The sequence below is a fragment of the Gopherus evgoodei genome, unplaced genomic scaffold (genome assembly GCF_007399415.2).
Source record: "Gopherus evgoodei ecotype Sinaloan lineage unplaced genomic scaffold, rGopEvg1_v1.p scaffold_31_arrow_ctg1, whole genome shotgun sequence".
Lineage (NCBI taxonomy): Eukaryota > Metazoa > Chordata > Testudines > Testudinidae > Gopherus > Gopherus evgoodei.
The window spans coordinates 5,545,172-5,684,434 of NW_022059983.1; the positions used below are offsets into that span (position 1 = coordinate 5,545,172).

At 53.2% G+C, this 139,263-nt stretch overlaps 4 protein-coding genes and 1 long non-coding RNA gene across 15 annotated transcripts; 1 reads left to right on the forward strand and 4 right to left on the reverse strand.

Annotated features, from left to right (window-relative positions):
- Nucleotides 1-11,359: 11,359 nt before the first annotated feature.
- Nucleotides 11,360-98,341, reverse strand: LOC115640471 (sialic acid-binding Ig-like lectin 13). 8 transcript variants are annotated; one of them, XM_030543244.1, is made up of 13 exons: nucleotides 98,256-98,312; nucleotides 33,138-33,217; nucleotides 21,312-21,460; nucleotides 20,561-20,965; nucleotides 20,101-20,421; nucleotides 17,189-17,242; nucleotides 16,519-16,782; nucleotides 15,355-15,420; nucleotides 14,959-15,225; nucleotides 14,196-14,501; nucleotides 13,685-13,778; nucleotides 13,302-13,425; nucleotides 11,360-12,469 (listed from the first exon to the last, which is right to left on the reverse strand). In XM_030543244.1, exons 3-13 carry the CDS (start codon nucleotides 21,433-21,435, stop codon nucleotides 12,290-12,292), a joined length of 2,205 nt encoding a protein of 734 aa, XP_030399104.1. In that variant the 5' UTR covers nucleotides 21,436-21,460; nucleotides 33,138-33,217; nucleotides 98,256-98,312; the 3' UTR covers nucleotides 11,360-12,289. The 8 variants fall into 8 exon arrangements, with proteins under 8 accessions (XP_030399104.1, XP_030399105.1, XP_030399108.1 ...); XM_030543245.1 differs by lacking the exon at nucleotides 98,256-98,312 and adding an exon at nucleotides 33,673-33,801; XM_030543248.1 differs by lacking the exon at nucleotides 16,519-16,782.
- LOC115640514 lies at nucleotides 42,440-47,183 on the reverse strand. The gene is made up of 4 exons (XR_003997890.1): nucleotides 47,040-47,183; nucleotides 45,280-45,594; nucleotides 44,964-45,072; nucleotides 42,440-44,566 (listed from the first exon to the last, which is right to left on the reverse strand). It is a non-coding gene; the product is annotated as an uncharacterized LOC115640514 (long non-coding RNA).
- LOC115640501 (myeloid cell surface antigen CD33-like) lies at nucleotides 47,203-60,217 on the reverse strand. 4 transcript variants are annotated; one of them, XM_030543322.1, is made up of 6 exons: nucleotides 60,086-60,217; nucleotides 56,473-56,614; nucleotides 53,818-53,948; nucleotides 48,211-48,371; nucleotides 47,521-47,925; nucleotides 47,203-47,359 (listed from the first exon to the last, which is right to left on the reverse strand). In XM_030543322.1, exons 3-6 carry the CDS (start codon nucleotides 53,832-53,834, stop codon nucleotides 47,283-47,285), a joined length of 660 nt encoding a protein of 219 aa, XP_030399182.1. In that variant the 5' UTR covers nucleotides 53,835-53,948; nucleotides 56,473-56,614; nucleotides 60,086-60,217; the 3' UTR covers nucleotides 47,203-47,282. The 4 variants fall into 4 exon arrangements, with proteins under 4 accessions (XP_030399182.1, XP_030399183.1, XP_030399184.1 ...); XM_030543323.1 differs by lacking the exons at nucleotides 53,818-53,948; nucleotides 56,473-56,614; XM_030543324.1 differs by lacking the exons at nucleotides 53,818-53,948; nucleotides 56,473-56,614; nucleotides 60,086-60,217 and adding an exon at nucleotides 50,923-50,949.
- Nucleotides 98,342-112,859: 14,518 nt separating the features above from the next.
- Nucleotides 112,860-127,533, forward strand: PPP2R1A (protein phosphatase 2 scaffold subunit Aalpha). Its single transcript, XM_030543258.1, has 15 exons — nucleotides 112,860-112,973; nucleotides 117,793-117,883; nucleotides 118,347-118,447; nucleotides 118,882-119,114; nucleotides 119,535-119,682; nucleotides 119,863-120,018; nucleotides 120,308-120,422; nucleotides 120,931-121,001; nucleotides 121,406-121,540; nucleotides 121,800-121,973; nucleotides 122,455-122,515; nucleotides 124,423-124,577; nucleotides 124,800-124,942; nucleotides 125,264-125,355; nucleotides 126,018-127,533. The coding sequence occupies exons 1-15, from the start codon at nucleotides 112,896-112,898 to the stop codon at nucleotides 126,032-126,034; spliced, it is 1,770 nt and encodes a 589-aa protein (XP_030399118.1). The 5' UTR covers nucleotides 112,860-112,895; the 3' UTR covers nucleotides 126,035-127,533.
- A 2,263-nt stretch (nucleotides 127,534-129,796) lies between these two features.
- LOC115640499 (chemokine-like receptor 1) lies at nucleotides 129,797-133,045 on the reverse strand. The gene is made up of 2 exons (XM_030543319.1): nucleotides 133,017-133,045; nucleotides 129,797-130,811 (listed from the first exon to the last, which is right to left on the reverse strand). The coding sequence occupies exon 2, from the start codon at nucleotides 130,802-130,804 to the stop codon at nucleotides 129,866-129,868; it is 939 nt and encodes a 312-aa protein (XP_030399179.1). The 5' UTR covers nucleotides 130,805-130,811; nucleotides 133,017-133,045; the 3' UTR covers nucleotides 129,797-129,865.
- Between the last annotated feature and the right edge of the window lie 6,218 nt (nucleotides 133,046-139,263).

A 139,263-nucleotide genomic window follows, 5' to 3' on the forward strand; every position in this document is an offset into this window, starting at 1 on the left:
ACCCAGGAGTCCTGGCTCCCAGCCCCCTGCCCCCTCCAAACCCCAATCCTTTCCCAGCACTGAGGAGAGAACCCAGGAGTCCGAGTGGCTCACCTCTGTGCAGGCAGCTGAGTTCAAAGTGCAGGGCAGTGTAGGTTCCGTGAGGGTTGGAACCGAGGCAGAAGATCTGGGAGCCCCCATCACCGATTCCCATCCAGTTCAGGGTGCTGATGGCCTCGTCCGCCTGGGACCACGAGCTGACCTGCAGGGCCCCCCATGAGCTGTTCCCAGCCAGGATCTCCCCATCCACCTGCCATTGGAGCCAGGGCGGGGGCTGGGAGCACAGGGAACAGCTGCAGCTAATGCTGGGACCTTGGCGCTGGCAGGACGAGTTCAGCCTGGTCCCTGGCCAAGGGCTGTCTGGGGAGAACAGGATGCACAGAGACAATAGTCAGAAAACCCAGTGGCAGGGAATCCCACAGATTAACCCCACTCACACCCAATGACAGGGAGCCGTGTGGATTAACCCCATTAATATCCAGGGGCAGGGAGTTCCATGGGTTAACTCCACTCACACTCTACAAGCAGCTGGAATGTCCCCTGGGCAGAGCTCTCCTCTCCCTGGGCCCAGCACCTGTACAGCCCCCCGTCCTTGGCTGTCACGTTGGGCAGCTCCAGTTGCAGCTGATTCTCCCCCATGGGGTGGGTGCCCTCGATGGCTCGGCCCCCCCTCACCCAGCTCAGCACAGCGGGAGGGCTGCTGGGGATGGAGCAGAGGAACCAAAGAGAGTTGCCCTCCCGGGCCGTGAGCTGTGAGCCGTTCACCACGAGGGTGCTGGGGTCTGGGAATAAAAATAACACAGAGCCACTCGCATCCTGAGCCAGCCAGTCCCTGCCCAAGGGCCAGATCGGGGCCGGCACCCCCTAGAGGGGAAAGGTCCCGTGCCCCACTCCTTGCCCCCTAGCGATACCTTGGAATAACTGGGGGTCGCTCCTGTTAGCTCTGGAGACGGTGATTTGCAGAGTCCTCACTGGAGTTGAAATACCTACGGCAACGTATTAGATTGGAGAGAGCCCCCCACTGACCCCCTGATCCACAGCCCAGCACCCCCACTGACCCTCCCCCCGGCAGCCCAGCACCTCTCATGGATCCGCCACCCACCCCTTGCTGCACAGCGCCCACCACTGAGGCCCCTCCCTCTGCACAGCGCCCCCTAGCGCCTTACGCTGCATGTGCACACGCAGGGCCCAGCTGGCCGAACCGCAGGAATTCTTGGCCCAGCACCGATACTCCCCAGCGTCCCCTATCCTGAGATTCGGCAGCTCCAGGCGCCCGGCCCCTCCCTGGCCGGAGCTCAGGGACCCGTTCATCCTGGCCCAGCTCAGGGTGGCCTCGGGTCTGCTCCCAGCCTCACAGCGCAGACTCAGGGAGTCGCCCTCCTGGGTCTCCAGAGACACGATATCGCCGTCAGTTCCCAGTGGCGCTGGCCCTGGAAGAGACGAGCAGGCAGGTTAGGCCCCCCCCAGAGAACTGAGATGCAGCCAGCTCTGGGGTGGGCTGCAGGGCCTGTTTATATGAGGCCTTCTCACCCAGCACGGAGACGTAGCCAGCTCTGGGGTGGGTGCACAGTCTTGGTGCCTTTCCATGGCAGCAGGTCTCCGCCGTGCAGATCGGTCTGTGACCCATCTCTTTGCCACTGCCCAGGCCCCCCTAGTGCCACCCCATGGTCTGGAGACAGAGGGAACTGGGCCCACTCCCCCCATCACCCTCCCCACAGCCCTGCAGCTTCCTCGGGCTCTCCCCTCTGGGCACGGACCAGCCTGGCCCGGCTGAGCCTGGCGCCTGGCCCTGCGCGTGGGCAGAGCGTGACTAGGAGGCGCTCGCTGATTCCCGGGGCTCGCAGCGTAGCCTCTCACCGAGGCGTCCGTTCCTGGTCAGGGTCCCGGTGATGTTGGGGGGCCCGGGCGGGTCTGTAACACAAACCAGACAGGGGGGATCGGGGGGCTGGACAGCACCGGGGGGGGGGTTGCTAGTGATCACTGAGCCTAGACATGGCCCCTCGCTGTGAGCTCAGCTGGGGGACGGAAAAGTCCCTGAAGTGACACAAGACCCGTGGGTGGGAAGGGAAGCCAGCGAGCCCCACCCAAGGGGCGCCCGATGGAACCCAGGGGCCGGGTTAGGGCCACGCTGGGGAACCAGAACCGTGGGAAATGGAAACCCAAGGGACCAAAACCGGTGGGGGGGTCAAAATTCAGCCTAATTGGGGCAGGCACTAACGAGGGGCCGGGCAGCTTCAGCCTGGGTTCTGGAGCGAGCATCACCAGCGCCACTGTCTGCCGAGCGCCTGGGCATTCAGTGTCCTGCTCCCTAAACGTGACCTCCCCAGGATGGGACAGAGCCAGGGGTCTAAATAACCCCCACCCCATTCCCACCACCAGGGACGTCAGACACCCCCTTCGTGGGTCCTTCACCTTCCCCCATTGGTTCGTTTCTCCCCAGCCCTCTCCTTTTGCCCCTGGGGCTTGACCGGCCAGGCCTGGGTATTTTGCAGCCCGGCTGTGCCCAGAGGGGTGTTAGAAACAATACCTGGAACAGCCGGATGCTGGTACCAGCTGGCCAGGCCTGGCAGGGTCCGTCCACGCTGCCCTCAAAGCCCCACGGCACCAAGGCTCAGAGCCTGGGTCCGTTGGGTCGGGCTCGCAGGGGTCGAGCTCCAGGTCTCTGATTGCAGCGCGGACGTTTCCTCTGAGGTCTGTGTAGATGTTCAGGATCGGGCTGGGGCCTGCGCTCAGACACGGGGGCTGGTGGGGGTGGGGGGGCGTTTCCTTCTAAATCTCCCTCCTGCTGACAGGAACAAGGGCTGTCCTTACAGTGAAGCCTGATTTTATCCTTCACGTCGGCCGCTGATTTCCCCTCTGCCCTAGATCTGCAGTGCGAGGGTCACAGGCCATTTAACGGGGGTTTGCCCTGGGGCAGGGTCGGCCGAGGGCTCTGGGCACCGACCCTGGAGTGTGTTTAGTGCCAGACAGTGACTGGGTCCCGTTAACACTCTGCCCCATACAGAGCATCCACGGCAGAAAGGGGAGGGGGTAGATCCCAGCACAGGAGGATTCTGGGGGCAGGGCAGGTCGGGGCTACAGAGGATCCCAGAAGAGAAGGACCTGGGGGTGTGGATGTGGGGGGGGGGAGCCATAGCCAAGGGGGGCAGGAAGGGGTGAAGATCCCAAGGGAGAAGGGGCTGCACGGTGTGGAGGGAAGGGGCCTGGAGTAGAATTGGCTGAGGGTGCATGGTGGGCGGTGGGGATCCCAGCACAGGGCTGAGTTGGGGGAGGGGCTGGAGGGCAGGGCTGGGGAGCCCAGGGGTGAAGATCCCAGCAAAGGGGGCTGGGGTCCGGCGTGGAGGCACTGGGGGGGGTCACTCACAGCCGACATGGAGCCAGACGGTTCTGCGGGTGGAAGGTCCCCATGGTGGCCTCTGGTGACGGTGCAGACGAGCTCTTTGCCATGGTCCCCCGGGCCGGGCGTGAAGCTGAGCGCGGAGCTGTGGGCCCAGGTGCCATTCGCCAGCAGGGCTGAGATGTCCCTGGCTGTGTCGTTGAACGGCCCCGTCCAAGTGACTTGGGGAGGGGGCCCGGAGCAGCGCCCAGGGGCCGTGCAGGTCACAGTCACCGGCTCCCCAGCCAGCAGCATCCCTGGCAGCCCCCACGCCGGCGAGATCTGGATCTCTGGCTCCTCCATCAGCCCTGAGACACGGGGAGAGGGGAGAGTGACATGAGGAGAGGGGAGAGAATCACTCAGGGACACGGGGCCTTTCCCTCCTAGGGGCTCGGCTCCAATCCGTCCCCAGGGTGGGGACTGGCTGGTCCAGGGGGGCTGATGAGCTGTGACTGCAGCTGCTCTTACCTGGCACAGAGATCGTGAGATTAAGGTCAGTGCGATATTAACTGGATAGGTAACTGTATTTCAATGATCCTTTCTCGATTCTAAGGAAATATCTCCCCGTATCCGTCCATTGGGCGTCGCTGATTTGCAAGGAGCAGTCGCCGTGCACTAGATTCTCCACCAGCTGGAACCGGCCCTTGGTCTCCTGCGACACCCCCCAGCTGGGGTCATTGCTGGCCATGGGCGGATTCTGGCCCACAGTGGCCGGATCCTTGTACCGGTATCTGTAGAGCCGGGCTCGGGGATTGTCGGTGTCGTACGAGGCTGGGAACGTGAAGGTGCAGGGGATGAGAATGCACAGACCCTCCTGCACTCACACCGACTGCAGCACCGTCAGGGTAAATCTGGGCAGCTGGGACAGGGATCCTGCAGGGGATGGGGAGGGATCAACGTGGGGCCCATAGAGAGCAGAGACCAACCCTGAGCTCCCCCCACAGCTCTGCCGATGCCCCTCACTCCCGACCTGCAGCCCATCCATCAAGCCCCCGTCCGCTCCCTTTTGCTCGGTGCCCCCTAGCACTGCACTGGGGCACTGGGCTCCCCTCCCCCTCTGGCCAGTCTCCTTTCCAAGGCCTGGGACAGACCTGGCCCCGCTTATCACAGGTTCTGCCCTTCCCCCTGCACTGGGGCTGCAGGTGCTTCTTACTTACCCCTCCAGAGCAGGGCAAGGATCAGGAGCCTCAGCATGGCTGCATGGGGGGCAGGAGCCCCTGCTTTCCAGTGGGAGCCCTGAGCTGGGAGCTCCTGTTCTCCGGCATCCTGCTGTGGTGACAGGGCTCTGCCCACGGCTGGAGCTTCCGGCTGGGACAGACCTAGAGACAGACGGGGGTGAGAAGTGTGAGAGCAGAGGCTGTGGGGAGGGACAGATCTGCCTTGGGGACCATCAGTGCTGGTGGGCTCTGCAGGGGGCTGATCTGGGGCTGATCTGGGGCTTCTGGCAGAGCAGTGATCCTCCAAATCACCAGACAGTCCCAAGAGATCGTGGGCTAAAAAAATCCTTATATTGGTGAAAAAACAGAGATTTTCTGTAAGAATCAGCAGATCAGCCACAAAATCCTGAGCTGGTGACAGACGATGGTCCAAAGGCAGCGCTGCTCCGTGACTGTTTGCTTCATCTTCCCACAAAAAACCAACATGTGAGCGGGAAGGGTCCACGGACAACAAAGAGGAAAGGCTGCAGATCGGGATAAGTAAAGAACACGTCAGAGATGTTCTGACCAATTTGAATGAATTCAGATCAGTGGGTCGGGACGCTGTTCAACCCAGGGGGCTGAAGAAATTAGTTGGAGCTACTGGCAATAATATTTGAAAACTCATGGATGCCAGGAAAGGTCCCAGAAGACGGGGCAAGGGCTAACAGAGTGTCTATCTTTAAAAGGGGAAAAAGATGGAGCCGGGGAACTATAGACCAGTCAGCCTGACCTCGACACCTCGAAAGCTACTACAGCAATGTATAAAACCTTCAATTTGTGAGGCCGAAGGGGTGATCACCAGCATGGATTTACCAAGAACAAATCCTGCCAAACCAGCTTGGTTTCCTTCTTTGATGAGGTAACAGGTTGGGGACTGGGGGAAAGCGGTGGACATATCATACCTGGACTTCAGCAAGGCTTTTAACACAGTCCCACATGACATTCTCATACGTAAGCTGGAGAAGACTTCTGACAGAACTCAAATGTGAAATTGCAGAACTACTAACTGTGTTATGTAACATATCATTTAAATCAGCTTCTGTACCGGATGACTGGAGGAGAGCTATTGTGACATCAATTTTTAAAAAAGGCTCCAGAGGTGATCCCGGCAACTAGAGGCCACTAAGACTCACTTCAGTTCCCGGCAAACTGGTTGAAACTCAGAAGGGAATTATCAGATGCAGAGATGAACATGATATGATGGGGAAGAGTCAATGAGCTTTATGTAAAGGGAAATTATCCCTCACCAATCTACTAAAATTTTGGAAGGAATCAACAAGCATATAAAATGATGGGGTCTAAATTAGCTGGTACCACTCAAGAAAGAGATCTTGGAGTCATTGTGGAGAGTTCTCTGAAAACATCCACTCGATGTGAAGCAGCCGTCAAAAAAAAATGAACAGAATGTCAGGAATCATTAAGAAAGGGATAGATAATAAGATAGAAAATATCACATTGACTCTATCTAAATCCATGGTACGCCAACATTTTCAGTACTGAGTGCAGTTCTGGTGGCTCTATCTCAAATTGGAATTCGAAAAGATTCAGAAAAGGGCAACAAAAATTATTAGGGTATGGAACGGCTTCTATACGGGGAGAGATTAATAAGACTGAGACTGTTCAACCTGGAAAAGAGACGACTAAGGGGGATACGATAGAGCTCTGTAAAATCATTTCGACTTCCCCTGCGGCGATCTTTTTGTCTAGGAAGAAAGTCCCTTCTTGCAGCTTCTTAAAGAGGCCAGTGATCGGAAAGATGCCTGTGTCATGCACCTTTCTGGACCAGCCTGCATTAATGTCTGTGAAATGCCCATGGTGATCCACAAGTACCTGGAGAACCATAGAGAAATATCCCCTTGCAATTAATGTACCTGGCGGCTAGGTGGTCTGGTGCCAGAATAGGAATGTGTGTGCCATCTATCACCCTCCGCAGTTAGGGAAGCCCATTTGTACAAAGCCATCCACAATGTTACACAAGTTGCCCAGCGTCACGGTGTTTCGGAGCAGGATGCGATTAATGGCCCTGCAGACTTCCATCAACACGAGTCCAACGGTCTACTTTCCCACTCCAAACTGGTTAGCGACAGATCGGTAGCAGTCTGGAGTAGCCACCTTCCACAGTGCGATCGCCACACACTTTCGCAATGACAGGGCAGCTCTCATTGTCATGTCCTTGCGCTGCAGGGCTGAGGCAAGCTCATCACACACTCCCATGAATGTGGCTTTCCTCATGCAAAAGTTCTGCAGCCACTGCTTGTCATCCCGGACATGCATCACAATATGTTCCCACTGCTAAGTGCTTGTTTCCCAAGCCCCAAAGTGGCCTTCCACTGTGGTCAGCACCTCCATGAATGCCACAAACAATCTCATGTCATAGCTAGTACGCATGGCAAGATCAATGTCGCACTCCTAGTGCCTTTGTAGTTTAAGGAATAACTCCACTGCCATGCATGACATGTTGGTCAGAGCGAGCAGCATTCTTGTCAACAGTTCAGCTCCATTCCTGCAGCCCAAAGAGGCAGGGTGCGCAGGACACAAACCGTTGAAAGATGGCACCAAATGCAGACGGAAGTACAGGGATTGCTGGAATGCGAAGCAATGCATCATGGGGCGTTGGGACAGGACCCAGGATGCTACACGACCCCATCCACCTTCCCACAAGTCGTAGCAGTAGAAGAGAAAGGGGTGCTCTGTGGGATAGCTGCCCAGAGTGCACCGTTCCGAATACCACTGCAATGCTGCAAGTGTGAACATGCTATTGTGCAGGCAGCTGACAGTGTGAACACACAACAGCGGTTTGCCTTCAGTGCTCTCTGAGCGGTGCTGAACTGCCGGCACGTTGCCAGCATAGACGTGCCCTTAGAAAAACAGCTCTTCTTGGTTTAGCAATTGCGAATGACAGAGAATCCACCAGGGCCCTTGGTAAGTTGTCCCAATGGTTAACCATTTCTACCTCCTTTCCAGTCTGAATCTGTCTAGCTTCAACTTCCAGCCACTGGATGGTGTTAGGCAACCGCTGGGGTAGGCAACCTATGGCACATGTGCCGAAGGCAGCACGCGAGCTGATTTTCAAAGCTATTCACCCTGCCCGGGTCCTGGTGGCTCTGCATTTTAATTTAATTTAAATTAAGCTTCTTAAACATTTTAAAAAATGTATTTATTTTACATACAACAATAGTTTAGTTCTATACTATAGACTTATAAAAAGAGACCTTCTAACAAACGTTAAGATGTATGACTGGCATGCGACACCTTAAATTAGAGTGAATAAATGAAGACTCTGCACAGCACGTCCGTGCTAGTCTCTCCTCTGCGAGACTGAAGAGCCTGTTATTGTGTATTTGTTCCCTACATGGGTATTTATAAACCAGGATCAAGTCACTCCTGAACCTGGTCTTTGTTAAGCTCAACAGCTGGAGCTCCCAGAGTTTCTCACCCTGAGGCAGGTTTTCTAACTGTTTAGTCAGTCTCCTGCCTCCTCCTGAGCCCTCCCCGATGGGTCAACATCCTTCTGGAACTGCAGGCACCAGAACTGGACACAGGACCCCAGCAGCGGTCGCACCAGGGCCAGATCCAGAGGGAAAATCACCTCCCCGCTCTGACTCCAGAGCCCACTGTTGATGTACCCAGGACGGCCGCAGCATCGCACCAGGAGCTCATGTTCAGCTACTCAGCCCCGAATTGTTGTCAGGGTCCCTGCTGCCCAGGAGAGCGTCCCGCGTCCTGTGAGTCCGACTGGCACCCTGTGTTCCTAGATGTACATGTTGAAATTGTTTGCTTGTGCCCAGTTTAGCAAGCGACCCGGAGTGCTCTGCAGCAGTAACCTGGCCTCCTCATTATCTGCCACTCCCCCTACCTGTGTGTCATCTGCAAACTTGATCAGGGCTGATTTTATGTTGTCTTCAAGGTCGTAGAAAAAGGTATTAACAAGCATTGGGCCAAGGACAGTTCCCTGAGGGATCCCCCTGGAAACACGCACTTGCTGCTGATTCCCTGGTGACAGTTACCTCTGGAGATCTAGCAGTTAGCCAGTTTTGAATCTGGGTCATGGTAATTTTGTATCCTCCTAGTTTTTGAATCAAAATGTTGGGTGGTGCCAAGTGAAACTCCCTATGGATGGCGATGGACATTCCATCCTCATCATTGTCTTTAGAAAGTGTGAAAATCAGGAAGGAGGACTAGTAAGGCCCTATGAAACCCTGGCTGAGCTCAGGGTCCCATTGTGCCGGGCACTGCACAGATACAGACAGAGATAGGCCCTGCGCCAGATGAGATTGGGTCCCCAGCGTGCTGGGGATTTTCATAGTGGTTTACATGACTGCTGCATGTGTGCCTCAGTTTCCTTGTGTACTGAGTGTTTAATGAGGTGGTGGGAGAGGGTTCGTTGTTGATGAGGGCCAGGTGTCACCTCACCTAGCAGCCAGGACCCCGAACAATGGCCTGGAGATGGGAGACTCTAGCAACTGGTGACCAGAAGCACCCCCCCCCTCCACACTCCCAGCTTGAAAGGCAGCTAGTTCTGGGCAATGGAGGTGTCATGGAGTCCCCAGGCGATGCTCTGAAACTGCTCCCCACAAAGCCAGGCAGGACTCTGGGGAGCCTCCTCTCCCTTGGAGCAGACTGTCTGCAGGGCAAGAAGCTCACACGTCTTCAGCTCCTGGGTCTCTCCTTGGAGCATTCAGCATATGCCCCTCCGTGCGCTTCCCACAGTGAGTCCCCCCCAGGCGGGGTCCTGGGGAAGCCATAGTGTCCTGCACCCCCACTTTGCAGTCAGACGTGACTCTCAGCCAGCCAGTAAAACAGAGGTTTATTTAGATGGCAGGGACACAGTCCAAAACACGTCTTGCCGGTACAGACAACAGGACCCCCTTTAGTTAGGTCCATCTGGGGCCCCAGGGAGGCCACAGCCCCGTCGGGGTTCCCCTCCGTTTCCCAGCCAGCTTCCAAACTGAAAACTCCCCCCAGCCTCTCACTCAGCCTCCCCCCAGCTCCTCCCCCAGTCTTCGTGTCCTTTGTCCAGTGTCCCGGGCAGAGGTGTCACCTGGCCTCCAACCCGCCTCCTGTGTCCTCAGGTTACATGCTCAGGTGTCCTCCCTTCCCCAATGCAGCCAGTCCCAGCTCCCCTGCAACCTTCCCAGGTCAATACTCCCCATTCCCCATTCACATAACAGCCCGAACATTCCCACTTCCTCACAGGAGGACAGTGGGCTGAGCAGAGAGAACCCCGTGAGGTGTTTACCTGGGATGGAGAACAAAGGACACAGAGGACAGGGGAGGAGATGTTGGGGCCAGTGATATAGGAGTCCCAGCTGCAAGGAGGGGGCTTCTGGGCTGGGGAGAGCAGCCAGAGCCCACCTGGATATGGGAGAGACCCAGATAGCCTGTCCTGAGGGAGGCCAGGCCTGTGGCCCTGAGAGGCTCCTGCGCTGGGTTCAGATGTTCAATAAAGCTCCTGTGTTACGCTGAATGAGAGTCACTGCAGGGTGGAGACTGGGGGCTGTTGCTCCGTCTGGGGGTGGAGGCCCTGGGGGGCCATAATGAGGGGACTCCCTGAGGGGGCCCACGGCAGAGACAGGCCAGCTCAGAGGGAGTTAGGGTGCAGGAGGGCATGCAGGGTTGGGGTGCAGGGTCTGGGAGGGAATTAGGGTGCAGGAGGGTGCTCAGGATGGGGTCCGGAAGGGAGTGAGGGTGCGGGAGGAGGTTCAGGGCTGGAGGTGCGGGGTTTGGGAGGAAGTTAAGATGCGGGAGGGGGTTAGGGTACGGTAGGGTGCTCAGGGTGCAGGAGGGTGCTCAGGGTGGTGGTGCAGGGCCTGGGAGGGAGTTAGGGTGCAAGACGGCACTTAGGGTGGGGGTGTGGGGTCTGGTAGGGAGTTAGGATGTGGGAGGGGGTTCAGGGTGGGGGTGTGGGGTCTGGGAGGGTGTTAGGATGTGGAAGGGGGTTCAGGGTGGGGGGCAGGGTCTGGGAGGGTGTTAGGATGCGGAAGGGGGTTCAGGGTGGTGGTGCAGGGTCTGGGAGGGAATTAGGATGCGGGAGGGGGCTCAGGGTGGGGGTGTGGGGTCTGGGAGGGTGTTAGGATGTGGAAGGGGGTTCAGGGTGGGGGGCAGGGTCTGGGAGGGTGTTAGGATGCGGAAGGGGGTTCAGGGTGGTGGTGCAGGGTCTGGGAGGGAATTAGGATGCGGGAGGGGGCTCAGGGTGGGGGTGTGGGGTCTGGGAGGGAGTTAGGATGCGGGAGGGGGCTCAGAGTGGCGGTGCAGGGTCTGAGAGGGAATTAGGATGTGGGAGGGGGCTCAGGGTGGCGGTGTGGAGTCTGGGAGGGAATTCGGATGCGAGAGGGGGCTCAGGGTGGGGGCGGGGTCTGGGAGGGAGTTAGGATGCAGGAGGGGGCTCAGGGTGGCGGTGTGGGGTCTGGGAGGGAATTAGGATGCGAGAAGGGGCTCAGGGTGGGGGCGGGGTCTGGGAGGGTGTTAGGATGCGGGAGGGGCTCAGGGTGGGGGTGCAGGAGGAGATTCAGGGCTGTGGGTGCAGGGCCTGGGAGGAAGTTAGGGTGCAGGAGGGCGCTCAGGGTGGGGGTATGGGATCTGGGAGGGAATTAGGGTGCGGGAGGGGGCTCAGGGTGGTGGTGCAGGGTCTGGGAGGGAATTAGGATGTGGGAGGGGGTTCAGGGTGGTGGTGCAGGGTCTGGGAGGGAATTAGGATGCGGGAGGGGGCTCCAGGCTGAGGCAGGCAGGAGGTGCAGAGCACTTACCTGGGGCAGCTGCTGTTTGGTGCAGGGGGTGTGCAGGTGGCTCTGTGCAGCGCCGTGCCGCCCCCCCATGGCCGTGATTCTGGGATCCACCCCCCAGCAGGCAGGGCACTTGGAATGCAGGGGCTTTAGGTGCTGCAAGTCCCTGGGCTAAGGGGGTCCCGGGCCCTGGCCTGCAGCTCTGAAGCCCCTTTTGGAAAGTGGCCCTGAGTCCTCCGGCCCAGGGCAGAGCAGGGGCAGCTGCACAGCCAGCGGCCAGAGAGAAGTGGCACTTCCCCTTCAAACGGCCGCTTCTCTCCCTCCGGCTTTGAAGGAGAAACAGTGGGAGGCAGGGAGGAAGGGGGGGAGGCGGAGAAGAGTAACTTGTAAAGTCCCCCAAACCCCGTTAGAAGGGAGCGTGGTGCACACAGCTTTACAGGAGCACGTTCCCTAAGGGAGCAGCGACGTAACTTGGAAAAAACGGTGAGCGGGAGGATGTTAAGTGAGGAGAAACTGAATAGGCTCCTATTACCCCCACCCCCTCTCCTGATTTTTCACACCTACTGTCTGGTCATCCCAGCTCCCGCCAGCTGCTGCCCCTGAGTGTGACCATCCTGCCCATCTGTGAAGCGAGTGGGTGAGGGCTCAGGCAAGGTAGAAGAGAGACTCTCTGGGGCTGGGGGGTGAGAGGCTCTTTCCCCCGGGGGCAGTGGGGTTTGGGAGGGGGCAGGCTTTGGTACCTGGCTGCAGGGGACTCTGGGATACCACCCCACAATGCAGCACTCCAGCCTCTCCAAGGCCTACTTGACTGCCCAGAGTCTGGGGCGGAGCAGGGATTTGCACCCAGGTTTCCAACTCAGGGCTGACCCCTTGCTGCATTTCCCTCTCACTTTGACCCCCTCCCTCACTGGGCAGGCTGGAGACGCCCAGCCTAGGCCCATGGCACGAGGGGGCTATTTCAGCCGGACCTCGGAATATTCCGTGGCGGGGGCCTCCGCAGGCTCCCCCCGTTTGTGCTGCAGCTTGGAGAAGTCAATGGTGGCATAATGCAGCTCGTCCGGTTCCCTGGGGCCTAGTGGGGAATGGGCTGCTGCAGCCCCGTCCTGAACGTCTTTGTCTGGAGTCTTGTGATCCTGAGTGAGAAGCAAGGCAGAGACACCAAGCAGAGACTTGCATCTACCCTGCTGAGCTGATTGCTTGGGCTGCCCCAGACTCGTTTCCCCCACCCTCCATGCAAATGCATTTACTGCACTGGGCGTGCACTAGCAAGAGACGTGGGATTGGATGTGTTACACACTCTGCACACATGAGCCGTTCCCATGCCAGCACCAGCTCGGTCAATGCATTCACTGCCTCAGCTGCACAGGACACGCATTAGCAAGATGCATGGGGTGCATTTCATGCACCACACATGCAGGATTTCATCCCATGCATCTCATCACAGAACATGTTCAGGAAATGTATTGACTGGATTTCATGCTCCGAGCATGCATGAACTGATCTCATGCATCTTGGGGCACCCTGCATACACTGTCTGATGACAAGCACCTGATGCCACAGCAGGCAGCTGCAGAAATGCATTTCTTGCCAAGCTGATGCATTTGGGAGATGCCCAGGGATTAGCAGCATTGCAGCCCCAATCTAATCCCGTGCACTTTGAGAAGGCACGTGAATGCATTTGCTGCATGTCCTCCCCTCTGAGCAAGGCCTGAGAGATGAGGTGCATTTTCTGCATGCAGGAGCCGATCCCACACTGTTCGGGGAGCCCAGACTGGTGGCAGGGGTGCATTTCTTGCACTAGGCATGCATGGGGTTGTTGGGTGCCCTGGTGAAAGCCTGGCTTATAGTCCTTCATTCATTAAGGGGGTAGGAAAGCAGGGGGAGGGAGGAGGAGAAATGGAGGGGGGCAGAGACGGGGGGGGAAGGGCAGGTGGGCTTGGTCCCCTGCTCCCCCCAGGTACATACCATGGGGATGGTGGTGACGTTACTGTAGATCAGGCTGGCGTCGTCGGCTGTGTGCTCGGCCTGACTCCCATTAGCCATGTCCCCGGCCTCAGCGCTGGGGAGCGCCGGCTCCCGGCCCCGCAGCCTGTGGGGAGATGGATCAGAATGGACTCATGAGACCGTGGCAGGGTTAGACTAGCCCCATGCGGAGGGAGGAAGGTGGCAGCCCAGTATGAGAGTCTAGAGCGCAGGGGACTGGTTAGGCCAGGGAGAGCGGCTAGGTGGGGGATCTGACTGGGGGGAGGGCTGCAGGGGGGCTGGAAAAGCCCAGGGGTGATGGCAGGGGATGTCAGTGGGATCTGGGAGGGGCAGCTGGGGGGCGGGGCAGGAGGCATCAGACTCACTTGATCACACAGAGCCCGAGAAGGAAGAAGGCGACAGCGACCCCCAGCCCACAGGCCACCCCGACACCCAGCAGCTTGCCAGCCTCCTCCGCACCTGCGAAAACACACAGCACGGGGCACAGCTGGGAGAGAGCCCCGGAGCAACGCTCCCTCTAATTTCTGACAGGCCGTGTGCTCAAAAAATGTCCTCTGTGCAAATTATTGTGCTTCTGTGCACATTTTTGTGTGTGCGGTGTTTCGCCATGTGCGTGGGGTTTAGGATCTGTGTGCGCACAAACACACACAGCATAGAGAGAACAGTGCCCAGGAGTCCTGGCTTCCAGCCCTGTGCTCTTACCACTAGACTCCACTGCCCTCCCAGGTCTGTGGATAGTATCTAGAAGTCCTGGTTCCCAACTCCCCTGCTTCCAGCACCCAGACCCCACTCTTCGTCCAGGGCTGGGGAGAGAACCCAGGAGTCCTGGCTCTCTCCCTGAGCCGGGGACAGAACCTAGGAGTCCAAGTGTCTCACCTCTCTGCGGGGGGCTGAAGTCAAAGTGCAGGGCGGCGTAGGTCCCATGCCGGTTGGAGCCGAGGCAGAAGATCCGGGGTCCCCCATCCCCGCTCCCCATCCAGTTCAGGGTGCTGACAGCCTCATCCCCCTGGGCCCATGAGCTGACCTGCAGGGCCCCCCGTGAGCTGTTCCCAGCCAGGGGCTCCCCATCCACCTGCCAGTGGAGCTGGGGTGGGGGATGGGAGCGCAGGGAGCAGCTGCAGCTGACGCTGAGCCCCTGGCGCTGGCAAGACGAGTTCAGCCCAGTCCCCGGCCGGGGGCTGTCTGGAGAGAGCAGGAGACACAGCGACAAATTAATAGTCAGAGAGAGAAACCCGGGGCAGGGAGTCCCATAGATTAAACCTGCTGATATCTAGTGGCAGGGAGTCCTGTGGGTTCTTCTGCCCTGGGGTGTCTCTTTGGTCGGCCCCTGGGCACTGATCTGGCCCCATCCTCGGCCAGCTGCACTTCACACCAACCCACCTGCTTCTCCGCCCTCAGCCTGGGCGCTCACGGCCCTTGTAGACGGCCCAGGAGTCTGTTCAAGCCTCAGCTGCCCCCCTGGGGGCTGCCCCTGAAGTAGCTCATTAACTATGGCATGGCGGGGGTGGGGGGGTTGCACTGTCTCTCTTTACAGGGGCTGGACACCCTGTGACACCTGCTAGTACTCAGTGGCGAGGAGTCCCACGGATTAACACTGCTACTCTCCAGGGTCAGCGTCCTAGAGGTTAACCGCACTCACACTCGACGAGCAGCTGGAACGTCCCCTGGGCAGAGCTCTCCTTGTTCTGGGCCCAGCACCTGTACAGCCCCCCGTCCTCGGCCGTCACGTTGGGCAGCTCCAGCCGCAGCTGATTCTCCCCCACGGGGCAGGTGCCCTCGACGGCTCGGCCCCCCTTCACCCAGCCCAGCACAGCGGGGGGGTTGCTGGCGACAGAGCAGACGAACCGCAGGGAGTCGCCCTCCCGGGCCGTGAGCTGTGACCCGTTCACCACCAGGGTGCCAGGATCTGGGAATAGAAATAACACAGAGCCACTCGCACCCTGAGCCAGCCAGTCCCTGCCCGGGAACTGGATCAGGGCCAGCGCCCCCTAGAGGGGAAAGGTCCCGTGCCCCACTCCTTGCCCCCTAGCAATACCTTGGAATAACTGGGGGTCGCTCCTGTTAGCTCTGGAGACGGTGATTTGCAGCGTCTTCTCTAGAGCTGAAATACCCACGGCAACGTATTAGATTGGAGAGAGCCCCCCACTGACCCCCTGATCCGCAGCCCAGCACCTGATCCCCCACCTCCCCTGCAGCCCAGCGCCCCCATGGATCCACCACCTGCCCCCTGCAGCCCAGCGCCCCCTACTGACCCCCACCTTGCTCCATGCAGCCTAGCACCCCCTAATAACCCCCTGAAGCACAGTGCCCCCTACTGACCACCCTCCCCCTGCAGCCCAGCGCCCCCTACTGACTCCCGCCTTGCTCCATGCAGCCTAGTGCCCCCTAATAACCCCCTGCTAACCCCCTGAAGCCCAGCGCCCCCTACTGACCCCCGCCTTGCTCCATGCAGCCTAGCGCCCCCTACTAACCCCCTGAAGCACAGTGCCCCCTACTGACCACCCTCCCCCTGCAGCCCAGCGCCCCCTACTGACCCCCGCCTTGCTCCATGCAGCCTAGCGCCCCCTAATAACCCCCTGAAGCACAGTGCCCCCTACTGACCACCCTCCCCCTGCAGCCCAGCGCCCCCTACTGACTCCTGCCTTGCTCCATGCAGCCTAGTGCCCCCTAATAACCCCCTGCTAACCCCCTGAAGCCCAGCGCCCCCTACTGACCCCCGCCTTGCTCCATGCAGCCTAGCGCCCCCTAATAACCCCCTGAAGCACAGTGCCCCCTACTGACCACCCTCCCCCTGCAGCCCAGCGCCCCCTACTGACTCCTGCCTTGCTCCATGCAGCCTAGTGCCCCCTACTAACCCCCTGCTAACCCTCTGAAGCACAGCGCCCCCTACTGACCCCCGCCTTGCTCCATGCAGCCTAGTGCCCCCTAATAACCCCCTGCTAACCCCCTGAAGCACAGCGCCCCCTACTGACCCCCGCCTTGCTCCATGCAGCCTAGTGCCCCCTAATAACCCCCTGCTAACCCCCTGAAGCACAGCGCCCCCTACTGACCCCCGCCTTGCTCCATGCAGCCTAGTGCCCCCTAATAACCTCCTGCTAACCCCCTGAAGCACAGCGCCCCCTACTGACCACCTGCCCCCTGCAGTCCAGTGCCCTCCACTAAGGCCCTCTGTGTGGCACAGCACCCCCTAGAGCCTTACTCTGCACGTGCACACGCAGGGTCCGGCTGGCCGACCCAAAGGGATTCTTTGCCCAGCACCGATACTCCCCAGCATCCCCTCTGCTGAGATTCAATAGCTCCAGATGCCCAGCCCGTCCCTGGCTGGGGCTCAGGGACTCGTTCCCCTTCGCCCAGCTCAGGGCAGCCTCGGGTCTGTTCCCAGCCTCACAGCCCAGACTCAGGGAGTCGCCCTCCCAGGTCTCCAGAGACACGACGTCGTCCTCAGCTCCCGACACTTCCAGCACTGAAAGACATAAGCAGGCAGGTTAGGCCCCCTCCAGAGATCCTCCACCAAGGTGCCACAATACAGCCACCTCTGGGGTGGGGTGCGGGAGCTGGTTATACAGGGACCCCTCGCCTGGTGTGGAGACATAGCCAGCTCTGGGGTGAGTGCACAATCCCGGTGCCTTTACGGCAGGTCTCTGCTGCAGAGATCGCCCCCTAACCCATCTCCTACTCACTGCCCAGTGCCCAATTATGCCACCCTGGGGTCTGGAGACAGAGGGAACCTGGCCCAATCATCACACCACCCTCCTCACAACTCTGCGGCTTTCTCAGGATCTCCCCTCCAGGCACAGAGCAGCCAAGCCCGGCTGATCGTGACTTGGAGGCACTCGCTGATTTCCGGGACTCGCAGCGTGGCCTCTCACCAGGGTGTCCATTCCTGGTCAGGGTCCCGGTGATGTTGGGGGTCCTGGGCGGATCTGTAACACAAACCAGACGGGGGGATCAGAGAAGCCTAGACATGGCGCCTCGCTATGAGCTCAGTTGGGGGACGGGAAAGTCCCTGAAGTGACACAAGACCCATGGGTGGGGAAAAGAAGTGACAGACCTGACTGAGTCCCACCCAAGAGGTGCCCGATGGAAACCAGGGTCACGCCGGGGAACCAGAACTGGGAAATGAGCAGGGGGTTGGATGAAGGGAAAGCAGACGGTATCAAGTGGAGTGTCCCAAGGGTCGGTCCTGTGGCCAATTTTGTTCAATATCTTCATTAATGATCTGGAGGATGGCATGGGCTGCACCCTCAGCAAGTTTGACGATGACACTAAACTGGGAGGAGTGGTTGATACGCTGGAGGGTAGGGATAGGATACAGAGGGACCAAGACAAATTAGAGGCTTGGGCCAAAAGAAACCTGATGAGGTTCAACAAGGGCAAGTGCAAAGTCCTGCACTTAGGATGGAAGAATCCCATGGACTGCTACAGACTAGGGACCAAGCAGCTAGGCAGCAGTTCTGCAGAAAGGATCTAGGGGTTACAGTGGATGAGAAGCTGGATATGAGTCGACAGTGTGCCCTCGTTGCCAAGAAGGCTCACGGCATTTTGGGCTGTATAAGTAGGAGCCAGCAGATCGAGGGACGTGATCATTCCCCTCTATTCAACATTGGTGAGGCCTCATCTGGAGTACTGGGTCCATTTTTGGGCCCCACACTACAAGAAGGATGTGGAAAGAGTCCAGCGGAGGGTAACAAAAATGATCAGGGGGCTGGAGCACATGACTCACGAGAAGAGGCTGAGGGAACTGGGATTGTTTAGTCTGCAGAAGAGAAGAATGAGGGGGGATTTGATAGCTGCTTTCAACTACCTGAAAGGGGGTTCCAAAGAGGATGGATCTAGACTGTTCTCAGTGGTACCTGATGACAGAACAAGGAGTAATGGTCTCAAGTTGCAGTGGGGGAGGTTTTGGCTGGATATTTTAGGAAACACTATTTCGCTAGGAGGGTGGTGAAGCACTGGAATGGGTTCCCTAGGGAGGGGGTGGGAATCTTCTTCCTTAGAGGTTTTTAAGGTCAGGTTTGACAAAGCCCTGGCTGGGATGATTTAGTTGGGGATTGGTCCTGCTTTGAGCAGAGGGTTGGACTAGATACCTCCTGAGGTCCCTTCCGACCCCGATATTCTACGATTTTATGATTCTATGACTTGTACATGTCCAGCTTTTCTAAATAGTCCTTAACCTGTTCTTTCACTACTGACGGGTTCCTCATCTCCTTCCTATACTGTGTTGCCCAGAGCAGCAGTTTAGGAGCTGACCTTGTCTATGAAGACCAAGGCAAAAAAAAATGCATTGAGTACTTCAGCTTTTTCCACATCCTCTGTCACTAGGTTGCCTCCTCCACGCTTTCCCTGATGTTCTTCTTGTTGCTAACATACCTGTAGAAACCCTTCTTGTTACCCTTCACATCCCTTGCTAGCTGCAACTCCCATTGTGCCTTGGTCTTCCTGAATACACCTCTGCATGCTCGAGCAATATTTTTATACGCCTCCCTAGTCATCTGTCCAATCAAAACCCAAGGGACCTAAACCGGTAGGTCAAAATTCGGCCTAATTGGCGTAGGCACTAACGAGGGGCCGGGCTGCTCCGGACTGGGTACTGGAGTGAGCATCATCATCTTGGTGCCACTGGCTGCCGGCGCCCTGGTGTTCAACGTCCTGCTCTCCAAATGTGTTGTCCCCAAGGCAGGCCAGAGTCAGGGGTCTAAATAACCCAGCTCCCACCCCAGTCCCAGCCACCACCAGGGACATCAGACACCCCCCTCGTGGGTCCTTTGCCTTCCTCCCTTGGTTCATCTCTCCCCAGCCCTCTCCCTTTGCCCCCGGCTTGGCCGGCCAGGCCTGAGTATTATGCAGCCCAGCTGTTCGGCTGCACTCAGAGGGGCATTTGAAAGCAATACCCGGAAGAGCCAGATGCTGGTACCGGCTGGCCAGGAATGCCAGGGTTTGTCCACTTTGCTGTCAAAGCCCCACAGCCTGGGTCTGTTGGGTCGGGCTTGTTTCCAACAAGGTCTGTGTAGACGTTTGGGGTCGGACTGGGGCCTGGGCTCAGACACGATGAGGGGGCGGGGCAGTGTCCTTCTAAATCTCCCTCCGGCTGACAGGAACAAGGACTGTCCTTATAGTGAAGCCTGATTTGATCGTTCACCTTGCAAGGGTGGCTGCTGATTTCCCCTCTACCCTGGATCTGCTGCGCGAGGGTCACAGGCCATTTAATGGGAGTTTGCCCTGGGGCAGGGCAGGCTGAGGTCTCTGGGCACCAACCCCGGAGCATGTTTAGAGCCAGACAGTGACTGGGTCCCATTAACACTCTGCCCCATATAGAGCATCCACCGATCCCGGCAGAAAGGGGAGGGGGGGAGGAGACGCGGTGGGACAGCCTGGGGGGATCTCAGGGGGAACTGGGGTGGCTGGTGTGTGTGGGGCAATCCTAGTAAGGGGGGACGGGAATGTGGGGGGGTGGATCAAAGCACAGGAGGATTCTGGGGGCAGGGCAGGTCGGGGGCAGAGAGGATCCCAGAAGAGAAGGACCTGGGTGTGTGGATGGGAGGGAGGAGCCATAGCCAAGGGGGGAAGGAAGGGGTGAAGATCCCAAGGGAGAAGGGGCTGCACGGTGTGGAGGGAAGGGGCCTGGAGTAGAATTGGCTGAGGGTGCATGGTGGGGGGTGGGGATCCCAGCAAAGGGCTGAGTTGGGGGAGGGGCTGGAGGGCAGGGCTGGGGATCCCAGGGGTGGGGATCCCAGCAGAGGGGGCTGGGATCCAGCGTGGAGGGGCTGGGGAGGTCACTCACAGCCGACGTGGAGCCGGACGGTTCTGCGGGTGGAAGGTCCCTGTGGTGGCCTGTAGGTGACGGTGCAGACGAGCTCTTCTCCGTGGTCCCCTGGGCCGGGCGTGAAGCTGAGTGCAGAGCTGTGGGCCCAGGTGCCGTTCGCCAGCTGGGCTGAGACGTCTCGGGCTGTGTCGCTGAACGGCCCCGTCCAGGTGACTCGGGGAGGGGGCCCGGAGCAGCGCCCAGGGGCCGTGCAGGTCACAGTCACCGGCTCCCCAGCCAGCAGAGTCCCTGGCAGCCCGTGCGCCGGCGAGATCTGGATCTCTGGCTCCTCCGTCAGCCCTGAGACACGGGGAGAGGGGAGAGAATCACTCAGGGACACGGGGCCTTTCCCCTCTAGGGCCGCAGCATTGATCTGGCCCCAGGTCAGGGACTGGCTGGCTCAGGGGGGCTGATCAGCGGTGACTGCGGCTGCTCTTACCTGGCACCGAGATCGCGAGCTTTGCGTCAGTGCCATAGGAATTGAAGTGGTAACTGTATCTCAACGATCCTTTCTCGACTCTAAGGAAATATCTCCCCGCATCCGTCCGTCGGGCATCGCTGATTTGCAGGGAGCAGTCGCCGTCGGCTGGATTCTCCGCCAGCTGGAACCGGCCCAGGGTCTCCTGCGACACCCCCCGGCTGGGGTTACTGCTGGCCACGGGTGGATCCCAGCCCACATTGGCCGGATCCTTGTACCAGTATCTGTAGAGCCGGGCCCAGGAATTGTCGGTGTCGTACGAGGCTGGGTACGTGAAGGTGCAGGGGACGAGAATGCACAGACCCTCTTGCACCGACACCGACCGCGGCACCGTCAGGGTAAATCCGGGCAGCTGGGACGAGGACCCTGCAGGGGATGGAGAGGGATCAAAGTGGGACCCAGAGAGAGCAGAGGCCAACCCTGAGCTCCCCCTACAGCTCTGCCAGTGCCCCTCACTCCCGACCTGCAGCCCCCTGTGAGCCCAGCCCTGGGTCCTTGACCAAATCTCTCTCCATTTAGTTTCCAGCCTTCCCTACATCAACCCCCCTGCCCGGCCCCTGTCATTCAGCGCCCCCCTAGCACCACACCGGGGCACTGGGCTCCCCTCCTCCTCTGGCCAGTCTCCCTTCCAAGGCCTGGGACAGACCTGGCCCCGCTTAGCGCAGGTTCTGCCCTTCCCCCTGCACTGGGGCTGCAGGTGCTGCTTACTTACCCCTCCAGAGCAGGGCGAGGATCAGGACCCTCAGCGTGGCAGGACCTCCTAGTATCCATGGGGGACCTTGAGGTGGAAGCTCCCATTCCTCAGGGTCCTGCTGTGGCGGAAGGGCTCTGCCCATGGCTGAGGTTTGGACTGGGACAGACCTATAGACAGATGGTGGGTTGGGAAGTGTGAGAGTGGAGGCTGTATGGGGGTGGGGGACAGATCTGCCTTGGGGACCATCAGTGCTGCTGGGCTCTGCGGGGGGGCTGATCTGTGGCTGCTGGCACCCAATCACTAGATGGTTCTGAGAGATCATGGGCTAAAAAAATCCTTCTATTGGCAAAAAAACCCTGAGATTTTCTCTAAGAATCATGAGATGAAAATCCTGAGCTGAAGATGGTGGGAAGGCAGCGCTGCTCAGTTCCTGCTTTGCTTCAGTCTTCCCATAAAAAAACAACATGTGAGCAGGCTACCAGCTCAGGAGAGATTAATAAGACTGGGACTGTTCATCTTAGAAAGGAGACGACTAAGGAGAGATATGAGTGAGGTCTATAAAATCATGACTGGTGTGCAGGAAGTAAATCAGGAAGTATTATTTACTCCTCATAGCACAAGAACTAGGCGTCTCCAAATGAAATTACTAGGCAGCAGGTTTAAAACAAACAAAAGAAAGTATTTCTTCACACAATGCACAGTCAACCTGAGGAACTCCTTGCCAGAGGATGTTGTGAAGACCAAAAGTATAACAGGGTGCAAAAAAGAACTGGATAAATTCATGGACAATATGTTGTTACCTAGCAGCTCTGTGTTCTTGGGGACCCAGGGTGCAGTACCCAGCCTGTCTGACTCACGAAAGACCCCGCCCCCCTCCGCAACCAGCTGGCCTCTGCTTGAACCAAATCTGCATCAGAAGAAGGACTTACAAAAAGCAATGGAAAGGCCTTGGGAGACGCACCTAAACCCCTGGGACAAGGGTGACAGGATTAAGGAAACTCCCCTGGCCTCATTTGCATTGAAGATGGGACAAGGAGGCATCTCTATTAGCAGACAGAATGGAGAACAGAGATCCCAAGGCAAGAACCACATGGAACTCTGGGACCAGAGAAGCCGAGAAGCACAGCATGATGGAGGATCTCTGCGCCGGATGTCAATGAACCCACCTGCACACACCCAGCTCAGCAATTTTCAGACCAATTCTAGTAACAAATCCTTGATTGATATCGAAAATAGTGAATTGCCTTGTGAGCTCCCTCCAAGGAACACCACCCAAAGCCAGAAGTGATCAGTTCCCATTTCCAGCCTGAACAAAACAACGTTGGTATCTCCCGTGTTTGCACATCAACAAATCTAGTGTTCTCCTTCGAACCATTGTTGTTTCTCTACAAAAACCCCTACCCATGCTCAAGGAAGTGTTCTGATGCCTGGATCAAAATCTGCATCAGTTCCACTGGGACTTCATCTTCTCCTGAGTGATCGTGCTGGGGGCTCTGCCTGTCTCCAGCACCCCAGACTCTCAGCTACCACCACCATTTGGGAACCCCGATCGATTCAAGCTTCATGGAGTGGTGAGAACCCATCTCTCTCTCTCATGGGTGTTTTTTGGTTTCCTCATTCGCTCTGGCAGCTCCCCGTGGCCCTGACCCATCCCACCCCCCTGCTCCATCTCACCTCCTTCTCCTCCTCCTGCCAGCGTGCAACCGTGTCCTGCTTCTCCCCCCTCCGTCCCAGTGCTTGCGCTGCGAAACAGCTGATTTGTGGGGCAGGGAGGAAGAGGGAGGAGGGTGAACGCGGCGTGCTGTGGGAAGAGGCAGGGCTGGGCTGGGACTTTGGTGATGGGGTTGGTATAGGGCTGGGGCCGGGGGCGGGGATGGGGTGGAGTTGGGGCGGGGCAAGGGGGGGCACGGGCACCCACCGGCGCTGAGAAAGTTGGTGCCTATGCCTAAGGTAAAAGATCCCTGCAGCACCCAAAATTCCTGTGGGGTTTGCTCATCAAGTGGGTTACGCCCAGCACAACTGTAACATGAAAGTGAGAATAGGGACGTGCTGGGTCCAGAGGCATATGAGGGTGGGAGATTGAAACTGCTGCTCGACTCAGCCTGTTCAGACGTATGCTATTGTGGTGCGGTGCCCATGGCCTATGAGGGTGACAGTTTGGAGGTGCTGCTCGACCCAGCCCACTGACCTAGGGACATCTAAGGGGTCAGCTTGGGAGCCCTGATTAACCCGGTCCTCTCAGACGCGCTCTGTTAAAGTGTGTGTGTGTGTGTGTCCCTGCTGGGTGTGTGTGTGTGTGTGTGTGTGTGTGTGTTCATCTGATTCTGGGGCTGGAAGAACCCAGCCCTGGGGAATCTAGGTCCTACAGGATCGCTCCACTGGGAGGGTGTGACAAAGTGGAAATGTTCTTAATGTTTTCTATGAATACTGTGTGGGTGCCTCAGTTTCCCCTATGCATTTCTTAAGTATCTAGGTGGCGGGATCAGGGTGTATGATTGTTGCAGAGCCCAAGAAGGCCCCTGTGATATTGTCTGCACAGAGAATGGCCAACACTCTGTCTCCTGGGAGGAGATGACGCTGAGTGGCCAGAAGGTATCTACTAGAACGGAAAAAGTGACGGTGGTGTGGAAGAGGTGAACCTCTCCATGACCCTTAGACATATGCAGTGACAGCAGATCAAGGAGCTGTGCACTAGCTTCGCGCTGATGTTCTCAGCCACCCCAGGACGGACCGAATGGGCATACCATTCCATTGACACAGGTAATGCTCACCCAATTAGAGCCCAACCTCACCGGGTGTCTCCTCGAGCTAAAACTGCTATAGAATGGGAGATCCAGGGATATGCTACAGATGGGTGTAATCCTCCCCTCTGACAGTGCATGGGCATCTCCAGTGGTTCTAGTTCCCAAATCAGATGGGGAAATACGCTTTTGCATGGACTACTGTAAGCTAAATGCTGTAACTCACCCAGACAACTATCCAATGCCAGGAACAGATGAGCTATTGGAGAAACTGGGACATGCCCAGTTCATCTCTACCTTAGACTTAACCAAGGGGTACTGGCAGGTACCGCTAGATGAACCCGCCAAAGAAAGGTCAGCCTTCGTCACCCAGGCAGGGGTGTATGAATTTAATGTACTCCCTTTCGGGCTGCGAAATGCACCGCCACCTTTCAAAACCTTGTAAATGGTCTCCTAGCGGGATTGGGAGAATCTGCCATCGCCTGCCTTGATGATGTGGCCATTTTTTCTCATTCATGGGCAGAACCTGGAACATCTGCAAAAAGTCTTCGAGCGCATTAGGCAGGCAGGACTAACTGTTAAGACTAAAAAGTGTCAAATAGGCCTAACCAGAGTGACTTACCTTGGACACCAGGGAGATCAAGGAACTATCAACCCCTTACAGGCCAAGGTGGATGCTATCCAAAAGTGGCCTGTCCCATAGTCAAAGAAACAGGTCCAATCCTTCTTAGGCTTGGCTGGATATTACAAGCGATTTGTATCACACTACAGCCAAATCGTCTCCCCACTGACAGACCTGACCAAAAAGACGCAGCCAAATGCAGTTCAGTGGGCTGATGAGTGTCAGAAGGCCTTTAACCAGCTTAAGGCAACACTCATGTCTGACCCTGTGCTAAGGGCCTCAGACTTCGACAAACTGTTCCTAGTAACCACAGATGCGTCTGAGCATGGTGTGGGAGCAGTTTTAATGCAGGAAGGAGTAGATCAAGAATTCCATCCTGTCGTGTTTCTCAGCAAGAATCTGTCTGAGAGGGAAAGCCACTGGTCAATCAGCAAAAAGGAATGCTATGCCATTGTGTGCGCGCTGGAAAAGCTACGCCCATACAATTGGGGACGGCGTTTCCAACTACAAACCGATCATGCTGCGCTGAAGTGGCTTCATACCACCAAGGGAAACACCAAAAATCTTCTTCAGTGGCGGTTTGGTCTCCAACATTTCGATTTTGAAATACAACACGTTTCGGGAGCTTCTAACAAAGTGGCTGATGCACTTTCCTGTGAAAGTTTCCCAGAATCAACCGGTTAAAAATTGTTCTTGGAATGTGGGACATATTGTTAGTTTTTATATAATCAGTAGTATGTCTAAAGGTGCATGTGTCTTATTAACTCTGTTTTGTCCTAGAGCTCCAGGAAGAAATCAGGGTCAGTGTGGAACCAGCTGTCAAACACTATCTGTGATTTGGGGGGCGTGTCATAACTGTAAAGGGAAGGGAAGAGCCCTCCTGTGTACAATACTATCAAATTCCTCCTGGCCAGAGGCACCAACATCCTTTTACCTGTAAAGGGTTAAGAAGCTCAGGTAACCTGGCTGACACCTGACCCAAAGGACCAAGAAGGGGACAAGATACTTTCAAATATTGGCTGGGGTGGGGAGGCTTTGGTTTGTGCTCTTTGTTTTGGCGGTGGTTCGCTTTTGGGATTAAGAGGGACAAGACATCAATCCAGGCTCTCCAAATCTTCCTGCACAAGTCTCTCATATTTCAGACTTGTAAGTAACAGCCAGCCAAGGCCTGTTAGTTTATCTTTGTTTTCTCAACTTGGAAATGTTCCTTTTGCTAGAGGGTTTATCCCTGTTTTGCTGTAACTTTGAACCTAAGTCTAGAGGGGGTTCCTCTGGGCTCTTTGAATCTGATTACCCTGTAAAATTATTTCCATCCTGATTTTACAGAGATGATTTTTATCTTTTCTTTTTAATAAAATCCTTCTTTTAACAACTTGACTGATTTTTCCATTGTCCAAAGACCCAAGGGTTTGGATCTTTGATCACTTTGTAACCAATTGGTGAGGATATTATTCTCAAGTCTCCCCAGGAAAGGGGGTGTAAGGACTTGGGAGGATATTTTGGGGGAAGAAGAGGAAGTCCAACTGGTCCTTTCCTTGTTTCTTGTTAAATCACTTGGTGGTGGCAGAGTACCAGGTTTTAACCTAAGCTGGAAGAAATAGGCTTAGGGGGCTTTTATGCATGTCCCCACATCTGTACCCCAGAGTTCAGAGTGGGGAAGGAACCCTCACAGGCTGGTTGAAAATCATGATGAATCACATGAAGCTGGGAGTGTGGGGCCTTGTCTCCCCCAAACTCTGTGACAGAGGGAACTTGCAGAAGGGAAATGTAGAGCTCCATATGAGAACACAAGTGACACAAGCAGCAAATTGATAGAAATACAGAACCCCCACCTCCCACCCCAGAAGAGTAACCCTAAGAAATGAGCATACCCCAAGGTAACAGGCAAAGCTGGTAACAAGGTCCATCAATGGCTATTAGCCACGATGGGCAGGGATGGTGTCCTTAGTCTGTGTTTGCCAGAAGCTGGGAATGGGAGACAGGGGATGGATCACCTGATGATTCCCTGTTCAGTTCATTCCCCCTGGGGACCTCGCATTGGCCACTGTCGGAAGACAGGACACTGGGTTAGATTGTCCTTTGGTCTGACCCGGTATGGCCATTCTTATGGAGAAATGTGGGCTTGGTGGAACTACCATTAAGTGGCTTCATAACTGGTTAAACAACTGCAATAAATGAGTAACTGTTAATGGAATGATGCTGGATTGGAGGGAGGTCTCAGCTGAAGTCCCACAGGGATCTGTTCTGGGGCCCATGTTGTTTAATGTCTTTATCAATGACTTGGATGTAGGACTAGGGAGCAGACTGATCAAATTTGCAGATGACACAAATCTAATGGGGGGAGTTGCCAACACTTTGGAGGATGATGCTAAAAATCAGAGGGACCTCGATAAATTGCAGAACTGGACTATAGGCGACACAATGAAATTCATGAAGCACAAAGGGAAGATGCTCCACTTAGGGAAGAAAAACCAAATGCACAAATACAGGATGGGGAAGAACTGGCTTGGCAGCAGCACTGCTCAGAAGGACCTGGGAGTTGGGGTGGATCACAACCTCGACAGGAGTCAGCAATGTGATGCTGTTTCAGAAAAACAAATGCAATTTCAGGTTGCATCAACAGAGGCAGAGCATGCAAGTCACGGGAGGTTACAGTACCGCTTTACTCGGCACTGGCTAGGCCTCAGCTGGAGGACTGTGTCCAGTTTTGGTCACCAATGTATAGAAAGGATGCAGAGAAAGTGGAAAGGATCCAGAGATGAGGGATGAAGACGATCAAAGGGATGGAATGGAAGCCCTAGGGACATAGCCTGAAGGAACTGAGCATGGTTAGTTTGGAAAGAGAGATGGAGGAGGGGGACATGATTGCGGTTTTCAAATACTTGAAAGGCTGCCATAGAGAAGCTGGAGAAAGTTGTTCTCTCTCGCCCCAGAGGGTAGGACAAGAGGCAATGGATTCAAACTACAGCAGAACAGATTGAGATTAAATCTCAGGGAAAACTCCCCAGCTGTGTGAGCAGTCGGACAATGGACCAGACGCCGAGGGAGGTTGTGGAAGCTCCTTCACTGGAGGGTTTCGAGAGGAGGCTGGACAGCATCTGTCTGGGATGGGTTAGACCCAACCAATCCTGCATCTTGGCATGGGTTGGACTGGGTGACACCTGCGGTCCCTTCTCACCCTATGAGTCTGTGATTCTAGGATTTGCTAAAAAATCCTGAGATTTAATGTGAACATAAGTCCCTGCCCCTGCTTGAAATTCACTAATAAATCCTGAGGTTTGCTTTAAGAATCCTGAGACTGGCTTTTAAAATCCACAGATTTATGCTTTGTCTCCATGCACCCTGTTTTCTTATCCCTCTCACTGCTGCCCCATGGGTGCTGGTGTTGCCCAGCTTTGTTCTGTGTGGACTCAGGGGAGCTGGATGGCCTTTGGGTGGGTAAAGTGTCCTGGGAGGGGAGGGTGCAGAGAGCTGATGGCTCCCCCTTCTGCAGTCAGGATGGGGTGCTAATGCTGTCTCCCCTGCCCTCATTCCACCCTGCTTCTTGGACTCTCCTCCCCTCATTTTTTTAATGGAGATATACTTATCTCCTAGAACTAGAAGGGACCCCAAAGGGTCATCAAGTCCAGCCCTCTGCCTTCACTAGCAGGACCAAGTACTGATTTTGCCCCAGATTCCTAAGTGGCCCCCTCAAGGATTGAACTCACAACCCTGGGTTTAGCAGGCCAGTGCCCAAACTACTGAGCTATCCCTCCCCCCATGAAAGTAGCACTGGTCACTTTCCCCCCTCCCCAGAGAATGGTAGGGGGCCACTCCCTCCGCCCTACTACTCACATATAAATGGAAGGGTAACAACCTTTATGTATGCAGTAACATAAATCCCTCCTGGCCAGAGGTACAGAATCACTTTACCTGTAAGGGGTTAAGAAACTCAAATAACCTGGTTGGCACCTGACCAAAAGGACCATAAGGAAAGAAGATACATTCAAATCTGGTGGGGCAGGGAGAGGTTTTGTTTGTGCTCTCTTTGTTTGTTCCCGCTCTGGACGGAGAGAGGGACCAAGCAGGTAAAACATCTCCTGAAAACATACCTGAAATGACATCTAAAATTACAGACATTGTAAGTAAGGGCAAGGAAATGTGTTGGATTATCTTTTGTTTTAGCTTGTGAATTTTCCCTGTGTTAAGAGGGAGTTTTATTCCTGTTTTTGGATCTTTGAAGCTGAGCCTAGAGGGGAATCCACTGTGTTTAAATCTTTTTATTACCCTGTAAAGTTACCTTCCATCCTGATTTTGCAAATGTGATTCTTTTGCTTTTTCTTTAACTAAAGTTCTTCCTGTAAGAGCTTGTTTGATTTTCAGTGTCCTAGGGAGAAAGGGTCTGGTCGGTACTCACATTATTCTCAAGCCTCCCAGGAAAGCGGGTGAAGGCTCTTGGGGGAATATTTGGGGAACAAGGAACTCTAAGTGACCCTTTTCCTGAATTTTTATCTAAATCACTTGGTGGTGGCTGCAATACCATCCAAGGACAAGGGAAGGAATTTGTATCTTGGGGAAGCTTTTAACCTAAGCTGGTAAAAATAAGCATAGGGGTCTTTCCTTGGGGTCCCCACATCTGTACCCCAGAGTTCAGAGTGGGGAGGGAACCCTTACACATGTGAAAATGGTATTGGCCACTCACACCTTCTCCCCGTCTCCCCTGTTAATATGATTTGAGCCACTCCTTCTTCCTCTTCCTCACCTATGAGAATGGTATGGGCCACTCACTCTTCTCCCTTCCTCCCCCATGAAAATATTTTGGACTACTTTACTTCTCACCCCTCCTTTCCATTTAAAATGGTATGAGCCACTCCCCTATTCCCCATTCTCTTTCTGTACAAATGAAACGGGGGCAATGGCTCCTCGCACCCATATGAAAATGGTACATAAGAACGGCCATACTGGGTCAGACCAAAGGTCCATCCAGCCCAGTATCTATCTACTGACAGTGGCCCTGCCAGGTGCCCCAGAGGGAGTGAACCTAACAGGCAATGATCAAGTGATCTCTCTCCTGCTGTCCATCTCCACCCTCTTGACAGACAGAGGCTAGGGACAGCTGGCTAATAGCCATTTATGGACTTAACCACCATGAATTTATCCAGTTCTCTTTTAAACGTGGTTATAGTCCTAGCCTTCACAACCTCCTTAGGCAAGGAGTTCCACAAGTTGACTGTGCGCTGTGTGAAGAAGAACTTCCTTTTATTTGTTTTAAACCTGCTGCCTATTAATTTCATTTGGTGGCCCCTAGTTCTTGTAATATGGGAATAAGTAAATAACTTTTCCTTATCCACTTTCTCCACATCACTCATGATTTTATACACCTCTATCATATCCCCCCTTAGTGTCCTCTTTTCCAAGCTGAAGAGTCCCAGCCTCTTTAATCTCTCCTCATATGGGACCCTCTCCAAACCCCTAATCATTTTAGTTGCCCTTTTCTGAACCTTTTCTAGTGCTAGAATATCTTTTTTGAGGTGAGGAGACCACATCTGTACACAGTATTCAAGATGTGGGCATACTATGGATTTATATAAGGGCAATAATATATTCTCAGTCTTATTCTCTATCCCCTTTTTAATCATTCCTAACATCTTGTTTGCTTTTTTGACCTTCTCTGCACACTGCGTGGACATCTTCAGAGAACTCTCCACGATGACTCCAAGATCTTTTTCCTGATTTGTTGTAGCTAAATTAACCTCCATCATATTGTACGTATAGTTGGGGTTATTTTTTCCAATGTGCATTACTTTATATTTATCCACATTAAATTTCATTTGCCATTTTGTTGCCCAATCACTTAGTTTCGTGAGATCTTTTTGAAGTTCTTCACAGTCTGCTTTGGTTTTAACTATCTTGAGCAGTTTAGTATCATCTGCAAACTTTGCCACCTCACTTTTTACCCCTTTCTCCAGATCATTTATGAATAAGTTGAATAGAATTGGTCCTAGGACTGACCCTTGGGGAACACCACTAGTTACCTCTCTCCATTCTGAGAATTTACCATTTATTCTTACCATTTGTTCTCTCTCTTTTAACCAGTTTTCAATCCATGAAAGGACCTTCCCTTTTATCCCATGACAACTTAATTTACGTAAGAGCCTTTGGTGAGGGACCTTGTCAAAGGCTTTCTGGAAATCTAAGTACACTATGTCCACTGGATCCCCCTTGTCCAGGTGTTTGTTGACCCCTTCAAAGAACTCTAATAGATTAGTAAGACACGACTTCCCATTACAGAAACCATGTTGACTTTTGCCCAACAATTTATGTTCCGCTATGTGTCTGACAATTTTATTCTTTACCATTGTTTCGACTAATTTGCCCGGTACCGACGTCAGACTTATCGGTCTGTAATTGCCGAGATCACCTCTAGAGCCCTTTTTAAATATTGGTGTTACATTAGCTATCTTCCAGTCAGTGGGTACAGAAGCTGATTTAAAGGACAGGTTACAAACCTTAGTTAATAGTTCCGCAATTTCACATTTGAGTTCTTTCAGAACTCTTGGGTGAATGCCATCTGGTCCCGGTGACTTGTTAATGTTGAGTTTATCAATTAATTCCAAAACCTCCTCTAGTGACACTTCAGTCTGTGACAGTTCCTCAGATATGTCACCTACAAAAACCAGCTTAGGTTTGGGAATCTCCCTAACATCCTCAGTCGTGAAGACTGAAGCAAAGAATCCATTTAGTTTCTCTGCGATGACTCCATCGTCTTTAAGCGCTCCTTTTGTAGCTCGATCATCCAGGGGCCACACTGGTTGTTTAGCAGGCTTCCTGCTTCTGATGTACTTAAAAAACATTTTGTTATTGCCTTTGGAGTTTTTGGCTAGCCGTTCTTCAAACTCCTCTTTGGCTTTTCTTATTACATTTTTACACTTAATTTGGTAGTGTTTATGCTCCTTTCTATTTACCTTGCTAGGATTTGACTTCCACTTTTTAAAGGAAGTCTTTTTATCTCTCACTGCTTCTTTTACATGGTTGTTAAGCCACGATGGCTCTTTTTTAGTTCTTTTACCGTGTTTCTTAATTTGGGGTATACATTGAAGTTGGGCCTCTATTATGGTGTCTTTAAAAAGAGGCCATGCAGCTTGCAGGGATTTCACTTTAGTCACTGTACCTTTTAATTTCTGTTTAACTAACCCCCTCATTTTTGCATAGTTCCCCATTTTGAAATTAAATGCCACAATGTTGGACTGTTGAGATGTTCTTCCCACCACAGGGATGTTAAATGTTATTATATTATGGTCACTATTTCCAAGCGGTCTTCTTGTTATTACCTCTTGGACCAGCTCCTGCGCTCCACTCAGGACTAAATCTAGAGTTGCCTGTCTCCTTGTGGGTTCCCGTACCAGCTGCTCCATGAAGCAGTCATTTAAAGTATCGAGAAATTTTGTCTCTGCATTTCGTCCTGAGATGACATGTTCCCAGTCAATATGGGGATAATTAAAATCCCCCACTATTATTGGGTTCTTAATTTTGATAGCCTCTCTAATCTCCCTTGGCATTTCATCATCACTATCACTGTTCTGGTCAGGTGATCGATGACAGACCCTAATGTCATATTCTTATTAGAGCATGAAATTTCTATCCCTAGAGTTTCTATGGAACATGTGGATTCACTTAAGATTTTTACTTCATTTGATTCTACATTTGCTTTCACATATAGCACCACTCCCCTCCTCTCCCCCTACACGAGCTGTTCTGTCCTTCTGATGTATTTTATACCCCGGAATGATTGTGTCCCATTGATTGTCCTCGATCCACCAAATTTCTGTGATGCCGATTATATCAATATCCTTCTTTTATCACGAGGCACTCCCCCCTTTCTCTCCTCTACCTAAAAACTCCTCAGCTCCTGAGCGGGGAGCTGCCTCCCTCCTGCAGCACCCCTGATTGCCTGCCCTTCTCCAGGAGGTGGGATAAGTGGGCAGGGCAGGAGGTGCACGGACCAGCCTCGAGAGATCCAACCTCCATCCCCATCCATGAGGGGCTGCCCTGCCCCTGTGCAGTGTCTGGGAGCCCCAAGGGGTCTGTGCCTTACGCAACTCCATGGGGAGCAATGGGGTGAGCACAGCTGGAGGTTGGGAGAGAAGTTTCCATCTATAAATGCCCCCTGTGCAATGTCTGCCCTCCCTGCCCCCCAAATCCACCCCTATGGGGAAGGGGAAACTCCCAGCAGTTCCATTTTCCACCATCCCTCTGCTACCCTCAGGTGCTCTCGGGAAGGAGGCTGAGAGATGGGAGCTGGGGAACCCCCTGCTGTACGTGGGCCCCGGATCTGACACCTCCAGTGTGGTCCCCATGGTGGGGGAGCCCTGAGGCGGGACCCTGCTCAGGCTGGAGGGGCAGGGAGCCCAGGGCTGGGATAGCAAGGGGCTGAGGGTCGGGATTGAGGGGCAGCCCAGTCTCCACTGACCTTCTAGCTCCCTCCCCCACATTTCCACTCACCCCTAGACCTGCAGAGGGGGTCCCAGTGCCTGGCTCTCCGACCCTGCAGCTCAGGTTCCTCAGGGTTTGTGACTCGGAGCCTGGGGAAGCGGCAAGCACAGGAATGTGAAAGCAGAAGTTGGCTCAGACAGGAGGGGGTTGTGAGGAGATGCTCTCTAGAAACCCCAGCACCAGCAACCTGCTGACTTCCCTCCCTCTGACTGGGGCTGCCTGCGGCTTCCCTGCAATGGGGCAGGCTGCATATTGCTTGTGGGGCTGGAAATAGAACCCCGGAGTCCGGGCTCTGAGCCCCTCTACACACCACTCCCCTCCCAGAGCCAGGGACAGAACCCAGGAGTCCTGGCTCCCAGCACCCCCCCACCCCCGACCACTCCCCTCCCAGAGCCGTGGATTGAACCCAGGAGTCCGGGCTACCTGTCCCCTGTCCCAGCTTTATCCCTTTATTACTGCTTTTTCCAGTAACACAATAATATTTTAACGTTAGCAGCTGACACCTCGTATTGTAATGTACATGCTGCAGATGCTAATCACTCACCCCGAGCTGAGATGCAGCTGTCTCTGGGGCGGGGCGGCTGGGAACAGCACACTGGAACAGCAGATACCCGGTTAGGACAGCTAGTGAATCCCGACTCCAATTTGAAGAACCGGGTGTGTGAGGAGACCTGCCTGGCAGGGCGTGGGTGTGAGTCTCAGGGCGAGGGCTGGGGCGAGATGTGATATTTCAAGACAGGAAGGGGAAGTCAGCATGGAAATCTGGCCCTAGAACATCTTGCAAAAGCCGGTTCCAGTAGCTGGAGATCTTGGTGCCTTTGTCGCAAGCGGGAGATTGTCACAGATACAGGCAGCTTCCACGGACAGCCGGCTTCCGGCCCCAGCGGGGGTAGGGAGCTGGGGGAACTGGCTATCGGAGCAGGGGAATGGGACATGGGGTCTTTCCCCTATAGAGACACTGGCTCTAATCTGCCCCAGGGTGGGGCACTGGCTGGCTCTGGCGGGTGGGAATGGGACCTGGGTCCTTCCCCTCTAGGAGACACCAGCAGGGGAGACACCAGCAGATCGGAGCCGGTCCATTGAACCCAGTGTTTGTTTTCTGTCTCTCGGTTCCTCAAACGCCTCCCAGGTACCAGGTCACTGAGTCTGGGGATTCCCTCGTGATGGGACCTGCGCCATCGGCTGGATCAGGATAGGCAGCTGGATTTCACCACCCGCCACAGACTCCGTCCTTCGACTTAAGAGCTGAGACGCAGAGAATCTGGCCTGGAGGCTGTTTACACAGGGACCTCTCCCCAGTGCTGAGATGTGGCTGCCTCTGGGGTGGGGCGCGGGGGCTGTTTATACAAGGACTCCTTGCCCAGTGTGGAGATACACAAGGGTTTGGGAGAAACCTAGAACTAAAAGAAACACAGCGGCCCCTTAGGGGCATTGGGACCACCCCCGACGGCCAGGTCCTCCCGAGTCTCCCACCCCAGCCAGACCCTGGCCTGCTCTGTCCCAGGCCAGTGGCACGTCAGGTCTGCCCCCCTGCATGTGGGCCCTGGGGGCTGTGCTGGGAAGCTGGTTGTTGAGCGGATCTTGCACAACAGGAAGTTTCCAATCAGTGAGTTTCTGGTTTCAGACTTCCTAATCAACTGCCTGGGAGGTTTCCCTCAGTGGCTGTTAAACAGATGCCCCACATGGAGGTGGCTGCATTTCAGCACCAGCCGGGCAAGGGATCCTTATAGAAACACCCGCACACTCCACCTCAGAGGCAGCCGCATCTCAGAACTGGGCAAGGGGGTCCCTGTATAAATAGCCCCTGTGCTCCACCCCAGAGGCAGCCTCATCTCAGCTCTGGGCAAGGGATCTTTGTGCATTGTATTGAGCTCAGTATTTGACTCGTGTGTTTTTCTTGGGTCTTGGCAATTACCAGGTTCAGATGCAGGAAAAACTGGGAAACCTTAGAACAGCTGGGTGGAGTTCAAAACCTGACATGGCTGATAACACGGAGATCATGGTGACTGGGATCCATCTCTTACTGACACGGGAGGGAAAGGGTTAACTACCTGTTATCTATCCATTCCCATTCACCTCCTCTATCTATCTAAATAATTTCAATGTCTGTTTCTTTCTATGTCCTGAAGATATTTTAAAACATGGGAGGGGGATTGAAAAAGTGGGATATTTTTTGTGAAAAATTCCTAGCCGCTGAATTTTTTCCAGTGATCATTAGTTTTAAATGGCCAAGATCTCAGCGAAGCCTTTCTAAAAACCAAAAAATCCTGTGAGTGGTTTTTAGGAAAGGGAACATTTGCACAAAACTTTTATTTTAAAAAACAACCTGTGGCCAAGTGGGGGATTTCGTGATTGTTTTGATGAATACTGGGTTTGCCTCAGTTTCCCTCTGTGCTGCGTGCGTAACGAGGTGGTGGGAGAGGGGGATTGTGGTTGCAGAGGGCCAGGTGTGACCTTACCTGGCAGCAGGAACCCCAGACACCAGCTTGGACATTCTGGAATGTAGCAACCAGTGGCCCAGAGTCCCAGCCCATCATGGGAGCCAGCTGGTTCTGGCCAGTGGGGACAAAGGATGGAAGAGAGGGGGCCCAGGTGATGTGTTCACCTGGGATCTAAGACAAAGGATGGAGGAGGGACAGGTGGGGGAGGGGATATAGGGGGCTTGGCTGGAAGGAGGTCGCTTCTGGACTGGGGACAAAGAGGGGCCTGAGCTACCTGGATGGGATCAGATCCAACTGGATGGTGCTGAGACTGGCCAGGCCCAAGGGCCTTGAGAACTGCCTGTGGTGGGTTCAGACATTCAATAAACCTCCTGTGTTACAATGGCTGAGACTCACTGCAGAGTAGAGACGGAGGTGGAGGAGAGGCCAAGGGGCCGGACGTCTCCAGGGCACATCAGAAACCAGAGATGTCGTCACTGCAGGCAGTGAGGCAGGGCCCAGAGACACAGGAAATCTTGGCCCAGGAGAAACTCAAAGGGTTAATGTGGCAGATGGGAGCCAGCGGGTAACTGGCTCACAGAATGAGCTGTGACTAGCCCGGGGGAGGAAGCAGCCACCCACTACCCCGGGGGCAGAGCTGGCCAGGGGAGGGAGGGTGCAGAGAAGTCCCCTCCGAGCCCAGTGCACATGTCATGTCTGCTTGCAGCCTGGGGGTCTGGCCCCTCTGGCCCCCAGTAAGAGCAGATAGGGGTGGTCAATGGGGAGACATTTGGGTGGTGGAGAGATTCTGGGAGCAACAGATTCTTGTCGGGGTGGGGCAACTCCCCCAGATGTCAGGGGCCACATGACTGGGGGGAAGGCCCCCGAACTGGGCAAGGGATGTGGGTTCCAGAGCCCAGGGACTGGAGAGAGGCTGGGACAGGTATGTGCACTGATGTGTAGAAAGAACAGTAAATATGGCAGGCGACCAGCTTGGCTAAACACAAGTGTAACCCTTCTGCCAGGCTGAGTTGATAGCAGCAAGGGCCGGGCCCCTCCCAACAATGTAACGCAAAATCAGCTCGAGTCCCCACCCGGTGACCTGGGAAAATCTTACACACACCCCCGGGCACCTCGAAGAGGCAATACTTCCCCTCTCGCAAGCACCGAGTCTCGGTGTAGCAGAAAATGTTTAATAACATGAGATAAACGACATCAGCATTAAACTGGGAAACCACCACAGCTAGGGTTCATAGACCAAACCATGAGTAAAGACCCACCCCAGCTCAGTGGTTTGAGCATTGGCCTGCTAAACTCAGGATCGTGAATTCAATCCTTGAGGGGGCCATTTAGGGAACTGGGGTAAAAATCTGTCTGGGGCTTGGTCCTGCTTTGAGCAGGGGATGGACTAAATGACCTCCTGAGGTCCCTTCCAACCCTGATATTCTATGATAAATTGAGCCATGTCCTTTCCCTTGGGTTCTTGAGTCCAGCGATCCAAAAGTCTCTTGAGTCCAGCGACCCAAGAATTACACAGTCCCAAAAGTCTCTGTTCCTGGTCATTGCAACCTCAGAGTTCAAAAGTTTATCGGCAGAGTTTTACCCCCCCCAGCTTGTGTGGAAATGGGGGTGGGGGGCACACAGGGTGTTAAGGGACACCTTACATGATCTGAGGCCGACTGCCCCGCCTCTCCGTGGGGTTCTGCTGCAGCCTTCACCACGAGCCGCTCCTCCAGCCATCTCTGCAAACTGCTCGGCTCCACTCGCTGTTCCATAGGCCTGTCCAAACTGCTCCCCTCTGCTCCGCCAGCCACTGAGCAATACAGCTTCAGGCTCCCCCACTAGTTAACACATCGCTCAGTGATTTCAGCTTGCAGTAGGGGAGCCCCAGTGCTGGTGCACCATGGCCCAAAGTGAATTCAGCTCAGCAGCCTGTAAGTAGCCGCCTAAAGGAATCAAAATCAGCTCTGCTCTTCAACAGTGGACAGAGGAGGAGCAGCAGAGAGGGGGCATGTGTGTGTGCACAATTACTGTTTCAGGCTCACAAAAGGGGCCCACACCATCCTCTGGCCCCGTGTCCCTCCCAGGACCCTGGTGCTTTGTTAGCTGGGGTGCTGCCCCCTGGCAGTAACCCCTTTCTCTCAGGGTCTCCCCTCCCTGGGAAACCCCACCCACTATCCTCACCTCAGTATATGGCTACTGCCAGTCACTGTCTAGCCCTCACGCCCGGGGGCAGACTGCAGCATCAGCCACTCAGCACTGGCCAGGAGGGTTTGGACCTGCTGCCTTGGTCTGCCCTGGGCTGCCCTCTGCAACCCCCAGTACCTGTTAGCCCAATGCAAGGCCGCAGCCTGGGGCTTTCCAGGCTAGAGCTCCCCAGCTCCTCTGCCTTTCCCCAGCCCTGCTCCACTCAGGTACCCTGTGTCCAGCTCCCTGCAGCCAGGCCCTTCTCCCTCTATAGGCAGAGAGAGACTGCTTGGGCTGCTGGCTCCCAGCCTCTTATAGGGGCCAGCTGGGCCTGATTGGGGCATGGCCACAACTGAGCCTGCTTTCTCCAACCAGCCCAGGCTTCTTGCCCCAGCCCCAGCCCTCTCCTGGGCTGTTTTTAACCCTTCAGGGCAGGAGCGGGGGACCACCCCGCCACAAGATCTTATCTGCTCTTTTGTTACCAGAAAACAAATCCAGGATCTCTCCCCATTCTCCTGAGTCTGACTGCCCTGCTGCAGCCACCCCTTTGATCTTAAAAAAGATATTGAACTTTATAAAGCATTAAGGTACCATAAGGGTTAAATATTCAATACCAAAGCCAAACAACACCAGTTACCTGTGTCTGGCAAACAGTGTCTGTCAGCTGCACAACTTTGAATGAAAGATTCAAATGGCTTTTTAGTGGTGTTATTGAAAAACAAGACAAGCAAGTTAATCTTAAACCCACAAAACAGAGTTTTACAAACCAGGAGTGTTGGTTTAGCTCCTAAACACTCCACATATTTACACAATATATTTACACACACACACACACACACACACACACACACACACACACACACACACACACATTCTCTTTTGCTTAACATCCTCTTACACTGCTTTATTTTTTACACAGCTGTACAGAGATTGCACTTGTATATATTTGGGGGCAGTTATGTTCCAATAGAAACCCCTTATGTTCCTTTAGCGAATTTGACTAAATTATTCATAATTAAATGATTTCAATCACATTGTCTCTCTGCCTGGCTTATTGACAGACCTTCCTTTGGAAAAGGGCCCATTTTCCCTTCAGAATGGCTGCAAAGAAACCAAAAATTCTCTTTCTATAACACTTTTCTGGTTTAACATTATTACGACATTCAGCTGCTTAATTCCCTCCAGCCTCTGCAGAGTTCACGTCTCACTCTCTTTCCTTAAATCACTTGCTTATCTCCCAAACTGACACCTCCATCAGCCCAGATATCACCCTTCCTAGTATTGTCCCAGGGATCTGTACTTACTTACTCCTCTTCTTACTCCTGCCACTGTGACCTCAGGGCTCCCAACCTGTTTTCCAATCTCGTTCTCTGTTGTCTGGGCCTGATCCTACTTTCCTCGCTGAGCCACCCCTCCCCTTGGGCACAGACTGTGTCCCAGTAACCATTTAGCAAGGAGGGGGAGCTCTTCAACTAGCCCCCACCCCTCCTGGTCCCTTTTCTCCATTCCTTTTCTCTCCTGTTGCTCTGGTGGTGGTGGTGGGGGGGGTGTCACTGTGCCAGATAGGTAGTGACCCATCCTGACAGCAGGCACAGGTACTCGGCTATTATTTACTGGGTTAGACTCTGTCAGTTTGGCCCAAAAGACCTTAGGCTGCCCAGGCGTTTGCCACCGAATTGTTACCTGCACAAAACTCTCTGTTACTCACACACTCTAGGGGCTCTCCCCCTTTCCCCGGTCCTAGGGCTCAAGGCATCACCTTACAATGTAGGGCACCCACCTTACTCCATTGCTAGGGCTCAGGCAGAACCCTGTGGGTTTGTGGGACCTTTTACCAGCGAAAGAGCCTTACATGGTAATACCCTTATTCTTTATTTATTAACAGTCACCCAAACCACACTGCACACGTGACACACACAGTGCTCACCACCCCCAATAAGACAGATGAACTTTTCTGGATGGCCAGTCAGGATCAGGTCCATCTGGGGGACTCCAGTTTCTGCCCAGTGTCATTGGCAGAGAGTTGAGGTCTGGTAGTTCTGATCTTGGGGCTGTGTCCTGGAGTTGGTACCCAAAGAACTTCCAGTTTATATAGTGAAATTTGAGCCCTTTTTAGCTGTACCTTAACCAATCATGATACTAAAATTTTTCTAACCAATCCTAACATAGTGTAACAAAACTCTAACCAATCCTACCCCACCACCTTAATTAATTTACACCCAGCAAAATTAATTATGCAACATACAGGAACAATTAAAGAACCAGAGAGAGACCAGACAGATACACAATAGGGAAGTAGGGACCAGAATGACAAAGCAATGAAGAAATGAGGATTTCACAACCACAGCTATTGATGAGTGATTTCTGGACAGACTGATGCTATCAAACTAATCCGCACCCCAGCCTCGCCTCTTCCCCGAGTGTGCTGTGTTCCCCTTCCCTCCCAGCGTTTGCTGCCGCAGAGCAGAACTTTGCAGTCATAGAGAAGCAGTGCCTGGTTGTGGGGTGGGCCCTTAAGCTGCAGGTATTTGGGCTGCTGTCATAAACAGATAGTTACGGGTTAATAGAACAGAAGTACTTCATGTCTCTTTTGCCTGTAAAGGGTTAACAAGATCAGTGAGCCTGGCTGTCACCTGACCAGAGGACCAATCAGGGGACAGGATACTTTCAAATCTTGAGGGAGGGAAGTTTTTGTGTGTGCTGTTAGTGTTTGGTTGTTGTTCACTTTGGGGGCTCAGAGTGACCAGACGTGCAACCAGGTTTCTCTCCAGTCTCTCCGATACAGGCTCTTATATGTCCAGAATAGTGAGTACTAGGTAGATAAAGCGAGTTAGGCTTATGGTTGTTTTCTTTATTTGCAAATGTGTATTTGGCTGGAAGGAGTTCAAATGTGTATTTTGCTCAAAGGATTTTAATTTGTACTTGTGTACTTAGGCTGGGAGGGTATTCCCAGTGTCTATAGCTGAAAGACCCTGTAACATTTTCCATTTTAAATTTACAAAGATAATTTTTACTGTTTTTTCTTTTTTTAATTAAAAGCTTTTCTTGTTTAAGAACCTGATTGTTTTTTTATTCTAGTGAGACCCCAGGGGACTGGGTCTGGATTCACCAGGGAATTGGTGGGGAGAAAGGAGGGAAGGGGAGAGAAAGATTATTTTCTCCCTGTGTTAGGATTACTTTCTCTCTCAGGGAGAGTCTGGGAGGGAGAGAGAGAAGGAGGGGGGAAGGTGGATTTTCCTCTCTGTTTTAAGATTCAAGGAGTTTGAATCACAGTGATCTTCCAGGGTAACCCAAGGAGGGGAAGCCTGGGAGAGGCAACGGTGAGGGAAAGGGTTTACTTTCCTTGTGTTAAGGTCCAGAGGGTCTGGGTCTTGGGGGTCCCCGGGCAAGGTTTTGAGGGGACCAGAGTGTACCAGGCACTGGAATTCCTGGTTGGTGGCAGCGCTACAGGTTCTAAGCTGGTGATTGAGCTTAGAGGAATTCATGCTGGTACCCCATCTTTTTGGACGCTAAGGTTCAGAGTGGGGAATTTATACCATGACAGCTGCACGTTACTGTGCACACTGACCACTCACCCTGATGCACTGTACCAAATGAAAGGGGCCCAACGCCAAGCTCCTGAGATGAAGTCTGAACCTCCAGGATTACGAGATGGAAATGGGACATGGGAATGGGAGTACAAATGTTATAGCCAAGGCTTTGTCCCAGAGAGAGGTACCTGAACCTCCCTGGGTCACTGGCTGAAGTGACCCTGCTCAGTTCAGACTCGAGGTGAAGAGAGATATGATGAAGTTGGGGATTTTGTTAGTGTTTTGCATAAATACGCTGTGTGCCTCAGTTTACCTGTGTGCTGTGTGTGTAACAAGGTGGTGGAAGAGAGGGGTTGTGGTTGCAGAGAGCCCAGTGTGACATCACATAGCAGCCTGGACTCTGGACACCAGCCTGGACACTGTGGATCTTAGCAGCCAGTGACCCAGAAGCCCAGCCCAGCTTGGGAGCCAGCTGGTTCTGGCCCTGTCATAAACATACAGCTAAGGGTATCATAAAATCCCGCCTGAGCAGCTGTACTGAATCCTTACCTGTAAGGGGTTAAGAAGCTCAAATAACCTGGTTGGCACCTGACCAAAAGCACCAATTAGGAAAGAAGATACTTTCAAATGTGGAGTGGGGGGCAGAGGTTTTGTTTGTGTTCTCTGGACACATACCTGAAATGAGCATCTAAGATTACAAAAATTGTAAGTAAGGGCAAGGAAATGCCTTAGATTATCTCCAGTTTTAGCTTGTGACTTTTCCCTATGCAAAGAGGGAGTTTTATTCCTGTTTGTAGTAACTTTGAAGCTGAGCCTAGAGAGGAATCCTCTGTGTTTAAATCTTTCTATTACCCTGTAAAGTTACCTTCCATCCTGATTTTTTGAAGGTGTGATTCTTTTACTTTTTCTTTAAATAAAATTTTTTTTTTAAGAACCTGATTGATTTTCAGTGTCCTAAAAACCAAGGGGTTTGGTCTGTGCTCACATTGTAACTAATTGGTTAGTATATTATTCTCAAGCCTCCCCAGGAAAGGGGTGAAGGGATTTGGGGGGAATATTTTGGGGAACAAGGGACTCCAAGTGACCCTTTTCCTGAATTTTTTGGTCTAAATCACTTGGTGGTGATAGCAATACTGTCCAAGGACAAGGAAATGATTTGTGCCTTTGGGGAAGTTCTTAACCTAAGCTGGTAAAAATAATCTTAAGGAGTCTTTCATACTTGTCCTCACATCTGTACCCAAGAATTCAGAGTAGGGAGGGAACCCCGACAGCCCCTAGGAGGACAAAGAGTGGAAGAGAGAGGAGCCCATAAGGCAGCCGGTTCTGGTCAGTTCAGGAACAAAGGATGCAAGAGATGGTGCCCAGGTGACCTGTTTGCCCAGGGACATACACAAAGGGTAGAGGAGGGGCTGGTGGAAGGAGGTCGCTTCTGAACTGAGCTATCTGGATGGGGACAGACCCAGCTGGACAGTGCTGAGATTGGCTACGTTTGAGGGCCCTGAGAACTGGCTGTGCTGGGTTCAGACATTCAATAAACCTTCTGTGTTATGCTGGCGGAGAGTCACCGCACGGTATATATCTACATACAAATACTGAACACAATCAATCCAGCATTCCTCCAAAGACTTAACACTTGCTCACACACTATGTCTGGCTTTGTGTAACTGTGCCATCTGGTGGCTCCATCAAGAACAGCGTGTTCCTCCCATCCCATCTCTCCTATGCAGGCTTCTTTGCCCAGAGCCCAGACCTGGGCCTGAGGGTCCCAGAATTGGTGTGAGCCTGGGTGAGTCTCTGCTTCATCATCCCCTGCACATTCAGGCCACTGAAATGGCCTGGATTGGATGTAGGGATTTGTGGGCCTTGGTTCATGGAGCAAGTGGACGTGTTCTGGGGGAAACCCGTTGCTACCAACACCCTCTGCAGAGAGGTGTTGGGGGAGGTGCAGGGCCACTTCTGGATGCGGGGGTACCTGGAGAACGGGGGCTGCTCCTTGGGCATCGAGAACATGTGAGGCAGGGACAAGGGCTGCTATTATCTGCACATCACCAAGGGGAAATTGTTCAGCACAGCTACCGAGCAACACAGCCTGCACTCATCATCACTGGTAACCCACCTCTACCACCTAAGCCAGCTAGTCCCCCACCCTGGAGCTGGATCCAAGCCATCACCCACGAGAGGGAAAAGACCCAGTGCCCCATTCCCCACCTGGCTTGTGGCTTGAAACAGAAATTGGTCACAAATTTTAGCAAATCGAAAACTGTTTGGGTCGAAACAAAAAGAAAAATTGTTGACGTTTTTGGCGAACCAAACATTTGAAAAAAATACTTGGGGGTCAATCTGAAAAGCATAATCTGATAAATTTTGAGGGAACCCAAAGTCAGGGGTAAAAAATCTTTTCATGTAAAACCAAAAATGAAAATTGGTCAAAATGTTCAGCAAACTAGAAGGTCAGAAATAGATTTGGTTTGAGGATGAATCATTTTGTTTCGATTTCTAGCATTTTAGATGTTTTTAACTACAAAGTAAAATACAGGAAATTTCAAACCATACAGTGCGTTTGAATCGAGAAAGTGAAACGTTTCTGTTTGAAAATGACTAAATGAAAACTTTCATTTTTGGGAAATTTCGGGAGGTTCTTTTCCCCAAACAAACGAATTGGCAAAATCGACCCAGATTTACACAAAGTTTTGGTGCTGTCAAATTTGCATTTTGCACCCAAAAAATAGTTTGTAAGTGAAACTTGCGCCCCGCGCTGGCTGGGAATGGCCGTCAGAGCTGCTGGGTTGGGCACTTTCTTGCAGGGATCAGTAACTATCATCATCTGCTCTGCTCTGTTCTCTAGAGGGTCTCATAATGTGTTTGTCACCGGGGTATCTGGGTGCCGGGCGGTCACCACAGAGCAAACAGAGTCATAATCATCAAGGCAATAAACAGAACATCTAGTGGTCATATAAACATTACAAGCAGCTTCCATCTGCTTCTCAGGCCCATGGGTATGATTCAGAGAGGCAGGGAGGGGGCAGGATACCAGGCTAGATGGACCCATGATGGGGCTGACCTGGAGCGGTAGGGAGGGGGCAGGATATCAGGCTAGATTGGCCGGTTGGCCTCACTCAGGGTGGCAGTTCCCTGAGCTGAGGACTCATTCTCTGTCTCCTCAGTCCCCTGAGATTCCAGTTCTTTGTCAGCTCTTCAGTGGCTGAGGAACGTCCCGATCTACATGCCAGACTCGGGCACCGTGGATTCCCTGGCTCCCGGCCTGTCCTTCCTTCTGCTTCCACGAGAACAGCAGAGTGTCCTGGGAGAGAAAGGTTCTGGGGTATATAAGTGGCTGGCAGTCTGGATAGATAGATTAGATGGATGGAGGGATGGGAGGTGAGTAAGTAGATGGGTACATAGGTGGGTGGGTAGTTAGTTGGGTAAGTGGGTAGAGAGATAGGAGGTAGGTTGGTAGATCAGTAGGTGGGTAGGTCAGTGGGTTGGTAGCTAGGCAGTGTTGTAGGTAGATAGGTGGGTCAATGGATACATAGGTAAGTAGGTGAGTACATAGATGAGTGTGACGGTAGGTGGGCGGGTGAGCAGGTTGGTAAGTTCCTAGGTAGGTAGTTAGGCGGGGTGGTAGGTGGGTACATGGGTGGGTCAGTGGGTTGGTAGCTAGGTGGGTTGGTGGGTAGGTGGGTCAGTTGCTGAGTTACCGTCTGTAATAGAGCAGGGTGAGGTAATAGGCCAGGAAGAATCCAGTCACCATGAAGACAAGTTTGCAGCTGATTTCGATTAATGCCCGAGTGAGGCCACCTGTGGGAGCTGGAAGAAGCCGAGAGTCGGGGATAGATCCCTGGAACCCTGCCCGAACCAGCCAGCCCCTGCTCTGGGGCCGGGTACGAGCCAGCGCCCCCTAGAGGTGGAAAGGTCCTGTGTCCCGATGCTCACCCACCTCCCCCCCGAAGCCAGCCAATCCCCTCCCTGGGGCCAGATCAGCACTTGTACTCCCTAGTGGGGAAGGGCTCTCACGTTTCCGGTGGGCTCAGCAGTACTGTACAGCGAACGTCCTGTGGATGTTGGAGCAGAGGCAGAAGATCCGGGTCTCTGTCCCCACTCCCCATCCAGCTCAGGGTGCTGACGGCCTCGTCCCCCTGGGACCACGAGCTGACCTGCAGGGCCCCCCAGAGCCGTTCCCAGCCAAGGGCTCCCTGTAACCTGCCAGTGAAGCTGGGGAGGGGGCTGGGGGCTCAGGGAGCAACTGTAGCTGACGCAGGGCCCCTGGTGCTGGCAGGACGAGTTCAGCCCGGTCCCCAGCTTGGGGATGTCTGGGGAGAGCAGGACGCACTGCAACAAATTAATAGTCAGAGAGAGAAACCCAGGGGCAGGGAGTCCCATGGGTTAACCATACTAATGCCCAGGGGAAGGGAGTCCCATAGATTAACCTGCTAGTATCCAGTAGGGGACTCCCACAGGTTCTTCTGCCCTGGGCACTGATCCAGCCCCATCCTCGGTCAGTTGCCTTTCACACCAACCCACCTGCTTCTCCACCTTCAGCCTGGGAGCTCACGGCCCTTGTGGACGGCCCAGGGATCCATTCAAGCCTCAGCTGGCCCCTGTGGGGCTGCCCCCAAAGCAGCTAATTAGCTATAGCAGCATCCCACTCCCCAGATGTGTCCTCTCCCTGCCAGGCCAGAGCCAGGGGATTAAATAACCTCACTCCTGTCCCCAGCTGAGCCCCAGCCACCACCAGACATGTCAGAAACCCCCCTTGTGGGTCCTTGGCCTTTCCCCCTCGGTTCGTCTCTCCCCAGCCCTGTCCTTTCACCCTCTGGCTTCACCAGCCTGGCCTGGGTACTTTGCAGCCCGGCTGTGCCCAAAGGGCGGCATGTGAAATCAACACCCAGAACAGCCGGACGCTGGTACTATCTGGCCAGGCCTGACAGGGTCCGTCCACGCTGCCCTCAAAGCCCCGCGGCCCCGAGGCTCAGAGCCTGATTCTGTTGGGTCGGACTCGTGGGGCTCGGGCTGTGGGGCTCTGATTGCAGCGCAGATGTTTCCTCCGAGGTGTGTGTAGACGTTCGGGGTCAGGCTGGGGCCTGGGCATAGACAAGGGCGGGAAACTCGGGGACGAGTTCCCTCTAAATCTCCCTCCGGCTGACGGGAACAAGGGTCATCTTTACAGTGATGCCTGATTTGATCCTTCACTCACAAAGGCGGCCACTGATTTCCCCTCTGCCCTGGATCTGCAGCGCGAGGGTCACAGGCCATTTAATGGGGGTTTGCCCTGAGGCAGGGCGGCCGAGGTCTCTAGGCACCGACCTCGGAGCGTGTTTAGAGCTAGACAGTGACTGGGTCCTGTTAACACTCTGTCTCATATAGAGCATCCACTGATCCCGGCAGAAAGAAGAGGGAGGAGGAGACTTGGTGGGACAGCCTGGGGGATCTCAGGGGGAACTGGGGTGACTGGTGTGAGGGGAAATCCCAACAAGGGGAGATTGGAATGGGGTGGTGGATCGCAGCATAGGAAGCTTCTGGGGGCAGGGCAGATAGGGGGTAGAGAGGGGAGCCATAGCCAAGGGGGGCAGGAAGGGGTGAAGATCCCAAGGGAGAAGGGGCTGCACGGTGTGGAGGGAAGGGGCCTGGAGTAGAATTGGCTGAGGGTGCATGGTGGGGGGTGGGGATCCCAGCAAAGGGCTGAGTTGGGGGAGGGACTGGAGGGCAGGGCTGGGGAGTCCAGGGATGGGGATCCCAGCAGAGGGGGCTGGGGGCCGGCATGGAGGGTCACTCACAGATGACATGGAGCTGGACGGTTCTGCGGGAGGACCGTCCCCAGGGTGGCCTTTAGGTGACGGTGCAGACGAGCTCTTTGCTGTGGTCCCCCGGGCCGGGCGTGAAGCTGAGCGCGGAGCTGTGGGCCCAGGTGCCGTTCACAAGCTGGGCTGAGACGTCTCGGGCTGTGTCGCTGAACGACCCCGTCCAGATGACTTGGGAAGGGGGCCCGGAGCAGCGCCCAGGGGCCGTGCAGGTCACAGTCACCGGTCCCCGGCCAGCAGCATCCCTGGCAGCTCCCGCCCCGGCGAGATCTGGATCTCTGGCTCCTCCGTCAGCCCTGAGACACGGGGAGAGGGGAGAGTGACAGGGGGAGAGGGGAGAGAATCACTCAGGGACACGGGACCTTTCCCCTCTAGGGGCGTGGCCCTGATTCGGCCCCGGGGGGGGGGACTGGCTGGCTCAGGGGGGCTGATCAGCGGTGACTGCAGCTGCTCTTACCTGGCACGGAGATCGCAAGCTTTGCAACAATGCCATCGGAATTGGAGAGGTAATTGTATTTCAATGTTCCTTTCTCGACTCTAAAGAAATATTTCCCCGCATCCGTCCGTCGGGCATCACTTATTTGCAGGGAGCAGTCGCCGTCGGCTGGATTCATCATCAGCTGGATCCTGCCCTGGGTCTCCTGCGACACCTCCCGGCTGGAGTCACTGCTGGCCACGAGCGAATCATGACTCACATCGGCTGGATCCTTGTACCAGTATCTGTAGAGCCGGGCTAGGGAATTCTTAGTGTCGTACGAGGCTGGGTACGCGAAGGTGCAGAGGACGAGAACGCAGAGACCTTCCTGCATCGACACCAACTGCGGCACCTTCAGGGTAAATCCAGGCTGTTGGGCTAGGGACTCTGCAGGGGACGGAGAGGGATTGATGCAGGAGCGATAGAGAACAGAGACCAACCCTGAGCTCCCCCCACAGCTCTGCCGATGCCCATTGCTCCTGACCCACAGCCCATCCATTGAGCCCCCTGTCCACTCCCTTTCACTCGGTGCCCCCTGGCACCACACTGGGGCACTGGGCTCCCCTCCCCCTCTGGCCAGTCTCTCTTTCATGTCCTGGGACAGACCTGGCCCCGCTTAGAGCAGCTTCTGCCCTTCCCCCTGCACCGGGGCTGCAGATGCTGCTTACTTACCCCTCCAGAGCAGGGCGAGGATCAGGACCCTCAGAGTGGCTGCAGGGGGGGCAGGACTCCCTGCTCTCCAGGGGGGCCCCTGATCCCGGAGCTCCCGTTCCCTTGCATCCTGCTGTGGCGGCAGGGCTCTGTCCATGGCTGGGGTTTGGGCTGGGACAGACCTAGAGACAGATGGGGGTGGGAAGTTTGAGAGCAGAGGCTGTTTGGGGAGGACAGATCTGCCTGGGGGGGCCATCAGTACTGCTGCGCTCTGCAGGGGGCTGATCTGGGGCTTCTGGCAGCGCACTGACCCCCTCCTCCCTCCCACCGATCCCCAAATCACCAGATAGACCCGCGAGACCGTGGGCTAAAAAAATCCTTAAATTGGCACCAACAAAAAAAAAAACAAAGATTTTCTCTAAGAATCACAAGATCAGCCAGAATATCCCGAGCTGGTGACAGAAGATGGTGGGAAGGCAGTGCTGCTCAGTGCCTGCTTTGTTTCAGTCTTCCCAGAAAAACCAACATGCAAGCAGGCAACCAGCAAAGTTACGACGGACAACAAAGAGGAAAGGCTGCAGATCGAGATTAGTAAAGAACATGTCAGAGATGTTCTGACCAGTTTGAATGAATTCAGATCAGTGGGGCAGGAAGCTGTTCAACCCAGGGGGCTGAAGGAATTAGTTGGAACCACAGGCAATAATATTTGCAAACTCATGGATGCCAGGAGAGGTCCCAGAAGACTGGAAAAGGGCTAACAGAGGGACCAACTTTAAAAGGGGGAAAAGGAGGAGTCGGGAACTATAGACAAATGGAAAGCTACTACAGCAATGTATAAAACCTTCAATTTGTGAGGCAGAAGGGGTGATCACAAGCATGGATTTACCAAGAACAAAACTTTCCAAACAAACTTGGTTTCCTTCTTTGACGAGATAACCGGCAGGTGGCTGGGGGAAAGCGGTGGACATAACATACCTGGACTTCAGCAAGGCTTTTGACACAGTCCCACCTGACATTTTCATACATAAACTGGAGAAGACTTCTGAAGGAACTCAAATGTGAGATTGCAGAATTACTAACTGTGGTATGTAACCTATCATTTAAATCAGCTTCTGTATCAGATGATTGGAGGAGAGCTAATGTGACACCAATTTTTTAAAAAGACTCCAGAGGTGACCCAGCAATTAGAGGCCACTAAGCCTAACTTCAGTGCCGGGAAAATTGTTTGAAACTACAGGAAAGAACAGAATGATCAGATACAGAGATGAACACGATTTGTTGGAGAAGAGTCAGCATGGTTTTTTTAAAAGGGAAATCTTGTCTCACCAAGTTAATAGAATTTTTGAGGGAGTCAACAAGCATGTGGACAAGGGTGACCCAGTCCATGTACTTAGATTTTCAGAAAGCACGTGCAAACGTCCCTCCCAAAAGGCTCTTATGCAAAGTAAGCTGTCATGGGATAAGTGGGAAGATCCTTTCTTGGATAAGTAACTAGTTAAAGATAGTTAAAGGTTAGGAATAAATGGTCAATTTTCACAGTGAAGAGAGGTAAATAGTGATGTCCTCAGAGGCCTGTATGGGGACAAGTGCTGTTCAAAATATTCATCAACGATCTGGAAAAAGGGGTCAACAGTGAGGTGGCAAAATTTGCAGATGATGCAAACGTCCTCAAGATAGTTATGTTGAAAGCTGACAGCAAAGAGCAACAAAGGATCTCATGAAACTGGGTGACTGGGCAACAAAATGGTAGATGAAATTCAATGTTAATAAATGCAAAGTAATGCACACTGGAAAACATAATCACAACTATATATAGATAAAATGAGGTGCTACCACTCAAGGAAGACTATAACAGGATTTAAAGGAGAACTAGGTATATTCATGGAGGTTAAGTCCATTAAGGGCTATTAGCCAGGCTGGGTAAGTAATGATGTCCCTAGCCTTTGTTTGTCAGAGGGTGGAGATGGGCGGCAGGAGGGAGATCACTTGATCATTACCTGTTAGGTTCACTCCCTCTGGGGCACCTGGCACTGGTCACTGTCAGTAGACAGGATACGGGGCTGGATGGACCTTTGGTCTGACCCATTACGGCCGTTCTTATCTTTTTATGTTATTATGTTATCTTGGAGTCATTGTGGATAGTTCTCTGAAAACATTCACTCAATGTGCAGCGGCCGTCAAAGGAGTGAACAGAATGTTGGGAATCATTAAGAATGGGATAGTTAATAAAACAAAAATATCATATTGCCTTTATATAGAGCCATGGCACACCCCCATCTTTAATACTGCGTGCAGTTCTGTGGCCTTATCGCAAACTGGAATTGGAAAAGGTTCACAAAAGGGCAACAAAAATGATTAGGGGGATAGAACAGCTTCCGTATGAGGAGAGAATAATAAGACTGAGACTTTTCAGCTTGGAAAAGAGACGACTAAGTGGGGATATGATAAAGGTCTATAAGATCATGACAGGTGTGGAGAAAGTAAATAAGGAAGTGTTATTTACTCCTTCCTATAACACAAGAACTAGGAGTCACCAAATGAAATGAATAGGCAGCAGGTTTAAGACAAACCAAAGGCAGTATTTCTTCACAGTCAATCTCTGGAACTCCTTGCCAGAGGATGTTGTGAAGGCCAAAACTATAACAGGGTTGAAAAAGAACTGGATAAATTCATGGAGGACAGGTTGTTACCTAGCAGCTCTGTGTTCTTGGGGAACCAGGGTGCAGTACCTACCCAGCCTGCCTGTCGCGGAGTCCCCGGGCGATGCTCTGGAACTGCTCCCCACCAAGCCAGTCAGAACTTTGGGGAGCCTCCTCTCCCTTGGAGCAGATTGTTTTCAGGGCAAGAAGCTCACACGTCTTCACTTCCTGGGTCTCTCCTTGGAGCATTCATCATACTCTGCCCCTCCGTGCGCTTCCCACAGTGAGCCTGCCCCGGCGGGGTCCTGGGGAAGCCACAGGGTCCTGCACCCCTACTTTGCAATCAGACGTGACTCTCAACCAGCCAGAAAAACAGAGGTTTATTCGATGACAGGAACAGGGTCTAAAACAGGGCTTGTAGATACAGCAAACTGGACCCCTCAGCTGGGTCCATTCTGGGGGCAGCAAGCCAGACCCCCTCGTCTGCACTTCATTCCTCATCCCCAGCCAGCTCCAGATTCTTAACCCCCTCCAGCCCCTCCTCTCTGGGCTTTGTCTCTTTCCCGGGCCAGGAGGCCATCTGACCTCTTTGTTCTCCCCCACCTTTAGCATCTTTTTGCCAGGGTAGGGGGAAGGGCCTGACCATTAGTTGCCAGGTGACAGAGGGTCAGCCAGGAACTGAGGCCCCCCCACAGTATTCAGAGGGAACATTAAGAACAGACCCACTTCGTCACACTGTCTGACTCACAAAAGACAGAAGGCCCCCCTCTTGGAAAAGAGATTGGCGGGGTGCGGAGGGACATGATCGCGGTTTTCAAATACTTCAAAGGCTGCCATAGAGAAGCTGGAGAAAAGTTGTTCTCTCTCGCCCCAGAGGGTAGGACAAGGGGCAACAGGTTCAAAGTACACCAGAGCAGATTGAGATTAAATCTCAGGGAAAACTCTCCAGCTGTGTGAGCAGTCGGACAATGGAGCAGACACTCAGGGAGATCTTGGAAGCTTCTTCACTGGAGGGTTTCGAGAGGAGGCTGCACAGCATCTCTGGGATGGGTTAGACCCAACCATCTTGGCAGAGGTTGGACTGGGTGACCCCTGTGGTCCATTCTCACCCTGTGGGTCTGTGATTCCAGGATTCGCTAAAAAATCCTGAGATTTAATGTGAACATGATGAAAATTCCCCTCTCTCTGCCACCCGCAGTATTCACTAATAAATCCCAAGGTTTGGTATAAAAATCCTGAGACTGGCTTTTAAAATACACAGATTTGTGTCTTTTCAAATTCTGTTGTTTGTGGCCCGTTGGCCCCCCCCCCCCCCACACACGACTGCTGGTGTTGCCCCCCACACGGTGAGTGGCTCAGTTCTGCAGGGGTCCAGTGGAGCCAGATGGCCCAGATGTGAGTAACGTGTCCCCAAGGGGAGGGTGCAGAGATCTGACAGCTCCCCCCTCTGCAGCCAGGGTGGGGCACTAATCCTGCCCTCCCTGCCCCACAGCTTTCTCCTCCATCCCCACTTGACCCTGCTTCTCCTGCAGCTGTGACTCTCCTCCCTCCATGTGTGAAAATGGTATTGGCCACTCACTCCTTTCCCGCTCCCCCATCCACTGCTGTCAGAATGGTATGGGTCACTCACTGCTCTCCCCTCCTCCCCTTCGAAAATGGTGTGGACTATTTACTCCTCACCCCTCCTTGCTTTTTAAAATGGTATGATCCACTCCCCTGCATCCCCCATTCCCCTTCTGTGCAAATGGTACAGGGCAATGGCTCCTCGCACCCCCATGAAAATGGTACAAGCTGCTCCCCCCTTTCCCTCCCCTACCTAAAAACTCCTCTCAGCTCCTGAGCTGGGAGCTGCCTCCCTCCTGCAGCACCCCTGATTGGCTGCCCTTCTCCAGGAGGTGGGGCAAGTGGTCAGGACAGCCTATCAGAGGGGGTTTCAAGGATGGAGTTCTGCAGCCTTGGGGCCGGTCACTGGTGCAATGAGCTGGGCGGGTCTCAGCCTGGATCCCCTGTGGCCCATGCACCATCCCCTGCCAGAGCAGGGTGGGACAGGCTCTGCTGTCCTGGGGCCGGCCATGAGAGATCCAGCCGCCATCCCCATCCCTCTGCAATGCCTGCCCTCCCTGCCCCCCAAAACCACCCCTATGGGGAAGGGGGGAAAGCCCGGCAGTTCCATTTCCCACCATTCCTCTGCTGCCTTCAGGTGTTCTCAGGAAGGAGGCTGAGACATGAGGCTGTACGTGTCCCCCTGAGCCCATGGCTCCAGTGTGGTCCCCATGGTGGGGGAGCCCTAGGGCAGGACCCTGCTCGGGCTGGAGGGCCGCTGGCAGAGCTGTGGGGGCAGGGAGACGGGGGCTGGGATGGGAAGGGGCTGTCGGTTGGGATTGAGGGGCACCGCAGTCTCCACAGACCATCCAGCTCCCTCCCCAACCCTAGTTCCACTCACCCCTAGACCTGCAGAGGGGGGCCCGGCACCTGGCTCTCTGACCCTGCAGCCCGGGTTCCCCAGGGTTTGTGACTCGGAGCCTGAGGAAGCAGCATGCACAGGAATGTGAAAGCAGAAGTGGATGCTGAGGGAGGCGGTGGGACATGCTCTCTCAGAAACCCCAGCACCAGCATCTGACCGACTTCCCCTCCCTGTAGCTGGGGCTGCCAGTGACTTCCCTGCAACAGAGGCAGGCTGCCTATTGCTTGTGGGGCTGGAAATAGAACCCAGGAGTCCAGGCTCTGAGCCCCTCTACACCTCATTCTCCTCCCAGAGCTAGGGACAGAACCCAGAAGTCTTGGCTCCCAGCCCCCTGTCCCAGTTCTATCCCTTTATTACTGCTTTTTCCAGTCACACAAAAATATTTTAACACCAGCGGCTCACACCTCTTATCGTATTGTACATGCTGCAGACACTAATCACTTACCCCGAGCTGAGATGTAGCTGCCTCCGGGGTGGGGCAGCTGGGGAACAGCCACACAGCGACATTGCCCAGGGGTTACTCACCTGGAGCTGAGATGCATCTGCCTCTGGGGTGGGGTGGCTGGGAACAGCGCACTGGAACAGCAGATGCCCAGTTAGGATGGCTAGTGAATCTCGACTCCAATGAGAAGAGCCGGGTGCATGAGAAGACCTGCCTGGGATGGAGAAGGTGCGAGTGTCAGAGTGAGGGTTGCGGCGAGATGTGAGATTTCAAGACAGGAAGGGGAAGTCAGCATATGAATCTGGCCCTAGAACATCTTGCAGAAGGTAGTTCCAGTGGCTGGAGATTTCAGTGCCATCGACGCGAGAGGGAGATTGTCGCAGTCACAGGCAGCTCCCACTGACAGTCGGCTTCCGGCCCCCTGTGGGGGGCTGGCTGGGGGTAGAGGGAATGGAGCACATGGCTTTTCCAGTCTAGGGGGCACTGGCTCTGACCTGCCCCAGGATGGGGCACTGGTTGGGTCTGGGGAGTTGAAATGGGACACGGGGCCCTTCCCCTCCAGGGTCTCTCAGCCGGGCAGACGCCAGTAGATCAGAACCTGTCCAATGACCCAGGTCATTGACTGGATCAGGAGAGGCAGCTGGATTCCATGGCCCAGCACAAACACCATCCTTCGACTTAAGAGCTGAGACGCAGAGAATCTGGCCTGGTTCCTGGGGCTGTTTACACAGGGACCTCTCCCCAGTGCTGCAATGTGGCTGCTTCTGGGGTGGGGCATGGGGGCTGTTTATACAAGCACTTCTTGCCTGGTGTTAAGATACACAAGGGGTTAGGGGAACCTAGAACTAAAAGAAACACAGTGCCCCATAGGTGCATTGGGACCAGCCCTAATTGCCGGGTCCTCCCAAGTCTCTCATCCCAGCCAGACCCTGACCCGTTCTGCCCCAGGCCAGTGGCACATCAGCTCTGCCGCCCGCTTGTGGGCCCCGGTGGCTGTGCTGGAAGGCTGGTTGCTGAGGGGATCTTCCACAACAGGAAGTTTCCAGTTGGTGAGTGTGCTGCATCTCTGGCCAGTCGGCCCTGGTTTGGGGCTGGGTCAGAGCCATGGAGAGCAGGTGAGAGGGTCCCATTGAACACTGGGGTGCGGCCGCTTGGACATAGGTCCCCAGCCAGTGGCAGAAGGGGCGAGCCCGGGGCAGATTCCTGCTGGGACAGTGCCTGCCAGGTCTAGTGGGTTATAACTTGTTGCACTGGATCCATGCGGATCAGGGCAGACCCTTGGTCTTTGGGGTGAGATCCAGGGCAGGAACCCTGGTGTCTGCACTGGCCTCTAGTTTAGTTTGTTACATTCTGCCTCTGGTTAATCACCGTTTGGTTTCAGACTCTTTTTAATTAGGTGCCGGGGAGGTTTCTCTTTGTGGCTGTTAAACAGATGCCCTACCTGGAGGTGGCTGCATTTCCATGCCAGCCAGACAAGAGATCCTTATATAAACAGCCCTTGCACGCCACTCCAGATGCAGCTGCATCTCAGTGCTGGGCAAGGGACCTTTGTGCATTGTATTGAGCTCAGTATTGTGTTTTTCCTGGGTCTTGGGAATTACCAGGTTCAGATGCAGGAAAAAAAGAGATTCACTGGGCAACCAAAACTGCGGACTCATTTCTGGGGCCAGTATACAGGCTAATGCAAAGGACACATTTTCTTGTATTGATTCCATAGTCATTAACAGCAAGTTTATCCCAATGTTTAATACTAACAATATCAGTAGTATACTGCTCGATAGCATTCATCACCATGCATTTTTGACAGGTTGCCACGCCCCATTTAGGGCTTATGTCCTGCCTTCCCAACCTGTTTCTGTTGGCACCGAAGTTTGGCACTGTCAGCCATTTTGAAAATGTGTGTGTGTTTGACTAGGGGAAGTGTTGTGTGTGTTTTGCTTGGGTACATGCAGAGAGAAAGGTTGAAAGAAGAGAGAGAGAGTGTAAAGATGAAAAAAGAAAGTGTGGGCAAGATTTAGAGAAAAAAGGAAAGAAAAGTTATTGGATGTGACTGAGTAAGGAGAGAGGTTGGTAAAGGAAGGTTATTCAAGAAGAGAAAGATAGAACTTAAAGGAAAAAGGAAATATTTGTTTGTAAAGGGTTAGTTTAAGAAAAAAAGTTATATAATATTAAAAACTAGGTTTTAAAAGAACCCATATAGCCAAAAAAGGGAATTTACTAAGGCCAACCTGTTTAGTAAGCCCATGGCTAAAAACTGTAAAGGGAGGCTAAGAAGAAACACAATTAAACTATTTACTATCTGGGAAGGTTAAGAAAAAAGCCTTTAAAACATTAAATATTAAAAACCAGGTTTAAAAATTATTAAAAGCAATAAAAATAGAGTTTAAAAGGGAATTTACTAAGGCAGAGCCTGTTTAGTAAGCACATGGCCAAAAACTATAAAGGGGTACTAAGAAAAAAGCATTTAAAATGATTAAAAACTATGTTTAAAAAAGGGAATTTACAAAGACAGAGCCTGTTTGGTAAGCACAGGGTAAAAAAGTGAATAAAAATGCATTTAAACTATTCAATATGAGTGTAGGTTAAGAAAGAAGAGAGGTGAAAAGAAAGAACAGGACAAAAAAGATAGCACATGATTGAGTCAGCAAGAGAGAGAGAGAGAGAGAGAGAGAGAGAGAGAGAGAGAGAGAGAGAGAGAGAGAGAGAGAGAGAGAGAAGGTGTGAGAGAGAATTCTCACCTTTTAAGTCTTTCTGTAGAATGAGGCAACTTCCCTGGTTCAGACCCTCTCAGACTTACCACCACCATCTTTGGATCAGACCATCAGAGTTTGTTCTACAACAGCATCATATAATTCATTTTCCTGAATCAATTCTAGAGTCCTAGGAAAATAAAAGAATGTATTATTTTTTATTAGAATGTCTTTGTTTTTAAATGTTTACAGCCCGTGTGCTGAGACACAGGTACAAGCTCCTGTGTGTGTTTTGGGTCCATAGATGGAGCTGGAGCTTTCTTTACATTTTAAAAACAGATAAGACTAATTAGGCTAGCCAGTGCTTCATGCACTGTAGTCTACCTTAGCAAGGCTCTAGGGGTCACTCCTCCAGTTTGCTTGTTTTTTTACTCAGACTTCTTAAACTCTGTTAAAGTATTAAAAATGGCGAGATTGCATTGAAAGATACTTTATGAAAGTTATAACAAGTATTATATTCCATTTACTGATTGTAAAAGACAAAAACCACTGCTTTGTGACTGCATGAAGCTCAGAGATAGCCTATCTGAATACTACCCTCACCCCTTGACTTTCCCCCCATACTTTTAACACTTGCTAAACATGCAGTGTTTCGTTATATAAATATTTTTTACCATGAATATACAGAATTGTCCTGAACTGTAACATGGCCTTGTTACTGAACTGTAACATAACATGACCTTTTAAAATGCTGTTCTGTATGCAGTGAGGCCTATTTGAAGCATTAATTTTTTAAAAAGTTTATTATGAACCAGGGAAGTTGCCTCATTCTACAAAAAGACTTAAAAGGTGAGAATTCTCTCTCACATCTTCTCTCTCTCTCTCTCTCTCTCTCTCTCTCTGTCTCAACCATGTGCTGTCTATCTTTGCCCTTTGCAAAGGGACTCTCCGTTCCCTTTTCTTGCCCTATTCTTCCTTTTAACCTCTCTTTTTTCTTAACCTACCCTGATACTAAATACTTTTCTACCATGTGCTCACTAAACAGACTTTGCCTGCTTCTCTCTTTCTTATTCTCTCTCATTTTGATTCTATCATGTGCTGTCTTTCTTTTAACCTTTCTTCTTTCTTAATCTACACTGGTATTGAATAATTTAAATGCATTTTTATTCACTTTTTTACCCTGTGCTTACCAAACAGGCTCTGCCTTTGAAAATTCCATTTTTAAACCCACTTTTATTGTTTTTAATATTATTTAATGTTTTAAAGGCTTTTTTCTTAACCTACCCAGATAGTAAATAGTTTAATTGTGTTTCTTCTTAGCCTCCCTTTACAGTTTTTAGCCATGGGCTTACTAAACAGGTTGGCCTTAGTAAATTCCCTTTTTTGGCTATATGGGTTCTTTTAAAACCTAGTTTTTAATATTATATAACTTTTTTTCTTAAACTAACCCTTTACAAACAAATATTTCCTTCTTCTTTAAGTTCTATCTTTCTCTTCTTGAATAACCTTCCTTTACCAACCTCTCTCCTTATTCAATCACATCCAATAACTTTTCTTTCCTTTTTTCTCTAAATCTTGCCCACACTTTCTTTTTTCATCTTTACACTCTCACTCTCTTCTTTCAGCCTTTCTCTCTGCATATACCCAAGCAAAACACACACAACACTTCCCCTGGTCAAACACACATACATTTTCAAAATGGCTGACAATGCCAAACTTCGGTGCCAACAGAAACAGGTTGGGAAGGCAGGACATAAGCCCTAAATGGGGCGTGGCAACCTGTCAAAAATGCATGGTGATGAATGCTATCGAGCAGTATACTACTAACATCAGCATCAAATCTATTCAAGGTATCTTGTTATATCATTAATTATACCCTTGGAGTTTTGGTGAGCTAAAAGGTAGGGGTGTTATGCATATAAGCAGACCCCTTTTGTACCTGTCTTCAAATTTCAGCACTGGACAGATGCAGAAAAAAGAATATTTTTTTCTACTTAGGGTTAATCTGTCCCTTTCTTATTCTTAGATTTGACTCCTTTTCTTTTTCTCCTTCCTCTCGAGGGTCAGAATTTGAGCCTTTAGGTTTCAGGTAGTTTGTTTGCTGACTAGGTCTGTCCTTATCTGAGGCTCCTTTGTGCTGCCATTTATGGGCAGTTCTGGCTACTCGTCCTTGGAACCAGCCTAGAAATAATCACAAACGAAGGTCGAACTCGAGTAGTATTGGGGCTTGATTTATTACTTGCTTCCCTTATCTGCACAATTATACTCATACACACGTTGCATTTGTTCTACTGGCAGACTGCAGGCGCAGATGTTGTTTTTAATCTTAGGTGTCTGGAGGTGATCAGGCTCCAGCTGCCCAGAGATCAAAACCACTAAGTGATGAGAATCCCTGGAGTCCCTTCAGATCTGCAGGAGGGCTCCACTGCTTCCAGTCCGGTCCCGAGTTCTTGCTGTCATGGGTTACATCTCTCTGTTGGCTGCTACTGCCGGAGGTTTATATATTGTCCCCTATACACCTGGATTACCCTTACATGGTAATATTTTGGTTCAAGCCTTGTGACTGGTTTCTTACACTCATACTGTCTCGGTCACTCCTTACATATTGATTACATATTCATAAGTACAAATACAATTGGTGATATAGCTTTAAGAAAGCACCTCACATCAGCTAGGACTTCTGCTATTTGTGGTTCAGATAGGAAACTGTGCAAATCACACTTTAAGAGCAAGGTAACTGGTAAAACAGGAAACCTACACAGACCCAGACTGCATTTGGAAGAGGAAAAAGGGAGGCACGTGCAGCAGGACCTGTGGGGACCATGTCCGGCTACAGTACTCTCCTTCCTCTCTGAGTTAGGTAATTTGCATTAATACAGAGGTTTCTGGCTTGCTTTTGGATCCAAAGCTATCAGCAGCTCAGAGACTCTATCTTAAAAGAGACATAGTCAGCTTCCACCAGATTTAATTAAGAAGCATATTTTGTTTCCATTTCTTTTACCCCTTCTATTAACCCATTATTAATTAACCCAGAGTAAGTGATTAATACCTGTGCCTCTCTCTCTATCAGGGTTAGAGAGGGTGGACAATTTATAAGTTTACTCTGTATAAAGCTTATACAGAGTAAAACGGATTTATTTGGGGTTTGGATCCCATTGGGAACTGGGTGACTGGATTCTGGAGATAGGTGACCTGCCGAGTGGTTTTCAGTTCAAGTCTGCAGCTTTGGGAGCATGGACCGGACCTGGGTCTGTGTTGCAGCAGACTGGCTTGTCTGGCTCAACAAGGCAGGGTTCTGGAGTCCCGAACTGGCAGTGGAAAACAGGCTCAGAGGTAGCTTCAGCACATCCAGTGACTGTCCCAAGGGGGTCTCTGTGACCGAACCCATCACAGCTGGCTCTGAGACCCTCTAAACCCCAGTCTCCTCCCAGAGCCATGGATGGAAGCCAGGAGTCCTGGCTACCTGCCTCCCATCTCACATCTATCCCTTTATTACTGCTTTTTCCAGTCACACAATAATATTTTAACACTAGCAGCTCACACCTCTTATATTGTACATGCTGCAGACACAAATCACTCGTCACAAGCTGAGATCCAACCGCCTCCAGGGCGGGAGAGCTGAGGAACAGTCACACAGCGACACTGGCCAGGGGTTGCTTACCCAGACCAAAGATGCGTCTGCCTCCGGTGTCAGGAGGCTGGGAACAGCGCACTGGAACAGGAGATGCCGGGTTAGGACGGCTAGGGAATCCCAAATCCAATGAGAAGAGCCGAGTGCGTGAGGAGACCTGCCTGTCAGGGAGCGGGTTTGAGTGTCAGGGCGAGGGCTGGGGTGATATGTGAGAGTTCAAGACAGGAAGGGGAAGTCAGGGCGTGAATCCGGCCCTAGACTGTCTTGCAGAAGCCCCGTTCCAGTGGCTGGAGATCTGGGTGCCATCGATGCAAGACGGAGATTGTCACAGATATAGGCAGCTCTCATGGACAGTTGGCTTCCAGCCCCAGGGCAGGGGACTGGCTGAGAGTAAGGGGAATGGGGCACGGGGCCTTTCCCCTCTATGGTCTCTCAGCATCTCCCCTGCTGAGAGACCCTACCTGGGGTCTTTCCCCGGTAGGGTCTCTCAGCAGGGGAGATGCCAGCAGATTGTAGCTGGTTCATTGAACTCAGATGGTTTGTTTTCTCTCTCTCAGTTCCTCAAATGCCTCCCAGGTCCCGGGTCACTGAGCCTGAGGACTCCCTTGTGATGGGACCCAGGTCATCAGCTATATCCGGAGAGGCAGCTGGATTCCACAGCCCACCACAGAATCCATCCTTCGACTTAAGAACTGACATGCAGCTGAATCTGGCCTGGGTCAACAGAGGGACATCTCCCCAGTGCTGAGATGTGGCTGCCTCTGGACTGGGGCATGTTTATACAAGGACTCCTCACCCCGTGTTGAGATTTGCGCACAGACTGGCTAACCTAGTAAGGAGGGCTTTAAACTAGGTTCGACGGGGACAGGTGAGCAAAGCCCACAGGTAAGTGGGGAACAAGACCTGGGAGATGGGTTGGAAACAGGAGGGAGCACGGGCTATAATGGCAGAGAGGAAGGAGGGTCAGGGCAAAGCTGGGAGGCAAGATCAAACCAGTATCTTAGATGCCTATATACAAATGCAAGAAGTATGGGTAATAAGCAGGAAGTGCTAATAAATAAATACAACTATGACATTATTGGCATTACTGAAACTTGGTGGGATAATACACACAACTGGAATGTTGGTGTGGATGGGTATAGTTTGCTCAGGAAAGATAGACAGGGGAAAAAGGGAGGAGGTGTTGCCTTATATATTAAAAATGTACACACTTGGACTGAGGTGGAGATGGACATTGGAGATGGGAGTGTTGAGAGTCTCTGGGTTAGGCTAAAAGGGGTAAAAAACATGGGTGATGTCGTGCTGGGAGTCTACTACAGGCCACCTAATCAGGTGGAAGAGGTGGATGAGGCTTTTTTCAAACAACTAACAAAATCATCCAAAGCCCAAGATTTGGTGGTGATGGGGGACTTCAACTATCCAGATATATGTTGGGAAAATAACACCGCGGGGCACAGACTATCCAATAAGTTCCTGGACTGCATTGCAGACAACTTTTTATTTCAGAAAGTTGAAAAAGCTACTAGGGGGGAAGCTGTTCTAGACTTGATTTTAACAAATAGGGAGGAACATGTTGAGAATTTGAAAGTAGAAGGTAGCTTGGGTGAAAGTGATCATGAAATCATAGAATTTGCAATTCTAAGGAAGGGTAGAAGGGAGTACAGCAGAATAGAGACAATTGATTTCAGGAAGGCGGATTTTGGTAAGCTCAGAGAGCTGATAGGTAAGGTCCCATGGGAATTAAGACTGAGGGGAAAAACAACTGAGGAAAGTTGGCAGTTTTTCAAAGGGACACTATTAAGGGCCCAAAAGCAAGTTATTCCGATGGTTAGGAAAGATAGAAAATGTGGCAAAAGACCACCTTGGCTTAACCACGAGATCTTGCGTGACCTACAAAATAAAAAGGAGTCATATAAAAAATGGAAACTAGGTCAGATTACAAAGGATGAATATAGGCAAATAACACAGGAATGCAGAGGCAAGATTAGAAAAGCAAAGGCACAAAATGAACTCAGACTAGCTATGGGAGTAAAAGGAAGCAAGACGACTTTTTATCAATACATTAGAAGCAAGAGGAAGATCAAGGACAGGGTAGGCCCACTGCTCAATGAGGAGGGGGAAACAGTAACGGGAGACTTGGAAATGGCAGAGATGCTTAATGACTTCTTTGTTTCGGTCTTCACTGAGCAGTCTGAAGGAATGTCTAGTATAGTGAATGCTTACGGGAAGAGGGTAGGTTTAGAAGAGAAAATAAAAAAAGAGCAAGTAAAAAATCACTTAGAAAAGTTAGATGCCTGCAAGTCACCAGGGCCTGATGAAATGCATCCTAGAATACTCAAGGAGTTAATAGAGGAGGTATCTGAGCCTCTAGCTATTATCTTTGGGAAATCATGGGAGACGGGGGAGATTCCGGAAGACTGGAAGGGGGCAAATATAGTGCCCATCTATAAAAAGGGAAATAAAAACAACCCAGGAAACTACAGACCAGTTAGTTTAACTTCTGTGCCAGGGAAGATAATGGAGCAGGTAATTAAAGAAATCATCTGCAAACACTTGGAAGGTGGTAAGGTGATAGGGAATAGCCAGCATGGATTTGTAAAGAACAAATCATGTCAAACTAATCTGATAGCTTTCTTTGATAGGATAACGAGCCTTGTGGATAAGGGAGAAGCGGTGGATGTGATATACCTAGACTTTAGTAAGGCATTTGATACAGTCTCGCATGATATTCTTATAGATAAACTAGGAAAGTACAATTTAGATGGGGCTACTATAAGGTGGGTGCATAACTGGCTGGAGAACCGTACTCAGAGAGTAGTTGTTAATGGCTCCCAATCCTGCTGGAAAGGTATAACAAGTGGGGTTCCGCAGGGGTCTGTTTTGGTACCGGTTCTGTTCAATATCTTCATCAATTATTTAGATGTTGGCATAGAAAGTACGCTTATTAAATTTGCAGACGATACCAAACTGGGAGGGATTGCAACTGCTTTGGAGGACAGGGTCAAAATTCAAAATGATCTGGACAAATTGGAGAAATGGTCTGAGGTAAACAGGATGAAGTTCAATAAAGATAAATGCAAAGTGCTCCACTTAGGAAGGAACAATCAGTTTCACACATACAGAATGGGAAGAGACTGTCTAGGAAGGAGTATGGCAGAAAGATCTAGGGGTCATAGTAGACCACAAGCTTAATATGAGTCAACAGTGTGATACTGTTGCAAAAAAAGCAAACGTGATTCTGAGATGCATTAACAGGTGTGCTGTAAACAAGACACGAGAAGTCATTCTTCCGCTTTACTCTGCGCTGGTTAGGCCTCAACTGGAGTATTGTGTCCAATTCTGGGCACCGCATTTCAAGAAAGATGTGGAGAAATTGGAGAGGGTCCAGAGAAGAGCAACAAGAATGATTAAAGGTCTAGAGAACATGACCTATGAGGGAAGGCTGAAGGAATCTGATTTGTTTAGTTTGGAAAAGAGAAGACTGAGAGGGGACATGATAGCAGTTTTCAGGTATCTAAAAGGGTGTCATCAGGAGTAGGTTAGATAAATGTCTATTAGGGATGGTCTAGACAGTATTTGGTCCTGCCATGAGGGCAGGGGACTGGACTCGATGACCTCTCAAGGTCCCTTCCAGTCCTAGAGTCTATATGCAAGGGTTTGGGAGATACCTATAACTAAAAGAAACACAGCGTCCTCAGGGGCATTGAGACCATCCCCGATGGCTGGGCCCTCCTGAATCTCGCACCCCATCAAGACCCAAGCCCACTCTGCCCCAGGCCAGGGGCACGTCAGCTCTGCCTCCCTGAGCGTGGGCACCAGCCGCTGTGCATGGAAGCTGGTTGCTGAGCAGACCTTGTACAACAGGAAGTTTCCAATCGGTGAGTTGCTCCACCTCCAGCCCGAGGGCACCAGTTTGGGGCTGGGCGAGAGTTGCGGAGAGCAGGTGAACAGGTGTGATGAAACAGGGATTTTTGTTGTTTTTTCAATGGTTGGCGTGCAGAGGGCGTGGGACTCAGCTTCCCTGGGCATTACTGGTTTAACGAGGTGGTGGGAGAGGGAGTTTGTTGTTACAGAGGGCCAGTGAATGGCCTGGAGGATGGACACCCCAGCAACTAGTGACCTGATGACCAGGAGTCCCAGCCGGTTTGGGCCAGTGGGAGGACAGTGGGTTGTAGGGAGAGGACCCCAGTGACCGGACCAGCTGGTTCCAGCCACAAGGGGACAAAGGACAGATGAGAGGAGGTGGCGGCCCAGGCAACCAGTTTTTCTCAGACAGAAGACAAAGGACAGATGCGGGAGCTGGTGCTATTGGATGCCCAGCTGGAAGGAAGGGTCTCTGGGCAAGGAAGAGAGAGCAGCCAGAGCCCACCTGGAGGCTGGAGAGACCTACATGTGCTGTGCTGAGGGAGGCCAGGCCTGAGGCCCTGAGAGTTTCCTGTGCTGTGTTCAGACGTTCAGTAAACCCTCCTGTTTTACGCTGGCTGAGAGTCGCTCCGGGCTAGAGGACAGGGAGGCATTATTCCCTCTGGGAGTGGAGGCCCCAGGGACCAGAGCAAGGGGACTCCCTGAGGGGGCCCAAGGCGAGAGACAGGTGTGCTAAGGCTCAGAGGGGTGCTAAGGCTCAGGAGACCGAGCAGGCATCAACAATCCAGGGGGCTGCAGTCCATGCGGCAGGGCCAGGGAGAGGGGACCGACAGGCCAGGCCAGGCCAGCTGGGGAAGGCAGGGCTCCAGCCCTGGAGCACCCACACTCAATTCGCCAACCGACCTGGGGAGAGAATCGCTACATCATCCCCATCGAGGTGGGGGGGAAGGAGCGTCTAGGGCTTCTGGGACATGAGCGCTGAGGTGAAACTGGTGCAGCCTGAGGGGGAGGACCCAGACCAGCTAGTGCCCAATGCCAACATGACCCTGAGGGGAGTGTTTGGGCCACTGTCAAGGTGCCTGTAATGAGAATACATCTGAAATGGGGAACTAAGGAGGGCCCCAATGAGGTTGGGTTGCACGATCAGCTACCCACGGAGGTGCTAATGGGTAAGACTGGCTGGCTAGCACTCAGAGTGCCCTGGTCTTTAACCAGAGCCAGAGCCAGCGAGAGACAACATGTCCCAATCCAGCAGTGCAGGAACTCCCAATGGCAGGGAGTGAAGCACAGAGGATAGGGCTTGACAGGGCTAGGCTTGAACCTCTGTCAGAAGGGGGGAAACTGAGGCAAAGCCAACCAGAGCTGTGGCCCTAAACCTAGCAGTTGAATTCCAGACAGAGTGCCCAAGGATCGATCCTTAGAGAAGCTGAGGGCCCTTACTAGCCACAGCAGTGCACAGTCCCAAGGGGAGGACCGCCGGCAGAGATTCCTGTGGGAGAAGGGATTCCTGTACCGGGAATGGGCTGGCCTGGGGTAAACTGAACCTTGGAAAGCCAGGAGGCAGCTGATGGTTCCCCAGAGGAACTGCCACAGACTGTTGTACTCGGCCCATGATATCCACCTCTCGGGATCATCGGGGCATCTGGCGCACCAGGCAGAGGTTGCTGCAGAAATTTTATGGGCTTGGGGACTTTGACAACGTCTGGCAGCACTGCAGGTCCTGTGACCCCTGCCAGAGGGTGGGGAAGGCCTGGGATAATGTAAAGAACTGCTGAGACCTTTGCCCATCATAGAGGAGCCTTTCCAGAAGGTAGCTGTGGACATAGTGGGGCCCCTCAGCAGGGTGACCTGGTTAGGGAAGAAATACATCCTGGTGGTGGTGGATTTCGCTATGCGCTACCTCGAGGTGGTGGCCCTGGCCTCTATCAAGGCAGACACTATGGCAGATGAGCTGCTGAGCATTTTCAGTAGAGTGAGGTTCCCCAAGGTTCCTTATAGACCAGGGGTCCAACTTCACCGCAAGCACTGGAGTGGGGCCAACATGAAGTGTGGGGACTGACACACCTGGGCCTCTGAGTATCACCCTCAGTCCAACGGGCTGGTGGAGAGGTTCAATGAGACCCTAAAAGATGATGCGGAAAACATTTATGGACCAGCACCTGCAGGACTGAGACAAGTATTTACCCCACCTGCTCTTCGCCTACAGGGAAGTGCCCCAGGAATCCACAGGGTTCTCCCTGTTTGAGTTGCTGTATGGGAGGAGAGTGAGGATACCCCTGGACTTGAGTGGAAGGGGAAGGCTGGAGAGTCAGTGGTGGAGTATGTCCTGACTTTCCCAGAAAAGCTCCCTGGCCAAGCCCATGAGCTCAGTGAGAACCTAGCCAGGGCCCAAGGGATGCAGGACTGACTATAAAAGCTGGGAAGTGCAAAGTGGGGATGGCAGAGGTGTCATATCTGGGCCAAAGGGTGAGGAGCAGCCACCTGAAGCCAGAGCTGTCTAAGTGTGGGCAATCAAGGACTGGCCTGCTCCCTAGAAGCGGCAGCAGATTCCAGCTTTCATTGGGATGGCGGGGCTCTACCAGAGGTTTGTGCCCTATTTTAGCCCCATGTAGAGGAGCAGACTCAGCCCTGCGGCGCCTCCCGCTGGCAACTTCTAGGAATTAGCTTGTTCCAGCTCTGGAGTGCCCTCTGCGGGCCGGTGATCTGCCTGTCCTCTAGCTCCCGTGTCCCTCCCTGGACCTGGTGTCCTTTTACATGGGGTGCTGCCCTCTGGCAGTAACCCCTTTCTCTCAGGGTCTCCCCTCCCCAGAAAACTCCCACCCACTATTCCCACCTCGCTTCAGTATAAGGCTACTGCCCAGTCTCTGTCTAGCCCACGCACCTTGGGGCAGACTGCAGTATTAGCCACTCATCATAGGCAAAGCAGTTAGGACCTGCTGCCTTGGCCTACCCCTGGGCTGCCCTCTGCAACCCCTAGTACCTCTTGGCCTTCTGCTAGGCTGCAGCCTGGGGCTTTCCAGGCTGGAGCTCCCCAGCTCCTCTGCCTTTCCCCAGCCCTGCTCCACTCAGATACCCTGTGTCCAGCTCCCTGCAGCCAGACCCTTCTCCCTCTACAAACAGAGAGACTGTGGCTGCCCCTAGCTTCTCTGCCTTTCTAGGGCCAGCTGAGTCTGTTTGGGGCATGGTCTCAGCTGCAGCCACTTCCCTCAATCAGCCCAGCCTAAAAGCTGCTTTCCCCAGCCACAGCCCCCTCCCAGGGCTGTTTTTAACCCTTCAGGGCAGGAGCGGGGGTCCACCCCGCTACACTGCCCTTACGGAGCTGTGTAGGAAGAGAAGCCAGACAGGGTGCTCTGGACTGAGCAGTGCCAGAGGGCTCTCTGGGCACTGAAGGAGGCTGTCATAGAAGGCCCAGTGCTGGTAAACCCAGATTTTAGCAAACCCTGGTGTTCACTGATACCTCAGACACCAGGCTGGGTGTGGTGCTGATGCAAACTGATATTAAAGGGGAAAGACACCCCACTGTGTACCTGAGCAAGTAACTGCTCTCCTGGAAGCAGCACGATGCAGCCATAGGAAAGCAATGCCTGGCCATGGGCTGGGCCCTTAAAAAGCTGCAGCTGTATCTTTTTGAGCTGCACTTTAGTGGGTACACTGACCATTCGCCCCTGATGTGGCTGCACCAAATGAAAGGGGCTAATGCCAAGCTCCTGAGATGGAGCCTGCTCCTTCAGGGGTATGACATGAAGGTAGGCCATGTGCGGGGGAGTGCCAATGTTATAGCCAAGGCCCCTGGACTTCCCCAGATAGCTGGCTAAATTACCAGTTCAGACTCGAAGAAGGGAGAGATGGCATGAAGAGGGGAGGTGGGGAAGATCTTGGTTTTTGCAATGCTTTGCATGCAGAGCAGGTAGGACTCAGTTTCCTTGGGTGTTACTGGTTTAACGAGGTAGTGGGAGAAGTAGTTTGTTGTTACAGAGGGGGGGGGAAGTCACCTTTTACTTATTACTTAACCCAGAGTATGCATTAATACCTGGGGGGTGGGGGCAATCCTCAGTGCATACTTCTTGATTAGTGTTATCGAGGGCAAACAATTCGTGCCTTTACCCTGTATGAGCTTTATACAGAGTAAAATGGATTTATTTGGGTTTAGTCCCCATTGGGAGCTGAGTGTTAAAGACAAGAACACTTCTGTGAGCTGCTTTCAGTTAAGCCTACAGCTGTTAGGGGATGTGATTCAGATCTGGGTCTGGGTTTGCAGCAGGCTAGCGGGTCTGGCTCAAACCAGGCAGGGCACTGAAGTCCTAAGCTGACGGGGTAGGAAAGCAGGGGCAGAAGTGGTCTTGGTGCATCAGGTGGCAGCTCCCAGGGGGGTTCTGTGATTTAATTTGTCACAGGACGAGCCCCCGAATAAAATACAGAAAGTAGGATTTGAGTGGTTCCAAGTAGTAACAGAGAGAACAAAATGAATTAAAGTAAAATAAACTAGAACACACATCTATGTCTAATATACAGATAAGATCCCACCCTTAGAGATGTTTCAATAAGTTTATTTTCTCAGACTGGACACCTTCCTAGTCTGGGCACAATCCTTTCCCCTGGTACAGCTCTTGTTCTAGCTCACATGGTATCTAGGGGATTCCTCATGACGGCTCACCCCTGTGTTCTGTTCCACCCACTTCTATATCTTTGGCATAAGGTGGGAATTCTTTGTCTCTCTGGGTTCCCATCCCTCCTCAGTGAAAAAGCACCAGGTTAAAGATGGATTCCAGTTCAGGGGACATGATCACATGTTACTGTAAGACCCCAAGCCTTCATTCCTCCCAGCCTGACTCACAGGAAGGCCTGCCTGCAAACAGAGCCATGCACCATCAATTGTCCTGGTTAATGGGAGCCATCAAGATTCCAAACCACCATTAATTGCCCACACTTTGCATAATTACAGTAGGCCCTCAGTTACATCTCATATTTCTAGTTTTAGATACAAGCGTGATACGTTTATAGAAATAGGATGACCACACTCAGTAGATTATAAGTTTTGTAATGATACAGGACAAAAGACCTTTTGCATGAAGCATATTCCAGTTACATTATATTCACTCATTAGCATATTTTAATAAAAATCATATAGAAGCAACATCACACCCACAACTGTGAACATTTAAATAGATACAAATCAAACAAAAGGCCTGAAAATAAACATCAATATTCTTAGTTGAATTCTGCCAAGCCCAAGTATATACTATGGTAATCAGCAATGCATATAACTGACATTACTCTTTGGAGTATCGTGGCAGAGTTCTGACCTTGTCCCCATGGGTCCCGCACTTCTTGGCAATTTATCCTAGCCTCAGTGGCTCACCGTGACCCTCTACATAGCCCTTCTCTCTGTAGGGCCAGGGTTACAGTCTACTGAGCCCTTTTCATCATAGGCCAGCAAGGAGGTTGGTGAGAAAACTCACACAGTCTCTGCTGTCTCTAGGGCTTATTTCAGAACAGTTTAGCCTCCTGTCCTGACAGGTGCCTGACTTTCCCTCCCAGGAGGTGTTCCTGTAGTGGTGGGTTGTGGGGAACCCAGGCCCACCCTCTACTCCGGGTTCCAGCCCAGGGACCCTAATGGTAGCAGCTGTTGGCAGCCAACCTTTCACTGCCAGAGTTGCTACATTTCGCTGGGCCACTTCCCCACAGCTCTCCTGCTTCTCCCTTCTTCACCCTTACCTTAAGGCTCCCTTAACAATAGCTTGAGGGTGTCTTCATTAACCAGCCCTTCAGCTGTACTTCCTCTCCTCTCTCTCCCCAGCCTGACCCAAGTGAGCCCTTTTATAGTATTAAAAAGGGCCTTAACTAGAGCCAGATGTTCCCATTACCTTAATGGACTCACCTGACTCTTTCAGGTTAATTGGAGTCAGGTGTTCTCACTAGTCTGGAGCAGCCCCTGCTCTGGTCAGTCAGGGAACAGAAAACTGCCAATCCAGTGGCCAGTATATCTGGCTTCTGTTATTCTGCTGTACCCAACTGGCCTGGGTCTATCACAGTATATACAAAATCAAAGTCCAATTTTTAGACCTCTGCACAGAACTGCAAAATTGCTAAAAATAAACCTGAGAAATGAAAGTAACAAACCCCGCAAAACAGAGGCCCTAGAAATGGCCTTTCCCATCCATCCACAGAGCAACAAGGGCTGGGTTCAGTATTTAGGGGTTCTGTTTCAATAACACAATGCAAAACCTGCTCGAGCCCCCACCCATTAACCTGGGACAATTACATATCATCCCCCGGGTGCCTCTAAGAGGCAATACTTCCCCTCTCGCAAGCACGGAGTCTGAGTGTAGCAAAAGCCTTTTAATAAAGAAAGGAAACAATGGGGCCTTTTGTTGGGGAAACACCACTGTCATAAACAGACAGTTAAGGGTTAAGAAGTTCTCCTAGCCTCGCTGACACCTGACCAGAGGAACCAATGGGGGAACAAGATGTTTCAAGAGAAAGGAGGAAAGTTCTTCCTTTGTTCGATTCCTTAAGTTCTGTGTCGGAGTTAAAAAATCCAGGAATCAACCAGAGTAGTAAGTATTAGAGAAGGAATGAATTAACTTATGTTTATTTCCTTTTGTGATTTGTCTTCTTGCATTAGAGGGATAATCAAATTGGGTTTTCTTTTGTGTAACTAAGGTTTTTGCCCAAGGGAACATCCTCTGTGTTCTGAGTCTGTTGTCTGTGAGATTTCCTTGCCTGTTAATTTCACGGAGGTTTTCATTTCACCTTTTTTTTTCTTTAATTAAAAGTCTTGTTTTAAGAACCTGATTGATTTTTCCTTGTTTCAAGATCCAAGGGGGTTGGATCTGGACTCACCAGGAATTGGTGGGGGGAAAGGGAAATTAAACTCCAATCCTGCCAGAAAAGGTGGGGATGAGTAATTTCTCCTTGGTTTAAGATCCAAGGATTTTGGATTGTGTTCACCAGGGAATTGGTGGGTAAGGGGAAGGAAAAGTTTCCAAATGATTTTCCCATAAATGTGTGTTTAAACCATTTGGTGGTGGCAGCAACCAGATCTAAGCTTGTAATTAAGCTTTGGGGTTCTCATGCAGGTCCCCACATCTGTACCCTAAAGTTCAGAGTGGGAGTGAAACCTATGACAACCACAAACAGGATTCATAACACAAACCATGCGCAAAAGACACCCTCCCCCAGCAAGTAAGTTTGGCAGTATCCTTGTCCCTTCAGGATCTTAAGTCCAGCAACCCAAAAAATCACCCCAAAGTCCAACAACCCAAAAGTTTCTGTCCCTGGTCAGTGCAACCCCAGAGTTCAAAAAGTTTATCTGCAGAGTTTTACCTCCCAGCCTAGGGGGGTGGAGCACAGCAAGGTTAAGGGGCACCTTACATGGTCCGAGTCTGACTGCCCTGCCTCTCCATGGGGTTCTAGTGCAGCCTTCACCACGAGTCACTCCACTAGCTATCCCGCAAGCAGCTCCATCTGTTCTGCAAACTGCTCTGCCCGCTTGTCAGCAATATAGCTTCAGGCCCCCACACTGCACTCAGTGATTTCAGCTCGTTAGCAATTTCAGCTTGTAGTAAGGGTGCCCCAGTGCTGGGACACCATTGGCCCAAAGTAAATTCAGCTCAGCAGTCTGCAACTAGATTCATAATAGACTTAAAATGAGCTCTAACAGCCCACAGTAGACCAAGAAGATGTAATTAGTATTTCAAGCTCTCAAAGGGGCCCATCCCATCAGGTACAAATACCTACCCCCCTTCTCTCAATTCACTTGGTGTTAGAACCCACATCCCTTATCTAGCGAATGCTCCTTAGTTGATGGTGAGTTTCTCGGTCATAAAACAGTTTCATTGTCCTTGATTCACACAATCAGGGTAACAACACTTTATTCTTCCTGCTCCAATAACAGAGAAACTGGGGATCCCACAGCAGCCAAAGTGACCATTTGGGCTGCTGTGGGGTCATGCTAGGTGGGGTGGGTGTGCCTGTGCAAACGAGATCAGCCCCTGATGGTCTTTTCCACAACTTGCCACAATTCACCACCAGATGTCAGGGTAGAGCTCATCCTGACTCTGCTTACATCAGTGACTAGTAAGGAGACACTCCTGTACCTCTACTATTCCTTCCCCAGTTTTCTCTTCTGGTCCCCCTCCTAAGACACATTTCTCTGTGCTCCCTAGGAAGGGTTCTGTTGCTTGTTCATTTTCAAAACTCTGTTAGCTAACACCTGGGACAATTTCCTTAATCATTGACAACACTTCTCCTGTCCCTGTGCGTGAAGGCATGTTACCTTCTGCGGGAAAAGATCTAGTCTTAACTCCTCCCAGTAGCGCAGCTCCCCTGAGCCCAGATTTCCCCAAGTGGCGCCTTTTCCACTCATCCGTGATTTTGGTGGCACGCTGCTCCGCCTTTCGGTGGCCTTGCCCATGCGCCACTCCATCTTTTGACGGCATTTCAGAGCATGCGCAGGGCTGTCAAAATGCCGCCGAGGGACATGTGCCTTTTTTCTCTGCCACTTCTCCTCGGCAGCAACCATGGCTACACCACTGTCCCCTCCCATACTTGGAAGCACCCTGCTTCCCGGTTTTACAGAGTCACAGGAATCCTCACCCACCTCAGTGGTTTCTGAGATCCCCTGCCCCTTCTCTGGGCTCTCCTCTGGGTCACATTTCTCTCTTCTCCCTACAACCAGTCTGTCTCTGGTTCAGTTGCGACTTGCTGGCAGCTAACAATCTAGACAGTTCTCTCCCTGGCAGCATTACACCCCCATCCCTTTCTGATGTGATGTTGTCTCCAACTGCAGTGCAGGAATTGGTCTCAACTACCCTCCCACCCGGAAGCATGTAGCTTCCCCCGCTGCAGAAGAATAATGGAGACTCTGTCCCATTCTTGCCGCAGTTTCTGAGACCTTTCACTTTCCCTCAGGGGTCCCAGCATAACAATCCCTCCTGCTGCAGACAAATACTTTAACCTGAGCTACACGGAAAAAAAATTATTATGAAGAAGCAGTTCAACTAGGAGATGTTCCATTACCACCACAGTCAAAACACTTTCCAAAACTTCCCACGCCAGATGGATTTTAGCTAATGGTATGAGGAGTCTACTTTCACCCAACCCCCACGATCTCTGCCATTTGGCCAGGCAACATAATGGCCTTTGGGACAACACTCTGCTTAACCAGAGAGATCTGTGCCCATGTATCCTTCTGCCCCAAGTACTCCCCGCCATTAATTTTGACAACCTTAACCTGCTCCTTCTCTGGTTCTGCAGAGGCCAATCTACCAATATGATAAGTTTCGATTGCCTGTGGGCTTTCTGTGTTGAGGACAGCAGAACTAACTTGAGCTACTGGTTGCCTGCCAGGGCATTTATTCCTCAGGTGATCAGTGGAACTACATTGATAGCACCTTTGGGGCTCTTCTGCTTTCACAGGAGATTTGGGATAGGAGTTACCAGCAGAGGGATGTTTTGGGGTAAGAAATGTTTAGGCTGCCAACCCCCTAATCTCTTCCCAGGGACAAAATGGGACCCTCCCTGACCAAGAGTTTTAAATCCCCCTTTCTGTGGCCTGCCGTCAGTAGACGCCCAGTTGTGTTCAAAGGCATCAGCTAAAAAAACCATCTTATGCACAGACCTTACGTCTTTGTCCCACAGACACTGCTTCACATCAGCCTTACATATGCTTAGGAAATGCTCTTGAGCAACAAGATCCAACATTACCTCAAAACTCGTCACCTGTTTGCCTCTCACTAATTTTCCCAACAAATCTTTCATTTTGTTTATGTATTCCCCATTACTCATCCCAATATCCCTTTTAAAATCCCCAAATTTAATTCTATATGTTTTTGGGGTAATCTGAAAACTTTGCAAAACAGCATTTTCAAATTTACAGTAGTCTAAAGCATCTTCAATGGGCATTCCATTGAATACATTTTGAGCTTTACCAGTTAATTTCTCAATAAGGGTAGTGTCATAAAATAAAGAGAAGGGTAACAACCTTCCTGTATACAGTACTATAAAATCCCTCCTGGACAGAGGCACAAAATCCTTTTACCTCTAAAGGGTTAAAAAGCTCAGGTAATCTAGCTGGCACCTGACCAAAAGGACCAAATAAGGGAACATGATACTTTCAAATTGGGGGGCAGGGAGGCTTTGTTTTGTCTGTTCTCTCTGTCTGTCTGTTCTGTGTGCTTGCCAAAAACAAATCAAGAAAGCAAGCAATCCAACTCTATAAAAATTAGTAAGTACTAGCAAGGAAATGTGTTAGCTTACTTTTATTTTGGCGTGTGATTTTCTCTGTGCTGAGAGGGAGGTGTATTCCTAGTTTTCTTTTTGTAACTTTAAAGTTTTGCCCAGAGGGAAATCCTCTGTGTTTTGAATCTCATTGCCCTGTGAGATTATTTTCTATTCTAATTTTGCAGAGGTGCTTCGTTTACCTTTTTTCTTTCTGATAAAGTTCTGTTTTTTAAAAAATCTGATTGGTTTTTTAGTGTCCTAAAAGAGCCCAAGATTGGTTTGTGCTCATCTTGTTTTTTCTCAAGCCTCCCCAGGAAAGGGGGTGTAGGGTTTGGGGGGATATTAGAGGGGAGTAGGAACTCCAAGTGGTCCTTTTCCTGAGTTTTGTCTAATCACTTGGTGGTGGCAGCAGTACAATGGAGAATTTGTGCCTTGGGGAGTTTTTAACCTAAGCTGGTAAAAATAAGCTTAGTGGGTCTTTCATGCGGGTCCCCACGTCTGTGCCCTAGAGTTCAGAGTGGGGAGGGAACCCTGACAGGTAGGAACTCTGTTATCATCAGGGATTTTGTGTATTACACACAGCTTTTCAAAGGTAGTCAAATATTCAGCAATTTCGTCCTTCTCTCTGTATGCAGTGCATAAGCATTCTCATTTGTTGATTTTTGGAGTGATGGGAGTTGTTGGGGTCAGGACCATCTGGTTCTGCTTCTCTAGAAGGCCCAGCTGGTGTGTGTTTGTGTTTGTTCTCTCTGTCTCTCTGTCTCTCTCCGCCCCCCCATAGCCCATGTATGCAGCCTCCTCCTTGACTGCCTCTGCCTCCACAGCCCTTCTGCGTGCCACCTCCTCTCCTTAAGCCTCATTTCTGCCTGCCACATTTCAAACTCGTTTCCCTTCTCTGCCGCCTCCAGTCTGGCCAGCTCTAGCTTTGTAGCTGTTTTACTGGTAGTCATTTTTCTCCTTTCCTGTGCTTATTTCCCTCACCTTAAATAAACAAACAGAAAATATCAAACCGGTGACCTTCTCCTGACTGCTCTTAGCCATTGAATTTAGGATTCACTTCAAATCACACATATCAGTGCTTAAAGTGTGAACTCTATTTGGAGTAACAAACCACACATACACCCTGCTGGCTGCATCACTGTGGCATTCCCCTGGTGTTATCTGGACCAGTGATCGGCTAGGCCACGCCAATCATTAACTCTGGGAGCCAGCCTTACCTCACTCTGCTGTGAGAATCCCCATCCCCGGGCTGTCACACACGGCCTCTAGCATGTAAGCTGCTCCTAGCACGCAAGTGAACACTTTTGGCCACTGCTTGGATTGTGCAACTGAATGACACTAGCCAATATCTCCCGTCCCAGACACAACCCTAGGAACCTTCATCTTGCAGCGACCAGTTTTGCCCGCTGGACGCTGCAAGCTTATATGAGTTCGTCAATTTAACAAAGAAATTGATATGTACCAGGTTTGTTATCCCAAGGGGAGTCTCTGACCTGCTTCAAACCAAACGCACTGCCTCTGCTAGAATAAGCAAACAAATTTATTAACTACAAAAGATAGATTTTAAATTATTATAAGTCAAAGCACAACAAGCCAGTTTTGGTCAAATGAAATAAAAGCAAAACACATTCTAAGCTGATCTTAACATTTTCAGTGCCCTTACAAACGTCGATGTTTCTCACCACAGGCTGGCTGGTTGCCCTTCATCCTGGATCTCCCCTTTGATAAGTGCTTCGGTCACTTGGTGGTGGTGTCTGTAGCTATAGGCAGAAGAGAGAGAGTATGGCAAACATCTCTTCCTTTTATCATGTCCTTTCTTCCCTCTTGGTTTTGCCCCCCCTCCCAGAGTCAGGTGAGCATTACCTCATTGCAGTCCCAAACTGACCAAGAGAAGGGGGGTGACTCACTCCAGAGTCCAACAGATCCTTTGTTGCTGCCTAGTCCGGTGTCCTTTGTTCCTGTGAGGCTGGGCTGGGTTTGTCCCATACATGCCCTGATGAGGTGTGAACTGCCCCTCTGCTCCTGGAGAGTTTTTGCCTGGGCTTGTTTTAAGTCATGAGGACACATTTTCAGCCTCATAACTATATACATGAAATTGCAACCTATAACATCACTATAACAACAATTCTCAGTGCATCATGAGCCTTCCGAAGACACCCAACATGACAAACTTTGCATTGGATACCACACAATTGTCTGACCCAATACAGCCATTCTTATGGAGAAATGTGGGCTTAGTGGAACTACCATTAAGTGGATACAGAACTGGTTAAACAACAGCAAACAACAAGAAACTGCAGCAAAGAATCCTGTGGCTCCTTATAGACTAACAGACATTTTGGAGCATGAGCTTTCGTGGGTGAATACCCACTTCCTCAGATGTATTCACCCACGAAAGCTCATGCTCCAAAACGTCTGTTAGTCTATAAGGTGCCACAGGATTCTTTGCTGCTTTTACAGATCCAGACTAACATGGCTACCCTCTGAAACAAGAAACTGTTAATGGAACGATGTGGGATTGGAGGGAGGTCTCAGGTGGGGCTCCACAGGGATCTGTTCTGAGTCTCATGTTGTTTAACATCCTTATTAATGACTTGGATGTAGGACTAGGGAGCAGACTGATGAAATCTGCAGATCACAGAATCATAGAAAATTAGGGTTGGAAGAGACCTCAGGAAGTGATCTTGTCCAACCCCCTGGTCCAGTCTTTCTGGAATTGCGGGCACCAGAACTGGACACAGGATCCCAGCAGCAGTCACACCAGGGCCAGATCTAGAAGGAAAATCATCTTCTCGTTCTGACTCCAGAGGACTTCTAAGGATGGAGATTCCACCACCTCCGTAGGTAACCCATTCCAGTGCTTCACCACCCTCCTGGTGAAAAAGTTTTTCCTAATATCCATCGTAGACCTCCCCTACTACAACTTGAGACTATTTCTCCTTGTTCTGTCATCTGCCACCACTGAGAACAGCCGAGCTCCATCCTTTTTGGAACCCCTCTTCAGGTAGCTGAAAGTAACTATCAAATCCCCCCTCACTATTCTCTTCTGCAGATTAAACAAGCCCAGTTCCCTCAGCCTCTGCTTGTAAGTCATGTGCCCCAACACCCTAATAAATTTTGTTGCCCTCTGCTGGACTCTCTCCAATTTGTCCACATCCCTTCTGTAGTGGGGGACCCAAAACTGGTCACAATACTCCAAGTGTGGCCTCATCAGTGCCGAATAGAAGGGAATAATCACTTCCCTCCATCTGCTGCCAATGCTTCTACTAATGCAGCCCAATATGCCATTAGTCTTCTTGGCAACAAGGGTAAACTGCTGACTCATAGCCAGATTCTCATCCTCTGTAATCCCCAGGTCCTTTTCTGTACAACTGCTGCTTAGCCAGTTGGTCCCCAACCTGTAGTGGTGCGTGGGATTCTTCCATCCTAAGTGCAGGACTCTGCACTTGTCCTTGTTGAACCTCATCAGATTTATTCTGGCCCAATCCTCCAATTTGTCTAGGTCACTCTGGACCCTATCCCTACCCTCCAGCATGTTATGCTTATAAGAAGCACATAGGATCTTTTTCGGGGGAAAGGCAATATGCTTCCTTTATTGAAGATACAACAGTTAGCATATGCATTCAATCACATGCACTGTCCCGCCAGTCGATGTTATAGCTGCCAGTCCAGAATCTGGATCAATCTAGTGGGCAGCGAGGTTGATCACGGGTAGGTAGGAGCTGGGTTTTGTCATGATGCTCTGCGGACGTCTTGGCAGGATGAACCCAAAGTTTCATGGCGTGGCATCCTGTGTTTATATAGTGATCATCCTTAACTGGGACCAATGAGGTTTGCACCATCATGCTGTAATCAATTGGTGTTTGACGAGTGCTTGTTTTCTTAAATTATCTTTCTCATCCTTTATCTTGTTTTTTCATTAAGTCTCTCAGGGAGTTGCCCCAGGCTGGTTTTGGTCACAGCTATCTTGAGCCCATTGATAGGTGCCTGTGTCATCTTTAGAGTTGTCAATCTGCTGTCCTCTGACATTTCAATAGGAGTGATGTTAGAACCTCGTGGCGCCCTTGCGTCTATATTCAGTTCCTCCCTAGAACATCTGGTTCAGCGATGGCCTTCACACTTATCTCTTAACACACATTCCTCATTCACTCACAAAACAGAATTATTTTACGCAGAACATTTTGAGCAGGAACATCAACTTACAATTCAAAAGAAAAACACTCATGGCATTCTTTTTACTTATTTTAAAATGCTAAACCTGCAACAAAGTGGTGACCCTCAGAGGCCCTTGAAATCAGTCCAGAAACAAAGAAATTCTTGCTGATGCATTTTTACCAATGGAACATTAGGTCACTCCTTTCTACTGTTCGAAAAGGGTGTCTGGCAGGATATGGTCAAATCACATTAGTACGTTTAATAAATGCTACACTATTACCTTATTTTTCTTTATCCTTCATTCTAAATCATACAAAACACAAACATAAAATCCTACTGCTACAAGCGTATCTAGCTCTCCCCCCAGCTTAGCGTCATCTGTGAACTTGCTACGGGTGCAATCCATCCCATCATGCAGATCATTAGTAAAGATTTTGAACAAAATCAGCCCCAGGACCGACTCTTGGGGCACTACGCTTGATACCGGCTGCCAACTAGACATCGAGCCAATGTTGACTACTCGTTGAGCCCGACAATCTAGCCAGCTCTCTATTCACTGTGACGGGGCAGGCCAGATGTCTACAGAAGAGTGATAGAAGGCAGATATATTAGTCCCAGATAAAGCAGGTCCCTTTCAGGGCCGCCCAGAGGATTCTGGGGGCCTGGGGCCATCGGCAGCAGGCGGCTCCGGTGGACCTCCCACAGGCGTGCCTGCGGAAGGTCCACTGGTCCCGCGGCTCCGGTGGAGCATCCGCAGGCACGCCTGCGGGAGGTCCACCGGAGCCGCGGGACCAGAGGACCCTCCGCAGCCATGCCTGTGGGAGGTCCACAGGAGCCATGGGACCGGCAAGCGGCAGGGGGCCCCCGAGCGGCGAAATGTCTAGAGCCAGCCCTATTCGGCGGCGGGGGGCCCTTCCATTCTGAGATCCGCCGCTGAAGTGCCCTGAAGACCCACGGCGGCGGCCCCCTGCCAGCGAATTACCGCCGAAGCTGGACCCGCCGCCGAAGACCGGGAGAGGAAGACGCTCTGGGGCCCAGCCCCGCAAGAGTTTTCTGGGGCCCCCGAGCGAGTGAAAGACCCCGCTCCAGGGGCCCCGAAAAACTCTCGTGGGGGCCCCTGTGGAGCCCGGGGCCTGGGGCAAATTGTCACTCTTGCCCCCCCCTCTAGGCAGCCTTGGTCCCTTTTCCCTGGGTAAGGTAACAGGGACAGTTCCAGAATAAGCAGGAACTTGCTGGAACCAATTAAGATAGGCAGGCTAATTAGGACACCTGGAGCCAATTAAGAAGCTCCTAGAATCAGTTAGGACAGGCTGGCTAATCAGGGCACCTGGGTTTAAAAAGGACCTCACCTCAGTCAGTGAGGCACGTGGAGGAGCTGGGAGCAAGAAGCATTAGGAGCTGAGAGAGGGAAGGCTGTGCTGCTGGAGGACTGAGGAGTACAAGTGTTATCCGACACCAGGAGAAAGGTCCTGTGGTGAGGATAAAGAAGGTGTTTGGAGAAGGCCATGGGGAAGTAGCCCAGGGAGTTGTAGCTGTCATGCAGCTGTTACAGGAGGCACTATAGACAGCTGCAATCCACAGGGCCCTGGGCTGGAACCCGGAGTAGAGGGCGGGCCCAAGTTCCCCTCAAACCTCCCAACTCCTGATCAGACACAGGAGGAGCTGATCTGGACTGTGGGTTCCACCAGAGGGGAAGGTCTCTGGTCTGTTCTCTGACCCACTAGGTGGATCAGCAGAGACTGCAAGGATTGTTGTCCTCTCTTTCCCCATGCTGGCCAGTGATGAGCTTAGCTGAGTGAACAGCAGATTTGAGCCACGAAAGTGGCCAAACAGAGGGCTACCATGAGTCTCTGAGGCGAGCAAATCCGCCAATAAGCGCAGGACCCACCAAGGCAGAGGAGGAACTTGGTCACACCACCTTACAGTCCATTCATCCAATCCATACTTTGATATACCACGTCCACCACTTCCCCCATATCCACAGAGCCAGTTATCTCATCATAGAAGGCAATCAGGTTGGTCAGGCATGACTTGCCCTTGGTCAATCCATGTTGACTGTTCCTGATCACCTTCCTCTCCTCCAAGTGCTTTAATATGGTTTCCTTGAGGACCTGCTCCATGATTTTTCCATGAACTGAGGTGAGGCTGACTGGCCTGTAGTTTCCTGGATCCTCCTTCTACTCTTTTTTACTCTTTTTTAAAGATGGGCACTACATTAGCCTTTTTCCAGTCATCTGGGACCTCCCCCGATTGCTATGAGTTTTCAGAGATAATGGCCAATAGCTCTGCAATCACGTCAGCCAATTCCCTCAGCACTCTCGGATTTATTATATCTGGACACATGGACTTGTGCATGTCCCGCTTTTCTAAATAGTCCTTATCCTGTTCTTTCATCAATGATGGCTGCTCACCTCCTCTGCAAAGCCAGTGGGGGTTGCCAACGCTTTGGAGGATGGAGCTAAAATTCAGAAGGACCTCAGTAAATTGTAGAAGCCTTGGGGAAGACCCTCCCTTGATTCCCTGCTCACCCTGACCAGTGAGATATCTTCCATAATGATCATCTCCTGTGGAAAGTGTGGGGACAGCAATGATTATCAGCCACCTCCTACAGTGCTGGCTTTCCCCAAGAGCCATGTGCCCAGTGTACAGCAGGGTCCTGGAAAAGTGATGTACCTGTCCCTGTCCCTGCAGCTATTCACCATTCTGGGGTCTTGTGCCTCATGTGTGCTTGCCTGGTGCGTGACAGGCATGTGAGTACTGACTGTGTTTTAAAGCATTGAATCAGTGTTGTCTGTTGCAAACAATCCTGCTTCTGTAAAACGTTGCATTTAAACTTCACAGAGATGACCTTGGCAGCCCAGCCTCCCTCATTCTTATTACTAGCTGAATGGCTGCACAGAATTAGAAAACGACTAAGAACTAAGAAGGACTTTCTCTGGGAGCTTATGATGCACTCCGTCACCAAGAAACAGAAATTGAAGGAGTGATGGGACAGCAGGAAGAGGGAACAAAAGGAGAATGTGGCGTGCTAGAATGAAGCCACAGAGCAGCTCTTAAACGTTATGGAGCACCAAGTGTGTATTGTGCAAACGTGATCAGGACAATTTTATGTTGTCTTCTACGTCATTAAAAAAGGTGTTGATGAGCATTGGGCTGAGGACAGTTCCCTGCAGGATCCCTCTGGAAACGTGCACTCACTGCTGATTCCCTGGTGACAGTTACCTCTGAAGATCTAGCAGTTAGCCAGTTTTGAATCTGGGTCATGGTAATTTTGTATCCTTCTAGTTTTTGAAACAAAATGCCGTGTGGTGCCAAGTGAAACTCCTCACGGAAGGTGATGGATATTACATCACCGCTGTTGCCTTTAGCAACAGTGTGAAAATCAGGAGGGAGGACTAGTAAGACCGTATATGTGCGCGTTATTTGTATGCAATAGTGCTTTTGAAACCCTGGCTGAGCTCGGGGCCCCGTCATGCTGGGCACTGCACAGATATGGATAGAGACAGGCCCTGCGCCAGATGAGATTGAGGCCTCGGTGTGCTGGTGTGAAGATCTTGAGGATTTTCATAGTGGTTTACATGAATGCTGTGTGTGTGCCTCAGTTTCCCTGTGTGCTGCATGTGTAATGAAGTGGAGGGAGAGGGTTCGTTGTTACAGATGGCCAGGTGTGACCTCCCCTAGCAGCGGGAACCCCGGACAACGGCCTGGAGAGGGGGGACCGTAGCAACTGGTGACCAGGAGGCCCCCCCAACTTGAAAGACAGCCAGTTCTGGGCAGTGAAGGACAATGGGCTGAGCAGAGAAGACCCTGGTGACTCATTTACCTGGGATGGAGAACAAAGGACACAGAGGACAGGGGAGGAGATGTGGAGGCCGGTGATATAGGAGGCTCGGATGGAAGGAGGAGGCTTCTGGACTCGGGGGAGAGAGCAGCCAGAGCCCACCTGGATGTGGGAGAGACCCAGATGTGCTGTGCTGAGAGTTGCTAGGCCCGAGAGCCCTGAGAGCCTCCTGTGCTGGGTTCAGACGTTCAATAAACTTCCTGTGTTACGCTGGCGGAGAGTCACTGCAGGGTAAAGATCGGGGGGTGTTGCTCCCTCGAGGGGTGAAGAACGAGGGGACTCTCTGAGGGGGCCCATGGCAGAGACAGGCCAGCTCAGAGGTGTGGTCCCAGGAGGCAATGGGGCCAGAGGGCCTAACCCTGGAGAGAGAGAGTGCCGTCCGGGGGGCTGTCACGCCGAAGGAGGGACACTCCCACGGGCTGTACAGAGCTGAGCGAGAATGAGTCCGTGACAGCTGGGTGCTGCTCAGACACCACAGGCACCGACTTCCCCTCTGCCCTGTGGGTGCTCTACCCCCTGGCCCCACTCCTGCCCACCTCTGGCCCTGCCCCTGCCTACCCCTGCATCACCCTCGCCCTGCCCAAATTCCACCCCTTCCCCCTAATTCCCTGCCCCGCCTCTTTACCGCCTAGGGTGACCAGACAGCAAGTGTGAAAAATCGGGACGGGGGTGGGGGGTAATAGGAGCCTATTTAAGAAAAAGACCCCAAAACCAGGACTGTCCCTATAAAATCAGAACATCTGGTCACCCTATTACCGCCTCCTCCCCCGAGTGCGCCACATCCGCACTCCTCCTGCTCCCTCCCGAAAAGTCCTAAGCGCTGCCGAACAGCTGTTAGGCAGCGGGCGGGAAGCGCTGGGGGGGTGGAGCGGGGATGCAACATGCGAGGAGGAGGAGGCAGCGACGAGGGGGTGGGGGCAGGGGGAGCTTGGCTGCCGGTGGGTGCAGAGTACCCGCTAATTTTTCTCCATGGGTGCTGCAGCACTGGAGTTGGCTCCTATGCCAGACATAGCAAGAGACAGGCCCTGCCCCAGCTGAGACCAGGGCCCTGTTGTACCAGGTGCTGCCCAGACACAGCGAGAGACAGGCTCTGCCCCAGCTGGGATCGGGGCGGTGTTATGCCTGGCCCTGCACAGAAACCAGCTGCAATCAGGTCTTTCCCAGGGGAAAAGCAGATGTGAAAACTGATTCTTTATTGGACACAAATCAGTCATAGTCGTTAGTGGCCCTCTGTTAAAAAAGTAGCCGTGACAAAAAATGACACTAAAAATGAAAATCTATTTCAAGTAACAGCTTGTAAACAGGAAATTTTACAGTCGGATGCTTTTGGCTTTGGAGTGAACATGTTACCTTCAATAGAACATTGTTACTAAGAAGTTATAATCACGTGGCACTGATTGACCTCGACAGAGACCAGGACCTTGTTGTGCCAGGCGCTGCCCAGACACAGCGAGAGACACTCTCTGCTCCTAAGAGTTTATAACATAAGTAGCCCAAAGAACCATTATTATCCCAATTTTGGGGGTAAAAAACCTGAGGTGAGAGAGATGCAGCAAATGGCCAAACCTCACCTACAGCATTTTCAGTGGCGCAGGGACTCAGAAAGCCTGAGTACTAAGCAAACATCTTAATCACAAACCCAGCCCTCCGCTCCTACTGGTTACTGCTCCTGAGCGTGACCATCCTGCCCATCTGTGAAACGAGAGGCTGAGGGGTCAGGCAGGGTAGAAGAGAGATTCTCTGGGGCTGTAGGGTGAGAGGCTCTTTCCCCCGGGGGCAGTGGGGTTTGGGAGAGGGGAGGCTTTGGCACCGGCTGCAGGGGACTCTGGGATACTTCCCCACAATGCAGTGCTCCAGCATCTCCAAGGCCTAGTAGACTCCGCCCTGAGTCCGGGGCGGAGCAGGGAGTTGCACTCAGGTTTCCCACGTCACGGGCCTGCCCCTTTCCCCTTCCCCCCTCACTGTGACACCCCCTCTCTGCACTGGATGGGCCGGAGATGCCCAGCCTGGGCCCATGGCGCGAGGGGGCTATTTCAGCCGGACCTCGGAATATTCCATGTCCGGGGCCTCTGGGGGCTCCCCCAGTTTGCGCTGCAGCTTGGAGAAGTTGATGGTGGCGTAATGCAGCTCGTCCGGCTCCCCGGGGCCTAGCGGGGCCTGTGCTGCTGCAGCCTCGTCCTGGACGCCTTTGGTCCGGTGGGCAGCTGGAGTCTTGTGACCCTGAGTGAGAAGCAAGGCAGAGACACCAGGCAGAGACTTGCATCCACCCTGCTGAGCTGATTGCATGGGCTGCCCCAGCCTCATTTCCCCCACCCGCCCTGCAAATGCATTTCCTGCATTGGGAGTGCACTAGCAAGAGATGGGGGATTGGGTGTGTTTCACACTCGCTGCACTCATAAGCCAATCCCATGTCAGCACCAGCTCGGTTAATGCATTCACTGCCTCAGCTGCACAAGACACGCATTAGCAAGATGCATGGGGTTGTGTGCATTTCATACACCGCACATACAGGATTTCATCCCATGCATCTCATCACAGCACAAGTTCACCGAATGTATTGACTGGATTTCATGGACCGGGCATGCATGAACTGCTCCCATGCACCTTGGGGCAGCACTGGGTAAGTTAATGCATTTAGTGCATTGCCTGCACCAGCCACGCATTAGCAAGACACATGAGGTTCTGTGCATTTTAAACATAGACTCATAGACTCATAGACTTTAAGGTCAGAAGGGACCATTATGATCATCTAGTCTGACCTCGTGCACAAAGCAGGCCACAGAATCTCACCCATCCACTTCTATAACAAACCTCTAACCTATATCTGAGTTATTGAAGTCTTCAAATTGTGGTTTGAAGACCTCAAGCTGCAGAGAATCCACTAGCAAGTGACCCATGCCCCGTGCTGCAGAGGAAGGCGAAAAACCTCCAGGGCCTCTGCCAATCTGCCCCGGAGGAAAATTCCTTCCCGACTCCAAATATGGCGATCCGCTAAACCCTGAGCATGTGGGCAAGACTCATCAGCCAGCACTCAGGAAAGAATTCTCTGCAGTAACTCAGATCCCATCCCATCCAACATCCCATCACCGACCACTGGGCATATTTATCTGCTGATAATCAAAGATCAATTGCCAAAATTAAGTTATCCCATCACGCCATCCCTTCCATAAACTTATCAAGCTTATTCTTAAAGCCAGATATAACTTTTGCCCCCACTACGCCCCTCGGAAGGCTGTTCCAGAACTTCACTCCTCTAATGGTTAGAAACCTTCATCTAATTTCAAGTCTAAACTTCCTAGTGTCCAGTTTATACCCATTTGTTCTTGTGTCTACATTAGTACTAAACTTAAATAATTCTTCTCCCTCCCTGATATTAATCCCTCTGATATATTTATAAAGAACAAGCATGTCCCCCCTCAGCCTTCTTTCGGCTAGACTAAACAAGCCAAGCTCTTTGAGTCTCCTTTCATAAGACAGGTTTTCCATTCCTCGGATCATCCTAGTAGCCCGTCTCTGAACCTGTTCCAGTTTGAATTCATCCTTCTTAAACATGGGAGACGAGAACTGCACACAGTATTCCAGGAGAGGTCTCACCAGTGCCTTATATAACGGTACTAACACCTCCTTATCTTTGCTGGAAATACCTCGCCTGATGCATCCTAAAACCGCATTAGCTTTTTTAACGGCCATATCACATTGGCGGCTCATAGTCATCCTGTGATCAACCAATACCCCAAGGTCCTTCTCCTCCTCTGTTGCTTCCAACTGATTCGTCCCCAATGTATATCTAAAATTCTTATTATTAATCCCTAAGTGCATGGCCTTGCACTTTTCACTATTAAATTTCATCCTATTACTATTACTCCAGTTTACAAGGTCATCCAGATCTTCCTGTATGATATCCCGATCCTTCTCCGTGTTAGCAATACCCCCCAGCTTTGTGTCATCTGCGAACTTTATTAGCACATTCCCACTTTTTGTGCCAAGGTCAGTAATAAAAAGGTTAAATAAGATTGGTCCCAAATCTGATCCTTGAGGAACTCCACTAGTAACCTCCTTCCAGCCTGACAGTTCACCCTTCAGTACGACCCGTTGGAGTCTCCTCTTTAACCAGTTCCTTATCCACCTTTCAATTTTCATATTGATCCCCATCTTTTCCAATTTAACTAATAATTCCCCGTGTGGAACTGTGTCAAACGCCTTACTGAAATCGAGGTAAATTAGGTCTACCGCATTTCCTTTGTCTAAATCATCCGTCACCTTCTCAAAGAAGGAGATCAGGTTGGTTTGGCATGATCTACCTTTAGTAAAACCATGTTGTAATTTGTCCCAATTACCATTGACCTCAATGTCCTTAACTACTTTCTCCTTCAAAATTTTTTCCAAGACCTTGCATACTACAGATGTCAAACTAACAGGCCTATAGTTACTTGGATCACTTTTTTTCCCTTTCTTAAAGATAGGAACTATGTTAGCAATTCTCCAGTCATACGGTACAACCCCTATTCTCGCTAACGGGCTTGCAATTTCATGCGCCAGTTCCTTTAATATTCTTAGATCTTGGGAAGCACCGGTTAAGTTAATGCATTGACTGCACCAGTCATGCATTAGCAAGACACATGGGGTTGTGTGCATTTTAGGCCCTGTGCATGCATGATTTGATCCCATGCATCTCATGGTTGCACAGACCATGCTGATGCATTCATTGCATTTTCTGAAGGATACAACAGACACGGAGCACCCTGCATACACTGTCTGATCAGAAGCACCTGATAACATAGCAGACAGCTGCAGAAATGCATTTCTTGCCCGGTTGGTGCACCCAGGAGATGCCCAGAGATTGGCAGCATCCCAGCCTCAATCTATTCCCATGCACTTTGTGAGTGCACGTGAATGCGTTCGCTGCATGTCCTCCCCTCTGAGTGAGACCCAAGGGATGAGGTGCATTTTCTGCATGCAGGAGCCGATCCCATGCAGTTCGGGAAGCCCAGACTTGTGGCAGGGGTGAATTTTTGCACTGGGCACGCATGGGGGGTTGGGTGCCCTGCTGAAAGCCTGGCTTATAGTCCTGCATTCATTAAGGGGTAGGAAAGAGTGGGTGGGAGAGGAGAAGAAATGGAGGGGGGCAGAGACAGGGTGGGGTGGGAAGTGCAGGTAGGCTTGGTCCCCCAGGAAGACTAGGTACATACCATAGGGATGGTGGTGACGTTACTGTAGATCAGGCTGGCGTCATCGGCCATGAGCTTGGCCTGGCTCCCGTTAGCATTCTCCCCAGGCTCAGCTCTGGGGGGCGCCGGCTCCCGGCCCCACAGCCTGTGGGGAGACAGATCAGGACGGACTCAGGAGACTGGGAGGGGTAGCCCCATGGGGTGGAGGAAGGTGGCACACCAGTATGAGAGTCTAGAGTGCAGGAGACTGGGATAGGCCAGAGCGATGGGTTGGGGGAGGGATCTCACTGTGAGGAGGGTTGTGGAGGGAGATGACAGGGGATCTCAGCGGGATTGCAGCAGGGGAGGGATCAGACTCACTTGATCACACAGAGCCCCAGAAGGAAGAAGCTGACGGCGACCCCCAGCCCACAGGCCACCCCGAGGCCCAGCAGCCTGCCAGGCTCCTCCACACCTGCGAAAACACACAACACAGGGCACGGCTGGGAGAGAACCCAGGAGTCCTGGCTCCCATCTCCCCTGCCTCCAACTCCCACACCCTACTCTTCTTCCAGGGCTGGGGAGAGAACCCAGGAGTCCTGGCTCTCTCCTCATCCCCATCCCCAGGCTGGGGACAGAACTCAGGAATCCGAGTGTCTCACCTCTCTGCGAGGGGCTGAAGTCAAAGTGCAGGGCGGCGTAGCTCCCATGGGGATTGGAGCCGAGGCAGAAGATCCGGGGGCCCCCTTCCACGCTCCCCGTCCAGTTCAGGGTGCTGACAGCCTCGTCCCCCTGGGCCCATGAGCTGACCTGCAGGGCCCCCCGTGAGCTGTTCCCAGTCAGGGGCTCCCCATCCACCTGCCACTGGAGCTGGGGCAGGGGCTGGGAGCGCAGGGAGCAGCTGCAGCTGATGTTGGGCCCCTGGCGGTGGCAGGATGAGTTCAGCCTGGTCCCCAGCTGGGGGCTGTCTGGGGAGAGCAGGAGACACAGCAGCAAATTAATAGTTAGAGAGAGAAACCCAGGGACAGTGAGTCCCATAGATTAACGTGCTAATATTTAGTGGCAGGGAGTCCCGCAGGTTCTTCTGCCCTGGGATGTCTCTTTGGTCGGCCCCTGGGCACTGATCTGGCCCCATCCTCGGCCAGCTGCACTTCACACCAACCCACCTGCTTCTCTGCCCTCAGCCTGGGCGCTCGTGGCACTTGTAGATGGCCCAGGAGTCCGTTCAAGCCTCAGCTGCCCCCCTGGGGGCTGCCCGAGAAGCAGCTAATTAACTATGGCACAGGGACATTGTATCTGTCTCTGTTTAAAGGGGCCAGGCACCTGTGACACCTGCTAGTACTCAGTGGCGAGGAGTCCACGGATTAACACTGCTGCTCTCCAGTGTCAGCATCCTGGGGCAGGGAGTCCCGTGGTTTAACCCCACTCGCACCCAGTGTCAAGGAGTGTCACAGGTTAACCGCACTCACACTCGATGAGCAGCTGGAACGTCCCCTGGGCAGAGCTCTGCTTGTTCTGGGCCCAGCACCCGTACAGCCCCCCGTCCTCGACTGTCACGTTGGGCAGCTCCAGCCGCAGCTGATTCTCCCCCTCAAGGCTGGCACCCTCAATGATTCGGCCCCCCCTCACCCAGCCCAGCACAGCGGGGGGGCTGCTGGCGACGGAGCAGAGGAACCGCAGGGAGTCGCCCTCCCGGGCCGAGAGCTGTGAGCCATTCGCCACGAGGGTGCTGGGGTCTGGGAACAGAAATAACACAGAGCCACTCGCATCCTGAGCCAGCCAGTCCCTGCTCGGGGGCCGGATTGGGGCCAGTGCCCCCTAGAGGGGAAAGGTCCCGTGCCCCACTCCCCACCCCCAGCGATACCTTGGAATAACTGGGGGTCACTCCTGTTAGCTCTGGAGACGGTGATTTGCAGCGTCTTCTCTAGAGCTGAAATACCCACGGCAACGTATTAGATTGGAGAAAGCCCCCCACTGACCCCCTGATCCGCAGCCCAGCACCCCCCATGGATCCCCCGCCTGCCCACTGCAGCCCAGCGCCCCCTACTGATCTCCTGCCTTGCTCCCTGCAGCCCACTGCCCCCAATGGGGCCTCCACCTTCCCCTGCAGCCCAGCACCCTCCACTGAGGCCCCTCCCTGTGGCCTGGCACCCCCTAACTCCTTACTCTGCACGTGCACACGCAGGGTCCGGTTGGCCAACCCATAGGAGTTCTTCACCCAGCACCGATACTCCCCAGCGTCCCCTCTGCTGAGATTCGGCAGCTCCAGGCGCCCGGCCCCTTCCTGGCCGGGGCTCAGGGACTCGTTCCCCTTGGCCCAGCTCAGGTTGCCCTTGGATCTGCTCCCAACCTCACAGCTCAGGCTCAGGGAGTCGCCCTCCTGGGTCTCCAGAGACACGACGTCGGCCTCAGCTCCCCACACATCTGGCACTGGAAGATGAGCAGGCGGGTTTGGTCCCCCCAGAGATCCCCCACTAAGGAGATGAGACGCAGCCACCACTAGGGTGGGACATGGGCGCTGTTGATACAGGGACCGCTTGCCTGGCACTGAAACGTGGCCCCTCTGGGGTGGGTGCACAATCCCGGTGCCTTTCCATGGCAGCAGGTCTCCGTCACAGCGATTGCTCCCTAACCCATCTCCTCCGCACTGCCCAGCAACCCTAGTGCTGCCCCGGGGTCTGGAGACACAGGGAATAGGGCCCGCTCGCCCCCCCCTACAGTCCTGAGGCTTCCTCGGGCTCTCCCCTCTGGGCACGGACCAGCCTGGCCCGGCTGAGCCTGGCGCCTGGCCCTGAGCGTGGGCAGAGCGTGACTAGGAGGTGCTCGCTGATTCCCGGGGCTCGCAGCGCAGCGTCTCACCAAGGCGTCCGTTCCTGGTCAGGGTCCCTGTGATGTTGGGGGGCCCAGGTGGGTCTGTAACACAAACCAGACAGGGGGAATCGGGGGGGCTGGACAGCACTGGGGGGGGGTCACTAGCGATCACTGAACCTAGACATGGCCCCTCGCTGTGAGCTCAACTGGGGGACAGGAAAGTCCCTGAAGTGGCACAAGACCCGTGGGCGGGGAAGGGAAGCGACAGACCCGACTGAGCCCCCCCAAGAGGCGCCTGACAGAACCCAAGGGCCGGGTTAGGGCTGTGCAGGGAACCAGAACTGTGGGAAATGGAAACCAAGGGACCAAAACTGGTGGGTCAAAATGTGGCCTAATTGGCAGAGTTACTAACGAGGGGCTGGAACCATAGCCAAGGGGGGCAGGAAGGGGTGAAGATCCCAAGGGAGAAGGGGCTGCATGGTGTGGAGGGAAGAGGCCTGGAGTAGAATTGGCTGAGGGTGCATGGTGGGAGGTGAGGATCCCAGCACAGGGCAGATTTGGGGGAGGAGCTGGAGGGAAGGGGAGGGGGCCAGGAGCAGCGCCCGGGGGCCGTGCAGATCACAGTTACTGGTTCCCTGGCCAGCAACCTCCCTGGCAGCCCCTGCGCCAGCGAGATCTCGATTTCTGCCTCCTCCATCAGCCCTGAGACAGGGGGAGAGGGGAGAGGATCACTCAGGGACATGGGACCTTTCCCCTCTAGGGCAGCAGCCCCAATCCAGCCCCAGGGCAGGGACTGGCTGGCTCAGGGGGTGACTGCGGCTGCCCTTACCTGGAACAGAGATCGCGACCTTTGCATCAGTGCCATCGGAATTGGAGAGGTAACTGTATTTCAATGTCCCTTTCTCGAATCTGAAGAAATATCTCCCTGTGTCCCTCCATTGTGCTTCTCTGATTAGCAGAGAGCAGTCGCCATAGACCAGTTCCCCCGCCAGCCGGAACCGGCCCTGGGTCTCCTGAGACACCCCCCGGCTGGGGTCACTGCTGGCCACTGGCGGATCTTGGCTCTCATTGGCCGGATCCTTGTACCAGTATCCGTAGAGCCGGATGTCGGGTCTGTAGTTCCAGAAATTGTCGGTGTAGTACGAGGCTGGGTACGTGAAGGTGCAGGGGACAAGAACACAGAAACCCTCCTGCACCGACACCGACTGTGGCACCGTCAGGGTAAATCCGGGCAGCTGGGATAGGGACCCTGCAGGGGATGGAGAGGGAACGAAGTGGGACCCATAGAGAGCAGAGACCAACCCTGAGCTCCCCCAACAGCTCCCCCAGTGCCTCTCACTCCCGACCTGCAGCCCCCTGCGAAACCAACCCTGAGTCTTTGACCAAATCTCACTCCCTTTTTCTCCATCCCTCCCTTCATCGAGCTCCCTGCCCTTGCTCTGTCGCTTGGTGCCCCCTAGCACCGCACTGGGCTCCCCTCCCCCTCTGCCCAGTCTCCCTTCCAAGGCCTGGGACAGACCTGGCCCCGCTTAGCGCAGGTTCTGCCCTTCCCCCTGCACTGGGGCTGCAGGTGCTGCTTACTTACCCCTCCAGAGCAGGGCGAGGATCAGGACCCTCAGCATGGCTGCAGTGGGGGCAGGACCCCCTGCTCTCCAGAGGGGGCCCTGAGCTGGGAGCTCCCATTCCCTAGTGTCCTGCTGTGGCGGCAGGGCTCTTCCCATGGCTGGGGTTTGGGCTGGGACAGACCTAGAGACAGACAGGGGTGGGAAGTGTGAGAGCAGAGGCTGTGGGGAAGGACAGATCTGCCTTGGGGACCATCAGTGCTCCTGGGCCCTGCAGGGGGCTGATCTGCGGCTACTGGAAGCACAGTGACTCCCCAAATCTGCAAATCACCAGATGGTCCCAACAGAACGTGGGCTAAAAAAATCCTTAAATTGGAGAGAAAACCTGAGTCTTTCTCTAAGAATCATGAGATTGGCCAGAATATCCCGAGCTGGTGACAGAAGATGGTGGGAAGGCAGCGCTGCGCAGTGCCTGCTTTGCTTCAGTCTTCCCACAAAAAACATGTGAGCGGGCAACCAGTGAAGTTACCATGGACAACAAAGGGGAAAAGCTGCAGATCGGGATAAGTAAAGAACACGTCAGAGATGTTCCGACCAATTTGAATGAATTCAGATCAGTGGGGCAGGAAACTGTTCAACCCAGGGGGCTGAAGGAATTAGCTGAAAAAATCTTGGCGCCACTGGCAATAACATTTGCAAACTTATGGATGCCAGGAGAGGTCACAGAAGATGGGAGAAGGGTTAACACAGTGGCCCTCTTTAAAAGGGGAAAACAGAGGAGCTGGGGAACTATAAACCAGTGATCCTGACCTCGACACCTGGAAAGTTACTAGAGTAATGTACAAAACCTTCAATTTGTGAGAATGAAGGGGTGATCACCAGCATGGATTTATCAAGAACAAATCTTGCCAAATCACCTCGATTTCCTTCTTTGACGAGGTAACTGGTTGGTGGCTGGGGGAAAGCAGTGGACATAACATACCTGGACTTCAGCAAGGCTTTTGACACAGTCCCACATGACATTCTCGTAAGGAAGCTGGAGAAGACTTCTGACGGAACTCAAATGTGAAATTGCAGAACTACTAATTGTAGTATTTAATGAAGCATTTAAATCAGCTTCTGTACCAGATGACAGGAGGTTAGCTAATGTGACACCAGTTTTTAGAAAAGGCTCCCAGCAATTAGAGGCCACTTAGCCTAACTTCAGTGTTGGGCAAACTGGTTGAAACTACAGTAAAGAACAGAATGATCAGATGCAGAGATGAACACAATTTGTTGGAAAAGAGTCCACATGGTTTTTGTAAAGGAAAATCATACCTCACCAATCTACTAGAATTTTTGAGCGAGTCAACAGCATGTGGCCAAGGGTGACCCAGGCTATATACTTAGATTTTCAGAAAGCCTTTGACAAGGTCCCTCAAAAAAGGCTCTTAAGCAAAGTGAGCTGTCATGGGATAAGGAAGGGCCTCTCCCAGGTCACTAACTGTTAAAAGATAGGAGAGGAAGGATAGGAATAAATGGCTAATTTTCACAGTGGAGAGAGGTAAATAGTGGTGTCCCTCAGGGGTCATAAGCGATCTGGAAAAAGGGGTAAACAGTGAGGTGGCAACATTTGCAGATGATACAAAACTACTGAGGATATTTAAGTTCAAAGCTGACTGCAAAGAGCTACCAAGGGATCTCACAAACCTGGGTGACTGGGCAACAAAATGGCAGATTAAATTCAATGTTAATAAATGCAAAGTAATGCACATTGGAAAACACAATCCCAACTAGACATGTAAAATGAGCTGATACCACTCAAAAAAAAGATCTTGGAATCACTGTGGATAGTTCTCTGAAAACACCCACTCAGTGTGCAGTGGTCGTCAAAAAAGTGAATGTAATGTTGGGAATCATTAAGAAATGGATAGATAAAAAGATAGAAAATATCATATTGACTCTATCTAAATCCATGGTAGGCCCACACCTTCAATCCTGCTGCAGTTCTGGTGGCCCCATCTCAAACTGGAATTGGAAAAGATTCTGAAACGGGCAACAAAAATGATTAGGGGTGTGGAACAGGTTCCATATGAGGAGAGATTAATCAAACTGGGACTGTTCAGCTTGGAAAAGAGACGACTCAGGAGGGATATGATAGAGGTCTATAAAATCATGACTGGTGTGGAGAAAGTAAATCAGGAAGTGTTATTTACTCCTTCCCATAACGCAAGAACTAGGAGACCCCAAATGAAATTAATAGGCAGCAGGTTTAAACAAACAAAAGGAAGTATTTCTTCACACAACGCACAGTCAACCTGAGGAACTCCTTGCCAGGGGATGTTGTGAAGGCCAAAAGTATAACAGCGTTCAAAAAAGAACTGGATAAATTCATGGACAATAGGTTGTTACCTAGCAGCTCTGTGTTCTTGGGGACCCAGGGTGCAGTACCCAGTCCGTCTGACTCATGAAAGCCCCCCCCCCACAACCAGCCAGCCTCTGCTTGAACCAAATCTGCATCAGAAGAAAGATTTACAAAAAGCAATGGAAAGCCAGTGGGAGACACACCTAAACCCCGAGATAAGGATGACAGAATTAAGGAACGTCCCCTAGCCTCACTGGGATGGGACACCCCATTGTGGTGATCATCAGTTTCCAAATTAGACTAGCAATTGGTCTGGTTCTACTGGTTTGCTGGATCCAGCAACTGATGCGGCAGCTGCAATGGATTCAAGATCAGACCCAGTGCCATGGAGTAAGGATGTGATGGGGATACTTGCTCAGTGCAAGCACACCAGCAATGTGTGGACTTGTTACCTCGCAGCTCTGTGTTCTTGGGAACCAGGGCGCAGTACCCAGCCCATCTGACTCACAAAAGACCCCCCCACATACACCTCTGCTTGAACCAAATCTGCATCAGAAGAAAGACTGACAAAAAGCAATGAAAAGGCCGTGGGAGACGCACCTAAACCCCTGGGACAACGGTGACAGGATTAAAGAAACTCCTCTAACGTCATTTGCATTGAAGATGGGACAAGGAGGCATCTCCATTAGCAGATAGAATGGAGAACAGAGATTCCAAGGCAAGAACCGTACAGAACTCTGGGACCAGAAAAGCCGGGAAGCACGGCATGATGGGGGATCTCTGCGCCAGATGTTAATGAACCCGCCTGCCCACACCCAGCTCAGCAGTTATGAGACCAATTCTAGTAATGAATCCTTGACTGGTATCCACAATAATGACGCTGCCTAATTGCATTGTGAGCTCCCTCCAAGGAACATCACCCATAGCCAGGAGTGATCAGTTCCCATGTCCAGCCTGAACAAAACAACGTTGTTATCTCCCTTGTTTTCATATCAACAAATCTAGTGCTCTCCCTTGAACTATTGTTGTTTCCCTACAAAACCCCCCACCCAGGTTCGTGTGCTCTGATGCCTGGATCCAACATCTGCATCAGTTCCTTTTGGGACTTCATCTTCTCCTGACTGATTGTGCTGGGGGCTCTGCTTGTCTCCAGCACTCCAGGCCCTCAGCCTGTCTCTAGCACTCCACCACCACCTGGACCCCCGATCGATTCAAGCTTCATGGAGTGGTGAGAACCCATCTCTCTCTCTCTGTGTCTCTGTGTGTCTCTTCTAGGTATAGCCTTCTGACCCTGACTTGTGGGATCAGTTATAGCAGTGGTCCCCAACCTTTCTGTCGCAATAGCATATTCATGTTCCCAGAAGAGTGTGGCGGGTGCTGGAAGACCAGCCGCCGAACTGCCGCCGAGAAGCAGCGGCATTTCGGTAGCGGCGCTTCTTGGCTTTGCTGCTTCTCGGTGGCATTTCGGCCACTGGTTGTCCGGAGGCCACGCTCCTCAGCGGCGGATTGTCCAGCGGAAGTACTGCTCTACTCGGCGCTGGTTAGGCCTCAGCTGGGGACTGTGTCCAGTTTTGGTCACCGATGTATAGAAAGGATGCAGAGAAACTGGAAAGAATCCAGAGGCGAGGGATAAAGATGATCAAAGGGATGGAATGGAAGCCCTAGGGGCACAGCCTGAAGGAACTGAGCATGGGTAGCATGATAAAGAGATTGGGTGAGGGGGACATGATCACGGTTTTCAAGTACTTGAAAGGCTGCCATAACGAATATGGGGACTATTTGTTCTCTCGTCTCACAGAGGGCAGGACAAGGGGCAATGGGTTCAAACTATAGTAGAGATGATTTTGATTATTTCAAGGGAAAACTCCCCAGCTGTGAGAGCAGTTGGACAATGGACCAGATGCCCAGGGAGCTGGTAGAAGTGCCTTCACTGGACGGTTTTGAGAGGAGACTGGACAGCATCTGTCTGGGATGGGTTAAACCCACCAAATCCTGCATCTTGGCAGAGGTTGGACAGGGTGATCCCTGTGGTCCCTTCCCACCCTGTGGGTCTGTGATTCTAGGATTTGCTAAAAAATCCCAAGATTTAATGTGAACATGACAAGTCCCTGCCCCCGCCCTCGAAATTCGCTAATAAATCCTGAGGTTTACTCCAAGAATCCTGAGATTGGCTAAAAATGGTGAGGTTTGCTCTCAGAATCCGGAGACTGGCTTTTAAAATCCACAGATTTGTGCTTCGTCTCTGTACACCCTGTTGTTTGCGGCCCATTGTCTCATCCCCTACCCACGGGAGCTGGTGTCACCCCTGCTCAGTTCTGCAGGGACCCAGTGGAGCCAGATGGCCCGGAAGTGGGTAAAGCGTCGCGAGCAGGGAGGTGGGGGGGGAGTTCAGAGAGCTGACGGCTCCCCACTCTGTAACCAGGGCGGGGCACTAATACTGCCCTCCCTGCCCCCAGTTATCTCCACTGCCCCAGCTCCACCCTGCTCCTCCCATGAAAATGGCACTGGCCACTCCCTCCTCCCCACTCTTCTGAGAATGGTAAGGGCCACTCCCTCCTCCCCACCCCTCACATGTGAAAATGGTATTGACCACTCACACCTTCCCCCCTTCTCACCTGTTAGTATGGTTTGGGCCGCTCTCTCTTACCCCTTCCTCACCTATGACAATGGTATGGGACTCTCACTCCTTCCCCCCTCCACTGACTACTGTGGTCAGAATGGTATGGGCCACTCTATCCTCTCCCCTCCTCCCCTATGAAAATGGTGTGGAATATTTACTCCTCACCCCTCCTTTCCTTTTAAAATGGTATGAGCCACACCCCTCCTCCCCAATCCCTTTCTGTGCAAATGATACTGGACAATGGCTCCTCGCATCCCCAAGAAAATGGTACAGGCCACTCCCCCTTCTCCCTCCCCTACCTAAAAATTCCTCTCAGCTCCTGAAGGGGGAGCTGCCTCCTTCCTGCAGCACCCCTGATTGGCTGCCCTTCTTCAGGAGGTGGGGCAAGTGGGCAGGGCAGCCTATCAGACGGGGGAACCCCCTCTGGGCAAGGCTGGAGTTAGGCAGCCTTGGGGCCGGTCACTGGTGCAGTGAGCTGGGTGGGTCTCAGCCTGGATCCCCCATGGCCCATGCACCATCCCCTGCCAAAGCAGAGTGGGACGGACCCCACTGCCCAGCGCCCGAGAGATCCATCCCCATCCCTGGGGGGCTTCCCTGCCCCTGTGCAGTGTCTGGGAGACCAGGGGGTCTGTGCCCCACACCGCTCCATGGGGGAGGGGCAATGGGATGATTGCAACTGGGAGATGGGGGAGAAGTTTGCATGCATGTGCTCCTCCTGGGGTATCTATAACTGCCCCCTCTGCAATGCCTGCCCTCCCTGCCCCCCAAAACTGCCCCCATGGAGAAGGGGAAACCGCCGGCAGTTCCATTTCCTACCATCCCTTTGCTGCCCTCAGGTGCTCTCGGGAAGGAGGCTGAGATATGAGATCTGGGGAACCCCCTGCTGTATGTGGCCCCCTGAGCCGATGCCTCCAGTGTGTTCCACATGCTGGGGGAGCCCCAGAGTGGGATCCTGCTTGGGCTTGAGGGGCAGTGGCAGAGCTATGGGGGTGGGGAGCCCAGGGCTGAGTTAGCAAAGGGCTGCTGGTCAGGACTGAGAGGCACCACAATCTCCATAGACCATCCAGCTCCCTCCCCCACCCTATTTCCACTCACCCCTAGACCTGCAGAGCGGGTCCCAGTGCCTGGCTCTCTGACCCTGCAGCCCGGGTTCCCCAGAGTTTGTGACTCGGAGCCTGGGGAAGCGGCAAGCACAGGAATGTGAAAGCAGAAGTTGGTGCAGAAAGGAGGGGGTTGTGGGGAGATGCTCTCTCAGAAACCCCAGCACCAGCATCCTGCCGACTTCCCTACCTCTGACTGGGGCTGCCTGCAGTTTCCCTGCAACGGGGCAGGCTACATAATGCTTGTGGGGCTAGAAATAGAACCCAGGAGTCTGGGCTCTGAGCCCCCTGAACCCCTACCCTCCTCCCAGAACCCAGGAGTTGTGACTCCCTGCCTCCAACCCCTACTCTAACCCACTAGACCCTGCTCCCCTCCCAGAGCCAGGGACAGAACCCAGGAGTCCTGGCTCCCAGCCCCTTGTCCCAGCCCTATCTCTTTATTACTGCTTTTTCCAGTAACACAATAATATTTTAACATTAGCAACTGACACCTCGTATTGTATTGTACATGCTACAGATGCTAATCACTCACCCCGAGCTGAGATGCAGCTGTCTCTAGGGTGGGGTGGCTGGGAACAGCACACTGGAACAGCAGATACCCGGCTAGGACGGCTATTGAATCCTGACTCCAATGGGAAGAGCCGGGTGTGTGAGGAGACCTGCCTGTCAGGGAGCGGGTTTGAGTGTCAGGGCGAGGGCTGGGGTGATATGTGAGAGTTCAAGACAGGAAGGGGAAGTCAGGGCGTGAATCCGGCCCTAGACTGTCTTGCAGAAGCCCCGTTCCAGTGGCTGGAGATCTCGGTGCCATTGATGCAAGACGGAGATTGTCACAGGTACAGGCAGCTCCCACTGACAGCCGGCTTCTGGCCCCACCATGGGGGACTGGCTGGGGGTGGGGGGATGGGGCATGGGGTCTTTCACCTCTAGGGGCCCTGGCTCTAATCTGCCCCAGGCTGGGGCACTGGCTGGTTCTCAGGGGTGGGAGTGAGACCCGGGGTCCTTCCTCTCTAGGGTGTCTCAGCAGGGGAGACGCCAGCAGATCGGAGCCGGTCCATTGAACCCAGTGTTTGTTTTCTGTCTCTCGGTTCCTCAAATGCCTCCCAGGTCCCGGGTCACTGAGTCTGGGGATTCCCTTGTGATGGGACCTGGGTCATTGGCTGGATCAGCAGAAGCAGCTGGATTCCACCACCCGCCACAGACTCCATCCTTCAGCTTAAGAGCTGAGACGCAGAGAATCTGGCCTGGGTCATGGGGGCTGTTTACACAGGGACCTCTCCCCAGTGCGGAGATGTGGCTGCCTCTGGGGTGGAACGCGGGGGCTGTTTATACAAGGATCCCTTGCCTGGTGTTGAGGTACACAAGGGTTTGAGAGAAACCTAGAACTAAAAGAAACACAGCGCTCTTAGGGGCATTGGGACCAGCCTGATGGCTGGGCCCTCCCGAGTCTCTCGCCCCAGCCAGACCCTGGCCCACTCTGCCCCAGGCCAGGGGCACGTCAGCTCTGCCCCCTGCGTGTGGGCACTGGCAGCTGTGCTGGGAGACTGGTTGCTGAGCAGTTCTTGCACAACAGGAAGTTTCCAGTCAGCGAGTTTGCTCCATCTCCAGTCTGTTGGCCCCAGTTTGGGGCAGGGCAAGAGAGCAGGTGAGCAGGTGTAACAAAGCGAGGTTTTTTGTTCTGTTTTTGTAATGCTTGGCATGCAGAGGGGGTGGGACTCAGTTTCCCTGGCTGTTACTGGTTTAATGAGGTGGTGGGAGAGGGAGTTTGTTGTTACAGAGGGCCAGCGAACGGCCTGGAGAATGGATACCCCAGCGACTAGTGACCTGGTGACCGGGAGGCTCAGCTCGGGAGTCACAGCTGGTTTTGGCCAGTGGGAGGACAACGGGCTGAGGAGAGAGGACCCTGGTGACCTGACCAGCTGGTTCCAGCCAGTGGGGAACATAGTACCAATGAAAAGAGAGGCTGAGAGGAGAAGAGACCCAGGCAGCCTGTCTACCTAGGACAAAAGGCAAAGGACAGAGGTGGGGCTTGGGTGAGGGTGACATTGTACAGAGAAACTTTGGCTTATTGTTAAAGACAGCCTAGTCAGCAAGCTGTTAAAAGCAAGTCTCAGCTTGACTAAGGCAGGAGGGGAGGGGGATTTAGGGTGCCACCAAAAGGGCAGCTTGACCCCGGGTCCTTCCTGATAAGAACTGAGTTAAAATTGCTGATACAAAGAGTAGGATATGCTCCAGGAATGTCTATTGAGGTCTCAAGGTTGCAAGTTCTGGAAAAACCCACACCTGGTTAATCAATTATCAGAAGGAACCTCTTGCTTGAAACTGCTTACTTAACAAGGTTTCTTTAATTACTAATGTATAAATAAGGGGAAAAAGCTTGAGACAGGTGGGACTCCTTTCTGGACTGGCCTGGATGCATCTTGTGTTCCCCAGCGGCTGCCGCTGTATCACTCGAAAGCCACACTCAGCTTTGGTAATTATCAAGGGTTGGAGGTGTTTTACTTACCTGTTGCGGACGTGTGTAAGTGCTTGAGACTAAGTAAAGTTTAGCTTTAAGTGAAAGCACTCTTGTGTCGTCCTGTTTGCACATCTATCGGTCTGACAGCCGTGTCTCCCCTGATTTATTTCCTGACACCACCTCACACAGAATAAAGTTACCGAGAGTTTTGGGTTGAAAGAACCCCGGGTAACAACATTGGATGCCCAGCTGGAAGGAGGGGGTCTCTGGGCTTGGGAGAGAGCAGCTAGAGCCCACCTGGAGGCTGGAGAGACCTAGATGTGCTGTGCTGAGGGAGGCCAGGCCTGTGGCCCTGAGAGTTCCCTGTGCTGGGTTCAAATGTTCAATAAACCCTCCTGTTTTACGCTGGCTGAGAGTCGCTGCAGTCTAGAGAGCAGGGTGGCATTAATCCCTCTGGGAGTGGAGGCCCCAGAGGTCCAGATTGAGTGGACTTCTTGAGGGGGCAAGAGACAGGTGTGCTGAAGGCTCAGAGAGGTGCAGCTCCAGGAGGCGGAGGAGCTGAACCCCAGGAGAGAGCGGACCCCCGAGAAGGGCTGTGGCTCTGAAGGGGGTTCCCTCCAAGGACCATGCAGAGCTGAGAGAGCACGAGTCCTGTGAGTCCATGACAACTGGTCCCATTGAACACTGGGGTGCGGACGCTTGGGTCTCCAGCCAGTGTTTTCCTGGGTCTTGGGAATTACCAGTTTCAGACTCCAGAAAAAAAGAGATTCGCTCAGAAATCTTGGAGCCCCAAAGCTGAGATCATGGCTGGTAACAGGAGGATCATGGTGGCTGGGGTCCATCTCTTACTGCTCTGCCCTGGGAGGGTAAGTGTTAATTGCCAGTCATTAGCTGTCTGTCTATCCTCAAACACCCTACCTATATCTATCTGTCTATCTATCTATCCCCATCCACCCCTTCTGTCTGTCTATCTATCTATCTATCCCCATCCACCCATTCTATCTACCTATCTATCTATCCCCATCCACCCCTTCTATCTATCTACCTACCTATCTATCTATCTCCATCCACCCCCTCTATCTACCTATCTATCTATCCCCATCCACCCCTTCTGTCTGTCTACCTATCTATCTATCTATCCCCATCCACCCCTTCTATCTACCTATCTATCTATCCCCATCCACCCCTTCTATCTATCTACCTACCTATCTATCTATCTCCATCCACCCCCTCTATCTACCTATCTATCCCCATACCCCCCTCTATCTATCTATCTATCTATCCCCATGCCCCCTCTATCTATCTATCTATCTATCTATCTATCTATCTATCTATCTATCTATCTATCTATCTATCTATCTATCTATCTATCTTAATAATTCAAATGTCCATTTTTTTTCTGTATCATGAGGATATTTTAAATCATGGGAGGTGGGTTCGGTAATGGAAAAATTTGGGATTTTGTTGTGTGAAAATTTCCTAACCAATGATTTTTTTCCAGTGATCATTTGCTTTAACTGGCCGCCATCTCTGTGAAACATTTTGAAGAACCACAAATCTTGTGATTATTTTTTAAGAAACAGAACATTTCCACAAAAAACATTTATTTTAAAAACCAGCCAAGATTTTGTGCAGTAATTTTAGTACAACAAACAAAACATAATTAACATTATTATATAAAATATATCATAACATAATTGTCAACATACATATGTATACATATATACACACACAGTCTCCCTCTCTCTACATATTAACATAAAGGTAAGAATAATTGGATGCTCTCTATATATTGTGTTTGTGTACATGTATATATATGGGTAGATATATAGTAATATTATAGTATAATATATATATATATATATATATATATATATATAGATAGATAGATAGATAGATAGATAGATAGATAGATAGATAGATCTATATAGCTACATAAAATAATGAACCTAATTGATTCTGCATTTCTTCGAAGACTGAACACTTGCTCACACGCTAAGACCTTGTATGACTTTATGTAAGTGCACCCTCTGGTGGATCCCTCCAGAACAGCCTGTTCCTCCTGCCCCATCTCCCCCATGCAGGATTCCTGCACATTCAGACTGTCAACCTACCCTGGATTTGTCTTGTTTAATGGTGCAAGTGAACATCATCTGGGGGAAAACCATCGCTGCTGACATCCTCTACAGGGAGTTGTTGGACGGGGCACGGGGCCACTGCTGAGGGACCTGGAGAAGGTGGGCTGCTCGCTGGACATCAAAGATGTGAGAGACGGGGACCAAGGCTGCTGTTACCTGCACATAGCCAGGGGGAATTCATTCTGGAATAGCTACCGAGCAACACAGCCTGAACTCATTGTCACAGGTATCCCACGGCTACCACCTGAACTAACCAGTCCCCTGCCCTGGGGCAGACTGGAGCCAGTGTCCCCTAGAGGGGAAAGGCCCCGTGTCCCATTGGTACCCCCAAGCCAGCCAAATCCTTACCCTGGGGATGAATTGGAGCTGGCGCCCTCTAGGGATGAAAACCAAAGGTCTCATACCCCAAGCTAACCTCCATCCTCTCCTTGGTCTCACAGAGCTGATGGAGCAGCTGGTATTGGGGATCCCCGAGGTGCTGCTGCCCAGCATTCGATGAACATGATCAGCCAGGCTCCAGGGACCTTCTTCGGGACCCCTCCCCAAATCACCTGGATGGGAGGGTTCGACTCCAGAGCCAGGGACCTCTCAGTCTCCCTGGTGAACAGCAGCATCTCCTACAGCTCCATGCTCAGCTTCACGCCGGCCCCAGGGGACCACGGCAAAGAGTTCATCTGCAGTGTCACATGCCCCATGGTCGGGGTCTCCACTCGTAGAGCCCTCTAGCTCCAGGCTGGCTGTGAGTGACCCCTATCCAGCTCCAAGAGGGGAGTGTGGTCTAGTGATTAGACTGGGGATGGGAGCCAGGACTCCTGGGTTCTAGCCTTGGCTCTGGGAGGGGAGTAGGGTCTAATGGTGAGAGTAGGGGAAAGGAAATGCTTTAGAATCTGCAGTATAATACCAAGCTCCAGAAACAAACGGGAAACAGCAAATGAAGGGAGACTCACTTCCGAGCCCCGAGCTGCTAACTGGCTCCCCCCTCATTGCAGCCAGGCTTCCAGCCCAGGCACTGCAGCTTCCACCCATCATCACGTGGGTCTGCAAGGGGGCGTTATGGCGGTCGGATTCCTCCTGGTGTTCCTGTGGGTGAGCTCCCATGGGTAAGTCCCCACCTGGCTGCACCACACAGACCATTAGCTATGCCCCACAGAGATCCCTGGGCAAGTTTCCCCTGAGCTGGTGTGTGAACCACACTATCCTGGTGATATGCCCAGCTGGGTGTTTCTGTTCTGCATCCATCGAACCCCCCAGCTACAGGATTCTCCTTCACATCCTGTCACAGTTGTGTGTGGCTGTTAGCCAGCTGCTGCACCCCAGAGGTAGCTGCATCTCAGCGCTGGGTAAGGGATCCCTGTGTAAACAGCTTGTGTTTTTGCATAACTTGGGGTTGATCTCTGCAGCGAGTCGCTTGTGTCTGTTTCCATCCCTGTCTGAGTTGCTCTGTTTCCCTACAGGAAAAGCCCAGTGGAAGCCACAGTAACCCCGATGCTTCAGCTGAGGGGAATTTCCCAGTGGCTCCTTCCTCCAGCATTGGCCCGGTGGGACCCGAGGGAGCTGGGATGTCAGACCCCTGTGTGCCACTGCCTGACCCCCGACGTGCAATGACTTGGCTGGGGCTCAGACCCATTCCCAGCTGAGCAGAGGCCCATGGAGAAACTGCACCCTTGGCAGCAGCTGGCTCCATCTTTCACAGAATGGGCCGCTGTGACTCCATGGTCAGAGCCAGTGCCCCAAAGAGGGGAAAGGCCCCATGACCTGTTCCTCACCCCCTCCCCACGAACCAGCCAATCCCCGCCCTACTAGAATGGGGCCAGTGACCCCTAGAGGGGAAAGGCCCCCTGCCCAATTCCCTGCCCCGCTGAGCCAGCCAGTTCCCACCCTGGGGCCAATCAGATTAGAGAGGAAAGGTCCCGTGACACATGATGATTTTCTCCCCATGTTTCAGGGCTGACAGAGGAGCCAGAGATCTAGATCTTACTGGCATGGGGGCCAATGGGGAGGCACTCTCCAATTTAATGCTATTGTCGTGGGTATGTCAGTCCCTAGTGAGGACTCTGCAGATCACCGTTCCAGAGCTAGCAGGGACTCCCTACCACTTCATATTAGCAGGTTAACCTATGGGACTCCCTGCCACTGTGTTTCTCTCCCTGACTGTTATCGCTGTGTCTCTGCTCTCCCCAGAGAGCCCCCGGTTGGGGACCAGGCTGAACGCATCCTGCCAGTGCCAGGGGCACAACGTCAACTGCAACTGCTCCCTGAACTCCCACTCCCTGCCCCAGCTCCAGTGACAGGTGGATGGGGAGGCCCTGGCTGGGAATAGCTTGTGCGGGGCCCTGCAGATCAGCTCCTGGTCCCAGGGGGACAGGGTCATCAGCACCCTCAGCTGAGTGGGGATGGGCCCCCAGGATCTTCTGTGGCAGCTCCAACCCCCATAGCATGTATTCTGTACTGCTGAGCCCACCAGAAACAGGTGAGAGCCTCTCCCCTCTCGGGCGCCAGCTCTGACCCAGCCGAAAGGCAGGGACTGGCTGGTGCAGGGGGTGGGGAAGGGGGCATGAGGCCTGTCACACACAGATAGTTAAGGGTTAATTCTTCTTTTACCTGTAAAGGTTAAGAAGTTCACCTAGCCTAGCTGACGCCTGACCAGATGAACCAATGGGAGGACAGTGTGTTTGAAAAGGAAGGAGGAAAGTTCCCTTTGTCTTGGTCAGTTTCAGTTTTTGGCCAGAGTGGAAAAGATCAAGGAACCAGCCTCTTACCAGAGTAGTAAGTTTTAGAAAAGAATAAATAGGTTTATGTTTATTTTCTTTTATGACTTTGTCTTTGTGCAAATAGAGGAATAATCAAATTGAAAATTCTTTTGTGTACTAAATTTTTGCCCAGGGGAACATCCTCTGTGTTTTGAATCTGTTGTCTGTGAGAGTAGCTGGTATGCTAATCTCTCCCAGAGGTTTTTTTTTCTTTTACCTTTCTTTTCTTTAATGAAAAGTCTTATTTTTTAAAAACCTGATTGATTTTTCCTTATGTTAAGATCCAAGGGGATTGGATCTGGACTCATCAGGAAATTGGTGAAGAAGTCTCTCAAGACTACCCAGGGAAGGGAGTTAGTTCTTGGGAGTGGTGGCAGCAAAACCAGATCTAAGCTGGTAATTCAACTTAGGGATTCACATGCAGGTCCTCATATCTGTACTCTAAAGTCCAGAGTGGGGGTGAAACCTATGACAGGGCCTTTCCCCTCTAGGGGGTGCAGCTCCATCACAGCCCCAGGGCAGGGGCTGGCTGACTTGGGGTAGGATTGCAGGGATCTATCCCAGGTTCTCAGAGTGTTCCTGCTCCCACAGGTGGCCTCACTCAGACATTTATTGAAATCAGCTGCAAACTCATCTTTGTGGCGACTGGATTCTTCCTGGCCTATTACCTCACTCTGCTCTATTACAGATGGTAACTTAGCTACCTACCCACCTACCAACCCACTTTCCTCCATGGGGCCGTGAGCACGGGCGCGTACTTGGCGCGGTTTACCCCTGTCCCAGACACCTGCCCCTTCTGCGGCGTGCGGGAGACCCTGGCGCACGTGTATTTAGAGTGTGCCAGGTTGCAGCCCCTACACCGGCTCCTCACAGCCATCCTCTTACGTTTTTGGTTACACTTTTCCCCTCACCTCCTTTTGTTTGCACTCCCTATCCATGGCCCCACGAAGTCCCGGGACCTCCTGGTCAACCTCCTCCTCGCCCTGGCGAAAAAGGCCATTCACGCGGCCAGGGAGGGGAGGTTGGCCGACGGAGACTCCGGTGACTGTGGGGCTTGCTTCCGCTCCATGGTCCGATCACGCATCCGGGCGGAGTTCCTCTGGGCGGCGTCCACTGGCTCCCTTGACGCCTTCGAGGAGCAGTGGGCGCTGTCCGGGGTTCTCTGCTCGGTGTCCCCATCAGGTTCCCTTCTTCTGACCCTTTGACCTCACTCCTGTCCCTGTTCTTTTATTAGTTGTCCCCCGCACTCAGTGGGTTCTGTGGCCCTGTGGTTCCTCCCCTTAGGCTGGGGGAGGATCCTTTAGCAGTGGGCGAGCTTCGCCCGCCCACTTCCCAGACACCCAATAGGTACCAACCCACTTAGCTGCCTGCTTAACATCCTACTCACCCATACGCCTACCTATGTACCTCCCTACCAACCTGCCTAGCTACCTACCTACCAGCCTACTCATCCACCCACTTACATACCCACCAGCCTATCTACCTATTTAGCTACTTTTCTACTTATCAACCAATCTACTTAACAAACTACCTACCTACCTATCTGTCTAGCCAGCTGGCCAGCCTTCCATCCATCCATCCACTCTCTCTCTCTCTCTCTCTCTCTCTCTCTCTCTCTCTCTCTCTCTCTCTCTCAAGATACCCCGCTGCTGTTGTGGAAGCAGAAGGAAGGACAGACCTGGTGCCAGGAAATCCGTGGTCACTGACTCAGGCATGTAGATGGGGCCATTCCTCTGCTACCAGATAAGCCAAGCTAAAAATAGAATCTCACTGGAAAGAGGACATGAGACTTCATCTGGGGGACAGCCACCCTGCCTCAGAGCCATCTAGCCCAGTATCCAGAGCCCTCCCTGCTGCCCCAGATCTGTCCCATAAGCCTGGAAGTAAATGGAAGCTGCCTGTAATATTTTCATGACTATTCTATATTGTCTATTTTCCTGATAGTTATTATGATGTTTGCCCTATGTCTATGATGACTGATAGGAGCTCAGATACTCCAGTGATGAATGTAATAAAAGGACATAGAGAGAATACAACAGGATAGAACAGAATACCCATATTTACCGATCCTCACAAGAGAATGCAGAAACCAACAACTGAGAAGATTGTTCCCAACTAGAACCAGGCGAAATTTTGTTCTGGTGAAAAATGCAGACTCAGTCACACCAAAACTTTTGTGAATTTGTGTTAATTTTGTTGAATTTTTCATGTTGTGGGGGGAACCTCCCCAAATTCTGAAAAGAATCAAAATGTTCCATTGTGACATTTGCCAAAAGAAAAGTTTAGATGTTTCTGTGTTTTTGTTTAGAAATGTAGTTTAATTTTTTTTGAGGGTATGAAAAAAATGTTTTACAAAGTCCTCAAAATTGAAATGAAATATTTCTTTCAAGCCAAAATAATCCCCCCCCCCCCCAACTTTTTAGGGCTCTGAAAATTTCAACATTGTTTTGTTTTCGGTTCATCAAAAATTGCATTTTTTCCCCCACCTCATTGTGGCCCAAAAATTTCAAAACAATTGTTTTTGGCTCAGTCTGAAATGAAAAGTGTGCTGAAAAGTAAGAAAACCATTGCTTTTGGTTCGACCCAAAATGATTTTTCCCCCCAGATTTTCAGTATGCTGAAAAATTCAACAAATTTTAGTTTTGGTTTCAATTGAACCAATTTTTTGTTTTGACATTATGATTTCTGGAAAATTTTGAAAAAAAACCACCCTTTTTCTTTCAGATCAAAATTAATTTTTTTTTTAATTTGGTTTGCTGAAAATTTAGAAAGTTTTTGGTTTTGGTTTAACCTAAAATGAATTATTTCCCTCTGACTTTTTTGGGATGCCCGCTGAACTAAAATTTGTGATATTCTCCCAGCTATATCCTGACCCTCTGCAGAGCTGGCCAAAGCAGTTAGACCAGGCTGAAAGGGAAGAGAGGACGATGAAAGATCTGGTTGAGTCATAAATGGGATAGTCAGAGAGACAGACAGAGTCTGCTGGGGTACAGACACAGCCCCCGCTCCCATTAGGATGGGGGGGAATCTGGGATAAAATGGGCCTAGCTAAGCTGTAGCTCAGATAGCAACAGCTGCATCTCTTTCCTCGTTTTGCTGGCTCCTGCTGTTCAGATTAAACGAGACTTTGTTTGGAAAAAGCTACTGTTTCCTGTCCCCAGGTCCACACCGTGGTGTTGGCTCCTCAGGGGAATGCGGGTGGCAGGGCTGGCTCCAGGCCCCAGCGGGCCAAGCACGTGCTTGGGGTGGCATGCTGTGGGGGGCGCTCTGCCGGTTGCTGGGAGGGCGGCAGGTGGCTCCGGTGGACCTCCCGCAGGCGTCCCTGCGGAGGGTCCGCTGGTCCCGCGGCTCCGGTGGAGCATCCACAGGCACGCCTGTGGGAGGTCCACCGGAGCCATGGGATGAGTGAGCAGCAGAGCGCCCCCGCGGCGTGCCGCCGTGCTTGGGGCAGCGAAATGGCTAGAACCAGCCCTGGCGGGTGGGTCCTGAAGCCCATGGGACCTAGCTGGGGTCCACAGGCTGGCACCTGCTCTGAGAAAAGGGGAATGGGGCGATTCCAGCCCCAGCAGGTACAGGCTGGAGAATTAAAGCCTGGAAGGGAGCATTTGGATAGAGCTGCTGAAGTGAGTGAGGGGTACAGCCAACCCTGGGCTGTAACAGGGCGCATCTAGCCTGGTATCTCACCCCCTAACTGCCGCCCCAGAGCAGCCACATGGGACAATCTAGCCCAGTACCCCACCCCCTAACTGCCACTCCAGATTATCCCTATGGGCCCATCTAGCCTGGTATCCTGCATCCTGCTGTGACAAAACCAAACACTGATGCCTCGCCCTTACTTTCAGGCCCTGCTCCCCCTCACTCCATCCCCGCTCCCCCCATCACTTGCTCTCCCCCAACCTCACTCACTTCCACTAGACTGGGGCAGGAGGTTGCAGTGTGGGAGGGGGCGAGGCTCTGGGCTGGGGCTGAGTGGTTTATGGGTGCAGGAGGGGGCTCCAGGCAGTTGGGCTGCAGGAGGGGCTGAGGGCTCCCGCTGTTAAAATTATATCAGTTAACCGTTACCCAAAGTCCGTCAGGTAGGCTGGCGGGGGGCAGCAGGGCTGGCGTCCTGCCTGCCTGGCACAGCCGTGGCTGGGACCGCTCCGGTGCGGCCGTGGCTGGCATCTTGGCATGGCTGGAGCTGGGTCGCTCCTACCTGGCCCACTCCAGCCTGCCTGGGTGGCTGGGGCTGCTCCAGCCCACCTGCCGGGCCTGGGGTCCCGCCCGCCTAGCCAAGGATGAGGTCCCTCTGGCCCGCCAGCCTGACACGGCACCGGCCAGCCCAGTGTGGCCAGCTGGCTGCCAGGGTAAATGGTTACGGTCTGGTTAATGGTAAGCCTAATGCTTAAAGGAGGGATTTAGGGTGTGTGTGGGGATTCTGACCTGGGGCAGGGGTTTGGGGTGCAGGTGGGGGGTGCGGGGTCTGGGAGGGAGTTGGGGTGCAGGAGGGGATTCTGACCTGGGGCAGGGGTTTGGGGTGCATGTCGGGGGGTGCGGGGTCTGGGAGGGAGTTGGGGTGCAGGAGGGGATTCTGATCTGGGGCAGATGTTTCGGGTGCGGGTGGGGGGGTGATGTCTGATAGGGAGTTAAGGTGCAGGAGGGAGTTATGACCTAGGGCAGGAGGTTCGGGGTGCAGATGGGAAGCGTGTGGGGTCTGGGAGGGAGTTAGGATGGGGGAGGGGGTTATTACCTAGGGCAGGGGGTTCAGGGTGCGGGTGGGAAGCATGTGATGTCTGGGAGGAAGTTAGGGTGGGGGAGGGGGTTATGACCTGGGGCACGGGGTTTGGTGTGCGGGTGGGGGGGTGCTGTCTGGGAGGGAGTTAGGATGGGGGAGAGGGTTATGACCTGGGGCAGGGGGTTCGGGGTGCGGTGGCGGGGTGTGATGTCTGGGAGGAAGTTAGGGTGGGGGAGGGGGTTATGACCTAGGGCAGGGGGTTCAGGGTGCGGGTGGGGGTATGATGTCTGGGAGGGAGTTAGGGTGGGGGAGGGGGTTATGACCTGGGGCAGGGGGTTCGGGGTGTGGTGGGGGGGTGTGATGTCTGGGAGGAAGTTAGGGTGGGGGAGGGGGTTATGACCTGGGGCAGGGGTTCGGGGTGCGGGTGGGGAGGTGCTGTCTGGGAGGAAGTTAGGATGGGGGAGGGGGTTATGACCTAGGGCAGGGGGTTCGGGGTGTGGTGGGGGGTGCTGTCTGGGAGGGAGTTAGGGTGGGGGAGGGGGTTATGACCTAGGGCACGGGGTTCGGTGTGCGGGTGGGGGGGTGCTGTCTGGGAGGGAGTTAGGATGGGGGAGGGGGCTATGACCTGGGGCAGGGGGTTCGGGGTGTGGTGGGGGGGTGCTGTCTGGGAGGGAGTTAGGATGGGGGAGGGGGTTATGACCTGGGGCAGGGGGTTCAGTGTGCGGGTGGGGGGTGCTGTCTGGGAGGGAGTTAGGATGGGGGAGGGGTTATGACCTGGGGCAGGGGGTTCGGTGTGCGGGTGGAGGGGTGCTGTCTGGGAGGAAGTTAGGGTGGGGGAGGGGGTTATGATCTAGGGCAGGGGGTTTGGGGTGTGGTGGGGGGTGCTGTCTGGGAGGGAGTTAGGGTGGGGGAGGGGGTTATGACCTAGGGCAGGGGGTTCGGTGTGCGGGTGGGGGGGTGCTGTCTGGGAGGGAGTTAGGATGGGGGAGGGGGTTATGACCTGGGGCAGGGGGTTCGGGGTGCGGGTGGGGAGGTGCTGTCTGGGAGGGAGTTAGGATGGGGGAGGGGGTTATGACCTAGGGCAGGGGGTTCGGGGTGCGGTGGGGGGGTGTGATGTCTGGGAGGAAGTTAGGGTGGGGGAGGGGGTTATGACCTGGGGCAGGGGGTTCGGGGTGCGGGTGGGGGGTGTGATGTCTGGGAGGGAGTTAGGATGGGGGAGGGGGTTATGACCTGGGGCAGGGGGTTCGGTGTGCGGGTGGGGGGGTGCTGTCTGGGAGGGAGTTAGGATGGGGGAGGGGGTTATGACCTGGGGCAGGGGGTTCGGGGTGCGGGTGGGGGGGTGTGATGTCTGGGAGGAAGTTAGGGTGGGGGAGGGGGTTATGACCTAGGGCAGGGGGTTCGGTGTGCGGGTGGGGGGGTGCTGTCTGGGAGGGAGTTAGGATGGGGGAGGGGGCTATGACCTGGGGCAGGGGGTTCGGGGTGTGGGTGGGGGTGTGATGTCTGGGAGGAAGTTAGGATGGGGGAGGGGGTTATGACCTGGGGCAGGGGGTTCGGGGTGCGGGTGGGGGGGTGCTGTCTGGGAGGGAGTTAGGATGGGGGAGGGGGCTATGACCTGGGGCAGGGGGTTTGGGGTGCGGGTGGGGGTGTGATGTCTGGGAGGAAGTTAGGATGGGGGAGGGGGTTATGACCTGGGGCAGGGGGTTCGGGGTGTGGTGGGGGGTGTGATGTCTGGGAGGGAGTTAGGATGGGGGAGGGGGTTATGACCTAGGGCAGGGGGTTCGGTGTGCGGGTGGGGGGGTGCTGTCTGGGAGGGAGTTAGGATGGGGGAGGGGGTTATGACCTGGGGCAGGGGGTTCGGGGTGCGGGTGGGGGGGTGTGATGTCTGGGAGGAAGTTAGGGTGGGGGAGGGGGTTATGATCTAGGGCAGGGGGTTCGGGATGTGGTGGGGGGTGTGATGTCTGGGAGGGAGTTAGGATGGGGGAGGGGGTTATGACCTAGGGCAGGGGGTTCGGGGTGCGGGTGGGGGGGTGCTGTCTGGGAGGGAGTTAGGATGGGGGAGGGGGTTATGACCTGGGGCAGGGGGTTTGGGGTACGGGCTCTGTCTGGGGCAGCGCTTACGCCAGGTGGCTCCTGGGGCTCAGGCAGGCTCCCTACCTGGCTCTCAGAAGGGGCCTAAGATGGGCATTATGACATCATTACTTCTGTGGTGACATCACAATGGGTGTTATGACATGATCACTGGCACCATGACCTCATAGTTTCTGTGGGACATCCTCATAGGCACGAAGCATCATATTAGAGGCTGTTGTGCTGTGACATCACGGCGTGTTATGACATCATCAAAAGCTGTGTGACATCATTGTGGATCGGGTTTTATGACGCCACAGGTCGGAGACCTTATCACTGCCAAGGACTGTGAGAGCCGTTGTCATGGGGACGGAACCAAGATGGCCGACACCACTGTTGCTCGGGGCAACGCGTATACACTCCGCCTTCTGGGCACCGCCCTCACCACCAAGTTTAGTTGCCCGACACCCCGTTCAAAGCGAGGGCTCACTAGGGGTGGGGTTTGAGCCTGTCACTCGAGGAAAGCAACAAATAGGTTGGGAGATTTGGCGACTGGAATGGTGGTCTAATCCAATAGTCTGAGGGAGAAGGCGGGTTTAAGGGTTTTTATCCAATAGAAATAAGAAAGAGGCTGGACTGACAGTGAAACAGTATCCAATGGGATTGGAGAGAAGGCATCTTGGGTATTATCATACAATTGGAAATTATAGAAGGTGGGATTATGTCGCGGAATTAGCCAATGGCGTTATGGAGGAGACGGGGAAAATGCACTGAGAACCAATGGGAATAGAAAATGGGCGGGAGAAAGGTGTGGCATTAGCCAATAATAATTCAGATGATTGGTTAAATTCTCAGCCAATGGGATTCCACCACCGGATCGGGTGCCAGCCAATGGCATGACAGGAAGGGCGAGGCTATTGCCCAATCAGCCAATGACTGCGAGAGTAGGCCGGACTACAGTCGCCGTCAGCCAATGAGCGCGGAGCCGCCCCTGCAAAGCGGCCGAGGCCACCCCGCGTTTTCCTTAGTGCCGGAGCTGGGAGCGAAAATGGCGGCCGCCGACGGCGATGACTCGCTCTACCCCATCGCGGTGCTGATCGACGAGCTGCGCAACGAGGACGTCCAGGTGCCGGCCGGGGCTGGGGAGGCCGGGCCGGGCCGCGGCCGGGGGGAGGCGGCTGGGCTGCGGGGAGCCGCACGGCGAACGCAGCCCGGGGCCCGGCGTCCAATCAGGGGCCGCCTCTCATCCCCACAGCGGCGCTGCGGCGTGAGAGGAGACGCCTGATTGGATGCGAGTGCCGCATCGGGCTGAATGGCAGTCTGGGGGCCAGTGTGTCCGATTCCCCCGCCTCGTGGGTCAGATGAGAAACGGCCGCTGATTGGCTGAACGTCTCCCCCATTCATTCCAGCGGGGTGTCTCTTCTCCTGGCTCAGTGAGCCCTGACCCCTGATTGGCTGTGGGATGCCTATAGAGCCGGTCATGGGGGTTGGCTCACGTGACCTGGGGTGTGGTGCGAGGGGGGACTGGCTCCTGCCCAGGTATATCCCCCATAGCCAATCACAGGCCATGCCTCGTTCCCCAGGGGTGGGGTGGATGAGAGGAGGTTGCTGATTGGCCAGATTTGGGGGGTGGGGGGCATGGTATACTGGGGAGTCAGGGAACCAATCAGAGAGGCTCTTAAGAGCGTCTTACAGGCTATACCCTGATATACCACTGAGCTGGGGCTCCATGTGGGATTGGCCAAAGGGGGCTCCCCTGTGGTATATAGAGTGGGGGTGGGGCCTGTGAGAGCCAATCCTTAACCTCTCTCTGTGATTGGCTGGGGGAAGTTTCTGTCTTGGGGAGCATGATCTGTGGGAGTCAGTCCCTGCCACTGGCCTGTGGCATCACTGGAAGTGACATGTGGCAGCCAATCCTGGGCGTCCCCTAGGAGGTGGTGAATGTGGCTGGTTGGGGCACATCCCAGGAGAGTGTCGTTTATCACAGCCAAGCCTAGGGCTTCCTTGTCATGAGCAGCTTGTGATTGGTCCTTACTAGACTTTTCCATGACTAATGCTGGCCAAAGCTTGTAAAAACCAATCTCGGGGCTCCCCTCAATGAGCTGTTGCATAAAAGTGGCTGGGAAAGGCTGTGGTGTAGGGGGGGCATGCCCCCCAGGAACCAATACTGGGATTAGCCTAGGAAGCAGCTGTGTGATTGGCTGGAAAAGTTCCTGCCATATAACCGTGGTATATATGGAGGACACAGTGCTCTGATCTCTTCCTTTCGGGGGGGGGAGGGGGCTCGGGCTTGGTTCAGGGGGTGCTCCGGTAGCTTTGATCTCAGGCTAAGGATGAGGGTGGAGGGGGATGGAGAATATGGGAGCAGAGGTGGAGGGGGAGATTATCTGTGGGGTGAGTGGGTCGGGGGGGGGTAATTAGATCAACATATGGTGTTTTAGGGCTGCCATGGGAATCTAAGCTGGGATGGGCAAACTTCTTGGCCTGAGGGCCACATCTTTGTATGGTCAGCCATGAATGCTGAAGAAATTGGGAGTTTGGGTGCAGGTGGGGGTAAGGGCACTGGCTGGGGGTGTGGGCCCGGGGGTGGGGCCAGAAATGAGTTCAGGGTGTGGGAGAGGGCTTTGGGCTGGGGTTGGGGTGCTGGGGATGGGGTGAGGGCTCTGGCTGGGGATAAGGGGTTGAGGGTGCTCCAGGCTGGGACCGAGGGGTTTGGCAGGCGGGAGGGGGATCAGGGCTGGGGCAAGGGGTTGGGACATGGGAGAGGATCGGGGGTGCAGGCTCCTGGTGGCACTTATCTCAAGCAGCTCCCAGAATCTCTTATGTGGAAGCGCAGCCAGGCAGCCCTGCACGCTGTCCTGTTCGCTGGTACTGCCCTTTCAGCTCCCATTGGCCATGGTTCCTGGCCAATGGAAGCTGCAGGGACAGCGTTTGGGGCAGGGGCACCATGTGGAACCCCTTGGCTGCCGCTACATTTAGGAGCTGGAAGGGGGACATGCCCCACTCTGCATGGCTCCCAGAAGCAGCGGCAAGCCCCAGACCCTGCTCCCTGGCGGGAGCTCGAGTACCAAACTAAAATGGAGGGCTGGATGCTGCTCCTGGGCTGTAGTTTGCCCACCTCTGCTCTAATTGCATACCTGTGGGGATGTGCTAGGGGTGGGGAATGTGTTCTGTACAGGGCCTTTCTACCTGGCTATCTCCAGGGTGTGGCTCTCAGAGTGGGTATATCAGGCAGAGTAGGACTGGCCAGACAGGATGCCCCAGTGGTGATGCAGTGGAAGGGATGTGGGAGTAGACCTTGCGAGGGGGAGAAGCTGTGGGCTGCATGTGGGGAGAAGTGTGATCTAGGGGTTAGTGAAAGGAGCCTGAGAGCTGGGATTTCTGGATTCTCTCCCCGGCTCTGGAAGGGGGGTGCGGTCTAGTGCATTAGAGCACAGGACTCCTGGGTTCTGTTCCCATCTGAATGTGAACATTGGCCCAGCTTCTATGGGGAGTGGCGGCTGTGTAGCTTGGAAGGGGGACTGACCTTCTCAGGGATTGCCTGGATTAGTCAGGAGGGTGTTAAACTAGTAACAAAAGGGGAGGATAAAAAGAGGGAAGATACGAGCCCTGAGCACAGAATTGAGATGTTGAGAACAAAATTAATCAAGGAACGGAAGGGCATGAAGAGAAGAAATTCTTGACTTGCCTCTACTCCAGTGCTAAGCGCCTGGGTTACAAACCAAAGGAATTGGAATTACTCGTTTATGAGCAAAAGCTCAGTCGAGGTGGTATTACTGAAACCTGGCAGGATGATTTGCACAACTGGAATGTTAATATCAATGGTCATAAACCGGTGGTTTTCAGCCTGTGGTCCACAGATCCCTGGGGAACTGCAGACTGCGTTTAGGGGGTCAGCGAAAGGTAGTTCTTACCATAGAAGGGTGGTTTTCAACCTATGGTCCATGGTTCCCTGGCGGCCTGCAGACTGTGTCTAAGATTCCTGTCATTTGAAAATTTTTAGGGGTCCACAAATAGAAAAAGGTTGAAAACCCCTGTTGAGTGGGCAGAAGGGGAGGGGCACTGTCAAAATGGCATCACCTGTTTCTGAGTCACTGATAACTCAGAAGAAAATGATCTTGAATGCTTATGGATAAATATCCTAACAGAGGAAGCACAAGATGCAATATTAGTTGGGGTTTACTGTAGTCCATGCTGGGGAATAGGAGGACAGATCTATAATGTGCAGGAGGAAAAAGTGTGAGATCCTGAGGGGCTTCACTCTGATTGACCTGTGCTGGAGCTCTCAGGCTGCCAGTACTAAAACATCCTTGGAATTTGTAAGTGTTAGAGGACAATTTCCCAACTCAGAAAGGGTTGCGTCCAATGTGGGGGAATTCTATATTAGCTCTCGTCCTCTCAGTAAAAGGGAGCTAATCACAGACCTAAAAACTAATGGTAACTTAGGTGCGAGTGATCATGACTTGATCACATTTATAATGTACAAACAGAATGAAGTCCAGACCAGTGAGAGAGATTTTATATGGTGCTTTAAAAGGGCCAGTTTCAGAAAGCCAAAAATAATTGAGCCAAATCAACTGGGAGGAAGAATTGAATTAGGAAATGTGACTCATAATAGACCACTGGTTATGAATCCCACTGGATGCCTGAAAAGCCCCAATCAAGGAAGTAAACCATACTGCTTAAAAACAACAACAACAAACTGGTGTGATTTAGAAGGAAAGTGAAGGAAGCTATAAAAAAGAAAAAAAATATATAGCGGAAGAAAGGGGAACTAGAAAATTGGTAAAGGAAGCAAAGGGACACAAGAAGAAATGTGTGTCCAAAAGTGTAATCACTGCTCTTTGACAGTCTCTTGCATGTCATGAGTTGGTGTTTTCTCAGAGCTGTTCCCAGCAGGGCAGGGGCCAATATCAAAAGTTGGCCTCAGGAAGGAGATCTGAGGTAGCTGCAGTCAGTGGTCAAGAGCTGAAATTAATTCCTGTCTCAGCAGCAATGCTCATGTGGCTACAGGATTGATAAAGAGTGATGTGTTTTTATTTAAGTCAGGTTTTTATTTTGTTTAAATTAGAATAATAATTTTTTCAAATAAACTTGCTTAAAATGAAATCTGTGTTTTATATGTTTTAATATGTTCGGGCCTGAACTTAGGAGTCTCTTAAAACTCTTAAATAAAAAACAAATGCTGAATCTGTGAGTCTGTCGCAAACTTAGACTGAAAGGTTGCTTTTCTGTATAAAGAAAGAATTGGGAAAAATATTTAACTTTTGCAGTTAAGCTCTGTAAATCTGCTTCAGTAGGTCATCTACTGTATTAAGGACTTGCTCCTGTGGGGGACCGAGGACTTGCACTTCTGTGTGAGAGATTATTTAATACAAATAAATTGTACATGCTGTTTTGTGTGTGTAATTAAATTCCAGTCGCCGTCCGAATGCAGCTTCACATAAATCACGAGGAAGAAGTGAATTAGCTAGTGAACAAGCCACCGATCAGTCACTTTTTTCTAACAGATTACAGATGTTATTAATAAGCATCTGAAAATACTGTGTTCTAGAATGGCCTAAATCAATGTATATTGTTAGCGTCCCCTCCTAAGCAGCCAAAAGATGAAAGAAGTCTAGGCTGACAGCTCCATTTAGCTGTAATTGACGTGTTTTAATGGTCCCATCAGCCAGGGAGAATGCGCCTTTCTTTAGACCATCACTGCAGCCCAAATGGAGAAGTTAATTAAACTTGGCGATTTAAACCACAATTTGGAGCGAGGCAATTACAATCCCCTTGCGGAAAGCTGCCATTACAAATTGCTTTGCTTTTAAATTGCCAGGTGGGAAGCTGATTTCAGTGGTGATTCAGATGCCCGGGGTCTGACCTAGCTTTTAGCCCAGCGTCCCTCTCCCCGGTCTGCACTGGTCACCTAGTTCTCACCCACTCTTCTCTCCACACAGCTACGGCTCAACAGCATCAAGAAACTCTCCACCATCGCCTTGGCCCTCGGCGTGGAGAGGACCCGCAGCGAGCTCCTGCCTTTCCTCACAGGTGACCAGAGGGTTCCACGCTGGCCTCCAGGACTCCTGGGTTCTCTCCCCGGGTCTGAGAGGGCAGTCGGGCTAGTGGCTTAGAGCAGGGGGTTCTGGGAGCCAGGACTCCTGGGTTCTCCCCCACTTTGACCTTGGGTAAACTACCTCGGTTCGCTGTGCTTTTTAAATGGTGGATAGCAATAGCCAGCACTGGTGGCGGAGGGCAGGGCTGTTGGTGTGGGGGGGGCGGGCAGGGGCTTTGCAGGGCTGGAGCGGGGGCTGTAGGCTTTCCACCCCCCTTCAGGGCAGGAGCGGGCTCTAGAATGCTACTGCTGAAACCCTGTGTCCGAGTGAGTCGGGGAGACAGGGCCCTGTGTTGAGTCAACTAGCGGCTCTCGATTTCCCTCTGAACCCACGCGCCTGGCTTTCCAAGGTGTCCGCCGCCTCATCCTCTCCCTGCTCACCTGCCACTTCTCTTGCAGACACGATTTACGATGAGGACGAGGTGCTGCTGGCTCTGGCTGAACAGCTGGGGACCTTCACCGCTCTGGTTGGGGGACCCGAATATGTGCACTGCTTACTGGTAGGTCAGACCCTGCCACCTAGGGCATGGAGCCTCATCATGCGGGCACTGGCGGGGTCAGGACACCTGGGTTCTATCCCCAACTCTGGGAGGGCAGTGGGGTCTAGTGGGTTAGAGAGGGGGTAGGGGGAGCTTTGAGGCAGGATGCTTGGGTTCTCTCCCCAGCTGTGAGCCGGGGAGTGGGGTCCAGTGGGTTGGTGGGGGTGGTCTGGGAGTCAGGACGCCTGGGTTTTATCCCCAGCTCTGAGAGGGCAGTGGGGTCTAGTGGATTAGAGGGGGGGACTGGGAGTCAGGACGCCTGGTTTCTCTCCCAGCTCTGAGTGGGGCATTGTGGGTTTGGGGGCGGGGCGGGGAGGGGGCTGGACTCCTGGGTGCTCTCCCCACTCCAAGCAGGGGTGGAATCAGTCCAGCTCCGATCTCACTGTCCCCTGCAGCCCCCCCTGGAGAGCCTGGCGACGGTGGAGGAGACGGTGGTGCGAGACAAGGCGGTGGAGTCGCTGCGCGCCATCTCCCATGAGCACTCGCCCTCGGACCTGGAGGGACACTTCGTGCCCCTGGTGAAGCGCCTGGCGGGGGGCGACTGGTTCACTTCCCGCACCTCGGCCTGTGGCCTCTTCAGCGTCTGCTACCCTCGCGTGTCCAGCTCGGTCAAGGCAGAGCTCCGGCAGTGAGTGAAACCCTTCTGGGGCCAATTGCGCGACTGGGGGAGACCCTCTCAGGGCTGAATGCGGGGCTGGGTGAGAGCCTCTGGGTCTGTGGGACCCTCCCTCTCCCTGCAGGGCTGATCACGGGGCTGGAAGGGACCCCGAGTCCATGGGACAGGTCCCTGTTACCTCATCATCCCCTTCAGAAATGGGATCTGTGTGTGTGTGTCTCTCTCTCTCTCTCTCTGTGATTGGAGGCAGTTGAGATGCGGTTCACCCTCCTTTGACTGGTCTGATCCGGGGTGGGACACCAGGCTAGATGAGCCCATGGGGCTGATCTGGAGTGGCAGAGGGGGTGGAACTGGTCTACATGGGCCCCTGGGGCTGAACTGGGATGACAGGGAGGAGCTCTTACAGGCATCTCACTCCCCCGTCCCCGGCAGGTACTTCCGGAACCTGTGCTCCGATGACACCCCCATGGTGAGGAGGGCGGCAGCCTCCAAGCTGGGCGAGTTCGCAAAGGTCCTGGAGCTGGAGCATGTGAAGGGCGAGATTATCCCCATGTTCTCCAACCTGGCTTCCGATGAGCAGGTGAGAGCTGCGTGGGGGAGGGGACTGGGTTCTCCAGGATTCTCTCCCTGGCTCAAGAAGGGGAGTGGGGCCTAGTGGGTTAGAGCAGGAGGACTGGGGCCCAGAACTCCTGGGTCGCCCTCCTGGCTCTGGGAGGGGAGTGGGGTCTGGCATTAAACCATCCCTGCCTCTCTCCCGCAGGACTCTGTGCGTTTGCTGGCGGTGGAGGCTTGCGTCAATATCGCTCAGCTCCTGCCCCAGGAGGACTTGGAGTCCTTGGTGATGCCCACGCTACGGCAAGCAGCTGAGGACAAATCATGGCGAGTCCGGTACATGGTGGCTGATAAGTTCACAGAGGTGAGTGCTGCTTCCCTCCTCGCTCCAGTGATCTGTGGTGACCTAATGTTGTGTAGGCTGGCAGGAGGCTGTGGGTCGGGAGTGAGGGGCACTGGCAGAGCTTTGGGGGAGGGGGGAGCTCAGGGCTGGGATCGCTGGGGCCTGCCGGTGGGGATTGAGATCTCTGCACAGTGTTGATGCTTATCGATTTCCCCTGAGCTGAAATCGACAGGCTGTTGGTCTGGTGACTCCCCATCTGTCCCTTGCTGACCCACTGCCCTTCCTCTCCCCCCCCCCCCCCCCCAAACAGCTCCAGAAAGCTGTTGGGCCTGAAATCACCAAGACCGACCTGGTGCCAGCTTTCCAGAACCTCATGAAGGACTGTGAGGCCGAGGTGCGGGCTGCTGCCTCCCACAAGGTCAAAGGTCAGCCTTGGTGCCCCATCTGTCGGGATTGCCCTCTGGAAGGACCAGCCAGAGGGGGTCGTTGGGGGGAGGGTGGATGGGGCTTGTGGGTGGGATATAGTCTCCCCCAGGGACTGGCTGGGAACCCCGTGGGTGGAGCCCTTGGTAATTGGCTGGAGCTGGGATGGTTTTGCCTGTCTCGTGGACTGGATAGACAGGAGGGGGTGGTCCTACCCTGCTGGGTGTAGGGTATTGATCTCAGCTGATCCTGGCCCCTTGGGGGAGGCCTTAGGGGAGGGGGATGGATGGTGGGTATGATCCTGGCCTTTTCTGCTGTTGGGGGGAGATTTGGGAGGGAGCAAATAGACTTGGGGAGAGAAAGGGGGTGGGAGTAGGTCGCTTGCTGCATGTCTGAACTCCGGTTCCCAGTGCCCTGCATCGGCCTCCTGAAGCAGCTGGTCTCAGCCCCCTGTGGGAGCTGCTTCCCCCTCGTTAACCCCTGTCCCCTTTCACCATCTGCCCTCCCCAGAGTTCTGTGAGAACCTGTCAGCCGACTGCCGTGAGAACGTCATCATGACCCAGATACTGCCCTGCATCAAGGTACGGGGCGGGGCTCAGCCTGATCCCCCTTGCTGCTGGCATCCTCCCTCCCGCAGGGGAAGGATGGGTGGGTGGCAGGGGAGCATAGGGGCACAATGGGGTAGAGGGAAGCATGGTGTAGGGGGAGGAGGGTGTGAGAATAGGGGGCACAGGATGTGGTGGAAGGGCAGGGGAGCATGGGGAGAGGGATGTAGAGGGCCTGGGGAGCAGGGGCATAAGAGGATGGTAGGGGTTTGGGTCAGGGGTTGACACCAAGGACAGGAGTGTGAAGGGGTAGTGGGTGAGGTGGGGGGGGTTTAAGGGGACACAGGGGGTTGTGGGAGGCAGCCCCTGCAGCTCACAGTGCCATGAGACTGGCGTCGGCCCATCTGCGTTAACACCCCCCTTCTTCCCCCCCCGAGCAGGAGCTGGTGTCGGACGCCAATCAGCACGTCAAGTCGGCGCTGGCCTCTGTCATCATGGGGCTGTCACCTATCCTGGGCAAGGACAACACCATTGAGCACCTGCTGCCGCTCTTCCTGGCCCAGCTCAAAGACGAGGTGAGCGCCCCACCCCAGAGGTGGCTGCATTTTGGGTCCGCTGTGCTCCTGTCTTGCTGGTAGCTGTTTTTTTCCTTTGGGAAGAACTAAGTCGGGTTTAGTGATTAGAGCATGGGGAGCTGGGAGCCAGGATTTCTGGGTTCAATTCCTGGCTCTGGGAGGGGAGTGGGCCCCAGTGGTTACAGCATTGGGGAGCTGGGACTCCTGGGCTCGATCTTGTGTGGAAAGCCTTTGCTCTGAGCTCTACCCCTCCCCCCAGTGCCCTGAGGTTCGGCTCAACATCATCTCGAACCTGGACTGCGTCAACGAGGTGATCGGCATCCGGCAGCTCTCGCAGTCGCTGCTGCCGGCCATCGTGGAGCTGGCCGAGGATGCCAAGTGGCGCGTCAGGCTGGCCATCATTGAGTACATGCCCCTGTTGGCCGGGCAGCTGGTAAGGAGGCCACGGGTAGCCGGGGGGCTTCAGGATTCAAGGCCTGGAGGGTCAGGCCTGGTTGGAGGTGTCCTGTCTCTTGCTAAGCAGGGAGGTGCCTGATCAGGATTTGAATGAGAGGGTCTAGGCTTCTCACTTGGTCAGGGCTGGCCCCAGTACCCCAGTGTAGCACTAGGGGGCACTGTGCTGTGGGGGGCTAGCCCCGATGCCCTAGGAGGCGCTGTGCTGCAGGGAGCTCAATTCATCAGGTCTGGGGTTGCTGGGAGCCAGGACTCCTGCCAGAACTAGGGAGAGAACCCAGGGGAATGGGGTCTCTAGTGGGTTAGATCAGGGGCCTGGGAGCCAGGACTCCTGGGTTCTCTCTGCCAGGAGCCCCTCATCTGTGAAATCAAACAGTGCCTGTTTTCCAGGGGCCCCGTCTCTCCCACCATGTCCCGGGTCTGGCAGAGAGTTCCAGAGCTAACGGTCTCTTCCTTTCCAGGGGGTGGAGTTCTTTGACGAGAAGCTGAATTCCCTGTGCATGGCTTGGCTGGTGGATCATGGTGAGTGTCGCTCCAGGGACCCGCCCCTCAGGGCTCTCCCCGTGGCCAGTGCTGGCTCCTGGGCCCTTGGTTTGAGTGGGGACCTCACTGCTGCAGGGTGGAGCCCCGCAACTCTGACCGAGCAACGGTGCATCGTGGGAGATGGGCTCTAAGGTCACAGGAGGCAACGGCTGCTCGAGGCTCACGCAGAGGGCTGGGTGGCAGGACTCCTGGGCTCTGTTCCTGGCTGTGCCACAGACTGGCTTAAAAATCGGGGGGTTTTACTCCTTCCTTCCTTTCGCCTGCGCTCTATGGGGCCAGAGCTGTCTCTGCCAGGCGCCGCTCAGACACAGCCACTACAGAGGCTCTGCATCCTACTCGAATGTAAACAAATTACCCTTCACTGATGAATTGCCCTTTGGTCTATTGACTTATAAGGGCTCCCAGAGCCTCTGCTTGGGGGTTTTATAGCCCCATCCACTTGGTCCAAGCTGTCACAGCCAGTGACACTGACAAGATCTAGGTCACTCCCCCCAGGGAAATGCAATTAACAGGAGTCTGGTCGGTTTCAGGACAGCTTTGCTCCTCAGCTCTGTGGCTCAGCTCAGTTCTATGGGGTGAGCAAGACAGTCTGTTTCACTCCCCCATTGCTCTGGAAGGGATTGTGTGTAGGGGGCTCCACAGAGGTAATCCACTCCTGAAAGGGGTTATGTGGGGGACAGGAGGAGGTGAGAATTCTCCTCAGCTGCAGGGCAGTGGGTGGGACAGAGGGCTAGAGATGCAGCATCCTAGGCCTGCATGTGTGATTCAGCTTAGGGTGGAAATGGTGGGGCATCCTCACCTCTAGGGCGCCCCTTGTGGCTCGACATGGCATTGCATAGGGCTTTGCCTCTTGTACCCTACACGTCCCCCTCCAGTGGCTGTTTCCAGTCCCAACTCCATCTCTGGGGAGTCAGTGGCTCGGGTCTTCGCCTGTCACTTCACTCCCCTTCCATGACAGCAAAAGGTCCAGCTTAGAGGCCAACCCAGGTGCCCAAATTAATAGTTCAGCCCCTCTCGGGCTCCACCGAAACCCTCTGCTGCCTGGCCCAGCACCTCTTGCCTTGCATCTTCCCCAGCAGCGTTCACCCACTGCTTCCCTTCGCCAGCCACTCCTGCCGTTCATCTCTTCCTGGTCCGGGTGGGCCCTGTCTCAGGACTCCACCCCCAGTTCCCCCCAGAGCCTGCTCTGCTTCCTTGGGGGTAGCTTGCCCTGGCTTCCTCAGTTCTTCCCAGAGGGGAGCCACTTAAATTCATGTGAGAATAAGGCCCAGATCCAGACTGGAGGTATCTCTGGAAGATGCTTTTAGCCATGTGCAAGTTGTAGGACTCCACCCGGGGGGAGCTGGAGGAAATGGAATGGCCTGCGCTATGCGTCGATGACATCGACTGATCTAATTCGGCACTTCTGGACTCGGATCATGCATAAATCCCAGCTCTTGTTTAAAAGGAACAGCCAATTTTTCACCTTCTTGGCCACGAGAAGCCCTGGGGCTGGTGGGGATTTCTAATGGCATCCGATGGGGGATTATTAGGGACAATCAGCAACTCTTGCGCGGCAGGGAAAGCTGAAGCAGAAAGTGCCTGTGTTTTACATGAGAATTCCCAGAAACATAAAGGGAAAACCTCGACAAATACTCTTTTCCTCCCAGTGTTTTGCAGGGTGGCTGCCGAAAATGGGGGATAAACAGGGCACCTGGTGAATGTGGGCTGCCGGGGGCAGGGTGAATTGTAACCCCTGAAGACTCAGAATCCAGAGGGTGACTCTTCCTAGCCGAGATCTCAGGGGGGAGGGATTGGGGTTAACATGCCCCTGTTGGTAGCCAGCAGTCAGGATTGGCACAGAGCCGCGGCCACCCCCGGTGATGTGTTTTCTCCTCCCTTTCCAGTCTACGCCATCCGGGAGGCAGCCACCAGCAACCTGAAGAAGCTGGTGGAGAAATTCGGCAAAGACTGGGCCCACGCCACGATCATCCCCAAAGTGCTGGCCATGTCAAACGACCCCAACTATCTGCACCGCATGACCACGCTCTTCTGCATCAATGTGAGTGCCCTGCTGGGGGCAGCGGGAGCCCAGACGCCTTGGGTGCGGGGCCGAGGGGTTAGAGCAGGGGGCTGGGAGCCAGGACTCCTGGGTTCTCTCCCCAGTTCTAGGAGGGAAGTAGGGTCTACAGGTTAGTGCCGGGAGCCAAGACTCCTGGGTTCTACTGTTTTGGGCGATCGGCACAGATTCAGCGCTGGCGTAACACTCTCCCCCGCCCTCCAGGTGCTCTCGGAGGTGTGCGGGCAGGAGATCACCACCAAACACATGCTGCCCACTGTGCTGCGCATGGCGGGCGATGCCGTGGCCAATGTCCGCTTCAATGTGGCCAAGTCCCTGCAGAAAATAGGACCAATCCTGGACAACAGGTACAGCCAAGGGGCGGGGCTGGGCCGGGCTGGGGCTGGGGCTGTGGCACTGGGCAGGGTTGGTTGGGGTTGGGGAGGGGAGGTTGGGATCTTCTAGAGGAGCAGGGATGGGGTGTGTGGGGGGGGGGGGAGCAGCACTGAGGCAGGGCTGGGGGGCATCAAGGGGAGGGGCGGAGGGAGGCAGGACTCCCAGCTGCTGTTCTCCTCCTCCGAGTAGCTGCGGGGAGGGGGGAGGATTCCCTGGGCCAAGGTTCCAGTCTGCTCTGCCCCCCATGTCTCTTGCTCTGTGGGTCCCCCTAACTGCCCCACTGCACCCCACAGCACCCTGCAGAATGAGGTGAAGCCTGTGCTGGAGAAGCTCACGCAGGACCAGGACGTTGACGTGAAATACTTCGCACAGGAGGCCCTGACCGGTACGGGAAGAGGCTGGGACTGGGTTGCACCCACAGCCCCTTGAGGCCCTCCCCACTGGAGGGAGCGGGGTGTCGGTGGGCCCTGCCTGACTGATCCAGCCTCCTGGGGCCCTGTGGGGGTGGGGAGTGCTAGGCGAGGTCTGTAGTCATTACCTCCCATCACCAATCCTCCCCAGCTGTGCGGAGACTCAGACCTGCTGGGAGCATGGGGTTTGGGGGTGTCTTGGTCAAAGACCCCTTCTCTGCTGTGTGCGATGGGGTGGCCATAGGAGGGGGCTCCTTTATGGAGCAGGGAGACATCCAAGTGGTGTTGGGGTTCAAAGGGGAGGTTCCAGATGTCCTCTTCTCTCCCCGGGGCAATCAGCAGATCTCTGAGTGGGTTCCCTGTTCCCCTCTGATCGGGCTGGGCCTTGAACCCCTCCCCCACATCAGATCAGGGGCAGTGTTGTATGATTAGGGTTGTCAGGTGAGAGAGGGGGAACCCAGAAGCCTCCACCAAGTGTGTGGGCTGCTTAGGTGATGTGATACCCCATCTGGCTTCTGCCATTTTCCAGTTGTGGGGGGATGGGCCTGCAGGGAGAACTCCCCCATCTGGAAAGGGGGGAGTATCTGGGGCTGAGAGCCATGACCCTGTGATCTGACTCTCTCTCTCCTCCCCACAGTGCTGGCGCTGGCCTGACCCCGAGGATGTGCCCTGTCGTCTCCCTGACCTCCAGCTGCTGTCAGCCCCTCGGTCCCTGGCCCCTCCCCAAGCCTCTGTGCATGTGTATGAACCCCTGTTGGGTAGGGGTGCCCAACAGCCCAATACAGACCCCCCCACATTCCGATCAGCCCCCTGCTCACCAGGGCCTGACTGCCCTTCCCCCTCCCACAGTTCATCTCCTGTCTGGTCACTCACCCGGCACACAGCACTCAGCCCCCCAGTATCTCCCCCACAGTCAAACACTGCAGTTTGGGGGGTGCCTCGTTGCTCCTGGAGTCCCCCATCCCTGCGCTGTCTCCCCCTCTGGATGGCTCCTCATGTCCCTTAGCGGCAGCTTCGCCCCTCCAGTCCCTGCCCAGTGGGTGAGGGGCACAGGAGGAGATGGGGGGGAGGGGAAGTGGGGGCAGGGCTGCATTCAGCTGGTTTTATGCACTGTTTCACAGCCACCTGTGTCCCTGCTCTCCTCCTTCCTCTCCTTCCTCCCTTGTTCTCACTCCCCGAACCACCCCCCGGGGCAAGTTTTAAGCAGAGAAAAGACCAAACCTCCCCATGGAAACAGGTTTCTTCAGTGTTAGTTTCAGCACTGGTCAGTTTCACCCTGGGCTGGGGGCAGGGGGTGGGGGGTCTCCTTTGTCAGTTTCACCTTTGGGCTCTGGGCAGGTTCATGCTGGCAGGTGCCCGCCTGATGCCAACCTCAAGGAGGCTGCAGATGCTTCTCAGCCATGGGGCAAAGGGCCTGAAACCCCCGGGGCGATCTCTCCAGGGTGTGAGCTGCTGATTAGAACTTGGGGGGCTCCCCCAGCCCCCCTCACCGCAGCAGGTCAGCTGACATTCTCAAATCAACCCTCAAAAGGGTCTGAGCCCCTTTTCCCAGCCCCCAGGGGGAGCTACGTTGGGAGAACTGAGCTGGGATTTTACAGGCAATGTTTGGGGTGGGGGGGTCATGACCTTGGTCTGGGTCATGGGGGGGTGGTGTGTGTGTGTGTGTGTAAAATCTGCTCTGAGTTCACACTGTGGCCTCTCGGTGGTGGTAGGGAAAAGCCCCCACCCCTCAGGTGCTGCTGAGTGGGCAGGAATTGGCTCAGGATTTCCCCTGGGTTCTAGCCCCATGGCTGTCAGTCCTGCCCCATGCCTCTGCTGTAAGTTCTGGGGGGTTGTGCCCCTCACCTGGAAGGGGCAGGGCATCACAGCTGTCTGGTGGGGAATGGGGTGGCCTCTTGAGGTCAAGGGGGGTTGGGTCACTCCCACCCTTACCACCCAAACATCTGTTCCCCAGCGTCCCCTTCCTGTCGCTGCTGCCCTGGTGGTCATGCACTGAGCAAATACAGGGTGATCCATAACCCCCCGCACCCTTTAACACACGTCCCTCCCACCCCCCCACCGTTACTGAAACGTCACTTTCAAGCTAATGGATTTTTTGTGGAAACTTGTTTTATTTTTTTTCTTCTCCATGATTAATAAAATGCTCGATCGTTCCTGCGTGGTTGTGGTGTGGACAGAGCCACGGGGTGGAGGGTGGAAGAAGAGGATCTTAGAGGGTTGAAGGAACCTTAGGGGGCAGTGGGGTGCAGGGGCTGTTTATACAGGGATCGCTCACCCCCTGCTGAGATGCAGCCATCTCTGGGGTGGGGCACTGGGGCTGGTTCTACAGGAACCCTTCATGCGGTGGTGAGAAGCAACCAGCTCTGGGCTGGGTAGCTGTTTATCCAGCTCCAGAGCAAGGCAGCTGCAGCGGCCGAGACAGGCTGTAATGGAAAATTCTGTGTCCCCATGAAACCCCTGTGAGGACTTGTGGGCGGTGGAAGGGATTTGAGCTGGGGCTGGCAAGTCGAGGGCCTCAGGCCAAGCACTGAGGGTTTGTGACCCTTTCCCTGGAATTTCAGTTTCCTTCCAGACAAGTGCTGCAGTAGCCGAGGACTCTAGGACCATCCCTGCCCCCTGAGCCAGCCAGTCTCCCAGCCTGGGGCTCTGCCCCCTATAGGGGAAAGTGCCTATGTCCTGTTCCCTGCCCCGCAAGCCAGCCTGGAGCTGGGCCTGCATCTTCCCTGTCCCCCAGCCTGGGGCTGGGCCCCTTTGTGGGGAAGGGCCCCTCCCCAGTCACCTGGAGATCAGCCTCTTGATCCCTTCCTTCTCCCTATAAGTACCATGACTGTTGAGGGCAGACACAGGTCTGTCACCCCTTGGGGGGCTCTTTGTGCCCCCAGTGGAGGCCACCCCCTCCAGGAGAGCTGCCTGAGGTTTTCCAAAGGGCGGAGTCTGTGTTGGAAAACGCCACTGGATTGAAATGGACACAAGCTGGGGAAGGCGTCTGTTCAGAGGCAATTCCCTGGCGAGGCAGGCGGGTTCAAAGCCGGTGGACTCAGCTGAGTCGTTTCATTTCAAAATGACCCTTTTTTGGGGGTTTCCAGATGGGTTTGCTGATTTTGATGTTTCTAGGGGAGGGATAGCTCAGTGGTTTGAGGATTGGCTTCCTAAATCCAGGGTTGTGAGTTCAAGCCTTGAGGGGGCCACTTAGGGATCTGGGGCGAAATCAGTACTTGGTCCTGCTAGTGAAGGCAGAGGGCTGGAGTTTGATGACTTTTCAAGGTCCCTTCCTATTCTAGGAGCCGGGTGTATCTCCTATTATTATTAAGAGAGGAACCAAAGCAGCGACTGACCTGGGTGCGTTGTGCAATGGAGCAAATGGAAGGGCCAGAATGGGTTTGGTTGGGGTTTTGAAATACATCAAAGGCAAAGAAGTCCCCATTTCGGGCAGCGTGGAGGTGGTCATGTCTTGGTCAATAGTTATTTTTATATGATAAACCATTAATTGGTATTTTATCAATTGTATTTAACAAGTCCTGGTGGCATCAAACTTCCAGTGCCTCCAAACCAGCCCTGGGTTTGGGTTTGTTTTTCAAACCTGCTGTGCCAGGTTTCACAATCTGGTATCTTGACATGAGGTCTTTTTTGTTTCCGTTCAGAACCAAGGTGGGAGGAGTTTCCTTCCAAACCGCACTTGCTTCCTGGCCAGCTCCCACCCGAGGCCGGGAGAGAGGAGGTGGGACATGGGGCTTGAGATCTTGGTTCTAGCCACAGCTTTGCCCCCGACCTGAAAGGAAAGGACCCAGGGACAGGTGACATAGGAAAATGTCCATGTCCCAGGCAGGGTCTCTGGTTCATAATGGGCAGAGCCCCCCCTGCAGCACAGCACCCCCTAGCACCACACTGGGGCATGGGGGTCATCCCTGCCTGCCAGGGCAGCCCCCACCTTGCCCCATGCAGCACAGCGCCCCCTAGTGCCACCCAGGGGCATCAGGGCCAGCCCAGACTGCCAGGGGAGAGCTCCCTGCAGCACAGCGCCCCCTAGTGCCAGCCAGGGGCATCAGGGCCAGCCCGAACTGCCAGGGGAGAGCTCCCTGCAGCACAGCGCCCCCTAGTGCCAGCCCGGGGCATCAGGGCCAGCCCGGACTGCCAGGGGAGAGCTCCCACCCTGCCCCCTGCAGCACAGCGCCCCCTAGTGCCACCCAGAGGCATGAGGGCCAGCCCAGACTGCCAAGGGAGAGCTCCCTGCAGCACAGCGCCCCCTAGTGCCACTCAGGTGCATGGGGGCCAGCCATGACTGCCAGGGGAGAGCAACCCTAGCTGGCTCCCTGTGGCACAGTGCCCCCTAGTGGCATAGGGCTGGCCCTGACTGCCAGGGGAGAGCCCCCACTCCGCCCCCTGCAGCACAGCGCCCCCTAGTGCCATGCTGGGGCATCAGGGCTAGCCCTGCCTGCCAGGGGAGAGCTCCCTCAGCTGGCTTCCTGCAGTATGGCGTCTCCCCTGTCACACATGAGTTGGTGGTGCCTCGTCGAAGGCTGCCTTGAAGGCTTGCACCAGCGGCCTCCGCACGGCATTCTGGAACTCCCTCCCGGCAAAGACGTAGAGCAGGGGGTTGATGCAGCTGTTGAACATGGCCAGGCACTTGGAGAGAGGGATGGCCACCAGGCGCACGGCGCTGGGCATGTGGGCCATGGAGATCCTGGCTAAGGCCAAGGCATGGTAGGGCGACCAGCAGAGGAAGAAGCAGAAGATGACTCTGGTGACCACCAGGAGGGGCTTGCTGGACTTGGCCAGCCTCTTCCGCCTCATGGCCACCACCAGAATGGAGTAGGACACGGAAATGACCATCAAGGGCAGGAGGAACTGGGAGAGGAAGATGAATACGGTTAAGATCTCGGCCTCTTGGCGCCTCCAGTCTTGGAAAACGTCCAGGTTGCTGCAGGAGCTCCGGTTCCTCTCCAAGGAGAGCTCGGAGAAGAGGAAGGAGCTGGGCACGAAGGTGGCCAGCGACAGGGCCCAGATAGTGGCACAGGCCACCCAGCTGAGCCGTGGCGTGCGGTGATTGCGGCACCAGACAGGGGCCACCACCACCACGCACCGGTCCACGCTGATGGCGCTGAGCAGCAGGACCCCGCTGCAGAGGCTCAAGCCGAAGAGGCAGTTGGCCAACTTGCAGGCCACGGAGCCGAAGGGCCAGTCCAGATCCAGGGCCAGGTACAGGACGGTGACCAGGATCAGAGAGGTGGAGGCCACGTCGGCCACGGCCAGGTTGAAGAACCACACGGTGTTGGGGGTCCAGCGCAGCTTCCAGCCCGTGACCCACAGCACCGCCCCGTTCCCGGCCGCCCCTGCCAAGAAGATGAAGCCAAAAGCCACGGCCGTGGTGACCTTCATGGCCTGGCGCAGCGAGGCCTCCCCAGATGTGGCGTTGTTGGGTGGCATCACCCTGCTGAAGAGACAGGGTAGGTTGTGAAAGGCTCTATGCTTGGGTTCTCTCCCTGGAGGTTGGATTGGGGGCTGGGAGTCAGGACTCCTGGGTTCTACCCATGACTCTGGGAGGGGAGTGGGGTCTGGTAGGTTAGAGCAGGCAGGGGCTGGGAGCCAGGACCCCATAACTGGGCCACCATTGAGGTCCCAGTCTCAGCTGAATGCTGGATGATCCAAACCTCCACCCCCACCACTACCCATGTACTAATTAAACTAATGGTTGTGTATGATAATGGGGGCTAATAGGATAGGGGCTAATTTAGCTACAAGGAGTCAGGAAAAAGATCTTGGCGTCACCGTGGATAGTTCTCTGAAGACATCTACGCAGTGTGCAGAGGCAGTCAAAAAAGCAAACAAGATGTTAGGAATCATTAAAAAGAGGATAGAGAATAAGACTGAGAATATATTATTGCCCTTATATAAATCCATGGTACGCCCACATCTCGAATACTGTGTAAAGAAGTGGTCTCCTCACCTCAAAAAAGATATTCTAGCACTAGAAAAGGTTCAGAAAAGGGCAACTAAAATGATTAGGGATTTGGAGAGGGTCCCATATGAGGAAAGATTAAAGAGGCTAGGCCTCTTCAGCTTGGAAAAGAGGAGACTAAGAGGGGATATGATAGAGAGATATAAAACCATGAGTGATGTAGAGAAAGTGGATAAGGAAAAGTTATTACTTATTCCCATAATACAAGAACTAGGGGTCACCAAATGAAATTAATAGGTAGCAGGTTTAAAACAAATAAAAGGAAGTTCTTCTTCACGCAGCGCACAGTCAACTTGTGGAACTCCTTACCTGAGGAGGTTGTGAAGGCTAGGACTATAACAATGTTTAAAAGCCACCATGAATTTATCCAGTTCCCTAAGTCCATAAACGGCTATTAGCCAGGAAGGGTAAAAAAAATGGTGTCCCTAGCCTCTATTCATCAGAGGATGGAGATGGATGGCAGGAGAGAGATCACTTGATCATTGCCTGTTAGGTTCATTCCCTCTGGGGCACCTGGCATTTCCCACTGTCGGTAGACAGATACTGGGCTAGATGGACCTTTGGTTTGACCCTGTATGGCCGTTCTTATATGTGCATGTGTGCGTGTGACCGACCCTGCTGGAAGGAATGAGTGTGTGTGTGTGCATGTGTATGTGTGTGTTACGGCTCCCCCCACCCGTCCCTCTCTCTGAGCCCCGCTCACTTAGTGACGCTAATGGGCGCATTTGCACTGACCGCAGGCCCCCCTCCCTGCTTTGTTCCCAAACAGCCAGCTGGGCCCAATGCTTCCATCCTAATGCGTCAATTTCCCAGCCCCGTGGGGCTGAGAGCTCAGCTGGGTGCTGTGCCGGCGGGCGGCCTGGGGGGCTGGCGGCGCTCGGCGCTCAGCACTGGGCGAGGAGCCAGCTCCCCAGGCCCCCTGCCCCTGTGGGGGGTGGTTAGGGCTTGAGCATGGCTGCTGCATGATCATCACTTCAGCAGCCGGCTGCTGGAGCCCAGGCCCCTGTGCTAGCTGGAGGGACTGTGTGTGTGTGGCGGGGGGGGGGGGGGGGAATTGGAGTCAGGACTCCTGGATTCTAGCTCTAGCTGTGGGAGGGGAGGGGGGTCTAGTAGTTAGAGGGGGGGCTGGGAAGCAGGACTTCTGGGTTCTAGCTCTAGCTGTGGGAGGGGAAGGGAGTGGGATCTATTGGTTGGGGTGCGGGGGTGGGAGGTAGGAGTCCTGGTTATTATCCCCATGTCTGGGAGGGGAGTGGGATCTAGTAGTTAGGGTTGGGGTGGAGACATTGGGAGCTGGGACTCCTGGGTTCTATTCCCAGCTCTGGGAGGGGAGGGGAGTGGGGTCCAGTGGTTGGGGGGGGTGTTTGGGAGGCAGGACTCCTGGGTTTTATCCTGAGCTCTGGAAGGGGAGTGGTGTCTAGTGGTTAGAGCAGGGTGGGGGCGAGGTTGGGCGTCAGGACCAGGACTCATGGATTCTTTCCCTGGGTCTGGGAGGGGAGTGGAGTCTAGTGATCAGCGCCAGGGGGCTGGAAGCCAGGATTGCTAGGTTCTTTCCCTGGCTCTGGGTGGGTTTAAAGTTGCCAACATATTTCCAAAGTAAGGGGGTGTTTTCTTAGCGCCCCCCCCCGGCTATTGCTGTTCTGTTTATCATTATTAGTAGTAACAACCCTGAGCAGGACTCACCGACATTGGCCGGGGGGGAGGGCGGTTTCTTGCTGCTTTTTGCAGAACTCAGCGAGTCCCGAGCTCCTTGCGGGGAGATGAAAAGCCTCGTCCGAAGCGCTGCTGGGCAGCCCTGCGTGGGGGGCAGAGCAGGGGGCCGCTGGGAGCCAGGACTCCTGGGTCCTCTTCCTGCCTCTGCGACTGATTCGCTGGGGGAGCGTCTGTCGCTCCTTCCTCTTCTCTGGCGTTCACCCCTCTGTATAAATACTATCTCCCCCCCCCCGCCCCGCTCTAACCACTAGACCCCACTCCGTGCCCAGAGCTGGAGAGAGAAGCCAGGAGTCCTGCCTCCCCCCACTAGACCCCACCCCACTCCCCTCCCCTCCCACAGGGGGAACCCAGGTGTCCTGCCTCCAAGCCCCCCGCCCCCAGCCAAGAACAGAACGTACCTTCCCTCCCCTGCCAGTTCCCACCGCCCCCTGGTGGGACCCATTCACCTGTCCCCCCCCTGCAATGTTCCCAGACACACTGTACAGCTGTAGCCAGAGCAACGGCATCCATCCTCAAGGTCTCCGCTACAGAGAAGGCGGGGAACTGGCGGGGTGGCATCCCTGCTGTGAATAGAACCCAGGAGTCCGGATTACTCCCCTCCCCCATCCGCTAGACCCCACTTGTCTTCCAGGAGTCCTGCCTTCCCCCCAACCCCATCTAACCACCAGATACCAGTCCCCATCCCAGAGCTGGGGGTGCAAGGAACCCAGGAGTCCTTGCTTCCAGCCCCCATCTAACCACTAGATACCAGTCCCCCTCCCAGAACTGGGGGTGCAAGGAACCCAGGAGTCCTGGCTCCCAGCCCACCTGCTCTAACCCATTAAATCCCAGCTTGCCCCCTCCCCCCGAATTCCCCATAGCAAAAGCAAAATCACTCACCTGAAGGAACAATTCTCCAGGGCTTAGATTTGGCGAGGGGGTGAGCTGGGAGCCAGGACTCCTGGGTTCTATCCCTAGCTAGGGGAGGGGAGTGGGGTCTAGTGGGTTGACGTGGGACGGGCTGGGAGCCAGGACTCTTGCCTGTTCCGTGCCTCAGTTTCCCCAGCTGCCTGAGGGAGGTACCGCTGGTTTCCCGGGGGGTGGGGGACTAGGTGCTGGAACCAGCCGTGCTTGACGTGGTTTCTAGTATATATACGGGGTTTGCAGTTTGGTCAAGGGCTCTCAGAGCCCCCTCCCCTACAAATTGTTCCAGCGGGCGAGGGGGTTAACCCTGTCTGGTAGGAGCCCAGAGGCCGCGGGGATGGGGGCCAGGCTGCCCGGCCCCCGCACAGGGAGAGGGGCGCGACTCACCTGGCTGCGGCTGCCGGGGGGGGGCCCGGGGGCGGGTCCGGGTCCGGGTCCGAGTCTGCTGCGCAGGGAGCCGGGCCGGGCGTGTGTGTCTGGAGAGGAGGAATGAGGGGGGCGGGGAGAGAGAGAGACTGTCTGTGTGTGTGTGTGTGTGTGTGTGCTTCCCGTGCTGGAGAGGGGATCAGCCCTGCTGTGTGTGTGTGTCTGTGTGCGTGTGTGTGTGTGCTGCCCGTGCTGAAGAGGGGATCAGCCCTGCTGTGTCTGTGTGTGTGTGTGTGTGTGTGTGTGTGTGTGTGTGTGCTGCCCGTGCTGGAGAGGGGATCAGCCCTGCTGTGTGTGTGTGTCTGTGTGCGTGTGTGTGTGTGCTGCCCGTGCTGGAGAGGGGATCAGTCCTGCTCTGTGTGTGTGTGTGTGTGTGTGTGTGCTGCCCGTGCTGGAGAGGGGATCAGCCCTGCTCTGTGTGTGTGTGTCTGTGTGCGTGTGTGCTGCCCGTGCTGGAGAGGGGATCAGCCCTGCTGTGTGTGCGTGTGTGTGTGTGTCCGTCCGTCCCCCTGCTGGAGGGGACGGGCCCTGTTGTGTGTGTATCAGAGCTTCTCTCCCCCAGCCTAACTCTAGTTTGTGGTACTTTTCAGCTTTTCACCCCCTCGCCCTCCCAGACAGTGTGCAGGGGTAGGGAGGGGTCATTTCTGGTGCCAGGCCCCCCCCCGAGGGCACTCCCAATCAGTGCGTGAAAGCACACACAGGTATCACACAGCAACTCTCAGCAGGGACACACACACACACACTCACACACGCAGAGCAAGGCTCGTCCCCTCCAGCAGGGAGAGAAACACACACGCACACACACACATACACACACACTCAGAGCAGGGCTCGTCCCCTCCAGCAGGGAGAGACACACACATGCACACACACACGCAGAGCAGGGCTTGTCCCCTCCAGCAGGGACACACACACACACACACACACACACACACACACACACACACACACACACACATAGAGCAAGGCTCATCCCCTCCAGCAGGGAGAGACACACACATGCACACACACACGCAGAGCAGGGCTTGTCCCCTCCAGCAGGGATACACACACACACACACACACACACACACACACACACACACACACACACACACATCATTGTTCGATAAGGAAACTGAGTCAGAGAAAGGGGACATAATCCAGGAGTTCTGCCCTCCCCCACCCACTCTAACCCCCTGGCCTCCACTCCCCGCCCAGAATCCAAAATAGAACCCGGCGTCCTGGCCCTCCACCCAGAACGCACAAGATTCTGGAGCAGGGACTAGGACACGGGTCTTTTCCCCTCTAGGGGGTACCGGCTCTGGTCTTGCCCTACGGCAGTGGACTGAGTGGCTGGGGGGAGGGTGCTTGGAACGGTGCTGTGTTGACTCCAAGTGCACAGAAAAGCTGGTGCCGGTGGAACTCTCTGCTACAAGGCAAAGTAACTCACCCTCCACACACTGCCTGTGACAGGAATTGCTGCTGCATCCTGAGCTGGGGAGTACGTGCAGGGCCGTCCTTAGGATTTATGGTGCCCTAGGCAGGATTATTAAACTGGTGCCCCTGTGCCTGTCTTGCTCTTAGCAACACAAACATAAGCTTGCAGTATTGGAAAACTTGCCACATGCATATTATTAAAACCAGTTTAACTTAATTAAGCACACTGTAATGCTGATGAACTAGCACTAAAGAAGTAGCACTTTAGAAAAAATTCTGATTTGACAGAATGATGCAAATAATATAGTTTTTTAAATTTGTTAACATTTTATTGGAAATTTATATGAAGAGGTATTGAAACAAGGATTAGTTTTTAATTAAAAGCAATCTTTCTGGCTTTTTGGGCTGCAAAATCAGTAAGAATGTCATCATATGACAAAGACAAAGCAATGTCTTGTTTGATTGCAAGAATAGCAAGACCAGTCAAGTGTTCCTGACTCCTTGTAGAGCAGAGAGAGTTTTTAATGAGCTTTAGTTTTGAGAAACTCCATTCCCCTGATGCCCCTGTTACAGGAATTGTCAGTAGAATATGAGTGGCAATGTACACATTAGGATATATGTTAACAAGTTTTCTGGTACAAATAAACTGTACAATGTCCATTATCGATTTTGCATATGGCAACAACTCAATTCTTCGTACAGTTCCAGTCCATTTAAATCAAAATGATCACCATGCTTCAGGAAGCTCTCTAGGTCAGGGGTCCCCAACGCGGTGCCCGCAGGCGCCATGGCGCCCACAGAAGCCTCTCAATGCACCTGCGTACTGGCCGGAGGCCAGCATCTGCCGAAATGTGGCGATATTTCAGCACCGACGCCTCTGGATGACATTGCTTGCTGCCAACAAACAGCGTCATCCAGAGGCATCGCCTCCAAAATGCCGCCAAATTTTGGCGGCATTTTGGCGGATGCCATCCGCTACCATGGTCCTTCATCTGGCACCTGCCAGACAAAAAAGTTGGGGATCACTGCTCTAGGCTCTTGCACTTTGTCATTAATTGCTCTTGTTTTCCTATTTCATTGAATTTAGTCCTGCTGCGAGCTGGGTGAATGGAACCCCAGGCAGACAGCAGGCTGAGTGGCTCAGCTGGGGTCTCAGCCGTCAGCCTGCTCAGCCCACTGCCAGAATGGGGTTCCTTGGGGGTCCCCAGTCAAGCAGCAGGTGCTGAGTGGGGCTGGCAGCTGGGACCCCGGGTGGCAATGGGGCAGCAGCCACAACCCCAGTGCCGCCTTTGGCACATGTGCCATAGGTTGCCGACCCCTGCTCTGTACACTAGTAAGGGGATGGGCACATTACAGTTGTTGGAGGGCTCTATTTAGCAGTAACAGGGCTATAGGAAAGTCAGTCAACATTTTTTGTTTCTCTGATGAAAACTGGCCCACTCCCTTCCCCATACCAAACTTGTCACAAATAATTGTCAACAACTTAATTTTCTGTTTTTGGCTAAGATATTGATTTAAAAAAAATTGAAATTGAGTTCAGGATTGTTAGCAAGCATTTTTTGGCAGACAAATTTGCTCAATGACAATCAAAATGGCAACACAGTACTGCTTTCATGCTTGGTTCACCCCCTCTCCCCCCGCCTGCTGGTCCAACAGCTGCAGTACAGGAGGAGATAGGTGGAAAACTGCAGGACCCCCAAATCCACCTCTTGGGGTTGTCATAACCAGATAGCTAAGGGTTAATGTCTCTTTCACCTGTAAAGGGTTAACAAACAGTGACCTGCAACACCTGACCAGAGGACCAATCAGGAGACAAGATACTTTCAAATCTCGGTGGAGGGAAGCCTTTGTTTGTGGGTTTTGGGTTTGGCTTTGTTCTCTCTGGGTCCTGGAAGGGACTGGACGTGCAACCAGGTTTCTTGCCAATCTCCTTGCTACAGTCTCTTATATATTCAGAATAGTGAGTAATTTAGTAAGAAAGGCGGTTATAGTCTTTTGATTGTTTCTGTATTTGCGAATGTGTAGTTTGCTGGAAGTATTTTAAATTGTATTTTGCTGGGGGGGGGGGCTTCTTTCTAGTTTCTATAAGCTGACAAACCCTGTAACTTTTACCATCTAAAGTACCGAGAGATCTTTTACTCTTTTTTCTTTCTTTTTATTAAAAGTTTTGCTTTTAAGACCTGTCTGATTTTTCCCCCTTGTTGAGGCTCAAGGGAATTGAGTCTGTACTTAACAGGGAGGGAGGGGAGAAGGGGGAATCCCTTTGTTTTAGATTCATGGAGCTTGAATCTGTTTTGCCTCTGGGTGAGGGAGAAAGGGAGAGGGGGAAGGGACATTCCTCCCTTTTTTAAGATTCAAGGAGTTTGAATCATGGTAGTCTTCCAGGGTAACCCAGGGAGGGAAATCCTAGGAAAGGCAACGGTGAGGAAAGGGGTTTAATTTCCTTGTGTTAAGATCCAGGGGGGTCTGGGTCTTGGGGGTCCCCAGGGAAGGTTTTGGGAGGACCAGAGTGTATCAGGCACTGGAATTCCTGATTGGTGGCAGCTTATCAGATCTAAGCTGGTAATTAAGCTTAGAGGAATTCATGCTGGTACCCCAACTCTTGGACTCTAAGGTTCAGATCGGGGAAATATGCCATGACAGGGGTGCAGAGTGGCAACAGCAGCAGCAAACCCTCAGGTCTGATCACATGCCAATGGGCACCACCGCCAGCCCAACGGACCATGGTGAAGTTAGCACAGCATCTGATCTCAGGGACGGGGCACCCATGGAGCCACAGCAGCTCATCCTGCCCTGTGCAGCTCCCCCTGGATGAGATGGATCACTGCCAGTCCGGGGGAGAGACGCGCTCCCCAGCTAGGGTGACCAGATCCAGATGTCCTGATTTTATAGGGCCAGTCCCGATATTTGGGGATTTGTTTTATATAAGCACCAGTTACCCCCACCTAGGGTGACCAGACAGCAAGTGTGAAAAATCAGGACAGGAAGTGGGGGTGGAGAATAGGAGTCTATATAAGAAAAAGACCCCAAAATTAAAAAAGTGGGACATCTGCTCACCCTACCCCAACACCCGTCCTGATTTTTCGCACATGCTATCTGGCTATCCCCAGCCCAGCCGTGTGTGATCATTCCAATCCTGGCTGCTTGCGAGGAAGTGAGTTACTTTCACTGTCATTCCTCAGCAGGTAGGCAGCCAGCTTCCCCCCTGCACCCCAGGACCTCACCCAACCCAGCCCTGACAGCCCTCAAGCCGGGGGAAAGAGCACACTCACAGGTGAGTTCCTTCCCCCACCCCTTCCCAGAGACCCCAGCAGCCAATCCCCTCCCTCAAACTGTGCTGCATTCGGCTCTCTCAAGGACCCAGCAGCCCTACTCTTACATTCTCCACTGCTTCCCATCTGTCCGGGCTCCCGGCAGAGCGGTGCCCCCAGACCTAGTGCTGCCCTAGGCGGCTGCCTGTTCTGCCTAT

Excerpts from the sequence above, each read along its gene's own strand:
- LOC115640501 (XM_030543321.1), bottom strand. The coding sequence starts at position 48,445 with ATGGCCCCCCCAGGCAGATCTGTCCTCCCCAAACAGCCTCTGCTCTCA. Across the intron at positions 47,926-48,210 it reads CCTCGCCCTGCTCTGGAGGG|AGTCCCTAGCCCAACAGCCT; the intron begins GTAAGTAAGCAG and ends CGTCCCCTGCAG. Across the intron at positions 47,360-47,520 it reads GCTTGCGATCTCCGTGCCAG|GGCTGACGGAGGAGCCAGAG; the intron begins GTAAGAGCAGCT and ends CCCGTGTCTCAG.
- PPP2R1A (XM_030543258.1), top strand. The coding sequence starts at position 112,896 with ATGGCGGCCGCCGACGGCGATGACTCGCTCTACCCCATCGCGGTGCTG. Across the intron at positions 112,974-117,792 it reads TGCGCAACGAGGACGTCCAG|CTACGGCTCAACAGCATCAA; the intron begins GTGCCGGCCGGG and ends CTCTCCACACAG. Across the intron at positions 117,884-118,346 it reads GCTCCTGCCTTTCCTCACAG|ACACGATTTACGATGAGGAC; the intron begins GTGACCAGAGGG and ends CTTCTCTTGCAG.
- LOC115640471 (XM_030543244.1), bottom strand. The coding sequence starts at position 21,435 with ATGGGCAGAGCCCTTCCGCCACAGCAGGACCCTGAGGAATGGGAGCTT. Across the intron at positions 15,226-15,354 it reads CGACCCCCAGTTATTCCAAG|ATCCTGGCACCCTGGTGGTG; the intron begins GTATTGCTAGGG and ends TTCTATTCCCAG. Across the intron at positions 13,779-14,195 it reads CTTCAGCCCCCCGCAGAGAG|GTGCGGAGGAGGCTGGCAAG; the intron begins GTGAGACACTTG and ends GTGTTTTCGCAG.
- LOC115640499 (XM_030543319.1), bottom strand. The coding sequence starts at position 130,804 with ATGCCACCCAACAACGCCACATCTGGGGAGGCCTCGCTGCGCCAGGCC.